Here is a 144179-nt window from a genome sequence, read left to right on the forward strand (position 1 = left end):
AAGGCAACTCCTTATAGTTCCTTATCTTAAACACCTACGTGGTAAATATGACTAATGAATAGGTAAGGTATTAGGCACATACCTGTACAGAAAAAAAAAAGTAATGGACAAGATTATTCTCTCAGTTACACAGCTAGAAATCTGCTATAATTCCATTTACTTCTGTTGAGTAAACACACATCAGTGTAACTGACCGCATAATGTGACCAAGTGTGCCAAGTGATTACAAGAAGAGACTGGAAGTCAGCACTGAAATTCCAACCTCAGCTTCACCACTGACTTGTTGTAGGGCAAGTTACTTAGGCCCCCGTTCAGCACAGCAATTAAACTTGGGCGTGTGTGTAAGTTCAAATGAAGTTGAAGTGAAGCAGAAGCTTAAATGCTTTGCTGAAACACAGCCTTAGACTTTCACATGCCTGGTTTTACCCAGCTGTGAGATGAGCATAGTCATACTTACCTGTTTCACTGGAGAGTTGTGATTCCTTGTTTGTAATAAGCTTTGAGAGCCCCAGAATAAAGACACCATATCAAAGTACAATTTTTTTTTTCATAGCACAAGATATTATAATTGCACTGTGATTTATGCAAACATAGGAAAAGATTGCAGAAACTGGTGGAAATTTAAATATGAAAGTACTGTCTTTTTTCGGAATGTTACTATTATTGCTCAAAAAGAAAGAAATAAAATCCTAGCTGATAAAGACATATCTTTTGCTTTCTATTATTATGAACAAGGGAAGCAAATAGTCATTTACAGAGCAAGGCCAATTTTTAATTCATTGACACAGTAATTAAACACCCGTGGTTGGCTCAGGTCAGCTGACTTGGGCTTGCAGGACTCAGGATGTGGGGCTATAAAATTTCCGGTGTCGTTAGGGTCCTCCACCCTCACAGGGTCCCGGAGTTTGAGCTCCAGCCTGAGTCCACATGTCTGCACTGCAATTTTACGGCCCAACTCTCACAGCCTGAGCCCTGAAAGCCTGAGTCAGCTGACACGAGCCAGCCGCAGCTGTGCCATGGGTCTTTTAAACCTGTGTAGACGTACCTAATGATGGTAATAACCAAGGTTTTCTAAAGAACTCAAGCAGATTTTCAAGGGCTCAGCTCTCAGTTAGGCACTTAAGCAAGTGTCCCATTGTGCCACTTACGGCCAGATTTTCAAAAGAGATCAGCACAGTAGTTGTTGAAAATCTGGCCCAGTTTAACTATTCATATGATGAAAGTTAGGCACGTGTTTCATACTTTGCTGAATCAGGGCCTTAATCTGGAGCAATTACATTTACTTCAGTGGAGTTACTCTGGATTTACGAGATCAGATTCTGGTTCTTAATTTCTACTAAAAACTGCCCTGACTGTGCCCAGATAGTTTGTTTGAAAAGGAAAAAATGTATAGACAGCTATATACAAGAAACCCATGGATCACCACATTGCCTTCACAGATCCAGTAGCCATCCCAAACACACCAAAAGAATCTTCTATCTACTACTAGGCCCTCAGATTCCACAGAATATGCTCTGAGGAAAAAGTCTAGAATACACATATTAACCTTGTTAAAACTACCTTTGCCAAATAAGGACATTCCATCAGAGAAGTAGATCACATCATGGAATGGACCACCCAAGGGAGAACCTGCTTCAATACAGAAAAAAGCCCTCCTCCAGCTGCCCACTCCTTATTGTCACTACCACCTCACACTGGAACCCACACAGGGTGTCATTAAACAATTACAATGCATACTTGATGAGGACCATATTCTGAAAGAAATCTTTCCTGAATCCCCTCTTCTGGCCTTCAGACAACCCCCCAACTTCCCTAAGCTCATCCTCAGAAACAAGCTCACCACAGACTAGGACCATGAGTGGTGGGTGAAGCTTCCCCTGGGGAAGGCTAGCTTCCTGTCCTGCATCTTCTGCCTGTGGCCCTGCCCATACTCCATCTCCGCTCTGACCTAGGCCCTGACCTTTCCCCCACTTGGTCCCCCCCATTGCTGGAGGGCTGCAGGAAGCGGAGGGTGGGGTCTCGTAAGGACGGGGGTGTAAGGAGGGAGGTGGTGGGTGAGGAGGTCTTGCCGGGGAGGGGGTTGAGTGTGGAGGATAGGAGTGATGCAGTGGAAGGTGGATGGGGGTGGAGCAAGGGAGGGGGTGAGGGACACGGTGAGCAATGGGTGGGGGATGAGGAGGGACGTGGAGGGTGGGATGGGGTCTCATGAGGGAGAGGGATGGAGGAGAGGAGGGACACATGCGGCAAGGGCAGGGACCTCCAGAAAGGAGCATCCAGGCAGAGGTGGTCAGTAGGAGCCTCAGGGAAGGGACAGAACAGGGATGGGAAGAGGTGGGGCCACCACGGCCCAGGCATCTGATGGCAGATCAGCAGCAACTGTGCCAGGAGAAGCTTAGCCTTGCCTGGCCTCTTATACCCACCACCCATGACCAGGACCTACCAACTCAAAGCAGCACCAGACAGTGCAGACATATCTCCATGGCTACAATGATCATTACCATCCACAACCCAACTTTCATGATCCCTGGGTCCTACCACAATGTGTAGTATACCTCATCCAGTGCACTAGATGCCCAATAACAACTATGTGGTGAACCCAGACAATCAGTAAACTCTTGTATGAACTTACACAGAAAAATGTCAAAAGACAAAAACAGCATAACACCTGTGGGTGAACATTTTTCACACAATGATCACTCCATATTGGATCTCTCAGTCGTTGTCCTCACAGGAAACCTACACAACACTTTTGAAAGGTGAGCTTGGGAGCTGGCATTCATAACTTTGTGAGACACTCAGAATCATGGTCTTAATAAAGCCGCTGGATTTATGGCTTATTACAACAACCTGTAACACACTTGCCCCCCTTTTTTGTCCTATGACTGCAGGGCTGTTAGTGGATCACTTCACCTTGAATGGTCCCTTAGAATATGTGTTTACTACTTATGCTAAACTATCTGTTCCACCTTGTATTTAGCTGTAACACTCTAACTATCTAAGGCTTGAAAACTTGTCTCTTTCATCAATAGAAGTTGGTCCAATATAAGATGTTACCTTACTCACCTTGTGTCTATAATGAAGACAAGGTAGTTGTAGTTTTCACATGTGTGAACAGGTCAAGGTAAATACTAGAGGGAACCTATGTTTTACTTTGACCTGCTAACACATGTTAAAACTACAATTGCCATGTCTTCACTAGTGTAACCCTTCTGCCAGTCAAAGTAGGCCGCAACAAGGGCCAGGTTCAATATCTAGGGGGATCCTTTCAACAATACAATACAAAATCGGCTTGAGCCCCCACTCAGTAACCTGGGACAATTACACACCACCCCTTGGGTGCCTATAGAGTCAATACTTCCCCTCTTGCAAGCACAGAGACTGAGTATAGAAAAGAGACTTTTAATAAAAGGGGAAAAGTAACCCGGCATTAACTTGGGAAAACGCTGCAAGTAGGATTCACGCACATAAAACCATGAACAAAACTCCCACCCCAGAGTACATTGGGCAGTTTCCTTTTGCTTCAGGTTCTTAAGTCCAGCAACAAGAAGTTCCTTTAATGTGCCCCTCCCTTCACAGCACCCCACTCATAGGTGTTGTCCTTAGTCAGGGTAGACAGCATCTAGAGGTGCAGCTGAGGAATTCACCTCCCACCCTGGTGGTAGTGGTGGGGAGGGGCGGAGAAATAAGGCACCTCGCTTGCTTCACTATCCGGACACTACGTTCCAGCCACCCTGCTGGCCACAGGCCACTTACTACTCTGCCAGTCACTCTGCTGGCTGCTCTGCCAGCTGCCCTGCTGGCTGCTCATTGCTTCATGGGCATCTCTGCCAGCTGCCCTGGTGGCTGCTCATTGCTTCATGGGCATCTCTGCCAGTTGCCTGCTAGCCACCCTGCTGGCCGCTCCCCTAGCTGCCTCACTAGCCACACTTTGCCAGTCACTCTGCCAGCTACTCTGCTGCACACCATCACCTTCTGCTACCAACTGCTTCTCCATTATGATCTCTGCAGGTCGGTTTCTTCAGGTTCCACCCAGCTCTCTGATTCTCAGCGATTTCAGTTCTCGGTGATTTCAGCTCTCAGTGGGTGAACCTCAGTGCTGAAGAAGGTCCCTGCTTCTGAATAAGCTTGCAGAACTGGCTGGCATTACCTCCCCTCTCCTCCTGCTGGCAGTACTCTCCCCTAACTATAAATTCTCCCAGTGGATGGGTTCAGCTCTAGTGAGCACATAACAAAACAAAAGACTCCTACTGGAATCCCAATTAGCTCTATCTTTGAGCAGTGGGGGCGGGGGAGGTTTAACCAAGCCTGGGGCTCTTAGGCAGAGCCCACACTCCCAGACAGGAATACTTGTCCCTACTCCCTATTCACCTTCACAGGGCTCTGGCATCCGAGCTCCTTGCTTAGCTGGTTCGGTTCAGATGATAGTGATCCTTCAATCAGAACAGGCTAAGCACAGCTCTGCTGCCCTTTGCTCATACAATAAGGGGAACAACATTTCATTACCCCTGCATTTGACACTAAAGTGAATTGTAACCCAACATCAGCCAAAGGGATTATTTGGGCAAATTAGTTCCATCATGGTGAGCACCTAAGCAGAGCAGGTGTGCTCATGGAAATACAGTCTGGCCATGATGCCTGCTCGACAGGACATTCGGACCCTGCTTACACTAGGATTTTACTCCATGTTAGTTTCATGTTAGGCATCGTGTATTAAGAAGACACCTTTTTTCCTAAGGCTTTGTCAAACTAAGGTCTAAGAGATCTTGGAGACTGCATTTCAGAGCCCAGTCTGCCTATTAAATAAAGTGGTTTCTGATGGGTCTTATACACTGTTAAGTGACGAAGGTATTTCACCTGGGTGGGTGAAGTTTTCCTAAGGCCATGCCTACACTAGAAACTTTTGCCCGTATAATAATGTTGTTTAGGGGTGTAAATTTTTGCAACATTTCTCTACCAGCAAAAGCCCTAGTGTAGACACAGTTATAAAAAGCAAAAGGGTGCTTTTGGTGGAATAGCTTATTTTGCTTGGGGCTGATATGAAGTATAAGGACTCTTTTGCTGATATAAACTGCATCTACACCAGAAAACATTTGCTGATCTAAAGCTGACTCTGATCCCCTCCCCTCTCTTGGTTATTGTTTTTGTTGTTTTGTCCCATGATTATCACGTCAGACCATGAAGTCTGAGAATGAATTTGGCAGCTCAAGTCCTTTGTAAGGGCTTGATCCAAAGTGCCCTATCTGAAAAACGTCACTTTCCTTACAATATTACATTCAAAAGCATGGGCAGGTGTTAAAGCCTACTCCCGACACATCTTGCAGAGTATATATATCTTGGCCCCATCTCTATTGATTTTCATTCCTGCAGTGTGCCCTGCCTGTAATCTCACAATAATGGATATTATTTTTTAGATGCTTTGATATCATTCAGAGGATCTTTCATCTTTTGACCATTTACTTCAGCTAATATTTTCCTTGATAGAGCACAATATCCTCGACCATTGTCCTTCCAGACTAAGTTTCTGATCTTTGAATTTTAGCCAGGTCACCAGCTACATCATTTCCATAAATGCTAACGTGATAGAATCCATTGAAAAAATCAGTTTATTGCTTTGCTTTCTCACTCATCAAACCTCCTTATGAATTTCATTGTTGGTAGCATTCTGGTTTCTCCTAAAGGAACTGAGCATCATTGCCTGTGAGTCAACAGACATCACAACATCCAGCTCTATTTCTGCCTTATTTCTTGCAGTGCAATGAGAATAGATTTCCATTTGCCCACATAGTTGGAGCTGAATATGCTGAACGATGCTCTTGTACTTTCTCCATTAAGCCACTGGATGAAGACACCACAACTGCCATTCTTGAAGGATTTGTCTGATGAGCCATCAGTGTACATGTGAATCTGTTCACCTTATGACATACCATTGGATGTTTTTTTCTACCTCTCTTGGTTATTACTGTTATGTTCACAGCAAACACACAGATGAAAACTTTAATACTCTTGCTGGAAGGCTGCACTGTAACTCTACTTTATTTGTTAGCATTCAGAATGATTACACACAAGACCCCCAAAACAGTGAGAAAACAGGCTGCCCCCTAAGGTAGCAAGGCACAACTCACCTCACCTTGCATTCAGCTGGCTTTTTCCAAACTGGTTGTCTGCTGCCTGACTCAGATGGCCTAGATAACATGGCCTCACTCCAAGCCCCTAAGCCTGCAAGTAGGACCAGGAAATTCCTCAGAGTTAAAAGTGCTAACTTGTCATTTTTAACCATTTTCCAATATTCCACAATTAAATTGTACTTTATTGGAAGACATTCTCGGTCTGTCACACCATGCACAAACATGGCTGCAGAAAACATTCTGTGCCATGATGGGTTTTTATTTTTTTTTCCAAATTGGAGAGAAAAGATAGCAGTGTATGACCATGTTAGAGAATCATATTTTAACCATGGTTAAAATCTACAGTTATGAAATGTACTTTTTTTTTCTGTGCACACAGGCATGTATAAATCAGGGTATAATATGATTTGGCCAAAACTTTTTTTTAATGTAAATCACTGTCAAGCTGCCCATTGTGGAATTAGAAGTCTGAACCCCTTTGCTGATGGCTTGCTTGGCTGAAGAAAAGATTTTCATTTGTTTAATTTATAGCTAAAGATAAATTGTAGGAACAACTGACATAGTGAAGTTAGAAAAATGTAAAAAAAAAAAATAAAAAAAGTACAACAGATCCTTGGTTTTTAGTGCTCCTCTAATGCAAATCATAGCAAAGCTCAGCTCTTCTCCAGAATATAGTCTACTTTCAATTACAACTGTGCAACCCTTTTGCAGCTAATGGGGTAGTGTGACCTGCCATCATCCCACTCCTGCCTCTTTTCCATTCATGAATGGCTCAGAGATCATCTTCTGGTCAAACGCCTTGTGCAATTTAGTGTTCTCCCCACCAACCTTACAAACGTATGCAGTTGTGTGTTTACAATAGCATACACTCCTTAGCTCACTCAACCAAGGAGGGCAAGGCAGAAGGTATCTTCCCCCTCAGAGATCTCTCCTGGCTCTGACTCTCAAAAACCTATCAGTCTCTCTCCTCCCACAAAGCACTTCTTTCCTGTGCCTATTTACTTTCTGGACTAATGAGTTAATTCGCCTGGTAGCTCTCTTCCCACCCATCCCTAATCTATCAATTAGGCACAGCTCTGCCCCTCAGGTTTACTCCAGGGTGATTTAATTGGTGATCCAGTGATCAGAGTTGCTCAGCACTCTGTCACAAGTAGTTAAAACGAGGTAACCAGGTGATCACCTTGGCCTTGTATTCTTAGTTGTTCCTTAAGTTCATTAAACAGGTGTGGGGTATAATTAATCAAAAGAAAATCATAGGCTACTTCTGTATTTACAGACTATGTCATAAGCAAATGTAGAATCAAAACATGGTTGCCACTGCCTGTGTGCACCTGTCTGGGCATAGGGTACCTGGTCTCTTTTCCTTTCTCACATGAGCAGCTGTAACGTGGCTGCTTGCACTCTCCAAGCTTCAAAGGGGTTGCCACCCACTACTGGCAGAGTTGCACAAGCCAGAGGCTGTGATTTAGTGCCATCAACCTGCTTCCGATATGGCGTAATTATTCTAAAATGAAGTCATGTTTACTCCACAATAGAGTGTCTATGTGGGGAGCTATTCTAGAATAGATATTGTGGAATAGTTTATTCTTCCATAGTTGCACCAGGCATTTACCTGTGTAGACAAGTCCATAGTATGCAGCTCTTGTCACTCAGTTGCTTCACATACTTGCTCTGAAAATTCAGGCTGTAAGAGCCAAAACTGAGCCCACACATCCTATTTTGCCCTGAAATACTCACCCACAACTCCCACTGATTTCAATACACAAAACATATCTGAGATCTGAACAGAGCCACACTCTAGTAAACAAAAATGTGAAATATGTTGCCAGGTGGATCATTTGCTATTGCTTTGTCTGCATGTACAGCATGTGGGTTTCCTCTGTACACAAATACTGCAGTTAATTAAACAAACACATGAAATCACTTATTAACTCTCTACACAATATTTAACATTCCTAAGAGTTAACAATCTAAATCTGCTTTATGTAAGATTTTTGCTTGGGAAATGAGTCAAACTTTGTGAATGTCAATAGTGTCTCATCACTGGTTTTCAAAATGGTCATGGTCATGGAATGAGTCAATTTCAATAGTGTCTGAAAAGAGAAGCTGACAGGTCAAATCTATTTTTATAGAGATTATCAAGAATGTGGTAGCTTTTGAAACACCTACTGCAGATGTCCGCAATGTAAGCTTCTATCATGTAATAATATAACAGCACCAGCACATGCATTTCACTGGTTTCATAAAAATAAGTATATACCCAGTACTCATTCACTCCTGTGCAGAGGGCCCACATAAACATATGCACCACTTAAATTTGATTGTGAGACCTTAACTGGCGTTGAAGTAGAGCATTTACAAGTCTGCTCCACAGGGTTAATTTCACCCCTGTTAAACAATTCCAAAACTAGGAGAAAAATATGTTCAACTGATATTTATATCTGGGATGTATTTTGGTATATTTATTAATACATTGAAAAATACATACTCCGGATAGATTAAATATTTTGATTCTCTTCCAGGAAAGAGGGCTGTTTAATATGAATTCAGGGCTCAATCCAAATGTCCTTCGTACTAGGTAAAACCATCCTTGATTTTAATATTTTTTGTTGTTTTTTTTTTAAATGTGAGGAAGGACTGACAAAGACTTTTGAGTCTAAAAATGCCTCTATAAGGAGTGCAACATTCCTGCTGTCGGCCAGTAACCCTGCAGGGAAATGAGGGGTGGTGAGAAGGTAACTTCCTGCCATCAGAAAGCTGCCAGTAAATGGAAGCTTTGGAAGTCATTTGAAAGGGCAGAAAAAGGGATAGAGCTTGATACTCAGGAGAACAATTGTTATTAATTATTATTAATTAGTATTATTATTGTTATTAATTATTATTGCATCACTAGTTCTCAGTTGAGATTTGGGCTTCATTGTGCTAGATATGGGAGATAGATACACTGCAAGAAACAGTCCATGCCGCAATGAGCTTACAATCTAAACAGAAAAGACAAAGAAGGTCCCTGCTTCTCCAATGGCTCTGAATAAGGTAGCAGAACTGGCTGGCATTACCTCCCCTCTTCTCCTGCTGGCAGTACTCTCCCCCAACTACAAATTCTCCCTGAAGGCCCTGAGTCTCCAGATTGGATCTTCAGAGGACATGCGGAGGGAGAAATCCCTTTCTATTTCCATACAGAGTCTCAGCAGAAGGCCAGGCCCTGCCTGGCTGTTTGTGGGCATTGTTACCTGGTTTTTCAGTTTGCTATGAATTAAAATAAATAAATTAATTAATTAAATTAATTTTGGAAAACCCAACAAAGAACTTTTGGCAAATCAAAATGTTGAAAAATATTGTTTCTGCTTAAACAAAATGTGTTTTGATTTCAAGCTTTTCTTACAGTTAATAAAAATTTTTAACAATAAACCATGAGGAAATTTTGAAATGTAAAGTCATTTCAAATCGAAATATCAAAATATTTCATTTTGACTTTTTCAGAGTTTTTGTTTTTTTGCGACAGATAAGTTGGCAAAATGACATGAATTCATTAAATGTTGCAGTGTTGCTGAATCTAGTTTTTGCCAAAAAAAAAAAAGTTTCTAATGAAAAATTGTACTCATCTCACTTCTAACAAAGTCTTCATATATGAATTTGTTGCAATGATTAAGAAAACTGTGTATGAAATTTTACATTTGGAATCTTTAAATGTCTGTTTTGTCAAGCACATGAGGTAAGAAAGGCTCTGTTCTCTTTCCTGGAACATATTCGTGTATTTCGTCCTCAGTTTATGACTAAAGGCTTTGGAGCCACCCCCCTAGCTTATTCATTACTGAGAGAACTTATACTGTGTCTCTTACACAGATAGACGCGGAAGCAGTTGTGCAGGTTTGTGTTATTTTGGATGGTACATTATTACTTTGAATCTAATAATTTTAATACTTAACACTAGAGCTTTATCCCAATACTGCCCGTATCTGTCCCTTCCATATCTGCAGCATGGTACACAAGAGTAAAAAAAATACACAGAAGACAATATGTCTTCCAAATGCACAGTCTGAGCATGTTACTTTTCCTTTCCCACTTGCTTCTTTCTCTCCCACCCTAGGGCGAAACTCCAGCAGCAACCAGACCAGTTCTCCTGGTTTCAGGTATAATCGGAAATAAACTGAAAGCACCTATGGGTAACGTAGTTTCTGCTGCCTTACAATCTGTTTAAACAGGTGGTGCTTAGCAGAAGTAGGACTGCAAATCCCAGAGGGCATTTGCTTACAAGCCTTAAGAGACACAAAGTGAGTGCGGAGCAGCTAACTTAACCCTGTTTGTTGTAGTAAGTGACATTCTTCAAAGCCAGCACGGAAATAGGCACACTTTATACAGTGCAAACCTCCCAAACAATGTCATAATTTGGATCTGAATGAAAGCAGTTGCTGCTTGTTTCCATAACAGTAAGTTTTTGCTCTTTTTAAAGAATTAACTTTGTTATTGTTATTTCTATTTTAATTAATGCTTGGCTATTGGCGTGGTAGGAGACTATCTGAGAACCTAGAAAGACGCATTAAAATATTGGGGGAAGATGGTGCTCTTCTTCCTTCATGAATCCAATGGAATAAAGCCATTATTAATTTGTTAGTCTTTTAATGGTCATAGCCAAAACCCACTGGAGTCAATGGAAAGATGCCTATTGTCTTCAACAGGTTTTGGATTAGACCCTAGTTTTGTGAGCTGAGTCAATGAAGTTTGAAGCATCCCATAATCATACTGATTAGAAACAAAAAATATCTTGGAGGCCGGAAGGACGGAAGTAAAGAAAATGTATAAATATGAATATTAAGGGAAGAAAAAAATCTGAAAGTTAAATGTCCTCAAGACACTGACAAAAAATAAAGGGGTATTTGCATGACTAAAACATTATGTGTAGAGCTAGTCAAAGTTTCTTCTTTCAATAAACTGGGGGGAAATCAATTTTTCCATAAAACATTCCCTATTTTCTGACCAATTGTAGAGCCAGTCAAAAATTGTTAATTACAAAATTTCAAATTTTGGTGAAAATACTAAAAAAATTCTGAAAAAAATGGATTTTGTTCCTGTTTTGACCAGCTTTCATTATGAAATATTGAACAGCAATACATACTTTGTGTCCCAAAATTTTCTAGAACAAAATACCCTGTCTTTAATGAATTTTAGGAAGGTAGGAATTGCCATACTGGAACAGACTAATTTCTTCTCTAGTCTGATATCTTGTCCTTCACAACTGCCAGTGCCAGATACTCTTGAGTAAGGTGTAAAACTCACATGTTCTACTGAATTGCACAGCGTTATAGCATGGGGGAAGCAATGGTGGAGTTAATGGGGATTAAACAGCTGGTAATCATTTTGCTTTAGGGTATAAAATAATATTTACCTGAGCAATATTAAAGAATGGACTGGCACCTGTAGTTACACAGGCTAAGTTATTTAGCACGATGATATCTTGTGGCACTGTGTTCACCAGGCTAATTATATATTACATTCAAAGTCCTATTATCTACTTAAATGTGTTGCCTTTTAACATTTTGTGTTCTATTGGCCTTTATTAAGGGAAAGATAAATGGGAGCACTTGACTGACTTTTTCCTCTGCCATTCACACTTCTGTATAACCCTCTATCATGCCTCATTTTACTCCTTTTTCTACAGCAAATAGTAGTTCAAATTCCCTGAAGGACTACGTTAGCCCGTGCTGGTGTAAATTCTTGCAGTGATCTCTTCAGTCAAACCTCCACCCTTGAACTTCAAGGGCCCACAGGGTGGGGAATTATAAGGAGCTCACACAGTGAAATAAATAGAAGTTACTTATTAAAAAGAGGCGTGATCAGGCCTGAGCAGCCAGACAGTCCACCTAGTCAGCAGCTCTCCAGAGAATTTTCCATCAGCAGAGCTCAGTAGAAATTCAAGCGATCTCCCCACCTCTCCCCATATTCCCCATAATGGAAAACACAGAAGGAGGAGGGAAAAAACAACCTGGGCAACTTGAGAGTGTCTCTTTCTTGAGATGCATGGAGCTTTTACTGTCATGAGGAACTTTGCTCAATTTGAACCCTAGTCTCTTTAAAATTTCTCCTGATATGGAGTCCCCTCCTGCCTCTCTCATCTCTTTTCCTACATTTCTCTGTAGATTTTCTACTTTTGACATGTATTTTCTGAAATGTCCTTTCCAGAAACTGATCTCTACGGTGAAGTAGGGCTATATACAGTGACAGATTAAGGCATGGGCCCAAGGGGCCTCTGTCCAGGGATCCTGGCCAATTTGGGGGCCCTGCTTCTCCTCTTCCCCCCTGAAACCTCACCCCTTGGCCAGGCCAGCAGCCAGAGCCAGGCCATGGTAAGAGTCACCCAGGGAACCCGGGCTGCTGTGGGGAGACCTTGACCCTTCATCTGTCCTGGGGGAGGAGGCCCGAGAGCAGCCCCAGGCCTGTGTCCCCGGGACACACCAGTCAAGGCAGGCGCAGAGTCGGGGGATCCCCACAATGGTCTGTGCTCCCTGGGCGGCCCTGACCATGGCCAGGCTTTCGCTCCTAGCCTGTCCAGGAAGCAGGGCAATGGGAGAAGGGGAGGAGGTGGGGCCCCATGGTGGGGGGGAGGGGGGGGTTGGCACCACCAGAAGGGGCTGCACTTCACGGCAGGGGAGCCTTATCAACTCCTCCACAATGAAGCACAGACCTAGTTGCTGCCGCATCACACCTGCCCAAGGCTACTATGCCCATGTTAAAAAGTAGGGGGGCATGGCTCTGCTGGCACTTCTGGTTTTGGTGCCCCTTAGCCCCCTAGGATGTGTGGGGCCCAAAAGTTCTTTGTGCTAAGGGCCCCAATAAATCTTAATCCGCCTTTGGCTATACATCAATTTGTCTATGGTAGTGGCTCTATAATATTTTCCTTATTCATTTTTATCCACTTCCTAATGCAGCCTAACATCTTATTCACTTATATATTGAGCCAACACTGTCAAGTTATTCATAATGACAGTTTGACTTTTCCTGAGAAAATTACAGTTAATTCAGAATCCATCAGCGTGAATCAGTAATTTAAATGGTTCCTTCCATAAGTGCCTTTCCAAGCACTTATCTGCTGTGTCGCCCAGTAAACTAGTTTTGGTAGGCCCTTCTGAATTACTCCCATCTTTCGGAGCTTTAATTAACCTAACTAATTTGGGTCATCATTAAATATTACCATCTCACTTTTCTCCCCCTCTTTCAGAGTTTAAAAGTATATGTACATGATGAATAGATGTATTTACATTGAGTAACAAGCCCAAGTGCTGGGGCACTGCACTGTAAGTAAAGTTTATTAAGACAAAATAGGGCCCAGAATCATTAAATATCAGGAGTTTTCCCAAAATATCACTCCACTATGGGATCCCCTTAAAACACAAAGGGCTGAATTCTCAGGTACACTGGAACAGGCCCACCACCTCTCACCTCCCTGATTCTAGGAGGAGCTGAGATCTGGATCAGCCCTTGACATAAGTGGGAGCAGACTTTCAGCTTCTCCAATCTGCACCAGCATGTAACTGCTCCAAAGGGCTCCCTGCTTTGCTGGCAGGGATTGCCTGAGCGCAGCATGTTCAGCTTCAGCCCCTCCTACCATGTATATTGGGATGGAGGACTTGGTTGACTGTGCTGGCTCTAGGCTAGCCTAAGGATACGTCTACACTACAATTAGACATCTGCTAAGAAAGAAGTGGGACCACTAAGCCCTGAGGATGGGGTGGAAGTTAAGGATAATTTAGGCATGGCCCAATATCTAAACAAATACTTTGCCTCCGTTTTTAATGAGGTTAATGAAGAGTTTGGGGATAGTGGCAGGTGTCTAATGGGAATGAGGATATGGAGGTTGAAATTACCACATCCGAGGCAGAAGCCAAACTCAAACAGCTTAATGGGACTAAACTGGGGGGCCTGGATAATCTCCATCCAAGAATATTAAAGGAACTGATACATGAAATTGCAAACCCATTATCAAGGATTTTTAATGAATCTGTAAACTCAGGGGTTGTACCGTATGACTGGAGAGTTGCTAACATAGTTCCTATTTTTAAGAAAGGGGAAAAAAATAATCCAGGTAACTATAGGCCTGTTAGTCTGATCTCAGTAATATGCAAGGTCCAGAAAATTTTTTTGAAAGAGAAAGTAGTTAAGGACATTAAGATTAACGGTAATTGGGACAAAATACAATCTGGCTTTATAAAAGGTAGATTGTGCCAGACCAACCTGATCTCCTTTTTTGAGAAGATAACATTTTTTAAACAAAGGGAATGCAATGGATCTAATTTACTGAGGTTTCAGTAAGGCATTTGATACAGTTCCATATGGGGAATTATGAGTTAAATTGGAAAAGATGGGAATTAATATGAAAATTGAAAGGTGGATAAGGAACTGGTTAAAGGTGAGTGTACAATGGGCCATGCTGAAAGGTGAACTGTCAGGCTGGAGGGACGTTATTAGTAGAGTTCCTCAGGGATCAGTCTTGGGACCAGTCTTATTTAACCTTTTATTACTGACCTTGGAACAAAAAGTGGGAGTGTTCAGATGATAGAAAACTGGGAGGTATTGCCAATACAGAGAATGATTGGGATATCATACAAGAAGATCTGGATGACCTTGTAAACTAGAGTAATAGAAATAGGATGAAATTTAATAGTGGAAAAAGTGCAAGTTAATGCATTTAGGAATTAGTAAGAATTCTTGCTATAAACTGCGGACACATCAATTGGAAGTGACAGAGGAGGAGAAGGATCTGCGCATATTGGTTGATCACAGGATGACTATGAGCCGCTGATGTGATGTGGCCATGAAAAAAGCTAACACAGTCTTAGGATGCATCAGGTGAGGTATTTCCAGTAGAGACAGGGAAATGTTAGTACCATTGTAAAAGGTGCTGGTGAGACCTCATCTGGAATATTGTGTGCAATTCTGGTCCCCCATGTTTAAGAAAAATCAATTCAAACTGGAACAGGTGAAGAGAAGGGCTACCTGGCTGATCCGAGGAGTAGAAAACCTGCCTTATGAGAGGAAACTCAAAGAGCTTGGCTTATTTAGCCTAGCCAAAGGAAGGTTGAGGGGAGATATGATTGCTCTCTATAAATACAATAGAGGGATAAATACCAGAGAGGGAGAGGAGTTATTGAAGTTCAGTGCCAATGTGGACACAAGAACAAATGGATATAAATTGGCAATCAGGAAGTTAGACTTGAAATTAGATGAAGGTTTCTAACTATCAGAGGAGTGAAGTTCTGGAATAACCTTCCAAAGGTGAGCAGTGGGGGCAAAAGCTAGCTAGCTTCAAGACTGAGCTTGATAGGTTTATGGAGGGGACGGTATGATGGGACAGCCCAATTTGGCAATTAATGGATCTCTGAGTACTAGCAGTAAATATGCCCAATGGCCTGTGGTGGGATGTTAGATGGGTGGGTTCTGAGTTACTACAGAGAATTCTTTCCAGGTGTCTAACTGGTGAATCTTGCCCACATGCTCAGGGTTTAGCTGATCACCACATTTGGCGTTGGCAGGGAATTTCCCCCCAGGGCAGATTGACAGAAGCCCTGGGGTTTTTTGCCTTCCTCTGTAGCATGGGGCATGGGTCACTTGTTGGTGGATTCTCTGTATCTTAAAGTCTTTAAACCATGATTTGAGACTTCTGTAACTCAGTCATAGGTTGTGTGTCTATCACAGGAGTGGGTGGGTGAGGTTCTGTGGCCTGTGTTGTGCAGGAGGTCAGACTAGATGATCATATTGGTCCCTTCTGGCCTTAAAGTCTATAAGCTGACTTGGCTTGGGCTGCAGCACTGTTTAATTGTGGTGTAGACATTTGGGCTCGGGCTCCGGCCTGAGCTCTGAGACCCTCCCAGCTCGCAGAATCACAGGGCTAGTTGCCCTGTAGACATTCCCTAAAATTCCCCAATAATAGGCCTGAGACACTTCCCTTTAGAGCAGCTTTAACTCCAGTCCCCAGAGGGCCCTGGTGCAATAGGTCAGGGGCTCCCTTCCTGATTCCAAAAATCTACCACCTTGTAGCTTCCACACAGCCCCAATCGAACCTCCAGGTCTCTAGCTTCTCCCTAGCTCCTCACCAGCCCCAATCAACCCTCCTCCCTGCCCCTCCGAACCCCCAGCTCCTGCCTAGCTACCCCGTAGTCCCAATCCAGACCTCCTGTCCCCCACCTCCTAAATAGCTTCCCATCAGCTCCTCCTACTCTCCCTCACTCCTCTTTAGTTCTGCTCTAGCTGTCCTTGCTCTTCCTCAACCCCCCTCCAGCCTCCTTCCATCCAACCCTCAGCTACCCTAGCCCCATTCTAATCACCTCCTCAGGCTCTTTTAACTCCCTTCTGCCCCCTATTGCCCTGATCCACTCCCCTCAGCCCTGTTTCAGACCTGCCACAAGCCTTCCCTCAGCTCCTTCCCTCAGGGAGCTCCCTACCTCCACGTCTGTCCCAGTCCCCTACCAAGCCCATTCCCCCAGGTCTGGTCCAGACCCCCCCACACCAAGCTCCACTCCAACCCCCTTTTCCCACCCTCAACAGCTCCAATCCAGCCCTCCCGCTCCATCCAGTTCTGCTCCAACCCCCCCATCACCTTGCTTTAATTTAGCCCCCTCAACTTCCCTTCAGCCAACCCTCCCCCTTTTCATGCAAAGCAGCTGATACTTTTACCTTGTGCTCCATCTCTGGAGGGAAGGGGGCCTGTGTCCAGGCTGCCCCCTTGCCCCTGCACAACCTCCATTGTTGTTATCCCCCCATGCCTTCACTGTACATCTTTGCCAGCAATTCATGCCCAGGGTCAGGCATCTCCATGGCTGGAGGGAGCCCCATTCCCAGCCTCCCCCATGCCCCAGGGGACCAGTGAGCCCCCCTCTGGTAGGGCCTTCATAACCTCATGGGTTCTGGCACTGTACCACTGTAGTTACACCATTGCTTAACTACTCTTTGCACCAACAGAGGATTTCTCAGTGAAGATTGATGAAAATAAATAATTTCTCTGTAGCTTCCATATCCTCAGTGGTTGTTCCATAGTCTCTGATGGTCTAGAAGGTGCTGAAAGACCGTGTTGTACTTAAAAAACTGACTTTTTGCCTTTGTATCTAACTATTTGTAATTTAGAATTCCTCTTGCCTTTTTAATATCCATTTTACAGTTAGCTGCCACTTCTCTTGTTCTTCAGTTTCATTTTACAGCTTTTTAAAATAATGAATTTTTTTTTTTTAGGTTCTTATGTGCCCCTCACTACTGAGGTATCCAAAGACCTTGCACGCCTTAATGTATTTATCCTCACAACAGCACTATGAGGGATGGAAGTGCTATTATCCTCCTTTTACCCCTAGAGCAGGGATTACTTGGCATTGGAGATGGACTCAGGAGATTTTGGGTCAACCCCTGGCTCTGCCATAAACTTCCTGGGTGACTTTGGACAAATCATTTAATCTCTCTATGCCTCAGTCTCAGGGAGCACATGGATATAGAATACTTCCCTGCCTCAAAGGGGAGATGAAGGTGTATTCATTCATGTTTGTGAGGTGCTCAGGCACTTCAGTGATAGGCATCAAATAAGTACTTACACAGATACATTATCTACACTGCCTTGGTTTGCCTCAAACTCTGAATAGGAAGGGACCATTTTTAGTTAAATTTGTCTATTACCTTTTAGCTCAAACTATAAACAACAGTGCCTGTCCATCAGGAACTGTACTGAGGTAACCAACTGATCTCAGAGACCACAGAACAGCTGTCACATCAGTTTTATCATTTAACACTTTGTAAAGCACTGTATAAATGCAAATTATTAGCATTAACATATTATTAATAAAACTTTTGGTCACTACTGATATGAGCTAGAATCAACTCTGTGACCTAGCAGTGACAAGCTCTATGTCTTCATGACAGTCACCTGACCCTCCCATTACCAAATCTCTGGATATTTTAAGTGCAATACATTTATATAAACATTCCGGCATCGGCAGTGCTGAAGCTTGTAGAAGATTATATAATTAAGGGGAAACTGTTTCACCCATGGACTAATAATTTAGAGAAAAATTGTCATGGGGCACCCTTTTAAAAAAAAACAACCCCAAAACTCATGATCTCCTCCAACACTACATATCTGATCACTAGAGAGAGGTACAGGGTGGATGAACTCATTACAATATGTGCACCTATCCAGGATCCATTAGTCTCAATTTAATAGGATTTTGCTGAAGGTGGTTGTTGGACAAGGCTTGGAGTCTAGGATCCTCTATTTTATTCATAGAACTGGTACAGTTCAGATGGCTCAAGCTGCCCTACATCATCCAGGGATGAAAGTTCAGTGATCTGAAGGAGAGCATATTTAGTCTCTATGCTCAGTCTGTCCTCCTCCTCCCTACTGAAACTACTGAGTCTCTTTTTTTTAATGTAGACTCTTGACCTGGATTGGTGACCTGTTAGAAATGAGTTAGTGGTCTCAAACAGCCATTAAATTGAAACTGAAGTCAAGGCAGACATACAGATGTGAAAACCTCATTTCCAGTTTCCCAACCCATCCAGTCAGCTCCCAGTTACTCTACTAGAAGAGCTTTACTGCCATGTAATAGGAATCAAGCTCAGTAGCCTTCAGATTAAAATCTACAATGTCTTTTAAAAAATATAATTGTCCCACTGTAGGATACCAGGTAGTACTTTCATTGGAGGGCTTGAGGATGTTCCTGGGTTCCTTTGGGGAGTTGAGGGCTGCCTGCACCTTTAAATGGTCTCTGATATAGCTGCTGGCTAAATTCAGATAGAAGAGCCTCACTAACCTGGAAAGGGATCAGGGATTTCATAGATTCCTAAAAGTCAGAAAGGACCATTATCATCATCTAGTCTGACCTCCTGTACATTGTAGTCCACAGAACCTCACCCACCCACTCCTGTAATAGACCCTCTCATCTAACCTCTGGCTAAGTTACTGAAGTCTTCAAATCATGATTTAAAGACTTCAAGTTACAGAGAATCCACCATTTACACTAGTTTAAACAAGCAAGTGATCTATGCCCTATTCTGCAGAGGAAGGTGAAAACCTCTGTAAATCTACTCCATGGAGTTCTGCTATGCGGTGACTATTTACCATTCACAATGAAACCACGGACCCTATAATGGACACAGAGTCGGAATGCTAACCTCACCATTAATTTGCATGCCAAGAGGTACTCATTTCTTAAAAAGTTAACTTTTGTACCAGAATTGGATACCGCTGGCCACACTTTAAAATCAATTGTTCATTTCAAAGGGTATTTTGCACATGAATCAATAGCAACGCATCACCTACAAAGCAAAGAATGACTGAACCAATTTATGGTTGAACCAACCTCTTTGATAGGGAAGTTCTCTTAACGCAGATATCAAATACACTATTTACAAGCAGCAAGAAATTATTTTTAGTACAGGTTTCTTTTTATCTGTATGCTGCATTTTGCCTGAAGCAAGCAAGCAGTCTGTAGGTTTAAGATGAATTCTTTATTCAAGCAAATGCATAAATGCAAAGATCCACCATCTTGATTCTCTTGTTACACCAAATCACTTCCCCAAGCACCTGCTAATGTTTTGAAGCATGTATTGTATCTACTGAGTCATGATTTATTTAAGTAGCAGTGGCTATCTTCTTACAGAGCTCCAGTCACTGCAGAATTTAGGTGTCATGCAGTAGATATGACTGATACAAAGTAACACAATTGTAGGCTTGCTTTTAAAAGTTGTCAATCTTATTTTATTTTTAATCAGTTAGTAATACTCAAAGTGCTTTACAAATTTGATTTTGTATGCTAATTTGCTCTGAAAATACTTTGATTTTTTTAAAAGACTATTTTACACTGATTAGCAATATTATGAGTGGGAACACAAATATGTTGGATTATATTCTCCATGGGACATAATATGTAACAGCTCACTTAGACATGAATCATATGAGAATTTGAAGGGCATTTCCAGGTTAAAAAAATAGTCATTTTAAAAAATAAGTTTCCCAGTGATAACCACTTGGGAAGTAGCTTTTTCGTTGATCCGTTGGTCATGTGTATGTGTGTTTGCTTGTATTTATTTTTTGGCAAAGCCTGTGCTAATCTTAGCAGGAAGAGCTACTGACATAGCAAAAGATTGGTTCTATTACAAAACAATATCATTTTGAATTTCCAACTGAAGCAACATACTTAAATTTAGCCTGCGGGCAAACTGCCCTATTTGTCTCTCACCATATGCTACAAAATAGAAGCACATGCTAAATACATTCAACATACTCTCAATAATATTGCTCCAAACTAAGAGAGTAGCTCAATAAGTTAACTGAACTCTCATTTTTTATGGTTGTGACAAGCAGTTTATTTTAGGGTTATATGGTTGGCTACTGACTAATTTTTTTCCTTCGAGAAATGAAAATATAATAAAGAGAAGAAGCTGAGCTTTACTAATACATAGTTATGTGGGGAATACTCATATGATCTAGAAGATGATTTCTCGAGAAGGAAGGAAAAACACTGTTCTGCCCCAACTCCCAACCCTTCAGCCCCAAGTCTTACCAACGTCTCGTAAGGTACATGTACACAGCAGTTGGCAGATGTAATTGCCTACTCAGCCAGTCCAAGCCACCTCCCAGCCCTACTGCCATGGGCAGAGTGCTATTATTAGCATGCTAGGTCAGTCAGAGCCAAGACAATGTATATCTCCCAGAGCTGGGAATCACGTGTCCCAGTTGCTGTGTACACGTAGCCCAAGACACAGTCCTGGCTCCAATGAGTCTACAATCTGTGTGGATGAAGAGGAATTTTTTTTCCACAGCATGTTTGTAGGATTTGGGTTTAAGAGTCGGGAGGTGGGGCAGAACAGTGTATTGCCTTTCTCTCTAGACAGAAATCGTCGGTCAGAATCAGCTGAGTCTGCCCAACACAATTAGCGATTAGTAGCTCTGTGGTAGATGGTAGATGTACCTTTTGTATGTGTTTGTACAGGACTCAATGAGATCCTGATCCTGGTAGGAAGATTGCTCTTGTGGTTAAAGTATTGGACTGGGACTCAAGAGATCTGTGCTCAATTCTTAGCTCAGCCACAGGTTTCTCGTGTGGTCTTGAACAAGTCATTTTGGCCAGATTTTTATATAGTGCTCAGCATCCACTAACTTCCATTCTTCTCAGTTTAGGTACAGTGGCAAAATGGCTACCCAAACACTCCACCTTCTGGCCGACAGGGGCACTGCAGCAACCTTTGCCTATTGTTCTCCCTCTGTCCTTCAGCCTACTCCAGGCATAGCAGTGTTCTGGCCCTCCAGACTAACCACGTTATAAAATCCTGCCCCTTCCAGAGCCACAGAATCCTTTATCAACAGAAATACTCAAAACAACTGAATCTTCAGCGCAGCTGGGCTAAATGGGATGTCTCTTCCTCATAGGCATGCCTTGACTGCTAAAGTTTGTCCCCATGCCTAAGTGCAGGCTCCTGTGTCTGAAACAACCCCACTATCCAGGGCCTGGCATGCTCCTTTGTTCACTCAGAGGTTCAGCCACATTGCTTCTCATCAGGCTTCCTACCTTTAGTTAGGCTTCCAGCTCATCCTGGAAGTAACCGATCTGCTTTTCTCCCCTTGACCCTTCTCAGCCTTCCTTCAGGCTGCTTCCCAGGGAGAGGGCGCTTCCCACCTGTTCTGCTCTCTCCAGCTGTGCTCCCTTTTTGAGACAAGCACCTTCTTTTCTCCAGCTGGATCTAATAACTAAATTCAGCCATCTGATCTCCAGCCAATCAGGATTATCTTTGGGAGTATGTGGGGTGGGCAGTAGCTGATTATCACAGGCTGAATCCTTACAGGCCGGCCAGCCTGTGACAGGTACCTAAATGGGAGCAGAGCCCTTTTGAAATCTGGCTATTAATCTGTGCCTCAGTTTCTCATCTGAAAAATGTGAATAATAATCCCTTTTTCCTACTCTTTATCTATTTATATTTTTTTAGCTCTTTGGGGCCAGGGCTGTCTCTCACTATGTGTTTGTACAGCACTAAGCACAAGGGGGTTGCTCTTTCACTTGGGACTATTGCAGTACAAATAAACAACAAAAAATTAATCCTGATTGGGTTCTGTGGGCAATACCTCAGTACAAATAGAAAATCACAATAGCACTTGAGGTCTACAAATCAAGAATGGGAGTTTTTCTAAGAGATATGCTCTAGTTCAGCTGAAGTTATTGGACTTGATAGAGGAATTAGTGGGTGAAAATCTAGGACCTGAGTTCTGTCAGAGGAAAGACTATGATTATTAGGATTTTGGTTAAACTTAAATATCTATGAGTAAAATCAGATTTAGTGTTAAATTCAGTCTAGCTGATGTGAACAGGAGTCAATATGGCTTAGTATTTAATCCCATTTTATCCAAGCAATTGTCCTTTGATTTTTCTCTGAAATCTCAGTAATACTAATTTTGGTGCACTAGTATGAATTCAGAAATTAGTATAAGGAATATTATACTACATGATATCAGAGATGCACCTGAATTGGGTCTAAAACTTCTGGAAGACTGGATGATATGGATCCCAATCCAATCTTTGAAGGCCTTTAAACAGTCAGAATCCAGATTGATGCTGGTATATTGTTGGTTGGATAGGAAAACAAAGAAAATGTCACTTTATCCATGTTTCTTCTTTAGGGCCCAATGATCCTCTCCATTTTCAAGAGTGGAAGGGACAAAATTGGGTGGATCAGAGGGAATGGAGGTGAAAGTGGGAGGAGGAAATGCTCACCTTCATATCATGCTCACCATTTCCTCTCAACCCCGCAGAAACACCTTTGCAAGTCTACCATCTATGGAGTTAGGGCTTTGTGGTTGAAAGTGGGGGTGAACCAAGAGCAAGAGAGGTCTGGACTGCAGGAACAGGTATTTTCTACAGCATCGTCCCCAAATACAGGCCTGACTCTTTTCCCCTCCACAATGCATCTCATCTAGTGTGTGAATCCTCCTCATGAAGGAGTGATTCAGACGCAACAGCAGGCACGGCCTTTGTGGTAGCTCAACTCCTGAATGAGCCAGGCAAGTAAGCAGCTGGAAAGCAGTGCAGAGTAGTGAGGTTCCATGCAGATGGTTCTGGAGTTCCTCCTTTTCCCAAAATTCATTCAGATCTTAGGACATCAGCAGGTTTAGAAGATTGAACCTCTTGCACATTCATTCGGCAAATCATGTCCCTCTCATGATTTGGAGGCAATACAGTCAAACCGTGGATGCTGATAAATTGGAGATGGTTCAGTGACGAGTCACAAGAATGATTAAAGGATTAGAAAATATGCCTTATAGGGATAGACTCAAATATCTCAATCTATTAGGCTTAACAAAGAGACGGTTAAGGAATGACTTAAGGGGTATCTAGATGGAGAACAAATATTTAATAATGGCGTCTTCAGTCTAGTACAGAAAGGTACAACATGATCCAATGGCTGAAAGTTGAAGCTAGACAAATTCAGATTGGAAAATAAAAGTGCTTATTTTTAACAGTCAGAGTAATTAACCATTGGAACAATTAATGAAGGGTTGTGGTGGATTCTCCATCACTGACAATCTTTAAATCAAGATTGGATGTTTTTTCTAGAAGAGATGCTCTAGGAATTATTTTGGAGAAGTTCTATGGCCTGTGTCATACAAGAGATCAGACTAGATGATCACAGCATTCCCTTTTGGCCTCAGAATCTATGAATCTGTGAAAACTCTCAGTTTTCCCCCGTACAGGTAATTCAGGCATAGGGTAGAATTTAAGACTTAAAGATTTTGTATCGATCCCTAAGGACCATTGATATAAAAAGGTAATCTCTCTACATGGACAATATTGATTCAGTATACTGAATACTGAAAGAAATAGAGGCAAGTTCTGTTCTTATTTAACACTGGTGAGTCTCCACTAAAGTCAAAGGATTTAACATGAATTTGTAGCACTGTGATGGAACAGAATCTGTTCTCATGTATCTAATTCTGCAGTTTCATGTTAATACAAATTCAACAGTTAATCTTTTGGCAAGATCCTGTGTGTATAAGTAGGCATAAATGCAATGTAAAATAGCTTTCCAAAGATATTTCTAGTCTAGATTAGCTGAAAGCATTATTAGTTGGCTTGTGTGTTTGCATTAAATAAAGAGAGAGAGATTTTTACATGGTGTTGTTGATAGACTACTCACTGACGCGCTATGCTTCTGAAGCCAGTGGCCTAGTTATTGCATGGTAACATAAAATATTAAATCAAGTTATAACTCAAAACATTACATCCTCAACCTTTATGGGCAAGACTAAGTTTCTTTCACTTTATTAAATCATCTAGATGACCTTTAGACATAGGACGTTGGGCTGTGATCTTAACAGCTTGAACAAGTTAAACTAGATCAGGCCTGGTCAATATCTGGATGAGAGACCTTCAGGGAAAACCCATGATGCTTCCAGAGTAAGAGTCCTGGCTAGCTTTCAGTCTGAGTAATTACATTCTGCCTGAGATTTCATTTTGACAGTATTCTTCTTCACTACTCATCTTAAAGAGTTGTGTAGCATTTGTGTTCTATTGTATAATAATAGCTCTTCTATTCTCCATCCACTGGAGGATCTTATGATTTACAAGTACCAATCAGTTTAGCTTCATAGCTCCCCTGCAAGGTAGTAAAATCATTCCCATTGACAGATATGGGTGAGTGACTTGTTCATGATAATGAACTGTTACAGGGTGGCTGACCCTTCTAAAGGGAAATAAATCAGCCCACATGTGATGCAGCTGATTTGCCTCCCCAAGTGGACTGGAGAGACTGAAGCAAGTCACGTGACAGAAAGTCATGTGACTAAACTAGGCCTCTGAGAGCGTAGAAAAATAGATGCCAGTAGAAAGTCAAAAGGGGCAGAACTGCAGAGGTTACTGAGAAAGGGAATTGTGGCTGGGGAAGATGTAGCTGAAAGTTTTGTTTTCCTTTTGGGGAGAAGATAGGCCAGGTCTTGCATCTTCTCCAGCTGCTCAGAGAGCAAGAGGAGACAGTATCTCAGGGAGTAGGGACTATGCCCAGCTTAAGTCTGTATATAGAAGACTTCCTCTTTGTTTTGAAACTTTGTTTGAATGAAACCAGACCCCAAGAAGGGCTATTATTGGAGTTGTGAAAGCCTCTTTTTTGGGGAGGGGGGGGGGCAGGAGGGTTAAGGAACCAAGAGAGGAAACTGAGGCAGAGTACTGCAAAACCACCACTGGCCACAAAAGGGTGTGTGTGAGAGAGGCAGCCAACCTTTTTACCCACACAAAGTCTCTGGCAAAGTCAGGGATACAACAGAGGACTCCTGACACTAAAGTTGGTCAGAAACATTTTCAGTGCAACAGTTTTTTGGTTGAAAACTACACCCTGAAGAGTGTTTTGGGATGCTTCAGGATGTGCTACATTGGGTACTTTTAGAGTGTAACAAGAAACTAGTCAAGCCAAGGTACTGCATCCGCTTCAAGGACCCAATCCTGCAAAGTGCTGAGTACGTTCAACACCTACATCTTGCAAGAGGCACTGTCCTTCTTGCAGGATGAGGCATCAGCAATTTTGGTTCCTGGTTTTCAGGAGACTGCTATATCTGGGAAAATGAATTTACTGTGCAAATGTCGTGATATAGTGCAGAACTGTCTATAGCTGATAAAAAGCTGGAAAACAGATACTAAAAATGCAGTGATTAGGTTTAAGAGTTACTGATCTGCTGCCCGGATCTTCTGCTTGGGAAGCAGTAATTTCAGTCATGATGAAAAATAGTAAAGCTTTCTGACACAGAATGAATGAGATGGAAAACCAGACACATATTTTCAATCAATGGTTGTAAACCACAGCTTTCTGAACCTGCCTCCTGAGAATTCACTGCATGGTTATACATGGAGTGTAAAGCCAGAAGGGACCATTGTGGTCTTCTAGTCTGGCCTCCTGTTATCTGATTCACACAGCATTTTGAGGTGAACTTAATGACATTTTTGGCCCACCCCAAACTTAATCAAACTCCTGTCCAATGCAATCACATCACTGTAAACACACCAGTCTTAGGAGTGTGGGGGTGGTCAGCCAGATGATTCATTGGGAAGTCCCTTCATCACAATTTAGGTGACTCATTTTATACACAAAGGAAGGCTGTTTTGCTGCCAGCATAATATTCCTTCTATTCTTTTTACTGCCTGTGAAATGAATGAGTGCAGTCCCTTTCACTTTACCACTTCACTTGTTCCCTCTGCTTCCTCCCTCGCCTCCTCATCCACTCAGTATTGCTTCCTTTCCAACACACACTCTCTCCCTTACTTTCACTGTGTGTGAAAAAAGGAAGAAAGAAAGGGGGATATAACAACCCTGGAACCAGAGGCCTCTCCTTACTTCCCCAAAGCTGGCTGCACAGGAATTGGCTGGGGCAAAAGGGAACCAGAACTTCCTCTCTGGTTGGTGACACAGAAAGAAGCTGGGAAGGGGAAGGGAGGTGGAGCTCCCTTGCACAGGCAGGAATCTACTGCTGTGTGCAGTGGTTGCCAGCAGGTGTCACAGCTGAATAACTGCAGCTCTGTCAGCTAAGTCTGCTCTCCAGTGGGCTTCTGAATTCACCAGAGGCGCTCAGCAGAGAACTCAGGGAGCCAGAAAGATAAAGTTGGCAGCAGGGAAGCATGGGAATAATGGGGTTAGGACATCAGTAGGACATCAGTAGGGATGTGTAGGAGCATGTGAGGGACCAGGGGTATTAGGAAGAGAGGGTAAGAAGGATCTCTGTGTGGGATGCTCAGGAAGGTGAGTAGACTGGGCCAATCAGGGGTAAAGTCAAAGGCATAACAAGAGGGCTGGAAGGGAGGGAAGGTTTCTGGCCATACAATACCAGACCTGCCATTCAAACAGTTTCCTGTGCCTGTGAACCACCTCATCATATGATCCACAGGGGACTTGTCATACTAGCTTTGCTAGCATTGATGTGAAACTTCATCCGGAGGAAGAGGTGTCACTGGAAATCGGTGCTAAGTGGTTTCACTGGGCGGCATAGATAACGCCCCCGCTACTTCATGAGGACATTGGAGTGTCGGAATATGGGGGATGTGGGGGTAGGTAGAGTACAGGGATGTGATAGGGGAGAATTGGGGACATAGTGCCATGCATATCTTTCCCATTTAATGCTCCTTTGTAGTTGCTGCATAAAATTAGATAAGAGGGGACACGAAGAGGTACACAAAATAATGAATGGTAATGAGATGATAAGTCAGGTACTGCTAATTACCTCTTCTCATAATGCTAGAGCAAGCAATCAGTCAATGAAATGGGAAGATCACAACTGAAAAAGTACTATATATATTTTTGAAAACCACAACCAATCCACTCATGGAACTCATTGCCATTATATAGCATTGAGGCCAAGATCTTAGTAGGATTCAAAGCAGGATGGGAGATTCTCATATGGATATTCTGAGAATCTCCACAATTATAATAGGGAGGATAGTTCAAAAAAAAAAAAGGGGGGGGGGGGGTATAAGCCCTTCATATTTTGGGATATAAAGCCACCACTAAAAGACAGGTTTAAGGAGAAACTTCCCATTTGGGCAGGTATGTCCTTAATTGGATACAGCAGGACTTTTTGCCTCTCCTCTGAAATATTCAATATTGGCTGTGATGAGAGAGAGAACACTGTAATTGGATGGCCCGCTGGTCTGATCTAATATGGTAATTCCTATTCCTGTGAATGAGTGCTAAAAAAGCAATGTTCTGATGGGAAACAGAGAGCCAGTCATCACCTTAATTCAATACAAACAGACCCAAGTTGTGAGCAATGCTTCTGGTAGTAAGTAGTTAAAAGCAGAATTCAGAGATTTCACATGTTCTTCATTAATAGAGAAACTGGCTGTTCAACATGAATCCTGTATGACAGAGAGAAGCAGATCTTGCCTTGTCAAAAGCTTGTATAATTGCTATGTGAAAAAAAACACTGCTATATAACAAAGGCCCTGGTTTTGGTTTATAGAAAAATAACAGGGATAGTTGCATTTTCTTTCCCTTATCACCTAGCTTTGCTATTAAGAATTTCATTTTTTTTAATTTCCCTCCTCCCCAGTTGCATTTTCAGCAAAGGGTGTCAAACATAATAACTTTGTCACTCGTGAAGTTTAATTTTTCTAGTAGCAAAACAAATGGACACCCGATCAGCCCTTTTATTAACGACATGCAGCAGATCTTCTAAATGAAGCCAAGTCTCATTATCAGAGAAAAGCCACAGCCAAGCATCAGGCAGCATTATAAATGCCATTCAGGGGAATAAACAAAATGCTTGCTTTCTACAGTCTTGCCCCTGACAATGTCACCATGATACTAGTTCTCATTATGATGCTGTATTCAGTATCCGCTCTTCCAAAATATCAGTTATAAAAGGACTATTAAACAAGGTCTTCAGCTGAAAGAGATCAATACACAAAGAGGCATCATTCTTTCCTTGAAAATATTATCACTGTCGGTCACATACAGTAATTTGCACTGTGACTTCTCACCTGTGTCCATCAAGTAGTCAGTGTACTATTAGAGTGACACACATCATGTGGCTGTATCAGGGAATTATACCACATTGTTTTCTTCTACAATTAGAGGCATCACTTCTTTAAACTGACATCTGGTGAGAGCCTGAGGATCCTATGTGCCAAAAGATTGAATTCCCCTCCCATATTTAAGGGGACTATATTCCTGTTGCAGATTTTTTTTTGATTGATATGTGACGGCATGTTGGGCATTCTTCCGTCCCACAAATGTGCCCTCTCAAGTACCACCTCCCCCCAAGCCCATCAGATTTCCCAGAATAGACTGAAGGAGTGCTTGCCTTGGGCACATTTTTATTCCTCTCCACATTCAACTATGATTTCGTCTTGGCTTGTTTATTCAGTGACAGCCACTTGGGAGCTTGGCTGACACTGCTTCAGAGCTGCCAGGCTTAATCCTTGTGTCCCAGTCACTGACTTATTTCTGCATTTGAGCAGAAGACCAACGCCAGACTGAGGTACAGAGTATCCCCAAAGTTCACTGGACCGGGTCCTCTTTCTTCCTGGGACATTCTCCTCATTTGGTACAGAGGCACACGGAACAGAAGGAATTCACAGACACCTAGATGTGAGTCCTGCTGTTCTCTCCCGAGCAGTCACACCAAAAGAGCAGCCCACCCATGCCAATTACTCTGATTGATTCTCCTGTCTCTCCCTTTAGCAAGCCTGATATGCCACCCGTGCACAATCAGGTGAAAAATGCATGGCTGAGACCTAGCACTTCCCTAAATGCATGGAGTTACACCAGGGGTGGAATTGCTCCAGGATTTATACTTCATTATATGCCTGTGTGTGTCCAGTGTACATAGGTGTGGTGTCTTCCAACATCTGGGTACCACCTCTCTACTTGACTGCTGACATGTAGATCTGGTATCCACCATGCTGGAAAGCTCAAGGTTATGTCCCATTGTGAAAACTATTACCCTTTAGGCCCAACCCTTGGCTGTGGCAGCTGTACAGTAGCAAGACATGTTATGCATGTTTGCAATGCATCTGGTTTTTATAAAGATGTGTACAAAATGTAGTAATTCAAGGGTTAAAACCGTGATAAGCCCAGCCCTATATGCACACTAAGTTGCATTATCCTGAGTGTTTTAATTTAAAATGGGCAGTGAGAAATTGAAGTAATGCCTTGTGTATCTAGGTGAATTCCATGTCACATTCTCCACCACTCCAAGTGCTGTCCTGGCAATGGCAAATGGGAAGTGTAATTCTTTAAGATTATTGCTATTAGCGCATCACTGGGCTGGCAGGAATGTTTTAATGTTGAAATAGTCAAGATATTTTTGTCCGATATGAGCAGTTAAATTACAAAGGTAATTACTTTTATGAGCATGCAACTCCGTGGAGTGCATAAATGTCAGTCCCCTGTGAAGAACTAGCTTTCTACTCAGCCCAAGTTTGTCTTTGCTTGGAAAATGTTATTGTCTTAATAACCTCTTTGCGGATTTTTTAAAATCACACCAGGAAAATTGGTGAGTAGTAGGGAATTATATAGTTGCTCCTGCCAAAATCCAACCTTTGGGAGACAGGAAGCCCATCATCATTGTTTCCTCTTGTTTTTGGGGGACCTATAAATATAAAGGATAATCTCAGCATTCAGTTAAAAACAATAAGCCTCCAGCTGTTTTCTTTGCCTTTGTTTTCAGCCTTGAGAACATCAGTTGTTACTGCTGATATTGCGTCACTGTTTTTTCTCTTAAAACCACAGTTTATTTATGGGGGCTCACTGAGAGACACCCAGGGCTAGCCTTTGGCACCAGCATGAGTCTATTTCTGGGAAAAGTGGAGATCAAGTCACAGTTGGGAAAGCTGGTACAGTCCAAGTTTGGCTGATGGTGCTAGGGCCGCCTCAAGCTCCCTATCCACTGGCTACTTGCAGGTGAACTAGCCTCTCTCCTGAATAGCCAATGTGGCCTCAGGGTTCGGCTTAGAGTTGTGGGAATCAGTGTGCGCTAGTGGACTAAGCAAGTAACGTAGAAAGGGACTCCAGCATTCTAATCCTGACTCCCTCCGTAGCTTTAGTCAGTTCATTTAACTTTTCTGCCTATGTTTCCCCATCTTTAAAATGGGAACAATACTTACCTGTCTCACAGGGGTACTGTGACAAGCAGTTAACACTTCCACACAACTGCAAAAGTTTACTAGAATTCACACAAACCACTCCATTGGCTGATATCCTAGCAGCCTCCATTCCTCCAGCTTGGAGAATTATCTTGTTGATACATTTGTTTTTAATTGGAGAATTATCCTGTTGATACATTTGTTTTTAATTTTAACAAATGTTCAGGGCAAGCACCAGGATTCCACTTCTCTTGCATTAGGAGGCAGAGGGCTGTCTCTTTATATTTGTCAACAGCACATGTCACAACAGTATCTGAGCACTTCACTATAGTATCATAGTGCCCCCTCTTATAGAAAATGAGTCTTCACTGGGAGATTGCGGGGGGGGGAGGTGACCCACACAATCACATCACTGAGCTTTCCCCAAATCCAAAGGCTAGCTTTCTTTCTGATAACGGGATCATAGTGGGTAGGAGTTTGCTTGGTGTTATGGAGAAGGGGGACAATTCTCAACAAGAGAAGAAGACCAATCTACCCATCTAAAAACAGTGAGGTTCGTTATGCCTCCTGTTTAAAATTGAGAGGAAGGCTCACATACAAGCCAAGAAAAGTCACATCTTGGTTCATGTCTGTTCTCAACGATTTCAGTATGTTTTGGCAATGTACAATAAATGGCATTCTGGGAGAACGAAACAGTGATAAACTTGTGGTGTTTGCTATTTTGCTAATTAAAAAAAACAAACACAGCTATTCAAGCCACTTTAATTTACCTGTTAATTGGCTCCAAATAGCAGGGATACAGTTCTTCACTCACACCACTGCGCAATCAGTAGAAGTCAACATAGGTTATTTTTTACATTGGCTGAGAAGTGCACCTCAACATTTTCTCCATGGCCCCCCAAGCAATACTGACTATTAGCCACACATTGGTTTAGTTGCTGCACAGCTGTATTCCAGTATCTAAGATTGAATTTAAAATAAATTAAGTCTCTAGCCCCATGTTTAGGAAGACAATGCTAAGCAGTGGAACTGATGCACTGAGTCTGCAGAAAGCCTACAGTACTGGCTCTGAGAGAAGTGTGAATTGCCCCATTATTCCCAACGAGGCAATAAATTATCACCAGAAGATTTTAAAATTAAATGTCAACTTTAGCTTGATGTTCCAACACAAAATAGCCAGCTATGAAATAATTGATGTGCTTTTTCATTGTCGGATGTAGTGGCAGCTATTGAGGTAGGCTGTGGGTGCTGTGAACTTTTTACTTGGGAATAGTCTCTCTTCCTTCAGTACATTTTGTCTTCCCGCAGGCACCACTATGGCAAGACTGTTGGAAACCCTGCCAGCTCCTGATTCAAGTCTCTTCTGAGTCAAGTGATACACTTTTGGCCCTAACAGAAAGGTAGCATCTGCCAATGTGTCTTTGGCCCTCATACGGTACAGAACCATTTTCCCTGGCTATCTCTCAGGTTCACTCACCAGTCACTTCCCTGGGTAATCTCATCCCAACCTCCACACTTCAGTTCCTGCCCAGTACACTCCATAATTCTATGCACCATTACATGTTTGTCGTACATTTCACTTTGTATTTACAGTGAAATTAAATGCTTAACTCCCGTTGATTGCTATCCATGACCTGTTCTATTCTGAGGCATGTCAGCCTCTTCCTCTCCTGCTCCCTCTGCTCCAGCCCGGTATGTTTCTCTCTGCTCTGGCTCCTTCACCCAGCATCCACTACTACTCTGTGTCATCTCTATCTCTCCACACAACCCCAGTGATGACCAATAACATGCTTAAATCACAGGACTGTCTCAGTGCATTCTCTCAATGAGCTCTCGATAGAGAGGGAGGTCCTACTCTTGAAAGGAGTATTTTTCTTTCTGAGTGTCTGTTTTATGGTCCTCATATTAGTCTAGTTGTGAGTAATGTAGGCATCACATGGAATGGTTTGTTCCATTTGCAGTTTTTACTAGCATTATATACAGTCTGTATGTGATACTATTGTCATATCCATGCTGTCAACATACTCTCACTGTGCAAAGAGGCTCTCTCTCATCTTCTCCACAGGCCTTTTGTGTTAAGATGTATGGAATGTATAGTAATTAGCCACTGTGCATCTGTCTGATTTATGATGTTGTGTCTTGCTCTTTATTTATTTGGCTCTTAAACTTGTATTTGAATTTTGGCATGTCCGTCAACTCAGAGCTCAGTAATTCACAGCTAAGGCTGAAGTGTTTAATACTGATTTTTATTTCTGTACTATGTACCAAGAACTTTTAGACCAATTTATATTTGCATGTGTAAATGATACATAAATATGCTAATGCTCCTAAACATTGCACTGTCTGTAGTTGCTTGTAGTTTTTCTGTGCTGCTTATTTTGGGTTAGATAATTCAAGAAGTGCTCATGGGTAGTTACTCACCAGTGTAAGTGAGATATTGACAATCTGGCCCCTTGGTGAATAAGTCCTTGAGCTAACAAAATTATAATTTTTTTTTCAAGTATTTTATGTTGTTTCAACATTTTTGGGCACAGATATTGTACAATGAAAATTTAATTCACATTGACAAATCCATAGAATCTCTCATCTCTGTAAGCTTTTTTTATTTGTCCAGGTATTTCTAGCATTGGCAGGTCATAGTATGTCAGACTTTGAAATTACAACATTCAGATTAGAAGATGGCTTTTAGTTTGCACTTCAGTTCTGGCAAGATTTTAATAGTAGATCTCATGAACCGCTAGAGTTGGAGATTAACATTTTATACCTTCTGAAAGCTGGGATTCCAATCTCAACATTTAAGATTTTTGGTATAAGCAATTGATATAGAAGACACTAAAATCATGTTGGAATTCAAGTGGAGGAGAGAAGAAAATATATATATATATTAAAAAGCATGAGGGTAATGAGAATTGGGAGTTTAAGATTCAGTATTTCAACAGCCTCTCAGGACTAGAAATAAATGCTTTATAACTTTGGAAAGCTAAGACTCCAGGGTTATAAAGCACTTGTTCATAGCCCTGATAATTTGCAAAATAGAGATTTAACACTGTCAATAGCCTCTAAGTCTATAACAGAGCTTTTGGCAGACATCAGACTAGTTTATTTTTTCCTCTTCTGCCCCTTCTTAACACTACTGAGAATTCATATCAAATGCAGTTAGGCAATAAAGTTATTTTCAGATGATACTTGTGTTAATGTAGCTAGTGCCCTCATCTCAAATAGATGTAATGGACCTAACAACAGACAAGCAGATTAACACCAGCAGACACTTTATAGACCAAGAGCCTGATTCTCATCACACAGCAGTGTAAGTCAGGAATAGATCCACTGAAGTCAATGGACATAACATCAGTGGATGATAAGGAAAATTGGAGGAGAGTCAGGTCCCAAATGTGGCATGTAGCTTTGATTTCAAATAAGGCGGGGGAACCTGGAAATCCATCCAGCCCATTGACTTTGGGGCTTTTGTTCAGATGACAGGCAAACCTGAACGTCAGCTATGCTTCATTGTCTCTGCAGATGTCAGTGTGGGAACAGATTGTTTCCTATAACTCATGGTAACTGCTGGTTAAAAACAAAAATAATGATCTGAACCTGCGGTGAAACAATCTGTATTTTACCGTAGTATGTTGCATCATGAAATGTAGTGGAAAATGAGTCAAGGCAGTGTCAACAGCTCTTCTAGCATCATAAATGACTGTGATACTTCCAGTTTCATAAGCAAACACTCAGACATGCAAGGCTCCCCCTTTTTCATAGCCACAGCAGAACGCAAACACAACGCAGCTCTTCTGTGCACATGTGGGGGAGTGGTGGGAGAAGAGCTGCTTAGCTGTCACTATTGCTCCTGCATGGGAGCAGCCTACAGTCCATCAGCACCCCAAGGCAGAGCTGGCTTTAGTATCTCGAGATGGGTCTGGAGAATGATTTTTGCACTGCCTTAAACTTAGCTCATGCCCATCCTCCTTCCACTATGCACAGAACCAGCCTGAGGATTTGGGGAGGGTTACCAAGGTGATCCTTAGGGATACACCACATATATTAGAGACTCATTTTACATAGAAAGTCTGTATCTGTGGGAGAGATTGTTAATTTCTATTGCTACTGTGGAGCCAGGCTGCTTCTTTTTTTCAATTTAGCACTGTGTTTACCTCTCCAGGGTTCTCTCCAGAAGGAAAAGGGATAGAACTTATGCTGATTTAACTGAAAGTTGAGATTCTCCTTTACATTTCTAGCTCCCACACATCATGGTAAATATTGGCAGGATTGCATCTGCTCTTCCTTCGAAAAATGTAGCAAGTTACCCCAATCTACACTGCAACCCCCAGCACCCAGGAAGCACTATATCTTACAGATCTCTTCTCTAGTCCTGGGGCACTGCAAGTACTTCATATTCCTTTTGCCCTCTGCCTCTTGAAACCATATCCCATGCGAAGACACAGTGCAGCAGTGGACTTATTCACCAGACATAGGGTGACCAGATAGCAAGTATGAAAAATCGGGGGGAAAGGAAGGGGCAATAGGCATCCATGTAAGCAAAAGCCCCGAATATATCTTGCTTGCCTCATTCTTCTGGGTTACGTTTATCTGGTTACTTTGGCCTGCCATGGCAGATTCCTAATACTAAGCACCCAGATGGCTTCAGAGAAGGAGCAGACCTATCATGACTGGAGTAAAGAAGAGGAGGTGCCTGAATCTTGTCTCACTTTTATTGGTATTAGGCCAGTATATGCCCAATGACTATAATGGGGGTGTCAGAGTGGCCCAACCCAGAGCACCTTCCTGTGACAGGCTGTAGCATAATGGGTGTGCCGGCCTCAGCTTCCCTCCTTCTCAGTTCCCAGTAACTCTGTGCCAGGTACTCTTGCCTCAGTAATACCCCTCCTGGTCAGGTTTATTACACATATTCCGAAACAAAAGTCCCCAAAACATAGTCCATTCATCACTCCCTGTGCATGTTGTCCTTAAAATCCCAGGACATCTAGTTCCTCAGTGCCCCAGTGGTGTCTTCTGCCACGCCTGGCACTTTGATAGTCCTCTGCTGTCCTTCTGCCAGGACAGCCACCCCAGCCCTTCCAGCTGGAGTGCTCCCCCACTCTTCCCAGCAGGAAACCCTCACTCCTCCCCCCCTCCCCCACACAGCCGCTCTGCTGAGGGAGCATCCCTCACTCCCCCATTAGCCCTCTCCGACCGTTTCGCTCCAGCTCTCCAGCATGGAGGCATCATCAGGTAAACCTCTGCTGCTCCCCTGCATTCACAACTCTTTCTGGCCCTCCACTTCCACTCTCCTGGACAGAGATGCCAGCAGGCAACTCCTGCTACTGCTTTCTAGCCATCAGCCCTCCAGTCTTGGCTCTCTGGCATGGGGAAGTCAGTCAGCAAACCCCTCTTGCTGCTCTTCCACCTTACCCCCTCCTCCAGTCTCCTGGAGCCCTCACCTGTTCATCTCTCACTCCCAGGCAACTCTCAACTGCCCTTTTCCTGACTGACTCAGATAGCTCTGGCTCAATCGCAGCTCCTCCCTGGTCCATTATAGCCCCAAATGCTGCCTGCCTCTTAATTAGCCAGACCGGGGCACACCTGTTGTGGTGCTGGGCCTGCTTCATTTCCAGGGGCTAGACACCCTGTGGTGGGTTTGCTCCTGATTTACATTTGTGTTGACTGAGAGGAGAATCTGATCTGATGTCCGCTCAAAAGAAATGCATAAAAAGAAGAGCTGAGCACACGGGGGAGGCAGTTGGTTATCTGAAACTGGCAGAGGAATGGACAGATGTGATTTTTAATATTTTTTGTATTCAATCTTATCTCCAAACAGGGTTTGGGATAGTTATTCAAAGAATAAAAGGCTTATTTTTAAAATATTTTTCATGAGAGACACAATAAGCTGAAGTTTTTGGAATTTTTTTGTGGCAATCAACCCCAATTCAGCAAAGCACCCGCATGAGCTAGGGGACATAAATGCTTTACTGGTCTGGGGCCTTAATGTACTGTTTTTACTTTTAATTTACATGTTGAGACTCCGATCCTGCAATGTGATGCACATGGGCAGACCCCTGCACCCAGGAGGAAACCTCAGGGTCTGCCCACATGTGTCACATTTGCAGGACTGGTGGTCAAGTATTCTTCAGTAGCTTCCCCTTTCTCAAACTGTACACTCATTAATATACCCTATTATCTCCTAGGAGGGAAAAAATGTCTGCTAGCAGAACAACTTCCTTTCCCGCTAGAGAGATATCACGGAGTAGATCAGAAGGAACTGTCATTGACTTGGACGATGGAAACCCTTCAACAAACTGCGAGTTGCCAGGTCTGTTAATATTCATTATTAAGGCCAACACACCTGCAGTCTTTACTCAGCCAAAACTCCCACTGGCATCAATATCCAAGCAAGAACTACTCCACACTTAAGTATGTTGCATTAAATACAGGGGACCAGGTTTTCCTTCACATTACATTTCCTTTGTACTACTCGAGCAATGTAATGGGCCATATTCTAATTGCAAATGCCCAGCAGAATACTCCCCTGGTATCGGGGAATCCTGCTGGGTATTATTGTACCAGATCCAGGTCTGCATCACTGCCAGCTATATAAGGGGCATGTCAGAAGAGAGAGAAAGGGAGTTAGGATCTATTAAGAAACCTACTCAGTGGTGTCCCTTTGAAATTTGTGCAGCAGCGCAGCGGTAAGTTCCAATGGGGCCAGAACTCATCCTCAGAATCTTGAAGCTGTAATAAGCTCTGTATCACCCTACCCCGCCCCTCTCCTGTGCTGAGCACAGCTCTGGTGTAGGATGAAGCTGGCGTAATGACTGCTCATCTAGCAAGAATTACAGGAACCTTAGGGATGAAAGTCCCTATGGGGAGGGACAACTTTAAAGGAGGGTAAGGGGAAGAGAAAAGAAAAATAAAACCAGGCTGAGCTGCCTCTTTCGTTGGTTTTTAAATTAAAATAAAGGAGCTTTACTGACAGGGGGTGTTTGGGGAAGGAGGAAGAATCCCTTTCACTCCTGTTATTGATATTATTCTCTGCATGCAGAAAACCTGTGCAAGGCAATGGGAATTGAGGACACTCAGCCAGTTTCTTGCAGGGAGTGATTAGCATCTCATGTTATGGAGTCTTTAATAACTGTATACTGTCATCATGCAAATTTATTCATTTAGATTTTGGTTTCCCGAGCTCTACACGAAAGGGTCTCCCCACATCCATAACAAACAGATATATTAAAATAGATTGCATTGCAGCCAATACGTATTTCAATCTAAAAGGGTATTTAAATGTTGTCTATATAGGAAACAAAGTTTTTCCATTCATTACTCCTATTCACTATACAAATAACCAAAAGAAAAATTCACTCTTTAGTTGATTCCAAATGTAAAATGAGTAGGTGAAGCTATACTAATGAGAGTTATGAATTGGTACAGTTAAAACAACAACAAATTCTTGTGAGACTGAAACAAAATGAAATTAGCAATAGCATTTCTAAAGTGTGAGCACTAGGAAGAAGAGGAATCCTGAATGTTGTATTATTTTTTTACAATGTGCACATGGTAATTTCCAAAATGAGAGCATCAGCCATTCTATTTCAGCACGTAGCAAGCCACTAGGCAAAAAACATCAATGGCCTTTCCTAGTGGATGACACTCATTAGAACAAACAACCTAAGGGTCTGTTCCTGATGGAGCTTAGCATCCTCAACTCACATTAATATTACTGGGAATTGCAGGTGCCCAGCAGCTTGCTGCAGATACTCAGCACCTTACAATATCAGGCCCTGTTAGAAGGACTAATGTATTGGTGCTTTTTTGTTAATATTGCTTCTTTAATCCTCATTTAAATACTAATACATTATTGACACTCTGTTATGTTTAAAATCTTAAAGGCAATGTGAAGATATAAACTGATCCTAAATGACTTATAAGCTATACAAATGTTAACTAGGGATACATTTAGCCCTAGTATACTGTAACTACATCAATAGATTTACTGCAGAGATGAATTTGGCCCAGTTGTCCAATAAATATTGTTTGACTATGGAATAGGAATAATTACCTCAATTTTTTTTTAAACAGATGACAAAGAGAATAAATTGGATTCACTTATTGACTGGTCCGAGGTGTTCAAACAACATGTTCATACTGTTTCCAAGACTAATCCTTTCTGGAATGAACTGTCAGCATCCAACCCATTTGTATATGATGTAGCTCAGTTAAGTAGCAGTGACAAGATCAATAAACACATTTCCATCTTAAAAGAAGACCCCTATCTTTTCTCCAGAGATTCAAGCAACAGGGATTCTTTTGCTTCATCAGGTGATGAACTAGATATTGATCATCTTCTAAGAGAGGCTTCAGCAAGGAAATCTGGGAGATCTAAGAGCGTCTCTCACCTTTTGGACATTGTAGATGCCAAAAGATTTGAACCTGACAACACAGCATCCCCTGACCAGATTTTAGCTTCAGACATGGAATGGCTTCAAAATGACCGTGCAGCCTATAAAATGGCTTGGTTGAGTCATCGACAGCTGGCCCGATCTTGTCTAAATTTAGATGTGATGAGTCATAGTCCTGGATGGGCACAAACACAAGCTACGGACAATCATGTAGTTTGTAAACTGAATCATGAAGGGGGTTCAGTGCAACTACCTAACTCTGATATCACTGTTCACATCCCCAAGGGTCATGTATCACTTGGGGAATTCCAAGAGGTTGGTTTAAGGGCTATTCTTAACCCTCCCCAATCACTTAATCATGACCTTTCAAGCACTGTGAGCCCATTGATTGAACTTACTTTAAATAACCTCAACACAAAGGAAGCCATTTTACTAGAAATGAAAATTGCAGCTGAAGTGAAGAAGGATCCTTTCAGTCAAATTATGACTGAAATTATATGTTTTTATAGTCTCAGCAAAGAAGGTCCTTTTGAAAAGCTACGTAACTCCTACATTTACAAAGACACCATACAAGTGAAGTTGACGGACCTAAGTCATGTGATGTACACAGTGGTTGCAGTACAAACAAACCCAATTCAGTCTCTGGTTACATCTGTTTGGGAATATATCCACAGAACCCTCTCCATTGGAATTTATGGGCCCAAACATATTCATCCTTCTTTCACTGCTGTTTTTACAGTCTTTAGTCATAACTACATTCCAGAAAAACTCACAGTTTGTGACATTAAAAAGGGTGCAAAGAGCATGCCTCCAGTTGTGTTTCAGCTGTGGGGAAAACATACGTTTTCACTTGATAAGCCACAAGATCTAAGTGTTTCTTTGATATCCTGTGATCCTGATTTTGAAGTGAAGGTGGAAGATCAAAGAAAAGAAATTAAAGAAGGGCAGCTGAAAGCAGGTGAAGTTGTCCACCAGCAATTTCCATTTTCTGTACTGGGAACTGGGGAAATGCATTTGTTTACTTTCCTAGTTCAGATTGAAGTCCCAAACAACAATGTAGTGACCCAGTTCCATATTACAACTCCTGATCCAGCTCCAAAGTTAACTGGGATGCCTAGTAAGCCAAACCGCTTACAGAAACGCAAGGAGATCAAATCTGCTCCTTTTCTATTGACGCCAATGGTTAAATACCCCAAGTTTCAAGATAAGAGTTTAAATATTACCAGCTATGCAGTGGCCTTGAAAACCGTGTTACGTCAAACTAAGATTGCCTATTTGCTAGAGTATTTTAAAGGAGACACGATAGCACTTCTCGGTGAAGATAAAGTAAAAGCCATTGGACAAACTAAACTTAAAGAATGGTACGTGGGAGTTCTTAGAAGAAAGGTTGGCCTTGTGCACTGTAAAAATGTAAAAGTGATTTTAAAAGAACAAGCTATAGACATCACTGATAGCGTGCTGCCAACCAGGAATCTTCTGGAACAAATTGCACTGCCTTTTAAGAAACTGACATATATCTATTCCTTAGTCCTATCCACGGTATCGGAGAAAGTTTACAATTGGAAAGCTTTGGCTGATGTGCTAGGATATTCACATATGTCATTGGATGATTTGAGTGAGGTACCAACTGATAAAGAATCAGAAAGAGTCGGATATGTGGTGAAGAAATTGAAGGAGGATTGCCATGCTAATAGACCCAGAAGGCAGTTTCTTTATGAGCTCATTGTTGTAAGTACTGCTCAGGTGGACTAATCTATTTTGTATGGATAGTCAATGAGTACAGTTTACCAGTAATTATTTTAAGTAATGAAATATGATACTACATTAGTATTGTTGAATCTTTGCAAATATGAAAACAATAATTGAAAACAATAAGTACCCAAGTTTAAATAATTTGAGCAGATATGCTATGTAAATTCAAGCAATATTCAATCCAAACTATAGAAATGTATGTTAATTGATCCAACTCAGATATGGTAAAATTTGTAAAAATTAGAGGACTCTTACTCAGTAGTAGGCTGGTTGGGATGACAAAAACCATTACTTTTTATGGGAGGAAAAAACCCTTAAAACCCACAGTTTCTATCACAAAAATAGTGTTTTATAAATACTGCTTTATTTATTCTCCCCTCACAGGATCCAGCCCAGGCTCCAGCACGAACCCAAATGTCTACCCCGCAATTAGATCACCCTGTAACTGAGTCTCGCAAGCCTGAGTCAGTTGACGGGCCAGCCAGGGGTGTTTAATTGTAGTGTACACATTTGGGCTCGGGCTGGAGCCCGGGCTGGATCCTGTGAGGGATCCTGTGTTGCAGACACACTTACAGTGCTACCTGACATAACGAATCCATTCCCTCTGAAAAGTTAGCAGTCCAAAGGAACTCATACAAGTACGCCACCCAGAGGCGGTGGCAGCAGTGGCCAATTGCAGACTGAGGCCATGTCTACACTAGAGAGCTTACAGCTGCACAACTGTACTGATGCGACTATGCCACTGTAAGATCTCTTTTGTGTAACCGCTCTGTGCTAATGGGAGAGAGCTCTCCCCTGGACATGGCGCTTTCGGTGTAACTTATGTCACTCGGGGCTGTTTTTTTCACACATAAGTGGCAGTGTAGACATAGCCTTAGTAAAGTTCTTAGAGTTCCAGGTGGTGATAGTTAAAGAGGAAACTAACTAACCCATCGAATGGAAACAGAGTTGTGTGAAGACCTCATTATAAGACCAAGAATGTACAGAGGTGCCAGGATAAAACATCAGAGGACTAATGAGATACCCTATCTGTGAATGGTGTACGATTTCCAGCTCTGAAATGCAAATTTGGCTTGCTGCCTTTATAAAAGCTGCAGTTACAAATATAATATCATCCATGGCACTTATGGAAAGGTCTTTTTAAAGTTTAAAATGAGATGAATCCCAGTTCTTCAACAGACAGAATCCAGTGCTGCTCAAAGGAGCCTATGTAAAAACTGCATTTGTATTTTGAATATGTTAGATCTATCCAGCTAGCCAAAAGGTGTTCACTTTAGGCATAATGGGCCATATTCTGCTTTCCATTGTACTGACATCAGGGGTGTTTACTCTGGATATGCACCAGTGTAGCATCGGTCCACTAAATCTAGTGTGGCAGATTTAGGAACTCTGGAGAAAACCTATGACTCCCATCTGGCTAAGAGGCACAAAAACTGTAGTAACGCTGTCAGTTCTGCTACGTAAGATGAGGTTGGGGAAAAGAGCAGTCTGAGAAGAGGCCAGGGAGGGGGAGTTCAACCATTGGCTCCCTCTGGAACAGTGTCCTGCTGTAGCTGTCTTCACATCAATGCACAGGAGCATTTCATAGGCAAAGTGAGCAGGAGAGGCAGCAGTATGGTGGGTTATTCTGTTAATATGCAGATTAGCTGTCCAGAAAACCCTGGGCGAAGGAAGGGTGGATGCTGCTATAGCCTGAGAGTGATGTGGCAGTTTTGGGGCAGCTATGACTCTACTCTTTGCGGTGGGAGGGAAAAGAAAGTTTCTCTGCCCCCAGCTCCTCACAGAAAGCCTGTGTATTTGTGCTCTAGTCTGGGGAGACAGGATTTGGTCCTTTATATGTAACTTGTGAGGTTCCTCTTCCCTACGTCATTCAACTGCAACAGGGGACATTCCAAGTTATTTATAGAGGCAGGAATATTAAACCGTAAAGTGCAAAATTCCTAATGGTGGTTTATTTAGTAATCTGAGTACCAGCCCCAAAATCCACACATAGACAAAACTCCTGGTGATTTTAGTTGGAGTTCGGCCAGAGTAAGGACTTCAGAACCAGAGATATAATCATTCTGAATGAAATTTGTAACTGGCAGTGAACACTATTACTATTTGTGTCAAATTATTCCTGCCTATAAATGGTCTGGCAAAATGGATCAGGGGTTTCATTCAGTCCCACAAATTGCCCCCCTTTAAAAATTTTCCATTGAAACTGTTTTTTTTAAATAGAAAATTGGGTTGTCAACTAAACAGTTTCCCAAAATTATCTGCTTTTCTGCAGAAAATGTTCCTATTTTGTAAAAAAACCTGAACATCTGAAAACCCAAAACTTCAATTTTTAGCTACAATATTTTGGTTTTTGGTATTTCACTGAACAGTCAACATTTTCCATAGAAAATTCTCTGCAGAAAAAAACGTTATTTTTCACCCTGCTCTAATCTAAGCCAATAAGAAAGCAGAAATGTTATATGTATTAATTTCAGGACATTTCTACTGGAACCATTTTAATTTGGTTTGTTCCAAATAACACATTTTGTTTTTCCTTTCTGTGTGTCCTTGCAAGTTTGAATCATAGTCGGCAAATTATCAGGTATGTTGAGGGATTAAATTAAAATGTTCTTGCCAATGTAATCAGTGATTTTCTGTAAAAGAAGTGGAACAAGGACCGCGCCTTATTATAACCATGCTCTGATTTCATTTTTAAGGTTCCTGAAGCTAAATTTTGGGTCCCAAATATTTATGTTGGAGAAGGCTATTTTCCCTTCAGGATCCTCAAACTTGGCAGAATTTAACTGACACTGGAATGCTGAAGCAGTGGGATGCCAATTTAATTTTTTCTTGAGTTTATGGGCAACTTTTCTATAAAAACTATTGGCAATCTCGTTTTGTACCAAAGGTGTAAACACAGTTACTTATTTAGAAAGAACCTAAAAAGGTTTCGCCTTCCTTAACATTTGAAAAGATCTACTGAATAGTTACAAGAACAAACAATAATTATTTGCTCTTGAATACTGACCAAGCTGCTTGATTCTAACAATTGTTACTGCAGGCGCTTCTGAAGTTAGATTGCCAAGGATTAGTAGCACGTATTACCCAGGACACTGTCCTTTTGACTTCGGCTGTCAAGCTTGGCAAATGCTGGAGAGAGCTGGCAGAAAGATCAGCCCGACTCACAAAGCAACAAATTGAGGCTTATGAAGTGCCTCACCGAGGCAGAAGTGGAGAAGTTGCCCTGGAGGTAAGGCTTCCCACTTATTTACTTGCACAGGCTTGCTAAAATGTTTACAGAACCTTTTCCTATGTGCAAATACAATGTGAGCCCTTCTTCCCCATCATTGTGCAGCCTGTCCTTCCTCCTTTCATTGTTTCCCTACTTAAATTGTAAACCTCTCAGGACAGGGACTACTGCTCACCATTTGTTTATAGGTTGTCTAGAAATCTCAGAGGCCCTTGTTACCATAATCAAGTAATAAATAAGAATTTACTCTGAAATCTTAGCTTCTGTCCACCTTAAACCTCATCTTATTTCCTCCGCCTTAAGGCCAACTCTTCTGCTCTCATAATTAGCCTTTTTCCTTCCCTCTTTCTTATCAGTTGTCTCTGGCTCCCTCCCTTTGTCTTCAGCATGTTGTTTTCTTGCCCAAGTTAGTGCTCACTTCATTCTTTTTCATCTTCCTCAGTGCTTGATTCATTTAAAAGCTATTGAGGTGGATTATCTATAGCCAGAGAACTGCCTTTCATTCAAGTTTTTTCTTGCTCTCCCCTCCCCCAATCAGGCTCCTGATCCCTTCACAGAAAAGGGCTTTAACAAAAGCCACTTCCTTTCTGAGTCTAAGGGACACTTTGCCCCAGGGAGGAGGCATTGCTTAATGGATGGGGAACTGGACTGGGAGTCAGGCAACCTGGTTCTATTCCTAGCTCTGTGACCTTCCTGTCCTGTCTGTGACCTTGGGCAAGTCTCTGTGCCTTAGCTTCACTCTCTGTAATGGGCCTAATGATACTTATCCTCCTTAGTAAAGCTTGTGAGCTATGTAGATAAAAAGTGCTAAATAAGAGTTAAGTATTCTTCATTTCTCAGGTGTCTTTAACCCCATGTCTTTAACACCCACTTCTCCTTAAGACCCTTCTTCCCCCTTCACATTCCATAATGTCTTGGTTCTCCAACTTCGTGGATGTTTATTCATTGAGTAGATCCTTTTTCTCTTACTTGCCCTTATTAGTTGATGATTTCCAGGACCTTATTCTCAGCCAAGTTTTTCTCTTGAACAGCCTCATGCACTCCCCATTGGCACCTCTGCAGATACTCATATCTACCTCTCCATTCTGATCTCTTTCCTTCTGTGTAGGCCCCCATCTCTTCCCATCTTTCTGGTATCTCCTTCCAGCTTGATATCTTGGTACTTCCACAAACAGTACCTGGCAAAATCTGAATGAATCATTTCTCTTTTCCCCATCAACATTGAAATCCCTACTATTTTCCCAATCACTGAAGCTCACAGTTTATGGTGATTTTTTGCTCCTCTCTTTCTTTCTCTCTTCATATCTGGTTGACAACAACCTTGTTCCTGCTGCCTCACACTTGCTGTACACCACCTGCCTTCCAGAATCTCTGACCCTTCCTCTCTTTTATCTGCAGCATGTTGGCTAGAATGATTGTCCTTTCCTGCCACTCTGATCGTGTACCCCCAGCCTTTAAATCGGTGAGTGGCTCCCAGTTTCTATCAGTATCAAATTCAAACTCTTTGTGCTCCTTCTCAAGACTCTGCACAATTCTGCTGCTGTCTGCATCTCAGCTCTTGCTTTTTACCTACTTCTCAAATTGCATCCCAGGCTCTGCCCATTCTTCTTGGCTCTCTCTGCTCCCTTTGCCTCCTCTTCTTCCTCATGTCTTTATAGCTTCCTGCCCTATATGTGCTTGAATGTATTCTCTTTGTCCTTCAAAAGCCTTCAAACCCACTTCTTTTAGCTAGCTTTCCACTTAGACCCCACTAACGTTCCACTGAACAGTTCTGGCACTGTTTACTCCACTTTTGCCTTACCTCATTCTAAAATTCCAAAACCAAACAGAAAATAATCCCTAAAGGCTACACAGGAAACTTAAATGTCCATTAGATTTCAGCATCTTACTTGTTATAGTGCTTATTCCACTCTTTCCTGTCCCTCCCTTCACCTGTTGACAGAAACCCTTTCTGCATATGTCTGACAGACTGTCAGCTTTCTGAGGCAGGGACAATAGGCCTGATTCTCTTTTCGCCTCCACAAATGTAAATCCACTGATTTCCATGGAGTTCCTTCAGATTTTCCCCGTGTAACTCAGAGCAGAAGCAGGACTTTTAATTACTCTTCAGTGCCATGCAGACTTATGGTGCTATATAAATACTAAATAAAATGATAGAGATTAAACCATTTAAAGAAAAGTAGGTACCCATGTTCATAAAGCCCATATGGCAGTGCATGGTACATGGTATTAAAATGAATGATTAACCAGTTGACAAAAACACGTTTCCTTTGGTCTAAACTTTAAAACCAGTACATTCATTGTCTGTTGCCGGTGCCACACTGGCAGTCATGTAACATGACATCTTTAGGTGTGTTATGTGTAGAAGCACTGTCAGATATCTCTTACTGGTCATCAATGTACCTCAATCCTTTTTCTAGAGCAGCAGTTCTCAAAGTGTGGTGCATGGACCACTGGTTGTCTACAGAGCACATGCTGGTGGGCCTCAGGGAGAGTTGGCTAGGCACATGCTGCTACCCCCCTTCATTGTATCCAACTGCTAAATTGCATTAAAAACAGCTAAAAATATACCCAATGCTGTGTTATATTTTCATGGAAAAAACTGGCGTACTTGCTACTAGGATGTTATACAATTTCAATTATGTGGGGCAATGGCCTTCATGATTACAAATGAGATGGTCCACAAATAAGATTGAAAATCCCTTTTCCAGAAGGACTAATTCTTGGATTGAAAAAGTAGCTCAGTCTTCATGCTCACTCAGCCACCTGGTAGAATTACTTTTTGGAGCCTGAAAGCTGCCAAAACCTAGACTGGTGCCTTAAAACTATTCAGGTCAGAGGTCTCCTTTTTTTGAATACAAGACACATTGGTAATGGCCTAATCAATTCTATTATTTTTCTTTTCTGTTAGCACTACCAAGGAATCAGTACATCTTTGAGAGATTTCTTCAAATTGTCATTTTTCTATTAAATGATTTCCCAAAGCTGAATTCAAAATCTATTTTATTTGAGCTGATTATATTGTTCTTGCATCAAAGCAAATCTACCCAACACAAGTAGTGTTGGGAGGTATAATAAACATTTCTCATCAGATTCAGTCAACAACTGAACTTACACGGAGGGAAAATGTAATAGTGATCTTGTTCCCATCAAAAGTTTAAGAAGAATGCCCTTTGGGTTTTCAAATGTATGATGTTGCTCTCATTTGTGTGGTTAGGTCTACACTTCAACACTGGCAGACTGTGACTTTGATAAGATACATTTCAAATATTACAAGGAAAATTACATTTAGTTTGCAGCCTGCACTGTACGAAGAATATTATTTGACACAAAAAGGAACTAAATTGTAAAACAGTTTTATTCCTTCTCTGGCTATAGCGACATTATGTAGAGACATTAGTCAAACTTTGATGCAGATCCTGTTTAAGCTAACATGGTAGCATTAAATTGTCACTATGAAACATCAAATGGAATATTTGCTGCAAACAAATAGCTGTCCTGGTTATCAGGGAAAAAACAAGCATGCGCGTGTGCGCACACACACACACACATACACATACACACACACACACACACACACACACACACACTGTGTTGCCTCAACAAACACGTCTCTTATTTTCAAGAAATTTGTATATTCTTGAAGTTAAACTGCATACAAAATTCTCTGCCAGGCAGCGATGCTGGCTACTGCAAGGACATAGTGTAGCTATTTGCAACATAAAAATAGCAACTTCTAGCATTTTTTTTTTAAAGAACTTTGTAGGAAGAGCTACCCCACTTTATCAGTTTGTTTAATCCCTTATTTTTGAGATGAGTATGGATCCATCCTAGGTGAATATGTACTAAAAAGTAAACCTACAATGTTCTAAAGGTACAAATGCAAAGATATGTAGCTGGAAACAATGTCAATGTCCAAAGAAGACTTACGACCCACCAGAATGTAGAAATAAATCCAATTCTTGACATCCTTCTTCTTCTTCAGATCAACTCCTCATGAAAAGTGAGAGGGTTACTAAAGGTTTCTCCTCAAAAGTCAACAAATTTAGGGTGTGTCCAACTGTCACATGATAAATTTTATGCTCACAAAATTCCGCATGTAGACATCAAATTGTACATACAAAACTCAGCGGTCAGGATGAAAATGTACTGTCATTTACTTCAATGAGGGCAGGCTTACACCCTAAACGTCTTTACAATGTTATCACACGTCTCATAACTTATTTAAAAATGATTACTAATAATAATTTCTTAATATACTTAACATACCAGAGAATCCAGATACAGAACATTGTATTAAAACCTGGAGTCCTTTTTCATAACTAGTTTCTAATTCATGACTATAGCTGGCCCTAAGTAAGTGGGACCTCGGATGGGGAATGATTTGTGATTAATAATAATTGAACAATTAGCAGGAAATATTAATTGAATCAACTATTTGCTGAATACTATTCAGCCATCTGTAACATTGGCTAGATAATGAAAAAAGCATCAATTTATTTAAATTCAAAATTAATATTAGTAATGAATAATCATTAAGGCCACTCGATCCATGATAGTTCATCTCTCACCCTATGACTGCTTAGGTCTGATTGACACATAAATAAATAAATAATAATAACACCTAACTCTTACAGCTCTTGTCATCAGTATGATGTATGAAAGGAGATCAGTGTCATTATCCCCATTTTACAGATGGGGAAATTGAGGCACATAGCAGCAAAGTGAAGTGACTTCCCAAGATCAGCTGACAAAATTGCACTAACTAAAGGTGTTATTTTTAAACTGGTTTAGATAAAACCAGTACTACACAATGTGTGGATGCTCTTCAATTGATTAAAAACCTGGCTTATACCAGTTTAGTTAAACCCACATAGGTATTTTTAAACCAATGCATGTCCACAAAGGGTTTGCATTCGCATAACTGAACCACTGCAAGCTTGTGCGTAGACAAGGCCTTATTGTAGTTTCCTTAATAGTTCCTTGTGATGGATCCTATCCAAGGGCTTTGGCAGTAAACATGTTTTGTTATAAAACAGATGCTGTGTGCACCACATTTGTTCAATTTAATTTTTCAGAGTGAAAGTATGTCTGTTTTCTTCTCCTCAGTGAATTCATGGGCACATACATAATAAGTGAGTTGTTGTTCGCCCATCATGATTACATTTTAGTATGTGAAGTTGAAAGGCTCTTTCTTTAAAGCTTTATAGGATGGCATCTTATTAATGATCTTTGTTGATCGGATTGGCTGGATTGGATTGGTTTGGTTTTTAGATCCCTGGAACTTTTAAAAATATTGCTTTGGCATCTTCAGCTTTCCAATCTGACTGCACTTTTCACATCAAACTCTCACATTATTTTAACCCTCCAACTAACACATTCAGTTAGTAGTGGAGATGGCGCTGAACTGGAAAACATTAAGCATTAATAGCAGTAAAGACCATTGCATGCAGACTGCATCTGAGTTAATAACCTTCACAAATTCATTACAGAGTTAATTTACATAACCATTTTGAACTTGTGCCACAGTCTATGATATACAGGAGTGTATGGGATAAATCTTCAGCTATGCTGGAGGAGAACTCAGCACAGTGGAAGGGAGAGAAAAGGCAAAATGTTCTCCTACCCACCTTTCTAACAATCCTCTAGCTGCCCCTGGCCAAACCAGCCTCTGGCACAGGTCAGGGCAGCTTAAGGACTGCTCTATCATTGTTTGTAATGCTGCCCTTCCCTCCCTCCCCCCAAATCAGTGAGGATCACTGGGTACTGTGTGCTGCAGCTCCATCTCTTCACCCTTTCCCACACTCTAGCCCTCTACCTATTCCAGCAATTCCCTTACATCATGGGAATCCCCAGTTACCCATTGCAGCAGCTTTCTAGCTGCTTTTGTTACCTATGCACCAGGAATGCAGCAACTGTCTGACATATATGATTCTACAGTGATGAGCTTCTTATAATATATATATATATAAAGCAAATGAATATCTTTATTTTCATGATGCTGTTATAAAATTCTTTGTTTCAACATGTTATAACATGTGCTCAGAGGAAAAAACAAAAACCCAATTAAGATTTTGTGTGTTACCTTCCATGGTGAAAAGTTCAAGAGGGGTAGCCATGTTAGTCTGTATACAGCAAAAACAACAAGAGTCCTGTAGCACTTTAAAGACTAACAAGTTTAATTTCTGCAGGCATAAGCTTCCATGGGCTGCAACCTGCGAAAGCTTATGCCTGTAAAAATTAAATTTGTTAGTCTTTAAAGTGCTACAGGACTCTCACTGTTTTTATGTTACTTGAAATTTTTACCTGTAGTGATAACATTGTGCTAGGTTGGATTAAGCCTCAGGGATGCGGGGCAGTGAAACAGCCATCCTTCATATGGGATAAATGTAAGAAACAATTCAGTTATTTTATGGACTCAGGAGACCTGGATTCAATTCCCTGCTCTGCCACTGGCCTGCAGGGTAAGCTTGGGCAAGTCATGTCACCTTTCTGTGCCTCGGTTTCTCTTTTTGTAAAATGGAGATAATGATCCCTCCTTTGACAGCCCTTTTAGATCTATCGATGAAAAGTTCTATATAAGAACTAGGTATTGCTGTTATGATTGTGGAACTGGATAGCTGAAGAAATAGCCACCTTCACCCAAAACACAAGGACACCCAAGAGTTGTCAGAAACTGAGCTATGTGGGTCGAGGGGGTTCTCTGTGTATTGTCTGGTGGAGGTGTGGGTGTCTGTGAGAGAAGCAGCAGGAAGTCAAGGTCATAGCCACAGAAACACTGGTGACCATCAGAAAAATTTAAGAACGTGCACTTTTGAGCTAGGTGCTGGCAGGAGCTGTAAGCAAAGAAACCATCAGCTGTTCTTTGATTCCTGCTGTGTTCAGGGAATCAGGATGTTGTACAGCCTTTGTAAATAAATAGGATTGGATAAAAGAAATACCTGACTCCATCTTCAGTTTCTTCTCCTAGCCAAAATAACCCACAGAACCTCCAAAATTGGATAACTGGTTCAGTCAAAAAGGAGGTAACGGTATCATACAGTAGAAGCCTCTTAAAATGCAGGAATAATCAGAAAGGTTATGCAAAAAGGCTATCTTCCCACTCGACAGCTCTATATATACAGAGACCTATCTGCTTACTTTTCTCTGCAGCTTTATATTCCTGTGAACACAGCAGAACCAATGCACCTCTGGGAAAGAGAGTTGGATTCCATCCTGCCTTAGGCGCCAGCTACGTAATTGCTAACCAAGTTCCAGTTGCGGAATCTTTATTACTGATGATGATCAGTAAACCAGAAAGAACACAGCTTGACTTTCAAAGCCCAGCATAAGTTTGCAGAAGTAGCAACAAGGAAAAAAACAAAACAAAAACTTTTTATTTGTAAACCAAGCAAACTAAGGGAATTTGATCTGGAAGTCCTTCAGAGATGGAATCCTATAAGGCTGAGCTTCCATCTCCTCTATCCCCCATGTCCATCAGCACTTTAAAAGATGTAGGGGAAGATCTTCAGCTGGTGAAAATTGTCAAAGCACTTAATTGGAGCTATGACAATTCACAACAGCTGTGGCCCTGCCCCATAAAGTCTGCTTGTCATGAACTAAACATTTAGGAATACTTTAAAAGGAGCACTATCAACTTGAATTTTTTTAAATTAAAAAAGTAATGATAGACTAAGAGCACCTTTAAAATGTATGTCCTGATTTTTGGTTTTACGTTTTTATAAAGGTTTTTCTACTCCCTTGCTGATGTTTATAAGCATCATATAGGCAAACATTTATGCACGAGTTACTTCAGTATTTGTAGGATCAAAGCCACAGAGAGCAATAATTCCGAGTACACTTAGGCCCATCCTTCCTTCCTTCTTTTCTGGACACTCACTTGCCTACTGCCTCTGCAGTTTCAGCCTTCCTGCTGCCGTCACCCTCTGGCAAAGAGTGGGCAGAAGCATGTACGTGAGCTTCTATCTGAGCGGCGCATGAAGGAGACACCATCATTCTGATTCATAAGAGAAGTGCAACTGACCATCAATAGAATAATGAAGTTCACCATATGCACACTGCCGTTAAATGCACACATTAAACTGAAACAAGAAAATATCCAGCTCTCCCCCCCACTATCTTCCCAGTGTTAGTGATCTTTGGCATTACTTGTAACTATACTAGGTACAAATTGTACAAGGTTGTCAATTTGATAGATTCTTCATTTAAAGGGACACTATCTTTTTATTGCTACTTATTTCATTAAAATGTCAATATAGGAAAAGCTGATAGCATATATGGGATACTGCAGTTTTTATCTGAACATGCTTTATATGAGAAAGTACTTCAGTGTGCTCAAAGAGCAAAAGTTAATTTGTTTCCTTTTCTAGGACCTTGTAATTATTATGCCGTTTATAATGGATCTAGAAATGCTATTGTACACTGCTTTATTTTCTCCTAATATTTAAAAAAAATTCTTTGCAGATGATGTGGAAACCTGCATATGATTTTCTGTACACATGGGGCGCTCACTATGGAGACAGCTATAGAGACATGCTACAAGATCTGCAGTTGTCTTTGGACAAAATGAAAAACCCTCTGACCAAACAGTGGCGAGAGTTAACTGGAGCTTTGATTCTAGTGAACTGCATGGAGATCTTAAGAGCAAATGCTTTCCCCAGGATGGAAGAAGAATAGAATCCCAAATACTTTTTTTTATGTACTATCTATTGGAAAAACTATGGTGTTGATTTTTATACTCTTCAATTATTTTTTTAAGACCCTGATTTGTCAAATGAGAACAGATCCTTTCATTTTCACTTATTTTCTCTGCTCTTATATGTTACATATGGCACAGATCATATAGAACACCCATTTACCTGAGGGATCCTCATGGCCTGCCAAATAATATTTTGAGGACCAAGCAGTGGGGAATTTGGAGTTAGGAGGTCAATTAGGTCCTTGAAAAGATTTTAATTCCATGGACCAATTCCTAAATGAAAAATTCATAAGATTAAAACTATAGCTTGTGATAAAGTCAATTTTTTACTTTGAGATCCATTAAAATCAGCCCCCCATGTTCTGGGCTGCTCTGATAGCATTCTTTCAGTATGCCCAATCTTTTCAAAAGTGATGACTTTGGCTCCAATCTTGCAAGTTACAACATGTGGATCGATCACTGAGCCCATTTGGAAGACCCATTGGAGTCTCTGTGGTTTCATAAAAGCACGCTGCTCTGCCTTTTCATAATCAGTTGCAGTACTGGGGGCCTCATTGAAGGTTCCTTGGGCTTTGGGTGTCCGGAACAACACACCTTGAGTCTGATTTTCAGGTGTGCTGTGCACCTGTAACTCCAACTAAAGTCAAAGGGAGTAGAGCTGGCTGGGAAATCAAAATCATTTCCATGACATTTTTCGAGTTTTGGAATTTTTTCACCCCAACTCAAGATACCTGGCATCCATCCAGAGTTTCTTGAAATTGAACCCTTTCCACAAAACACTGCAATTTTGATGACTAGGCAAATTCTGCCAAATGTGTTTTGTCAGAATTTTTCTAGCCAACTCTAAAGAGAGCTCAGTACCGCTATAAAGGCCATAGATATCTTAAATTGGGCATTCAGAGACAGAAGAACCCAAATCAGTGGCCACTTCTGAAAAAGTTGGCTTATTTATGCAAAATGTGTTTTGCATCACCATGTCTGTGTATATGATGCGCAGTGGAAATTTACTAATTTTTCTCACCATCTTTCTTCTGCATCCTCCCCATAAAGGGTGGAGTCAGATAAAAAAGGCTGATCCATACATAGCAGTTATCACAATAGTGGCTGCCTCCCATGATCCTGTATATAAGCCACTGCCTCTTATATAGCTATTTTGAAATGAAAAAGAAGGGCAGAGGCAGAATATGTACGCCATTATTGTGCATAATTCTCATCTGTGCTATTATTGAGGGAAAACGGGAGCAAGGGACAGCTAGTATTTTGTCAAGAAAGGTGTGTGTTGGTCCTATTGTTAACCAAAAGTGTTTAATTTAGGTTCACTTATGATTTGTTTATGCAGCAGTTCATACATGCCTGATTCCCACTGATTACATGCTCTGAAATAACCCAGCATAGATACCCTCAAGTGAAGTCTCGCCAGTGGCAAGAACCAAGCAGCAGTAAATGTGACCCCCGCCTTTATATGGAAAACACCCATTTGTGTAACGAGCCCAATCAGACCACTTAATACCTGGTAAACGGGATGGCATTTAAAACAAATGAACAAACAAGCAAACTTTCGTTAGCTAGAAGTAGCGGGAAAAACTGAAGCGACCTGCAAAGAACCCGTATGTCAAAGAGCAGCCCTGGTAAAGGAGCACCTGAAGGCTCATTTGTATAAAGTGGCGCATTCACTGTTTGCCAGCAGCAGTCTGGTTGAAAAGCAAAGGTGAGAGCTGGTAGTTGGCGAGACAAAGTCAAATTCTATCCTGAGAGCTGTGCATGAGTAGCTCAGGGTGAAGCTTGCTCTTTAATTACTTTATTTATTTATACATGGTCCAGGCAAGAGGAGGAAGAACACGTTGAGTCTAGAACAAAATAGCACATTTCTATTTTTTCTTCCTAGACCTTTCTTTGCCAAGTTTCATTACACATTCTCTAGGTATGAAGAACTGAGGATGGGAAGCTGGGTCACAAGCCCAGAAGGAAGAGCTCATCCATCAGAAAACCTTTGCCAAACACATAAGGCCTGATTCTCTTACTTACACTGAATTTGCCCTCATATAATGCGGTTGCCTTAAGAAGAGTTACTCCTGATTTGCAGCGGGGTGAGCAAAGAATCAGGTCCACTGAGCATTAATATGCAAAGCCGCTTCTTTGCTGATCAAGGAAACTAAAATAGAATTGGAATATGTGGACTACACAGTGTAACCTGCTGTGTCCCTGAAAGACATTTACATCCACCCTGAGCTGGCTCTGTGCAGTTGTACAAAGAATTGGGAAAAGAAGGTATCACAGAGCTTCCCCAATACCTGGCACTTCTAGGCGGGGGCCAACTATTCTTCCCCATTAGTGCCACAATTGGCAATGAACTCCCTAAGCAGAAGGGAGGAAGGGATGGGGTCACGGCCCATGTCCTCTTTCCCAGGGCTAGCCCTAAGCCAAATGGCAACCCAAGGAGTGTCTTCATAATTTCCCCTCCTCCCCCATTTGTTAAACTTTTGACTACCTTATTTTTATTGCATTTGTAGCCAATTTCATGACTTTGATGCACGATTTGCATGCATGATTCATCCCTGTCATATAAGATGAGAGTTTGGAAGGTTCCATGAGCAATGTCTTTGCTGCTGACTATGGTAAATAAGCACTTTGTACTCCGGACACTCCCTAAAAGCAGACAGACTTGACTAAACCACACCATTGCTTGCACTTCCTGGTGCCTTCTTGAACCTAGAGCTGAATGAGCCTAGCTGGCTATAAACCCTTCCTTGAAGTCAAGCTCTGTTCAGCTTCTCTGCTATTCCCCTTGCAGCGAACACCACCCAAGCCCTCTTACACCTGCCTCCGCTGCCCTGCACATCGGTCCAGCTCCTATGCCATTTTTTGCATTTCTTCTTACCACTAATGCTTTTTACTCAGCAATTTAAAAATAAATAAATAAAATAAATAACAGTTGCTTACCAGCTAGGAGAGAAAAAAATGCAGTCAGGAACTACCAGTTACTAAATGGCCACTTTAGGGTTCCAGCTGCTTGGTTCTGCCAGATTTAAAGGGCTAGTCTCAAAAAGAGGCATGCTGGGAGAAAAGTTCCTGTAGGAGGGCAACCCTGCACTACAAAGAAATCATAGTGACCAGGAAATCACTAAAGAGCAGAGGTGGTTTTGGTGTTGTTCCTAATCTCTCTCTACCATCTCCTCTGACTTTAGCCTTGAGTCAGCAATGAAGTGGCACTCCCTTGAACTAGAGTTGAATTTGGCCCAAATTATTTAGCAAAATACTGACTTACTGAGTCAGTGAAATCCAGAGTTTGTCATATTGTCTGATTGGTCCTTGAAGTTTGTTTATACCCTGTCCAGTTAGGTTGTGCTCTGGGGCCTGCAGCTGGGGCCTTTATTTGCAAATCCACTTTCATTTTTGCTTTGTACTGCTCCTCATATGAGTGAAATGTGCAGTTGTGCAATACTTCTGTTTACTTTAGTAGCCCACGCTGAGCATAAAATAATAGGTATTAAACTCCACATTTTATTGCTCAAATATTTAAAACCACAAAAGGCCAGTTCTAGGTTACTGCTAAGAGTGGAAACAGCTGCTTTCAGCAGCAGCACTGAGTTAGGAGCACATGACTTTGGTGAACACTCTCTTGGTCTTGACCTCCCTGGAGGGGAGGAGGGAATAGATGAAAACTGCTCTTCCATGAGTCAGCACAAACACCTTCTTGGGTCTTTGCGGGGAGGGATGAAAACAACAAGATCTCCCCTTGGCCCTGCCCCTGGGAGAGGAGAAAAAGAAATCCCCTCCCAAGTTACCAGCCTTCAAAAAACCCAGTTTTCCCCATATTTTTGTTGTCATTGCATCTTTGAGGAATGGGAAGTCTTGGGATATGGGGACGATAGCCAACTCCTTTCACCTCTATAGTCTTCAGGGGGGGTTGGGGGAAGGCTTTAACCTAGCCTCACTCATCATTGGTTTGAAGAGTTCAATATTCTACCCCTTTTTCCAAGGAGAGGGTCTTAGGGAATGGGCAGATCCCCATATTAATATCTGGTGGTGAGAATGGGGATCAGTCCTATTGGAATAGCCCTTCATAGGGCAGACACATCCCATAGTGCAATGGACCAAGGGAGGCTCTGCCCAGAAAACTCTCCCAGGAGCAATTTTCCCCCTGAACTTGGGAGTGATTTTCCTTAGCTCAGTGCTGAGGTATTTCTGTCCCACAATATTTAACAGGCCTAGCAGGACAGGAGGGAGTGTTTCACAATCCAACAGCTACAAGGTAAAGGGTCAATAGGCAAGTTATTCACCTCAAAAGGAGTTATCCTTGAATTGGGTGGAGAGTGGGGAGACCTCCTTGGTGGTTCCTCTGAAAGCAGAAGATTAGCGAGGAGAGATCAGATCGCCCCCTGAAAAAGAACATAAGTGAGGGGACTAGACCACAAGCCACTCCACAGAAGATATCACAGATAATAAAATAGTAGCAAGGTGTATGATGGGACCTCCACTCTCCTTTCTGATGAGGACAGGAAAATGAGTGGGGCTTGGCATGAGCCTCTGAAGTGATTTTTCCAACAGGATTGGGTTTCACATAATGCAAATTTCTATTGTAAAATCTATAGGGTTTGAAAAGTAAATCCAGATGATTATAGAAATTCTAACTCCACAAGCTTCTCTCAGCCCAAATAAGAAGGCTTACTTGATTGTGACATATTTCTGAGCTTCCGCTTAGTAAGTTGTCATGTCAGCTAAGATCTTCCATAATATAAATATTTAGTTGTTTCGAACCACACTGTAAATATCCTATTCAAAACTGAATCCCACTGGGCCCCATTCTCCACTGCCTTGCACCTTGTGTCATAATTGACAATTATGCTAAATGATATTAAAACACTACGGTAAAATTTTACATCCACTTAGCTCTAGTGTAAATTTCAGCACAAGGGGCAAGTGAACAGAGAATCATGCCCATAGGGTTTAAAAAATAGAATATATGTCAGAGAAACAAGGTAGGTGAGGCAATATCCTGTATTGGACCAGCTTTTACAAGCTTTTGAGCTTACACAGAGCTTTTCTTCAAGTCTGGGAAAGGTATCTCACCCAATTTTTCCCTCTAATATCCTGGAGCCACTACAACACTGCAAACAACATGTACCAGAAGCACATTCTGAGCCTGTTTTCCTCCTTCCACACCAGTTTAACTCCCATTAACTTCAACACAGTTACTCCTGATTTACATTGTGTAAGTGAGAGGAGAATCAAGCTATCTGAGTCTCTGAATAAGTTTCACAATAATTTTAGAAGCCAATGCTAAGCAAAGGTGAGTAATGATAACCATTTTTTTCTAATAATTTACTTGCTGTCAGTACAGGTCTGAAAATAGACACTAACTATATGGATAAAGTCCTTCTGGGATTATTCTTAGTGTAGAAAAATTGTGATTTTGTATTCATTACCAATTTCTTTTTTATTTAAACTTTTTAAAAACAATTTTTTACTGTATGTATTTTTAAGCCTAATAAAGAAGGGAAAATGACCACATGCTGGAATCTTTGCATGGGTTTACAGGATTTAAAAAATAAAGGTGACAGGGTGAGAGATTGCAGACTCTTTTAGCCCTAGGGAAATGACAGTAATTCTTGAGCCTTTAAAAAAGGAAATCCTTGGAACCTTCAGCTGTGTTGGTGAAACTTACTAAAGTTTTTGCTATCAGGTTAACAACTATAAATTGTACCACTCATCATAAGCAAAAATACTGCTTCCTGCTCCCTGAAACAATAGAATAAACTTAGTATTGTAGGCAGGCCTCTCGGTATACCATGGAATTTGCTGTGGAATCTACTCTTTACCATACAGTTGCTCTAGAATCTCAGATTTTGTTAAAAACTGTATGTTGCTAGTCCACATGTCTGTCTGCTAGTCACATGCAAATGTGAGCCAAGTGTAAACCAAAGATGTGTTGTCTTTCTGAGTCAGCAAACAGCATGAAACAGTAGTTCTGTATGGTGTGAACTGCCCCTTGCATCACTGGCTCAATTCTGAACCCTAATGATGATCATTTATAATGTCAACACTTGACCAGTTGTTGTTCATTTTAGCAGACATATGCAGCAAGTTTGTTTGCACCCCAATTCTAAATGATGGTGAAATATTTAATTTAACAAATAACACAGGTACTATTGTACTGATTGTACTATGCATTTATATATTACATTCATTTAAAACCTCCATTTTTAATTTTTAAACAAACTAAGCTGTATGGCACAAGCCCATTTCTACACAGGGTGGCGGTATGGTGGACTCAAGAGAAAAGTCAAAGATGAAATCTGAAGTACATTCAGTTGCATCACACAGTTTTGAACATTATTTATGGAGTCACCATAATTTGCTGTTCTCTATGGGGGAGGTCTAAGCAGGTGAGATAAATCTGGAAGGAAGTCTCATATCAGAAAGCCTAGTTCTTAAATAGTTCTGATAATGAGCTGTATTACTTTGGTACCATTTTGGTTGTTGGGTTTAGTGTGTGGGTGCTGGGTAGTGTTGGTGGCCTCAGTATATAGGAGGTCAGAAAAGATGATATAGTGGTCCTCTCTGACCTTAAACTCCATGACTCTATAAGAAGGAAATGTCATTAGAGTCTAAAACAATCCTATATAGTACCATGCTCTATTATTCCTATAAAAGCCTCTCATTCTGTTACCGTAGGAGTTATAGAACTCCCTTCTAACTGATGGCTTAATAATATTGCCTGTAAAATTAATTGTGCGTAACCGGAACAATCTCCCTTGGGTCACATTTGCAGCATGGCTAAGTAGGATTATCAAATATGAAAAAACTTGCAATTCCAAAAAGGAGACAACACAAAGCAGAGGAGATCTAGGACATTTTATTGAATAAATTACAAACCTTAGTCATGGCACCCTGGGATTGTTTAACAGAACTGAAAAACACTATTTACGTACGTCTGTGCTCATCAGTAAATAATTTAGGTGGAAACAATCCTGCCACTTATTGTGTGTGAACAGATCTCTGCCCCTCAAGACCCTAATCCAGCAATATACTGCACAAGCACAGACCACTGTGTCTGCATGGACCTCCAGCAACTTCAAAAAGGCTCAGGACACAGACTTGGGGCTCTGCCTGGATACAATGCATTCAAGGATTGGAGCCTAAGAGCAGCCAGACCTGGGGAGAAGGCCGGAGCAGAACTTTGTGTTCTCATAAAGTTACTTAATCTGTTTTAAAAGGCAAACCACAGCAGAGGATGAGTATGGACTGTACACAGTGCATGGCCTTTGTTTTAGAGCAGGTTGGAAAAGGCGTCTGCTCACTCTATAATTTTCAGAAACTATTTTATCCGTTTTTAACTGGACCTGCTGAGACGTCTCTTTTTAGAGTCTATAAATACACGCCAATCTCCTATTTTTGACAGTGTATTTAACCTAGTCTGGTGAGGCTTCACACTAGGATTGTATTTTGGGGTTAGCTTACTTGTGATGAGTGCTGTTGGTGCAGAAATTCACAACTTCAGAGTGTAGGAATCCTATTGATAGAGACAACTTTCATTCCTATTAAACATTCATATAGTGTTATGTCTCTTTCTTCAGTAAAAAATAACAAAACACAAGATGAGATATATAAAGTCTTGTAGCATAATTACTTCTGTGATAGAAAACCAATTGGTTTCAAGCCCTCTTCACAGGCTGTTTTGTTTCTCTGCCTGAAAGGGAGAATAAGTGGATTACCTTGGATTATTAGTAAGAATGTTTGTGTTATGCTAACACCAGAGACCTTAACTGAGATTGGGGCCCCCTGGTGCAAGGTGCTATATGGACACATGGTACTAGATAGCCCCATCCTAAAGAACCAGCAATCGAAATAGACAAAATGTGGGAGGGGAAACGGAGGCACAGAAAAGTGAAGAAACTTGCCTAAGGTCACATTGATGGTCAGTGACAGAGCCAAGAATAAAACCCAGGTCTTCCAAATCCCAGTCCCATGCCTTAGCCACTGGACCGTGCTGCCATTGTAGTTAACTATCTTGTCATTAATCGATACTCTAGTTTACATGACTAGCTATGTGAGAGATGCTTTTAATGACTCCCTCCTGGAGGATGGTTTGGTCAGAAACCTAACTTTTTAGGTGCTCTTGTTTTAGCCTGGGAAGCACATGCATGTTTTGGTCTCTTGAAAATAAGTTAAATTAGTTTTCCTTTAAAAAAAAAGTTGAGGAGTATCTTTACTAGAAAATGGAATGGGTACAGAGGAAGGATCCCTCCCCAAGATTCAATTAGCCAATCAGCAGGTCTGTCTTTAGGGAAGAAAAGAGCTAGTTAGAAAGAGTGTCTTTTGGAAATAATGCCAGGAGAATCACTAGCACATACAATAAGCAGAGTTTTAACTATTTGTCGTTAATCACCACATTATGGCCCGGTTCGCTTTATGTGAGGGTCATTCCCCAACTGGAGAGCCTCCCTGTTTTAACATTGTTTTCAGAGCTGCTGTCTCCAATAAATTGGCCCTTTTGGATGTGACACCCCAAGACATGCTAAATACGGTTCCTCATTATCTCATTTACTACAGCACAGCACTCACGCTGCATTGGGCCCGCATGTGGGCCTCCAACCATGGTAGCTGCATTTCAAACAGGTTTTTCTCAGCTCCAATTATTTCTGCCCTCAGGGTTGTCCATTAACTTGGAATATTGCTTCTGGCTCTCTCCCATCGAATGTAGACTGGACTCATTAGAAGAAATATGTATAAGCCAAGGCTTACCTGTCCTTGCATTATCTCAGGCCTGTTATAATGAGACTCTTCACCGTATCTATTAAAATATCCTTAGCTTCAGCTGCATTGTCCTGTATTCTACTGCCTTTCTGTAACTATGTAATTTGAACTCAAGCATCCAGTTTAGGAAATACAGTATATGGTTGCACTTTAAGAACAATATCCTATGCCTGCAAACAAAATATTAAATTCCTTACCAAAAAAACCCTACACATGCACATATAAATCCCCTAGGTAAAAAAACCTTATATTCAAAACATTACTCTTTCTTTTTTAAAGGAATTTAGTATTCCTCATTTCCTTTCTTCCTCCTTTCTGTGCACCATTGGGATGCAGGATTTATTACAGAGTAAGGGAGAATATTTTTGCGGGAGTGCTTAGTTAAAATATTGGCTGCACATCACTTTCTACACAAATGCTTAAAGGAGGCCAGCGTAGCCCACTTTTCTTAATACATGGCAGTAGACAGTGAAATAAAATGGTGGTGATAGTAATAGGACTCCCAGATGATGAAGATTTGTTATGGCTTACCAGAAACTTGTGAAACAACCAGATTTTGCAGAAAACTATCACCGACATATTTAGTCTCTCTAGGAAATCACCGATTAATGAGAAGAACCAGATTGACTCTTCATCATTCTAGAGACATTTTCTTCCTTCTGTGTGTCACTCAATGGAAAACATCCTATGGATTCTACACATCCTTACATTAATTAAAAAATATGGGTGTCTTTTTCTAACCTTATGTGGATGCCACATAGGTCTTTAAAATATTTATCTGTGGGTAGAACTCCCTTCCATCAAGCCAAGTAAGTCTGAACTTAGAATCATAGAGTTGGAAGGAACCTCGGGAGGTCATCTAGTCCAACCCCCAGCTCAAAGCAGTACTAACCTCAGCTAGATAATCCCAGTGAGGGTTTTGTCAAGCCGCAGTTTAAAAACCTCTAAAGATGGAGACTCCACCACCTTCCTAGGTAACCCATTCCAGTGCTTCACCACCCTCCTATTGAAAAACTTTTTCCTAATGTCCAACCTAGACCTCCCCCACTGCAACTAGAGACGGTTGCTCCTTGTTCTGTCATCTGCCACCACTGAGAACAGCCTAGCTCCATCCTCCTTGGAACCCCTTTTCAGGTAGTTAAAGGCTGCTATCAAATCCCCCCTCATTCTTCTCTTCTGCAGACTAAACAAGCCTAGTTCCCTCAGCCTCTCCTCATACATCTTGTGCTCCAGTCCCCTAATCATTTTATTGCCCTCCGCTGGACTCTCTCCAACTTCTCCACATCCTTGTTGTAGTGGGGGGCCCAAAACTGGACACAATACTCCAAATGCGGCCTCACCAATGCTGAATAGATCTGCTGGCAATGCTTCTTCTAATAAGCCCAATGTGCTATTAGCCTTCTTGGCAACCAGGGCACACTGCTGACTCATATCCAGCTTCTTATCCACTGTTACCCCCAGGTCCTTTTCTGCAGAACTGCTGCCTAGCTCATCAGTCCCCAGTCTGTAGCTGTGCATGGGATTCTTCCGTCCTAAGTGCAGGACTCTGCATTTGTCCTTGTTAAACCTCATCAGATTTCTTTTGGCCCAATCCTCCAGTTTGTTTAGGTCCTTCTGTATCCTATCCCCACCTTCCAGGGTATCTACCACTCCCCCTAGCTTAGTGTCATCTGCAAACTTGCTGAGGGTGCAATCTACCCCATCTTCCAGATTATTAATGAAGATGTTGAACAAAACCGGCCACAGGACCGACCCCTGGGACACTCTGCTTGTGACCGGCTGCCAGCTAGACATGGAGCCATTGATCACTTCTCGTTGAGTCCTATGCTCTAGCCTGTTCTCTATCCATCTTATAGTCCATTCATCCAACCCATACTTCTTTAACTTGCTGATAAGAATACTGTGAGAGACCGTATCAAAAGCTTTGCTAAAGTCAAGGTATATCACATCCACCACTTTCCCCACATCCACAGAGCCAGTCACCTCATCATAGAAAGCAATCAGGTTGGTCAGGCATGACTTTCCCTTGGTGAATCCATGTTGACTGTTCCTGATCACCTTCCTCTCTTCCAAGTGCCTTAAAATGGATTCCTTGAGGACCTGATCCATGATTTTTCCAGGGATTGAGGTGAGGCTGACCGGTCTGTAGTTCCCTGGATCCTCTTTCCTCCCTTTCTTGAAGATGGGCACTATATTTGCCTTTTTCCAATCATCAGGGACCTCCCCAAACTGCCACAAGCTTTCAAAGATAACAGCAATGACTCTGAAATCACATCAGCCAACTCCCTCAGCACCTCAGCATTTGGGGGCTACTGAAAAATAAATACATACGTCTATACCTTATTTAATACCACTGTAGATACATGCAATGGCTGCATTTATGTGTATGCATCTGATTGCAAGAAAGGCCAATAAAATATTGAAAATCAAATACAAAATATGACACCTATAAACTTCTTACGATGGAATGTAGTTTTCTTAAATAAATATTTAAGATCAGATCTTCTGCTGGTTAAAATTAGTGCATCTTTTCTGAAATCAATAGATCTATGCTGATTTATAACAGTGAAGGATCTGGCCCTTAAGTATTATTATTTAGGCGTTATTATGTAATGCCGCCTTATACCAAGATGTCTCAAAGCAGTGGAATAATACAGACTGCGCAGCCAAACGAACTGAAAACAAAGGATAAACAAGTACCTCTCCAGTTTAGATTTAAACAGAGAAAGAACATTAGGAACTAGTTCTTGAGCTTTGCAATCAGCTACTGAAAAAACAAAGCTGGTGCAGGGTCAAAAGGTAGCTTACAGCCTTAAACCAATACTTAAAAGGACTTTAGTGTTATGTGTTATTTGTATTAGAATCCTCAGTCAGAATCAGGGTCCCATCATGCTAGGCACTGTACAAATTCAGGGTAAAATACATTTGACTAGAGCCCTGGAAGCTAACATTGAATCCAACAGTAAAGTGGCCTATAAATTAGTGTAGTTTCTCCCTGTTTATGCAGAAAGGACACAGTGTCCATTAATTTACAGCTGTCATAATGCTTTAGTTCATCACTGTGTTATTTCCTTGCCATTAGCCATGTGATTCTGCAACAGTGATTTGAGCACTGTAAACTTGATTCTAATCTAATCTAAATTAGTGGCAAGTGTGTGCACATATTTCATATACATCTGACACAGCGAGACATCTAGGGAATTGGGCATTGGACAGGTATTCTAGTTCTAGTCCCAGCTCTACACTGTCTTCCTCTGTGGTTTTGCACAATATTTTCCAAAAGTCCACTAATTTTGGGTGCCCAACTTGACACAGCTATCTCAAATCAGGCACCCCAAATTTGTGGACTTTTTTAACCTGGATTTTCGGAGGTGCTGAGCTCCCACAGCTCTCCCTTTAATCAACAGGAGCTGCAGGTGCTCAGAACCTATACAAATGCCACTTCTTTAGGTGTTAGTGTATGTATTCGGATAACTAATTCTAGGCATTCAAATGGAAAGTGTTAGCCTGTGTGTCTAAAGTCGGGCACCCACAAATGGATGCACCCCTGCATTAGAGGCCACTTTTGAGTATATTAAACTCTATGCCTTTAAAATAGAAATAATACAGTTTATATAGCAACCTCACAAGGCTGTTCAGAAGATTAAATAGTAGGCCAGATACACAGCTGATGCAAATCAGCTTCTCGCCAATGATGTCAATGGAGCTAATCTGATTTACGGCTTCCTTTTTTTTTTTTTTGGTTTGAGGATGCTGGCTGCAGCAATGCTTCTATTTTAAGAAGCACATGAACAGAATGATTAGCCCACTGCACTCCATAGAACAGCGGCATACTCTGCAGCTGTTAAATCTCCATTGTTAAAGCTGTGGAGATTGTCACTGGAATTTGATTGCAAATCCCAGCGGGTACTCAGAGCCACATTGTAATTGGTTTGTTGGTTCTGTTCAGTTGAATTGATATGGTTAGACTCCTTTGGGACACATACATCTATGACAGAGACACTGCAAAACGCCCATTTGATGTCAGCTGCAGAAGCCCAAGAGCTCAATGCACTTAGATACAATGTGAAATAATACATCTTCAGGCAGAGCTCACACCAATTTCACCAATAATTTTTCAGTAATATTCTGTTTACTGTGCTGTTAACGCCTTCCTTTCCAAATTATTCTTGGATCTCAAGCACTAAACAAAGGGATTGTCTTTTCCCGTGTTGCATTTTACTTGTCTTTTTATTAAAGTTTCCTTTTATAGGTGTGTTTATTAAAATTAGCTTGACCCACGTCAGCTTGGCTTGGTCTAGCCACAGGAGACCAGCTAGCCTGTGACATGGACTAACGTGAAAAATGTTGGCATTTACTTGCTCTCTTTACATGCAAGATGGAGACTATTGGTCTCACTAAGGGTGAAATTCACTGCAGAGGGCAAGCACATAACATAGGCATTACTTAAGGCCTGTCTTGAGGATCTGGTTGCTGCCTAGCCTTGTGTTCCACTTCCTGTATAGGGGAGATTTTTCCCAAGGTGTCCATCTTCCTTAGCTTTCACTCTAGTACTAATTTTAGGTTATATCCTTGTAACCTCACTCTCCTTTGTGTGTCAATATTTGCCTGGCACTAGATGAAAGTTAGAATTACTCATAGGAGCTTATGTAGTAATCCACAGCACTGACTTCTGGGAAATAAAGAGCAATGCTAAAACATGCAGATTTCAGAATACTTTCACTGTACTGAATTTGGAGGGGGCGTAGCCTAACCTTTAAGATCATTTAATTATAGTTTAGTTTCACACAACAATGGGAACAGTTGTTCAATCTAAAGGCAACAGAGGGATGCTAAATTGTGCATGCAGCCATATGGCTGTGGGTGAGAAGTTCCAGCATAATTAAAATTGAATGCCTACTTCAGTATATCTTTTGTAAATTGCCTATACGACATAGGGATTTTACCTGTGTGGCTAGAGAGCAGAACTTTTCTCAAAATGGTGGGCCAAATTCTCTGCCGGCATAAATAACTTCAGTGGAAAGTTGCCCATTTACACCAGCAGAGATTTTGGCCCTCTATGCTAATTATTTTCTCACACCAGTGAAAATCAGGAGTAAATCAACTAAAATCAATTATCTGGATTCTACATTGCTTTGAATCTCGTTTAACTATTTATACTATGCAAAGTGGCTCCAAAATGCCACCAGTTCAGAATGGTAACATTTTACACCCACTTTGCACAGCCGTGATTGACTATACAATCTTCAAGACTAATAGAATTATACCAGTCTCAAACTGATGCAAGTGAGAAGAGAATCAGGCCCTACAGGTACATTGGCTAATCTACTAAAAGTTGAAGGTCAAAGAATGTGATACTAATAATTTATTTAAGATTTATTAATTTCTGTCAGCTATTATTTTGCAGTAATATTGCATAGACTCATAGACTTTAAGGTCAGAATGGTCAGAATGATCATCAATCTGACCTCCTGCACAATGCAGGCCACAGAACCTCACCCACCCACTCCTGTAATAGACCTCTAACCTATGACTGAGTTATTGAAGTCCTCAAATAATGGTTTAAAGACTTCAAGATACAGAGAATCCACCAGAGAATCCACCAGCAAGTGACCCATGGCCCATGCTGCAGAGGAAGGTGAAAACCCCGCAGGGTCTCTGCCCTGGGGGAAAATTCCTTTGCAACCCCAAATATGGCAATCAGCTAAACCCTGGGCATGTGGGCAAGATTCATTAGTCAGACACCTTGGAAAGAATTCTTTGTAGTAACTCAGAACCTGCCCCATCTAACATCCCATCACAAGCCATTGGGCATATTTACCACTAGTACTCAAACATCAGTTAACTGCCAAATTGAGCTGTCCCATCATACCATCCCCTCCATAAACTTATCAAGCTCAGTCTTGCAGCCAGCTAGGTTTTTTGCCCCCACTGCTCCCCTTGGAAGGCTGTTCCAGAACTTCACTCCTCTGATGGCTAGAAACCTTCATCTAATTTCAAGTCTAAACTTGCTGGTGGTCAGTTTATATCCATTAGTTATTGTGTCCACATTGGTTCTGGACTTAAATAGTTCCTCTCTCTCCCTGGAATTTATCCCTCTGATGTATTTATAGAGAGCAATCACATCTCCCCTCAACCTTCTTTTAGTTAGGCTAAACAAGCCAAGCTCTTTGAGTCTCCTCTGATAAGGCAGGTTTTCCATTCCTTGGATCAGTCTAGTAGCCCTTCTCTGTACCTGTCCCAGTTTGAGTTCTTTCTCAAGCATGGGAGACCAGAACTGCACACAGTATTCCAGATGAGATTCTCCAGATTCTCACCAGCGTCTTGTATAACATGTACTAATCTACTAAAAGTTGTATGTCAAAGAATGTGATGATACTAATTTTTTTAATATTCATTCCTTTCTGTCAACTATTATTTTGCAGTAATATTGAGTCTTTCATCCAAGGGCTTCAGATGAGCCAGTGACTTCCCAAGGGCTCAGCATTTTATTGGCAGAGCTGGGAGTAGAATTCCCACTCATCCTCCTGCTTTTATCTGCTAGTATCAGGGGACTGGAAGGAGTTATACAGTGAGATCACCTGGTGCACTCTAGAGTCTTTTAAATGCTAACAAGGTAGCTCAGGATAGCTCAGTGCAATAGTTACTGATTCCTCAGCTCCAGAGGAGGAAGGAGTAGCCTCTGAGTCCGCAGAAGATGCCACCAGAGTGAATCGGAGCAGTGGAAATAGAGCAGGCTGATCCTTATTGTTGCTACCGAAGTAGGCACTCCTAATGAGACAACGATGCTACAGGAATGGGGAACATAGGACTTGCAGGAGGGGACTATGTGTGGACAGTGTTCCAGGGCTCAGTGGGGACTTTCCATATTTGAAAAATTCAGACAACTTTTAGTGAAGCATCTAAACTATTATATGGCTATCTGGTGGTCTACTTTGAGTTACTGGGTTTAGTGTGCAGGCGCTGGGTGGTGCTTGTGGCCTGTGATATACAGGAGGTTAGATCAGATGATCTGGTGATCCCTTCTGGCCTTAAACTCTATGACTCTATGAACAGAACTTTACCTCCCATGTTTAAGATGTTACCGTCACTAGTTTGGGTCTAATACTGTGTCACTTCTCCCTACAAGCAAGGTTAGGCTCTCTCTACATATAGAGGTCACAACATCACTCACTGGCACAAAGATCTTTACATGCCTCTTTGTGTGTGCCTCTCAAGGCGTGAAACTGCCTGTGAAAGACGGCCAAGAATAGCCGTGGAAAGATGCGTCATTGAAGAATTAAATTACTTGGGAAAAGTTGGATTCAATAAAATGTCAGAACTACAAGGAATGGAGAAGGCATGTAACTACGCTCACAGCCTACACTAACAACCATAACACACCCACTGGAAGGAGACTGGGGACATGGTCCCCACCGGCTTCCAGCCAAGAGGGAACACCAATGTCTTCTTTCAAATCCCCACAGCTTTCAGCTGCTTGACAGGGATGGAGCAGAGAGTGGTGTCTGCTGCTGCCAAGTGCAGTAGCCTCAGCAAACCTTCCCCCAGGCAGCTTCCCAACCAGGCAGGAGGGAGTCTGCAGCTGAGGCTCCTGAGGGCAGCTGGCCCACTTAACTCCCTGCCTGGGTTCCTTTCCAGGCAATGCCCACTGTCTGAAATGTGACCAAGATCTGCCCCCGCCCCAGGAGCAGCAGCATTTTCTCCCCGCCTTCGCAAAAATGTGTGTTTCATGTCTCAGTAAGGTGTGCAACATATCCTGGCAAAGATAATGGTAGCGAGAGTTGGTCGGAAAAAAACGATCAAACCAGTTTTCCATTGGACAATGCTGTTTCAGTTAAACTGATTTTTTTTGTGTGTGTAGAAAAATAGTATTGATTTTGATGAAATTTTGTTCAGAAAAAAAAATCAGAAAAAAACCATATTTCCACCCTGTCCCTTTTCAATGTTTTCAACATGAGAAGTTTTGAGTTTTCATTTTGAAATGACTAAATTTGGGTTTTTTAAAAAAATAAATAATGTTTTCAAGCTAAAAACAGGATCAAAAGCAAAACCAAACATTTCGAATTTATCAAACTGAAACATTCTGATTGACCCAAAATGAGAATTTGGTGGGGGGGGAGGGGAGGAGAGGGAGATTTAATTTAATGAAAATTTTTGAATTTGGGCTTTTTGTTCTAGTGTGGGGCAGAAATATGTTTGAAAACTTGAAATTTTTGACAAGACAGAAAATCCATTTTGCGATCAGCTCTAATCGTGTCCTCTGTCCCAACAAGTTGAAGTGTATCCATTCCTGTTTTTCCCTTTGGGCAAGATTCACTCAGCCCAGGGCTGGAAGTCTGGGGGGTGGACACTTCAGACACCTTTGCAGCCCTCCAATCTCAGGCAAACTGGGGCTTGATCTGATCCTCGGTATAAATTACACAGCCTGAAGAGAACACATTATGAAAATCCCAATGATTTATACAGCAAGTACAGTTGATATCAGATGGTAAAACTGACTGTCGGAGCCTCTGGTGTAATAAAGATTACTCTTACTACTTATAAATATCGTTAAACTATGAGCAGATCCATATATAATCTTATATAACAGATGTAGTAATATTTTAACTAGAGCGGAATACTTTAAATGATGTATTCCTTCTATTGGCAGTGCTGCAGGAATTTCAGTTCTTCAAAATTATCACTGACATTTTCCACTAAATGCCATAAGCTTCCTAATGGGACTGAAATAATGAGCTGAATTTCATACAAACCAGACTCAGAATTGACTATCTTTAATCAGAGCAATGAGTCAGGATTAAGAGAGAGAATTGGAACAGTCAGGTGTATCTCAAAAACACCTCTATAGAAAAGGACCCAAAGTTCTCTGACCTAGTTTAGCTCAGTTTTTTCTGAAGCTAAACTTTATAATTACATAGATTCTGGGCCCTGCTTCAGCAGTGCAAAGCAGCCAGAAAAGCAACTTACGTGGTTACCTGTCAATTCCCCTTGTGCAAGGAAAATCTATGGGTAGCATACAACTAGCACAGTGGCTTCATCTATGCTTGGAGCGGGGTGTGTGATTCCCAGCTCGTGTAGACTCGCTTCAACTGTTATCGATCAAGCATGCTAAAAATAGTAGTGTAGTCAGGGTAAAACACAGGCCAGGGTGAGCATCAGCATGGACTAGTTTTGGTGGGGTTTTGGTGGGTTTGTACTCTGCATGGCTAACCCATGCGGCCGCTAGCCCCTACCCATGCTACACTGGCTACACTTTGTGCATGCTACCTTGATGAGAGTCTACCTGATCTGGGAATCACACCCCCAGCTCCACCTGTAGACATACCCATTTGACTCTCACTGGTGTAAAAAGGCCCCAGAAGGCCTGGGTGAAAAAACAGGTTAGGGGCCCCCTTTCCAGTTACACCACCCAACCTCTGGCCCCATAGCCCACCAACAACTCTACCCCAGCCTTCACCCACTCCCTGGCCATTCACTGACACACACACACACACACACACACACACACACCTCCTGGCTCACATTCTGTTCCTGTCCTTGGCTAGTGCAGCTCCTCTCCATCCTGGTGACCCCGTGGCTCCGGTCACTCCTATTTCCCACCTCGCACTCGCATAGCTTGGGCCAAATTTGATTGATGAGTGGCATTGTGACCTGGAACACCCGGGTCACAGTGCCATTCGAGTTTGGCCCGACATCCCCTCTGTGTGATGGAAAGGCCAAATTTGAGTGAGTGATGTTGTGACCCCCATGAGCTAGGTGAAGTGTTGGAGTGCTGCTCCATCTCATTGGGCCCCCATAACCTTGTGGGCATTGGCATGACTGCATGACTTGCACCATTGTAGCTACATCACTGTGAGTCTTCATCCATCCTCGTCCCACATTCTTGGCTCCTGGTATAAGATGCATTCCTATGAGAAAAGGATTATGGCTGGGATGCCTCTGCATTCCAATTATTCCCCTTGGGATTGATAACAGCCAGGCATAAATTAGAGCAGAGTTTGGGCTATTCTAACTTACTCCAGGGACAAGACTAGTTTCCACACAGCCTCAGAATCCAACGGCCACATGGTGTTCCACATAAATCTATTTTCTTCCTTTCCTTCCTCGAGCTATGCTAAGCACAGCTTGGGATTGGGGTCTACAGGTCTCAGATCTCTACTCAGCTTGGGAAGTCCCATTCTCTGACTTGGAAGTGTCCTCCCATTTCTGAGAGTAGAATAATAAATCACACTATTTTATTTGTATCTGTCCATCGATGCAGTCATACTTACTACTAAGTCTAGAAGTTATACTGCCCCGTCCGTAATTTTTTCCCTTATCAACAGAACACCTTTAATTATTAGAGCTGGTCAATCCAGTAAAAAAATTTTTTTTAAAATCTGAGATCTGTTGAGTTTTCTAACAAATTCATTTTGACTGTGTGTACATCTTGCTTGTGTTTGGCTCATTTATTTGCAGAGAGCAGGAGATTTAATAGCAATAACATTTACCAACAGAGTGAATTTTTAAACACATATTGCAGGATATATTTTTAATTCAGATTTCATAATCATGAACACGTGCACTGTAAACCTGATTCCAGGACTTATATTCATCTCATCAAGAGGCAGAATCACTGCAAATGATCTGTGTGCAATAAAAACAGATTGAATTTCCAATATTGAATACTAACAACTCACTACTATTGACCATTATAGAGATCTAGAATTATTTAATTATTCAAGGAATACTTTTTAATAATAAATAAGTTTGGAAAAAACACTCAATCTATCCGTAGACAATTTATTGTGAATTATTTGCCCAGCTTTCCTCTTAATCTCTTTCTGCTTCTCATACTCTGTAATTACAGCTATGTGTTCATGGTGATGCAGACTGTTAAAAGATACAATTACACAATGTGCTTTTGCATGGGAGAATTTTTTTTTTTTTTTGCTTTCTTGCTTTAATCTAAAATAAGATCATTCCGACTGAAACTTAATGGGTGCTTTGTTTATGAGAAACAAACAAACAAAAACAAAAAACCACACAGAACTATTGCTCTCAGAAATGAAGAGATACTAGCACATTTGAAAACATTCACAAGAACTGTGAATATGAATAGTGGTACTGACTGATTTTTTTTTAAGTTCACAGTTCTAGAATTCACGCACTTGCCATAATATTCATGATGGTATCAGTGACTTTCTGACTAGCGAGCCTGTAAGTACCCACTTGGCAGAAGTTTTTAAATGTCATACAATCTTCCTTAATTTTAGCATAGACTTTCATTATACTATCTATACACTGCAATAAAAATCCTTTATTTATTTCATTGGTTTTAGTCACAAACAACAAACTGACAAAACAGACATCTTTTTGTTTGCCCAGTTAAGTGTAAATGATATTTTGGATTAGGTGATATGTGAGTAGGCAAACTTCATGGATTAATTATGCATTATTTATAAAAAGTAAAAAAGGATGCATTTGAATGATATCTTATACATCATTTGAAACAGAAATGTTTTTGAAATCTAAGTTGAACATAATTAACTCTCATTTTGAAACATAAGTTTGGATGAAAATATGTGGTTACATTATATTCACCCTTAGCCTAGTTTAATCACATCTCCAGATGTATATTTAGCAGCAAACATATATATATGATTATTTTTCAAGAGCCAAATAAATTAGACATGTTGAGTCAAATTCATTGGTGGTGTGATTCCATTGATGTTAATGCCATTATGCCAAGTAAAAATTACTGAAGTTAATGAGTGACTCTGAAGTCAAGGAATGAATTTGGTACTTGATTTGCTTTCATTATTGTAGACAAGTATCTTTTAAACTCACCTTCCAGTCAATAAACCTGGATATAGATATAAGAACCTTTTGTCGATTTCTAATTTGAAAGGAGCACCCTCTCCAGAGGTGTGATGTATTATAAAGCTAACTTCACATTAACTGAATCTTGTCTCAGCAGAGGCTGCCAAGTACACAAGACTGAATGAAAATATGTGTGACAATTTCGTGATATGGCCAAAAGTCCCAGGAGAGCTGCAGTGAGAGCAGCAGTGCTGTTTGAAGTGCACTGTGTTACATTCCAGGATTGACAAACTTGAATATTATTTCATTAGATGGTACTTTATTCAGTGATTTACCTATCTGTTTAGGGTCTTACATGGAGTTGTCTTTGGAATTATATTTTGCGACCAGGCAATCTCACCATCCAGAATATAAACCATATTTCCTGCCCAGATTTGCAATCCAATTTTGTGATACATTGTCAGACTTGAGGAACTGACAGACCTCAATGGTGATTTAAGTTATATTCTAAGTTTTGAACAAACAATGATTTTTTCCTATTTCAGAGAGCAAAACACATCCCTTACTGTATTCTCAACTTCCCTGGGCCAGGAAACCTGGCTTTCCTTTTCTGATAAATTCAAAATAAAGCACTGATAAATACTCTGCGCCATAAATGCTTTATGGGCCCTCTTAAGATATAGACAGTGGAGAAGATGTTTTATCTATCCATATTGAAATGAAAGCATGCATTTCGTTGATCACAGGAGACATAACGTCTGATCTTGGTGCTAATTAAGACTGTTTTGTGCTGCACCATCTTAACCAGACACACTGTGATCCCCAAGAATCACAATCTGGCCTGACGAGTGAAGGCATATTTTGATGTACAGCAACTTTAAATGCATAACAGAATAGGCAGATTTTTGTGTTTGTACCCAGAAGCTTTTTGTATATTCAACTTTACAAATAAATTAACATATCAATGGGAACAGCGTCATATGTGTCGTTCATATATTCAGTAACTCAGTCTAGTAAACTCATGTCATGAGAAAAGTTCATTTGTTTCATTTGATAATATGAAGCTGTCTAAAACAGGTCAAAGGGTATCCAGTACGCCAGAGAAGTGAAAGGGGAATTTATATGGGATTAAATTCACCCTGTGCAAATAGCACAACGCCAATACACCACTTAACAGGGCTCATGGCAGTTTTGAGGGTTTATGGGTGCATTTTACTAGTGGACAGAGCCTCACAAAGAATAAAGCTTCATTTGTAATAATAGTTATATCTAGCTCTTATACGGCACTGCTCATCCATAAATCTCAAAGTGCTCCCAAAGGACGGAAGTTTCGTTATTCCCATTTTCTAGAAGGGGAAAACACAGACAGAAAGAGGAGAAATGACTCACCCAATGTCACCCAGCAAGCCAGTGGCAGAACGAGCAGAAATAGAACCCAGGCATCCCAGTCCGCAGTTTTATCTAACCTACAATACTTCCTCCTTTAGTTAGTTCATTATTTCAGAAAATATTTTAAGTCTTTGCTGAATATTAGACATATTTAACCTCTATTTTTATATGCCACTTCTATATGATTAAATTCACTCAAGTTAATTGCACTTTTTCTAATAAAGGACCCTCATTTCAAACAGCAAAATATTTTAAAAGAATCTGTACATTGGAAGTATTTGGCATTATTTGTTTGCAATGACACTTTGCAGGCATAGATACACTGAGATGTTTAGAAGAGATTAATGATATGGTTTATTTGTGTATAGCACATACACAATTTATTTAATAAGAAAGCAAGTGTTGAAAATATAGATATTGGTTGGGGCAGAACTATTTGGACCATTGTCAGAAACATGGAATATATATATATCTGCAGCAACTGACTACTTCCCAATGTGGGTGGAAGCATTTCCCAAGAAAAACAATTTCATGTAAATAGGTGGCACTTCAAATCTCTAAGGTGATCTACAGACCCACGAGTCCTGAAAATATAATGTTCGAGTGGAGACCAGAATTTCAGGTGATGTTAAGGTCAGAATAAGAATTTAAGATTTCAATAAGAATTTAAGATTTTAAGAAGATTTTATGATTTTAAGAAGATTTTAAGAATTAAATAAGAATTTAAGGCAGTGGTAGCATGAGCAGAGGCGGCCCGGGCTAGCTACCAAGAATATGACCCATGGGATCCTGGCAGGTTTGTACTCAGGGCAGCTAGTCCATGCCACTGCTGCCACTGCCCATGCTACTATGGATACATTACTATTTTTAGAGCCTTAGCTTTATGAGAACTAGTGTGAGTATGTCTTCTTGAAACTGAAAATCACACCCCCAAGTGAAGACATACAGTCAGCCTCTGGGCCCAGCAGAGTTTTCACCATGCATTTCTAGTTAATGGAAATATTGAGCTGGATTCTCCCATCCATTAATTTTACTTGATGCTGATTACACACTGCAGAGTGAACTTAAACCAGCTGGAGATTCCTCCTGAAAAATTCCCCTGTGCAGAGTCCACTGCCTCCTATGCCAGCTCTTTCACCTGGCATCTCTGCCTCCTCTGCACTGCCTGGCATGAGGGTGGGGGAGGGTGCAATTTGGGACCTGAGAGAGGGCTTGCTGAGGGCAAGGAAGGGAGGACAGAGAGTATGTCAGGGCATGAGAGGGGAGGCCAGGAGGCATGGTGGAGCAAGGCTCAGCTATGGATGAGTCCTGCTGGCATAACAACCCTGAGGGGTCTTTACACTAGTGGTGTAAATTAAAGGTGCCCTGTTGCAGCCATCGGACACAATTCCCTCTGTCAGATGGTCACAAAAGTGGTTCAGAGGCACATGGTCCTACCTTGTATGCTTCATCTGAGGCTGCACAGCTTGAAGGCCCAGCACCGAATCTGAGCCAGGATATATTATGTAGCTAATATTTTTGTTACCTCTTTCAACCCACGTGCTTAGCCAAATGTTGGATCTTGTGGGGTGTTCCAGTGAGGAGAAGAAATTGTTAATAGAGTGAGGCATTTTATGTGATGCAATCTTGTTTGGTTACAAAGACTATGTGTAAAGTCCTGTTTCCCTGAACACAGTAGGAATCAAACAGCAGGAGACAAGTCCTTTCCAGTCTGCACTCTGCCCAACAGATTTCTCTCTCTGCTTTATCTCAGGGCCACACTACCAGCACGCCTGTTTCTGTCTACGTGACTTGCTTTGTCTGTCCTGCTTTTCACTCACTCATTCTCAGACACCCTTACCCAAACAAGCTGATCCCCTGCCCACATAGTTCAAATTCCTGAGTGACCTGGGATGTGCCTTTGTTTTGTCTGGAGACACAGACTAATGCATGGAATGGAGGCCGCTGAACTGTGTCAGCCACCGGATTACAATGGCTTCTTTCCATTTATTCTGAATGTAAGGCAATGATTAGGCCTGACTCACAACAAGGTTTCACCCAACCTATCACACTGGTTTTATCTGATCAGTGAGAAGAGGAGGGTATTGCACTAAAGTTGTTAACAGTGTTATCATTAGTATAGGCCCTTGTGCACCTGTAACCCTACCCTTCCACCAAGCTGCAGTGGAAGGGACCTGGCAGATGCTTGGCCATCTCCCACTAGAGCAAGCATGCTCAGCAGAATGAGTGGGTCAGAATTCCATGGGCATGGCAGGTAGGAGTGATGGCCAGTTGGTTGAAATCTCCCAGGCCTGAGTGCGAGGTGAAGGTTCCTCACCCTTAATTTTTTAGAAAAGAAGTAGTGGCATCTTTACTGCCTTGTAACTGCTAGTCTGCTGCTGGCACTGTTTGAGACTACTCCAGCTTGTCTGGTTGCTGTTGATAATGGGGAGGGTGTGAGAGCTCTCTCTTCCCAAGGACAGCCATAAATACTAAGGACCAGTGGGGGTACTTGGGAAAGTATATTTCTGTTTTGTTTTTATGATGTTTCACAAAGTGACTGCCAAAAACTTATGATACATTTCATTTTGTGATATCATTTAATTGATAAAAAATATTCATCTCAGTGGGTTTGGAAGGATTTGCACTAATCAGGGTTGCCAACTCTCACAATTTGTCATGAGCCCTGAAATCTTTCATGGTGTTTGGGGTTTTTTTTGGTAACGTCCCAGCTCCTGGAGGCATGTGATTAGGTGAGAATCTCAGATTTCATTTTGAAAATGAGTAAATCTCTAGCCCACTTGGTTGCAGAAAAGAGCTTGAAAACGTGACTCAAAAACACCCTAGTGGCTCAGAAACCAGAACATAAATATAAAATGATCCAAATGTATTTTAAAGATCTAATGATTTTTAAGCCAATCTCATGACTTTCTGAGGCCTACCTCATGTCTTTTGAACCCTTGGGTTTGCAATACCTAGTCCAGGTAATATTTGAACCTATTAGGGCTGTGCTAAATATCCTACACGTTTGATATATCATGAAAATCATTTAAGAAACTGAAGAGTTGTATGTTCAAAAAAATCAGACAAGATTTTATAAACTTTCTTAGAAACCAGTAAAGAAACATTGACAATACATGCATGGAGAATATAGAAAGACATCTCTGTGAGAAGGAAAATATTATTCACCACCACAAAGAAATGTGGAAATATATTGGATGATGTAAGAATGTTGTCTGATGAATCAGAAGATAATCGAGAAAGTACAGGTTTACATCTAATAAGACACCCACTCTGTCAACTATATAGAATTATGGATTAGACCTCAGTACTAAATTACTGGAGTCTATCAGTTTAGGAAGCAGAGGAGAAAATTTAAGCAGAAAGATTAAGAGTTTGACATTCTCACTGAAATTAATTTATTGAGTTCTCATTAATGAGATTAGAGACAGCAAAGAAAACGATTAATATATTATTAATGATACATCTAGTCCAAAAATAGGAGCCTATATTTAGGCTCCTAAATACATCTTTATGCTCTTAAATCTATATTTAGGTGCCTAAGGGTGGAATTTTTTAAATCAGCTAAGTGACATAGGAAAACAAGTCCCATTGATGTTAATGGTTTTTTCTTTAAGTATGTCATAATGAATTTCACACAGAACTTTACAATTCTTTAACTGACATTCATCTGTCAAATCAATTATACTAATATTTACTTATATAATATTTAAATGACATTAAAACGTAGTTTTGCTAAACGTTCACAATAAATGTTAACAGTAAATAGCAGAAATGAGAAAAATTGAAATTTTAGTAAAAACTAATATAGAAAAACGATGAAATTATGTGAATAAAAGGGTCGTGTACTTCTTTTTCTCTTTTCTTAAATAGCTCTCCTAAAAAAAGCGTTTCCTGAAATATCAGTGTTTGGAAATGCAAAGAAATTCAAAATTTGTTTATGGAGACTTGTTAGAAAGATGGACACCTTTCTGTCTGAAGTATACAACGCTTAATCAATCATGCAAATTTTGAATATGCCTACATCTAACGCATCTGCTTGTCTAACAAAGAGGTACCACTCTCATTAATAGTATGACATCTTTATTACCAATATATTTCCTGTATATTGTCAGTGTTACCATCCATTTTCATTATTTTTGTCATGCAAAGGGTTTTACAGTGGAAAGAACATATCCTAAATCACCTCAATGAAAGTGGGTTTTGACCTTGCATGAGAAATGCTAATACAAGCTGCATTAGGAAAGAAAGCCTGACTTTTAGCACTTAAAGGGTTAAGCATATCTTAGCCCTCGGCAGCACTCTCTATAGTTGTGCTTTGTATCCATGCACTGTACTGAATGACGGTTTTGGAGAAGTTGTTTGAAATGGACTAGTCATTTTGCCGCAGGATATTGTGCAGGTTTATTTAATGACTTCTCATATTAATTCAGCTGCCACTCATGCAAAAAATCCTTCAATTGTTTTGTGATCACTTTCTTTTAGTGAAAATGTAATTCCCCTGATATTCTGTACGTGTTCAGAGACACTAGTCCCAATGCAGCATGAAAAATCTCTTTAGGTTACAGGAGTACAACCACGTATTGCTCCCCAAAACAAACCCATCTGAGCCTGAAGGGAACTAATTAATCCAAGCTGGTATAGGTTGAGTTTTATTTCTTGGCTGCTATGCTTAACAACATTAGTTCCTATAAAGCTCCTGGAAAGTTGGCAATATGGCCCTGGTCTGGGCAAAGTTTGGACACCCATACCTCAGTCACACCATGAAGGGCTCTCTTCCTGACCCACTGAGTGACATCCAGTCAGCACGGTCTCTATTCAGTGAGGTCCATGACACTTATTTTCAAGAATCATTTTGAATTAATTTATGGGACAGCCCTAGAGACTTTATCTTTTTATCCACAGAAGACGTACAGTACATGTGATGAGACAGCAAGATTTCCTGCTGCTCCCTCCTCCAGGTGCCTCAACCTTGCCTTAGAGGGCCCAACTCCAGGGAGAAAAAGAGAGCTCAGTCTCCATAATCTCTGGGCTGTCCAACAAGAATGCCAAAAATGGGGCTCAGTTGGTGGTTTCAGTGATGTTTGCACATCTGCTAGGGATTGAACTAAGAACCTACCAATCCATTTTATATATGCTCCAAAAGTGCTGGCATTCCATTGGTTGGTCCAGTAGGCTGGAGGCAAACCACTGAAAGGTATATGGAGTTCCAAGTTCAAATTCTGATCTTGGGCCTTTGCCTTCTAGACTGGCGGAGTGTTGCACAGGTGCTGACTTCAGCAATGCAGGCTGAGAAGATGGCTTGTACCACTAGAGTAACACTCCATCAGACAGTTAAGTTGGAAGAAGGGGATCAGACCATCCTCGTCTTCCCCTTCACAAAAAGCCACATTCGGAGTAGCTATTCCATTTACTCAATTTTTCTCCAACACTATCTTTCTTATAAAGGTAAATGATACATTTATGCTGTGCAGTATTCTCTGCGGTAGTCAGGGATGGTTGGGGAAGGTCATGCTATCTCCATCAAAGGTTCTGTATTACTGTAGTACTGATTTCATAGCACAAAGTTAACACCGAGATAGCCCTTCTACTGGAAACTCATTTTTCAGGGTCTTACAGCCATAATAAAAGTTTCCTCTGAACTGAAATCTGCCCCCAGTATGTGAGATATATAGAAGTTTCTTCTGCTGTCTATATTATCCAGCAGTTAGAATAAGAGCTATTCCAGGAGGGTGATTTCCTGAATGAGGTGGTACTTGGAAAAACATATGCATGTCATTCTAGAGAAGCAGCATGGACTGAATGTGGGAGACATTTGCCATCTGTGAAATGGATATAATATGCAGCTAACTCACAAGAAAATTCTGAAGATTTAGACTATGATTCAGAAAAGCACTCAAGGATGTGCTTTGCCTTCAGTGGAAGTTATGGGACTTAAGTGCATGCTTAAATGTTTTGTCAAATTAGGACCTACGTTTAAATTTATATTGTGCATTAATCATGTATAGTGGTGTTATATAAATATAATTAACCTGATGTAGGTTTCATCATAATATTTAGAACCATTTTATTTCATATTAAATCAATTCATATGACTAAAAATTATCTGAAGGCTGTGAATAATAGATTCTCATGGAAACTTTGTTTTTGATTCAGAAAAAAATATCAAAACTAAAATACAAAGATATTACATAAATCCTATTTTGGCTGATAAAAAACCACGAGTTGTCCAACTAATATGTTCCATTAAGCTTTAATTCTTTAAATTTTGCTGAGTGGATGTCAAAAGGTGGAATAAGCATCAAAACTTATGAAAAAAATGAGCATCTTTGTCTATGCCTGTTGGTTTGAGATGGTTATAATTGAGGGAGAAATGTTTACCATCTTGTGCTTAGAAAAAAAGATGGCCGGTGAACAATCTATGATTATTTCTGAAAATTTTATTTTTATTTTTATTTGCAAACCTATGGAGACTATTGTTAATGTTGGCTAGGCATCATAACAGCAGCAGAGGGCTTAAAACACACTCTTCTCTTTTTGCTTTCTCTGTTTTAGAGATCTGAACCAATCAACGATTCACAGAGGAGTTCATTTACAAGAGGCACAATCAGATAACTGAAAAGTTTCAGAGCAAAAATTTTCAAAGCATGTCTCATTGGAAATGTCAGCATTTTTGGTTTGACATTTTTGATTAGGACAAAACATTTCAACATGTTGAAGGAGGGAAAAAAATGTTGTTTTACTTTGAAATGTTGACGGGATTTTTTTATTTTGATTCTCTCAGTTAGAAAATGGAGAAATTTAATAAAAATCAACACTTTCCTGGGGAAAATTGATTTAAATGAAAAAAAATATTACTGATGAGAAAATTTCCTGTGTAAAATATTGTGCAGGTCTATAAGAGAGTTTGTCAGTGAGGACAATACCATCGCTTGGATTGGCCATCGCTTTGGCTCTATCCTCCCCCATTCTGGTATACCCACCCCCTAGACCTCAAAGCCTTGACCCCCTGGCGTGGAGGCTGAAGAGAAAGAAGCATGCTATGGCTCCCTGCCATTCCCCTTCCCTCCCATCCCCCCAACAGATTTCTAGCAGATTTTGCTTCTTTCTATTCACATTAGCAAAGGAGCTGGAAAGCTGACAGATCTCCTCAATCCAGCTCTACAATTTCCCATTCCATGCAACTCCTCTGATAGGAGGTGTGCCAAGGTAAAAGGTGACATGTCCACAGTTCTATTTGGCTTTGACTATTCTCGGCTTCAGAAGCCATTCACTGGCAGCATAGTTTGAACAATCTCAAGTCTGCACTAAACTATTCAGGGACTAGTATGGAAACAGCCCAGAACCAGGGATTGCAAAGGACTTTTTGTGTCGTGCTCCCTTAGCTCCAGCCAGGGGATACTGGGAACCTCTTACCCCAGCCCATGGTTTTTATAACATGATAGTTTCCTTTTAAAATGGATAGAGTGATTTTTTCCTAACTTTCCCCCTGCAGCTGCAGAATCCCTCTCCAGTTACTCAGATTTATGGAACTAAAAGAAACCCATCCCAGGACGCATCCTTTTATCCATAATGATGCTATTTCACAAAGACTGTATGGTAATAACTGAAAACTTAAGTTTCCTCCTGCACTGCTGATGGTAGGTATAGAAAAGGATGGTAGTAATGGTCCAATCACAGAATGGAAGCCCAGGACTTCTGACTTGTATTTCTTGCCAATTTCTTCAGTGGTTTTGGGACCCTTAATCTCTTTGCTTCAGTTTCCCTAGCTTGAGGAGATAATATTCAACTACCGTATAGGAAAACTGAGAATTAATGTTGATGCAGCATGTACAGATAAGTGCTCAGCATTATATTAATGAGTAAATTTGAGTGCTTTACCATGACTAGATAAGGCCAGAGTGCTCAGGTTTGAATTTCAGCATCAGCAGTATCTTTCCAGTAGGTATGAAGCTATCTGGTAAATACTAGTGCCACTTGAATGCCACTTGAATCTTGTAGCATGTGCGACAACTTAGATTTTAAATCCAGCTGATTCAAGGATCTGGCTTGGAATGAGCATCCACCTGACTCTGACATAGAACTACATTCGGTTTTCCAAAGTCATCCCATCAACCTTCATTACATAATTAGAGTGGTTTGGAAAATGTCTTTGGCTTTTTTCTCATAGCTTGTGGTTAAAAAGTTTAACTGTGACCATAACAAATTTTATGAAAGCAAAAGCATTTTCCCAACTAACCCAAACAGGGAGGAATAGATTTAGAAAAATAAATATATAAACACTGTTTCCGTAAATGTCACTTTCAATTGATTTCGTAATTTGCAAGAGTTTGCTCTTCTAGTAAATTACTTCATACCACAATCTTTCTGCTGGAACATTGTGTTTTATCTCAGTGCAGCCAGACACAATGCAGCCAGACACAGTAGACCAGGGCCCAGATTGTCAAAGGTATTGAGGCACCTAACCCATTAAAATACCTTTGAGGCTCTGTGCCTAGTTCCTTAGTGTGTACATCTTAATTAAGCAAAGTTTATGTATTTTTAAGGTATTTTTATTCTCTACCTCAGTTTTCACATATTTTTTTAGTTCCATTGTTACACATTCTTCTCTTTCTTTCTAGGAATAAATCATCCAGGTTTTTCACTGATTATTTTACATAAAGTGACTCCTTTACAGTCATAGCCCATGGGACAAATTGTTGCTGGGACTGGGGTGGATATTTAAAGAAAGAGGATTCCAGGAAACTTTAGGGTGCTTTTGGATTCTCACAGTTGCTCAGCTCTCATATAGCAGCATCCACAAGGTGTTAGTCTTTAAAGTGCCACAAAACTCTCGTTGTTTTTGCTATATACAGACTAACACTGTTACCCCGCTGGAACTTTTCTACCACTATGGTTGGCTACAAGGCTCCATCCCATCCTGCCGGACAATGATCTGGCCTCATTTATGCACACCTTTGTCACCTCCCTGCTGAACTACAGCATTGTGATACATTGAGGCATGAAGCCTTCAGCACACAGGAAATTCCAATTACCAGATAATGTTGTAGTGCAACACTGGCTGCTGCGAGCACCACAAACCTGTCTTTCACTACTGGCTTCCCAGAGAATATTGAGTCAAGTTCAAGGTCTTGGTCCTCATCGTCCAAGCACTCAATGGTCTGAGCTCCGGATCTCTAAAAGACTGCCTAAAACTCTGGGATGAGGACTGGGTTGACAGCTCTGCTCCTCCAGCACACTGGAACTTTCTAGAATAAGGGCAAAGCTTGTTTGCGCAGGAGACAGAGCTTTCTTGGGGGCTGGCCCAAAGCAGTGGAATAAATTTCTCCCAGGAACTAAGGACCATCAGAACTTCCTCTCCTTCCTCACCAAGTGCAAGGTTCACGTCTTTGCCCAGGTCAGCCAGAATTCTTTCTGGGGACTCTAGATGCAACATGGCACCTCCAGCACAACTGAGGGCATCAAGGGTACAATATAGGTCTACGGCTCCAGTCCTCTTGTTTCTACAGGTGCTGCACTTCCAGTCCCTCTAATGTCAGAGTTTATACTGACTCTACGTTTTCCTATTTTCAGTCAGATTGCATAATGATGTCAGATGCCAACACCTCAAAGGTACTCGACAGAGCGATATACTATTTTCATGGGTCCTGGTGAATGTTAAAAAGAGCTAGGAAAGATCTTGCTGTGACGGGGTCTATTAAGCTTTCTCTGCCCCCCTGCTGGAGGCATTGGTGCCCTGTCACCCTCTGTTCAGGCCAGCCTACCAACAACCTGGTGGTTTCAGAGAAGTGCAACACGGATCTATTTTCACCAGTCTGTCTTAAATCATGCTTACAGTGGGGTTTCTCAAGAATTTGAGGCACTTGATGAATATTGGGATCGTACACATTTAAAGGATTGCTCCAATGGTTCATCAACTGTTCAGCATTATACATAAACAGGTGTGTGAATGAGACACAGACATTACATCTATGCACCCTGGGCCTGATCCAAAACCCAATGAAGTTGGTGGGAGTCTTTTCACTGACTTCTGTAGGAACAAGAATCTTATATGTCTTCAGAGAACAAAATGATTTCTTTCCTTTGTTATCTTGCTTAACTGATTCATCTTGGCCTTAATATTTTATTTTACAGTTCTCCTAATTTTGTGCGATCTTTCACCGAAGAGCAAAATCTTCTGAAAATCCTCTAAGTTTTTCTCCAGATTCAGATTTTTTAAACACATTGGCATTTTGACATAGTGATAACAGCAAAATTAACTTAAATCAATTAAATATACATTTCAAAGACAAAAAACTTCAAGAAGGACCATCCAGAAGCTTGCCACAAGGACATCTTTGCTATAAGATAATGGCATGGACTAGGAAGCTATATTTTATAGGGCTACTGTGTGGTGGACACAAAAACATATTCTAAAATATAAATAACTTGAATTAAATTTTAATATGATTTCTCCACCTCCACCCCTCCATTCTTGGTTGTTTTCCAGCCTGACATGCAATAGATGCATTCAGCTTAGCCCTTACTGGAGGTGATGATGGCGTTTCATTGGTAGTAAAAGCAGTCTGAGTTGAGCAGCACATGTTGAGTTGAGCAGCTGCATGACAATAACAGGTAATCACTGTAAAAAGAAAATAATAAAACCCTATGTTTAATCTTCACCCCTTTGAAATGGCTTCACACAGCTTAGATCCTGCCATTCTGTATGAATCATTCCTTGCCTGAGGTTTCTCTGCCAACAGTACTATAACGAGATTGATAAACTAGGGAGTGACGCTCAAAAGCAGACTGTCCAGTTATTGTTATTATTATGAGACTTGCAAGACATTGAATCCGCATTTTCTCTCACCTCATTGTTGCCGCTCTTTGACTTGCCCTCTCTTTATTTGTGCCTTATTATTTTTGCCTGGTGATGCAGACAACATTATTAAATCATAAGAGCAGGACAGAATGTTCTGAGCATACAATTGTCCCTCTCCTGTGCCATTCTGCTGGCTCACCTTCTTTATCACTGGCTTGTTAGGGGCCTGTGGAGATGAACAACAGAACCTTCTAAGCAGATGATGGGTTGTGACTAGGCACTGCAAAACATTTACCATTGAGTGCATATTTCAGCTCTCCCAGCTCAACTGTGAGATTCTTCTCCCTCACATTTCTTTAATACTCTCTTTTCTCAAAGGCAAGAATAGCAAAATCTCACCCTTTCCATCTCTTTCAGGGCACATTTCAGCTGCCTGAGGGATTTGTATTCAGAGCACGACTACCCTAATACACTATTCAAAACAGTAATCAGAATAAAAGTTCACACATAATAGGGTGGCTGGGCCTTCAATTCCAATGGACCCCTCATATCAAAACACAGCAAGGACATGAGCTCATTTAAGAAATGCATTACTCCTCATTGCATCAGTGTCTCAGGACATCTTGTGTCCCAAAAAATGAATGAGAAATATCCTGGGATCAGCATGGCTATAACAACATTGCAAATTATAAGTTCTAACACTTGGGCAGGTAAAACAAGGAAGCTATTTTCTGGGACTAAACCAAACTACCTCTATTGCATGAAAATGCAATGGTGTCCAAATGCATGATCTAGTTGCTAAAGCATGGGACTAGGATCCAAGAGTTCTGGGTCCTTTTCCTGGCTTTTCAGTTGGCTTTGCAGCGTGTTCTTTGAGCAAACCAATTAATGTTCTATACCTAAGTTTCCTTATTTATAAAATGGGGATGACATTATTTGTCTCAAACGGGTCTTGTGAAGATTTATTATATCAGCCACAGGTTACTGGGTTCAGTACAGGAATCACTGGGTGAAAGTCTATGGTTTGTGTTGTGCAGGAGATTAGAATAGGGGATCAAAATTGTCCCTTCTTCCTAAAACATCTATGAATTCAAGTGCTTTGAGATCCAAGTGTAAGTTATTATTATTATTCTATCCCAAATGCTGTTAAAAGCACACATTTCTTATAGACCAAGGGTCTTAGGATATACATTTTCAGTATAATACAACAGACCTTGTCTCACTTTCCCTTCCCCTGTCCCATTTATCTTTGTTAGTAAGAATTGGCATGCCTTCCTCCTAAACCACACACCTTGGGCTACATTCTGATCAGTGAAAATATGCAGTAACGCCATTAAATTTAAAAGATTTGTATAATGACATTATACACATTTCTGTAAAATTCAATCTCTTTATCTGTATTTGTACAGAGCCCAACATAATGGAGCCCCTATCATCTTCAGGACCTGTGGGCACTACCATAATATAAATGTTTATTGTTAATGTACATTGGCACAAGGGGAAAAACTCTTGGACTTTATATGTGAACATAGAGTAATATTAAGCAATACATTGTTGTCAAAATAAGATGTGGTGTTTTCTTCCTATTTAATTTGGTTGCACAATTTCTTAGAGCAAACTTTTCTGGTTTAGCCAAAACATTATTGTTCATATTTCTTTCTGGCCTGTTGATCTATGAAGCAAAAGCAAAAGTGTATTTTCTAGGAATCTATAAAACTGTCAGTTCTAGCTGAGATGCTTTTGAAATAGCTGCTTGGTGATAACCTTTAGTGTGTTGATACTGGATGCTACGCAAGGTAGGCTACTAAATTATCCCACCATGTAAATAGTAAGTACCTTGCTCAACTAGTGTTACCAATTAGTATTAAACTATGTAAGATATAATATAAAACAAAACAAATCGTGGACACTTATTTTAAATGAAACACTTTCATGTTTGTTGATTTAACTATTGGATATTTCTGTCAACCTAGTTAAGTCCATAGTGATAATATTAATGTCAGCAACCTTTAATACTGGAGCTTTTAGATATATTTTAAAGTGAACAATCTTAACAAATGGGTATTGTGAAAATCCCCTTTTAGAATCTCAAAAAGGCACCGGACAACCTGATGTTGGGTCTCGGGGGGAGGGAACCATTTCTTGGTAACAAGGCTGGACTTGCTGGGGTTTCTATACGTGGGGTTGCCTGTGTGCCATTTTGGTCCCCTCTAGTCAAAGTGAACAGGACAAGTGTAGATTTCATAGATTAGTAAATTACATTAGAAGTCTGTCAAACGTTTTTTTCAACTGAAAAGTGACCCTCTGCTAATCCCAAAATTTGCTACCTCATGCAAAGGAACATCACTATGTACATAGAATGAAAAGAAATTAAAAACAGATTTAATTAGGATGAAGTAAATCTTTCCCACTAGTCACTTTCTCTTAACATCTGCTTTGGCAAAGATAACTTTACATTCATAGTGCACATTTCCTATCCAAAACTGCACCACAGTGCAACACTGTAAGTGAGATATGTTAGGACTGAAAATGTATTTTAAAATATTCAGATAAAATGGTAAGAGACGATGCAATTTATCACTGAGTCAGTTTCTTAATTTCCCATAGTCTAAGGGAAGGTGCTTCATGACTCAAGGGTAGAGAAGTGAAGGCTCCGTTATCCAGTCACCTTCTCTCAGTCTTCTATTCAAAACAACCCTGTGTTTTCTGGTGCTAAGTGACAGAAATGAAGAAATTTTGAGAAGGAGCTTTGTGATACTTGCATGGAAGGCCCTATAGAAGTACAAAATATGTGTGTTATTCATAGAACATACATAGCACTCTACAAACGACCAAATCCTGGTCTTATTGAAGTTAGTGATGAAACTCCCTCTTGATATCAGTGGGATCAGGGTTTGGTCCCTAGGGCCTGATTGATCTCTCTTGTCCCAATTCACAACAAGTGTAACTCCACTGATTTTCATGGGATGATTCTTAACTTACTTCAGTTTCATTTAGATCAGGCAGCTAGGGCTCAGCTCTGTCCTCCATCACACAAATTGAACTTTGACAGTAATCAAATTATGATCCAAATAATGAAAGGAGGAGGCATAAGGACAGAAAGTGACTGAAATGTAAGCTGTCAGCAATGGAATAAGGCTCAGTGGAATCCAGAGAGAAATCAATGCTGACCTGATACTCTGTATGCCAAGTTTTACTCTACAGTGGTTGTTTAAACAGCAGCAGAGTCATGTCATCTGAAAACCAGAGGATTATAAGTATATATTCAAAGACAATAGCAGTATAAATATCACTATAGCTTTTGAAATTCCATGCAAACATTCCATGAAGCCATCTCATACAAACCAAGATAAAACATCCTGTTTGGCAACTATGCTAAACATCCGTCTGCCCTCCCTGTAGTTATCTTTTCTTTAAGAATGGCTTTCCTAAAAGACTATTCAAAACACCTGACCTTGTGCTAATTACAATGAAATTTTACTGGGTTTTTTTTCTATTTGAAAGAGTTTTGTAATTGATTTCTAAGGGGCTTGGGAAGAGGAAGGAGAGATTTTAGTTCTAAAACAACACACCTCATGCTGAGGTGCTAGAGATCCATTCATTTACTAGCTCTGATTTCCCCTTGTATATTAATTGAAGGCACCTGGACATCAAGCTCTGCAAAATGATTGCGCAGGTGACAGTGTCTCTAACCGGTTCCAAAGGCAGCATTGTTAGCAGTTGTGCAGTTGCCTCCAGGTGTTTCATGGGTTGTTCTTTTTTCCTGTCCTCACAGACACTTTTGCATTTTTGTCACCTTTACATCTAGGTTCTTCCTGGAGCTTTTACAGAAATTACAGAATGACTCATTACAGAGGCTATTCATAATATCTATAAACAACACATACCTGCCATAATCATCTAGGAAATAGGTCCTGTAGGCACAAGTGTATTTTTTGCACACATTAAAAATTACTGACTGAACCTCATTTTGCTATCAATTCTATTTGACTTCCAGGAAAACACTTAACAAATAGCTAAGTTTTAGAATCCATGCATGCATGGCATAAAAAGGTATCTTTTGGAAATAAAAAAAACACAGTCAAACATTGAAAAGAATACTAGGCCTGATTATGATCTCAGATACTTCAGGTTTACCCAACTCTAATTCCACTGATATTAGTAGAAATACAGTGAACTTGCACTGAATTAACGACAAATAGAATTTGAGCTGCAGCGCATGAATGCAGAAATCTGTTAGTATAGATGGAGGGGAATAAAACCTTTGTGGAGAGGGTCTCCTTCCCCATAAACAGTTTGCAGCTGATTTAATCAGATAGCCATTATTTTGCAAAGACAGTCTTGCTCTTCAGAAGTATCTTTGTGGGCCAAGGATAAAAGTTATCGACAATAAAAGGTACCCTGTCATGGATGGTTTGGTCTTAGCACAGATAGGGATGAACTCCACCAGACAGAAGGAAATTTTCTACATAGCCAAACCCACCACTAATTTACTTCAAACGATGGGGAGAGATTCAGCTAAATATGTGACCCAAGCTAGCAATTTGCTTTCAATGGCAGATGGGTGCATATACGGGCATAGCTGCCAAGTTTTAGCTTCACAAGTGACGGTTGTGGATCTGAGCATGTGAAGGGAGCAAGCCTCTCCCTACTCAATACTGATGATTTAACGCTAATACTTCCATCCAAGGAATAGGTACATTTTGTTACCTGTGAGGTAGGTCAACTTTATCTCCATTTTAAAGATGGGGAAGGTCATGTCAACTTAGTTTATCCATTGCCAGAGCTGTGAATGGAGCCCTGGAGTCCTGATTCTCTAGTCTGGTCTACACAATGTGGTTAAGTTGATGTGAGCTACCTTGCATCGACCTAGCTGTGGGAAGCGTCTTCACTTCAATTTGGTTCCCACCAACATAAATGCGGCTTTACGCTGATTTTGTGACACCACGTCTCCAAGTGGCATGGTCACAGTTGATGTAATTAGGTCAATGCAGTATTAGTGTAGATATTGTGTTGCTAACATCAATTGTTACTGGCTTTTAAAAGCCATCCCACAAGGCCCCACACTGACAATACAATCGATACAAGTGCTCCTGGTGAGAACACACACTGCTGACACAAGGAGTTAAGAGTGCACACACACAAGCAATTTAATAACTGTGGTGCCTGTATGCCAACATAAGTGAGGTTGACTTCTGGGTATCCTGCTACAACTACTACAGGACAGACCCAACAAAGAAAACAACAGAACACCACTGGCCATCACCTACAGACCCCAGCTAAAATCTCTCCAACACATTATTAAGGATCTACAACCTATCCTACAAGATGATCCCTCACTCGCTCAAGCTATGGGAGGCAGGCCTATCCCTGCTTACAGACAGCCCCCCAACATGAAGCAAATACTCACCATACAACAATAACACTAACCCAGGGACCTATCCCTGCAACAAATCCCGTTGCCAACTCCGCCCACACATCGACTCTAGTGACACCATCACAGGTCCTAACCACATCAGCCACACCATCAGGAGCTCATTCACCTGCACATAATGTAATATGTGCCATCATGTGCCAGCAATGCCCCTCTGCCATGTACATTGGCCAAACCGGACTGTCACTATGCAAAAGAATAAATGGACACAAATCAGATATAAAAAAATGGTAACATTCATAAGCCAGTAGGAGAGCACTTCAATCTCCCAGGAGACTCTGTAGCTGACTTGAAAGTTGCCATACTTCAACAAAAAAACTTCAAAAACAGACTTCAGCGAGAAACTGCAGAGCTGGAACTCATATGCAAACTTGACTCAATCAGACTCGTCTAAATAGGACTTGGAATGGTTATCTCATAACAAGAAGTAATTGTCACTGTTCACACATTCACACCTTCTAATCAACGGTTCTGAATAGGCCTCATCTACCCTAACTGAACTGACTTTGTTAGTGCTAGCCCTCCCCATTGTTATGTTCCTTACCCTTGGATGTATATATATATATACCCCCTATCTGTGGTTTCCACTTCATGCATCTGACGAAGAGGGCTGCAGCCCATGAAAGCTTATGCCCGCGGAAATTTGTTAGTCTTTAAGGTGCCACAGGACTCTCATTGTTTTTGCTGTATACAGATTAACCCTCTGGAACTGGTTATTTCAGAGGCTCCTTTTGAATTGGTGTGTTGTTAGCACCTTGTGTTAGCATTTCAAAAGGCAAACATACTCCTGGGTGCTGTTTGAACAAACATTATTTCTCCCAGTCATGTCTATTAACATATTCATTATTTTCAGACTCCAGGTGGTCTGTCTGGCTCCTAGCTGTTTTCTTTTCTTAAGTGGTGAGTAAGCACATTTCCCTTAAAACCAAGCTCATCTCCACTATAGTGTTATTCCAAGTATAACTCTTATTGGACAATCAAAGCTTGGCTCACCCAAGGGATTAGAAGTGGATGTAGACCATGAAATTTCAGCTAGACTGGGCCTACTTATAAAAATAAGCTACCAAATATTAATAAGATGTATATTGCAGAGTATGTAAAATGGTGGCTGGAGTTCCTTTTGAAAAGGGGTAATTGGTTTTCACTGCAACACACATATGTTGTTTTTCCATTCTCAAAGCATGTCTGGTATTTCATTAAGATAACTGTTTCACCTAGAATTAATCACCCCTCCAGTCTGTATCATGTTCCCTAATGATCTTATCCTCTGTGAGTAACTCATCTATGCTGTAAACAGAAATGTGTTACATGCAGGGTGCGCTAGACCTTCGTGGCTTCAGGCCTCTCAAAATACCTTATGATCAAAGCCCATGGCTGGATGCCACCTCAGGTATTGCTCAATTTCATCACAGGAACCCCAATACCCTTTTGTTTGAAGGGTGAAACACTGAAACAAACAAGTGCTGGATTGTTAACTAAACAACAAATCTAAGTGGCTAGTGCCTTTTAACTAAGTAAAACCCATGGGTCTCTCTCTGGTATTGTTTCCTGGAATTTCTTTGTTCATTCATGTAAATTACCAAAATGCCTTAAAAAACATTAAACTTAAGAATATAAAAAGCAAAGCAGTACAGCTAAAGTGCATGCTTCAAGAGTAAGGAATCACTCCCCACAAGAAACTGACAAAAACTGTCATCTTGCCCAGCTTTCTTCTAAAATCATGGATCCAGGCTCTCAGGGGAAGCTGTTAAAAAACCATCGCCGCCTCTTGCCTGCATTGGTGAGGAAAATTGCTTTTGCAGCTAATATATACTGGACTTTTGGTTTGGGGGTTCATTTTATATGTTTATAAGTATAGTAATTAAAGCCCTTCTGTCATAAACAAACAAGTGTCGTGTCAATTCCTGAGTACACTAATAGCAAATCCCAGTTAGTCAGTAACAGTGGATGAGGAACACAGTGAAGGAAACATCAGAAGGAAGAGGAAGTTAGGAAACAAAAAGTGCTTGGGAAAGGTAGAATTCATGTAGGAGTGTGATGGGATGTTTACCACTCCTTCTTTCTCCCCTCCCTTCCCTGTACCTGAAGGAGATCCAGGGGATTGAGAGGCTGATTGAAGACAGCCTAGTAGAGAAGGAACAGGTGAGGCCGGTATAAAGCCAGGAAGCTGGCAGCAGAAAAAGGAGTGTAGAAGAAGTAGTCTGCAGTCACTCCCTTGGAAAAGAGAGATGTGTTTGGGGCTATGGAGCTAACTAGTTACTCCATGGGAGAAGGGAGTTTGGGCTGGTAAACCCAGAGAGGAGGAAGCTAGAAGACATAGTAAGGAGTCTAGGGAAATACCAACAGAGTGGGAGAAAGTTGACACTCTGTCTGGAGCGCTCCTGCCCCAGTCTTTGCCCTGATCTCTCAGGGTCTACCCTCCCAGGTCTTTCTTATCCGGAGAACGTGAGCATGGTCATGGTCCCTTGACTCAGTTTCTTCCCTGCAATTTTGGGGTTTCTGTACACTGATTCTAGCTGAGATTCATAATCATACTGTGTGGAGCAAGCTCTCTTTTTCAGCCTCGGTGAACTAGAGCTCTTCAGTCAGCTGTTCATTCTTGAACTTCAGATCCTCCAGTTCCCTTTCTGCTACCTCCAGCTGTTTCATCAGCTCATCCCTTCTTAGGAGGGAGCTCACAAAGCCTGCTTGTGCTACTCCCTTCCCTATCCAAGGGTCCTATTCTCTACCCCAACCCTTTTCTTTCACCTCTTTCTGCTGGGGCAATTCTATCTGGGTCTCTCTGCTAATTAGCACACTGGATCTTTTAGACTGAGTTCCCATGGTACCCTGTAGCACCTGGGGCTCTGTCTGAGTCCCCAGAGTACCCTGCTAGGCTTAAGTCACTGTGGTATCCTGCTGTGCCCTCTGAGCCTGTGCCAATGCTTCCTGTAAAACTAAACATTGTTCCCTCTGCCATTGGCTTCAACCCGTATCTGGGCCAACTCCTGCTCTACCTGGACCAGCTGGTTAAGCAGTTTCCCTCAGGAGACATTGATCTCATCCAGCTGTTGTTGGCTCTTCCTCAACGGCTCCCTCACATCCTGGGCATTCTGGTCTCACCTCCGGGCTTTTTTCCAGGGTCTCCTTACCCTGGCTCCCAGCCCCTCTGTGTAATTTCCCAGCTGGTCCCAGACCCTCTCGGTCCTGGGTCGCTCTCTTGATCTTTCCCACACGAGGGCAGAATAGCCCATCCAGTCTCTTCCCAAAATTACAGGCCATGACAGGTCATTGATTACGCTGAGAGAGTCGAGCTCTCCAGCCCTGTACCTCCAGCCCAACTTCTGCCCTGGGATAAACTCAGGTGTCCCCAAATACACAGGAGTCTTGTATTGGGAGTTGTCAGTCTAGGCCAGTTGCCTTCACCTGGTCTTCCCAAACCAAGGTGTGCCCACAACCTGAGTCTACCAGTTCCTCCCAGCCTGACTGTCACTACCCATGGTGAGGACACCCTGATCATGGGCATAGACCCCCACCAATTGGTCCCACTGAAACAGTTTAAGTAGTCACATTCCATTACCATGTAATTCCTTTTAATATGCCCAAGCTGACCACACCTGTAGCAGACTAGTGAGTCTCCCAGCTCCTTCCCTCTAGTACCTCCCTTTGCTCAGTGCACTCCTTGAATCTAGAATCCTCAGTGTCTTTCCCCCTTGTGAGCTTCCCAGGGTCACCCCTTGGTGCCCCCCTTTCAGTTTACCATGAAGCTTGGGCCATTCCTCTCCTTCAGCCTCAAAGTAAACCTCAGCTCACTCAAATGCTTTCCTAGTGGAGTCTGGCTGGAAATGTCTTACTCTGCTCTGTGCTCCTCCTTGTAGAACCTTCATGAATTGCTTTAGGACCACTTGATCCAGGAGCTTCTCCACCAGGCTCGTCTCTAGACCAAGTCAGTGCATCATCAGGTCCCGTAGCTTCTGCGCTACTGCCTGTGGCCATGCCCCTCATGGGAACAATTCCACCTAAAACTTGTGCCTGTACACCTCCGGTGTCAGCCATAGCCAACTCAAGATGGCTGCCTTCACCACAGGTTAGGAACTTGCCTACTTGTTACTTACCACCCAGTAAATTGCCTGTGCCTTGTCCATCACAAATGGTGCTATGTGGTCCACCCAAATCTACTCTTCCCAGTCTGCTGCCTTCACTATCCACTCAAAGGTCCAGAGGAAGGCCCCAGAGTCATCGTCCTGTCCAAGCTTTGCAAAGCCCGGAGTCAACTGACCCCCAGTTTTTGTCATCAACTGGGTTCTTGGTTGTGGTGTGACCTGATTGCCTCTGCGTCCATTCTTGCTGGTTGGAGTGGATCTCCTGCCACTTTTGCTGTGACAAAAACTGAGCCTCCTGTTGTCTCTGTAGTTCTCCATCAATTGCATGAGCAGGGCCTGAGTCTGCTGCTGCTACTCCTGCTGCTGCTGGCCTGCCACCAACAGGTGGATCACCTCTTCCATGGTTGTGCCCCTTGTTGGTCTGGGGTTGGTCTCCACTTCTGGTACGAAAGGTGATGGCATGGCATCCACCTCTCACAAGCACCCCTTCTGGTCGGGTATGTCTGCAGTCTTTAAACAGACTTGGCTCTTGTGTCAGGCCATACCCCCAGGGCTTCCTCCTTGGAGGAAATGTTTTTGCCTTCTTAGTCTAGTCTGGCCCCAGCTTTCCAGCTGGGCTTCTTAATAGTTCAGTTCCACTTCTGGGGGTATATCACCATCCACGGGTAGGCCACTTCCCCAGTGGTCTATGGGGGTAGGGGAATGGCATCCAGGCCCATCCTTTACTCCAGGTCCCAGCCCAGGTACCCGAAGAATAACAGCCATATGCTGTTGTGTCTCTTCAACAAAACTGCCTTAAATTCCCTGGGTCACTTTCCCGGGCTACTTCCCCAGCCTTCACCCTTAGCTCAGGGTTCTTCTGTGTTCAAGCCCAGCAACCAGCCAGAAGTTCTCTCTCACTCCCCAGGTCCCTGCCAATATTGAGCTATCCATGGTTCTTCAGTTCACTTTGGCCTGTCAGGAGCACCACTTGTCCTCCTCTGGCTCCAGCAAAAAAACTCACTATCACAGGCTTGGCAGCTCTTTTTTATTTGGCCCTCTTGGGCCTGATTGGCTACTCTCTGCAGCCTCTCTGATTGGCTAGCCCTTTGTGGCCTCCCAATGATTGGCTGCTTCCTGCACAGTCTCTTTAGGCCCCTCGGAGGACTTAACTCCACTGCAGACCTCCAGCAGGGGGTCTTTGGGCCTAGTCCACCCTGTCATAGGACATTTTCTTGAATTGGGGCCTGAATCTTTAGTTACTGCACAGCTATCTGTTTAAATGCCTTGAGATACATTGCATGCTAAGGGTGCTATGTATGTATGTAAATCAGTAGTATTGCTTTCCATGACAGAAAGGGTAGCTGGTCTGCTAGGCAGGCTGTCTTACCAGTATTTTGTTACATGCTCTTTTCATTGGAGATGAAGATTGAAATGGCAGGTCAGATTTGATATCTGGTTCAGGAATTTGAAGCCGTCTCCACCAGAAGAAAGAGATTCAAGAGACTGCAGTCAAAGAGGATTATTGTCTGCCTCCCTTTACAAGAGACATATTATGGAAAGAAAAAGACACTTTTACATGGCTAATCCACATGATAGCCTATTCCTTTGGACACATCACTCTGTTTTGGTCACATGGATTAGCCACTGGATCTTGACCTCAGACACAGACGCATATATGATAGTACCTGAAATAGATCAGTGAGATAAGTCACAATGTTCAGGAAGAAATTCAAAACATATGGACTCACTTGCTCTTGCAGCTGTCTGTTGAAACTAACACTTCTTTTTTAATTGTAGTGCTATTAATTTATGCTAATTATACTCTCATGTTAAGTTTGTTTGTTTTTTGGAATCAGCTAATTAAAACAGCATCTTGGTTCTGCAGAGGAGGGGATATGCAAGTAAAACTGTGGAATAAATATGCCACATGTATTCTAGATCTAAAATGGTGACTCTATGGCTAAAACACTTTTAAATTAAGCCGCATTGATTTTACTTGCTGCTCTCCAAATGCATTGGTGGTTTACAAAACATGGATGATTTTATTTAGCATTGTGAATATGCTGGTATGGTGGAATGTTATGGTTTTTGTCAAGGCACAAAAGATGCCATGTGCTCTGACTAGATTTACTGTGCTCTTGCCTGTAACACTGTGTGCATGCTAACGTGTCGTTTTTGTCTCTCTGTTAATATGGTAGTTGTGCCACGTGACCTAAATAAAAATTTAAGTAATAAAGAGTAAGCATACAAATGTGTAGAGCTGTTTTAGGGAGGTAGACAATATTATTACTCAGCTTTAACATAGCTCTTAAGAATACATATGTATGGGCCAGATTCTCAGTTGTTGTAAATAACCAGAACTCAGAATCTGCCCTGTCTTAACAATATCTACCTATTCCTTATAACGATCTTGCTCCTGTTTTAAATAAAGCTTTTATATTTAGAGTATTTTCAATCTTTGTCTATGAGCGCAACAATGCTCCAAGAAATCTAATTATTTCCTTAGTAACGTGGTGCTTCTTCAATCCAGAGGTAAACAAAACAAGATTTAAACTCTCATTTGCCTTTATCTAAAGAAATTCCTTAACAGCCCAGTCCAACTACTATTGAAGTTGATAAGATTCTCATTGATTTCATCTGTGAGCTGGATCAAATCCTAACAGAACTAGTTACTTAATTACTACATAAAGCTGAGGACCTTATATACTTCCACTGTAGCTATAGTTATTTATTTCAAAGAGTTATACACCTTCTGCAGGAAAGTTTTGGGCCTGATTCTCCTCTCATTTACAATGGTTTTATACCAGTGTAACTCTGTTGGAGTTGTTCTGGATTTACACCAGTGTAAGATCAGAATCAGCCTCTAATTCTTAAGGTAGCAGTGTTTGCTTTTCTATAGTTTGGGTAAAATTAATAATCATAACCACCATTGACCCTTATTGGCAAGCTTAGTGGCAGTAAAGGTTTAAATGGGCCTGAAGAGTGAGCTATTGTCTTACTGTGAGAAGCTTAGCCTGGAGATACAAGAAAGCCTATACTGTTCTCTCTTGTGCTGCACACAACCTGTGCAAAGGACTGGAGATCACAAAGGGTGTCGATCCAGGATGCTTCATAATCTGAAAATTCATTAAACATGAGAGAAAAAACATTCATCACAGGATTTAGGCACAAAGGCCCAGATCACAGATGAATGCTCAGTGTTGCAATGACTAACTTTTAGGTGCCTAGAAAAATCACAGGAACAGTGAGATCCACAAAGCCTGAGTTGGGCCTCTTGTCCCCTATGCAGTGAACGGGGAGAAAGACGCCTTAAAATGTAAACAAAAGCCAGCATGAGAGATGGAGAGCAGCCTAAACTCGCCAATGGAAGATGCTGACAAGAGGGGTATGTCCGAAACCTTGCCCCTCCCATGGAGTTCAGTGCCTAAGTCCAGGCTGCAGGGAGGAGCCTATTTTTGTTAGTGATCCACAAGGTGCGGGAATATAGGTGCTTTTCCACCTAGCTTATCAGCAGGGTGAGATAGATCCTGCAGGTGTGCTCAGAGGCCATCTGATGCCCACTTATAACTTTTAGCTCACTGGCAGGATGTGGGAGATCCCCAGTTCAAGTCTACCCTCTGCCTAATGAGAAGGGAGTTGAACAGGGAGCTGCCACCTCTCAGGTGAGTGCTTTGACTATAGACATTCATGCTGTCTCTGGCCCTATGTAAAATGGAACAACTCCAATAGGTGAGGCGGAGGACTATCCCATAGATCAGTGGTTAGGCCAGCCACCTGACAGGTAGCAGATCCTTGTTCAAATGCCTTATCAGGCAGAGGTGGAACTTGAAGTGGGGGTCTCCCAGCTCCTGAGAAAGTACCCTAACCACTGGGCTAATGGTTAAGGGAGGGCTCCCCCACAACATCAGTTTTGTGTAAATCTAGGCAGCCTCCGAGCATGCCTGTTGGGTCAGGCCCTGCATGTGAGTTAGGTGGAGGAGCACCTATCCTCCCTCATTCGTGGGTTGTGCTGAGGCTTAGATGCAAGAGAGGTGTCCCGATGCCTAAAGTGAGGCAGCAGCGCTCATGCCCAGGGCAGAAACACAGATGCCGAGGGAACTTTTACTGCAAAACCTTAGCACGGAGTATGTTTAGGAACCTACAAGGTTACGTGACAGCTGAGCAAGAGTGTTGTGGATCACAGTGGTGCCTAAAAAGGGACTTAGGCACCTAAATCTGGGGGTAAGATGGCTAAGTACCTTTGTGGATCTGGGCCAAAACCCCCAGTTCATCAAGGAAACTAAGCACATGCCTAACTTTAAGCACACGAGTAGTACCATTAAAGCTGATGGAAATTCTTGTATGCTTACAGTTAAGCATGTGCTTATGTATCTGGCTGAACAAACTAGGGCCTCAACTAGTCAATTATGCCCTTGGACAACACACAGGAGAGACTCCTCATGCAATGAATTCTCTACACTTGCCTTCCAAAAAGACAGTCCAAAGAGGTTTTGTTGAGTAGAATTATTATAACTCCCAACAGTGAGATAGTGATTCAAGTAATTCATTGAAATACTTGTTTTATTAGTTCTTTTTGACAGCATTTGTGTATTCACTTAAATTTTCTCATTTGGATTAGCGCTGTTTAATTTACTAAAAGGATCTACACATTTATGACATGTTGCTGACTAATGACTAATTTGAGGCTAATATTATTTGTAAAGCACCACTTCCCACACTCCCTCAAGGCACTCCAGCCAGATTCTGTGCAGAAAATCAAGAGTAATGAATAAATACATCAGCATCAATACATACCATAGAACCCAAACCAAAAATTAAAAAGGGAAAATAATGTCATCACTAAAAATTCAGTGGCATAGTCTATTTGTTGCCAATAAGGAGACACTTAAAAACTGCTCTTCCATTTTTACACCCTATGAAATTACTGTTTCATTGACTACAGTTTACTTGCACCTCTTTAAAAAAAATCTTAAAGCATCTTCCACCTTATAACTATTGCTAAAACATTAATTATCTGGTGTACAGAACCACCCAGGGTCAGCCAGATGTTGCTTTAGCACCCTCGGTGAAATGAACTCACAAAATGGTTTGCAGAATATGCTGAACATTTCTAAAGATAGTGTTCACTGAGACGACAAGAACTTCAGCTGACTCAGCAGACTCTGGAAGTTTTTCCAGGAGACGGGTGTATATCTGAACTCTTCACTTCTTCACTTTGCCTTTAGAAATTCTCATTACTTATCTTTATAGGTACAGAAACCGAGAAACACTATTGCCTTCTTTAAATATTAGTCTAGGAGACTTTTATGATGCTTTGAAGAATATTTCACTGCCTTGAGAACTGGAGTAACTGTTTGCATTCCCTCTCCCTCTGATAAGATTTCCCAAGGCATTGAAGATGTAGCTTCTTTGGATGTCTCCTGCCGGCTGATTTTCCTACTTACCCAATATAACATTCTGATTAAATGGATCCGTGTAGAGCAGAAATTCAATTTATCAAGCTTTTCTGAAATCTCTGCTAACCCTCTTAAATGAATTTTAAAGGTCTGAATTGAATTTAGCATTTCTGAAAAATACCAGGAAAGCAAGACACTAAGGGGTTGTCTATATTGAGCCTTAGCACGCAGCAAGTTTGGGTGTAAATCTATAGCCCACTAGTTTGCCACGGGCTAAGTTGTCATGTGGCCCCTGCTACCCTGCACTAAAAATTCTGTAGTGCATTTTGACATACTACTGTTTGAGACAGCAGAACAGATACTACCTGGGCAATGGCAGTGCAAGTTTGCCCACAATGCCCCACTATCTTAACCTACACATTAGACCTTATCTCATCACATCTCCAAGGCCTCTTCAGCAATACCTCTTATGATGCCCCATTTGCTTCCTTCATCCACTCCTGTCTCTGTGCCTTTTTCTGTGCTACCCCACGCAAGAAGTGACCTCCTAAACCTTGTTTCTCCTAATTCTAGTTTTCCTAAAATCTAAATTCTCATTATAATGCTCACAGGCTGTGCATTTCCAAAATGTGAATGTAATAGCCTGGAAGCACATGCCTGAAACACCTCATCCTGTTAGCAGCTGTTGGTCTTTCTGTGAAAGGGATAAGTGGCTTCTGCTGATTCACTGAGGCAGATGGTTCATTAGCCTAACTGTATATAGAGGAGATGGGATTGTCTCTCCTGAGAGAGGATCTAGGGTATGACCTGTGTGAATCTGAGTTAGGACCCTAGAAGGCCAGGTCTGGGGAGAAGACTTGAACTAAACTTTGAACTCTTGTTTTTATATTCTTTATTCATAAAGCCAGTGCCTAGAAAGTAGTGAGTTTTGACTGTACATAACATGTAGACTTTGTTTTAGAGGAGTCAGGGAAAGATCCCCCCTGAACGTAACTTATTCTCTTTTCTGGACTTCCTAATGAATCCTACCATCTATGCCTTTCTGTTAGACGGTACATAGTTTGCAGCAGCAAAAGTCTTTATCTTCTGCCCTTGTGCAGTTTCAAGCCAGTTTTTCAGAACCAAACTAACAAAATAATAACAAAGGGGAAATTTTTCAAAAGCACCCAAGTCCCATTTTCAGAAATGCCTCTCCAAAGAGCCTAAGCCACTTATGAAAATGGGCCCTAGGGTCATAAGTCATCCCAGCCAGGACTTTGTCAAGCTAGGCCTTAACCTCTAAAGATGGAGATTCCACCACCTCCTTAGGTAACCCATTCTAGGTCTTCACCACCCTCCTAGTGAAAAAGGTTTTCCTAATATCCAACCTAGACCTCTCCCACTGCTACTTGACATTATTGCTCCTAGTTCTGTCATCTACTACCACTGAGAACAGCCTAGTTTCATCCACCCTGGAAACCCCTTTCAGGTAGTTGAAGGCTGCTATCAAATCCCCCCCATTTTCCTCTTCTGCAGACTAAACAAGCCTAGTTCCCTCAGCCTCTGCTCATAAGTCATGTGCTCCAGCCCCCTAATCATTTTTGTTGCCCTCTGCTGAACTCTCTCCAATTTGTCACATCCATCCTGTAGTGGAGGGCCCAAAACTGGACACAATATTCCAAATGTGTCCTCACCAGTGCCAAATGGAGGGGAATAATCACTTCCCTCGGTCTGCTGGCAATGCTCCTAGTAATGCAGCCCAATATGCTGTTAGCCTTCTTAGCACCAAGGGCACACTGTTGGCTCATATCCAGTTTCTTGTCCATTGTAACCTCTAGGTCCTTTTCTGCAGAACTGCTACCTACCCAGTTGGTCCTCCGTCTGTAGCAGTGTATGGGATTCTTCCATCCTAAGTGCAGGACTCTTGTTGAACCTCATCAGATTTCTTTTGGCCCAATCCTCTAATTTGTCTAGATCACTGTATATCCTATCCCTACCCTCCAGCATATCTACCACTCCCCCCAGCTTAGTGTCCTGCAAACTTGCTGAGGGTGCAATCCACCCCATCCTCCAGATCATTAATGAAAATGTTGAACAAAAGTGGCCCCCGGAATGACCCCTGGGGCACTCTGCTTGTTACACCTGCCAACTAGACATCGAGCTGTTGATCACTACCCATTGAGCCCAATGATCTAGCCAGCTTTCTATCCATCTTATAGTCCATTTATCCAAGCCATACTTCTTTAACTTCCTGGTAAGAATACTGTGGGAAACGGTTTCAAAAGCTTTGCTAAAGTCAAAGTATATCACGTCCACCATTTTCCTCACATCCACAGAGTCAGTCATCACATCATAGAAGGCAATCAGGTTGGTCAGGTAGGACTTGCCCTGTGTGAATCCATGCTGACCCTGATCACCTTTCTCTCTTCCAAGTGCCTTAAAATGGATTCCTTGAGGACCTGCTTCATGATTTTTCCAGGGACTGAGGGGAGGCTGACCGGTCTGTAGTTCTCTGGATCCTCCTTCTTCCCTTTTTTGAAGATGGGCACTATATTTGCCTTTTTCCAATCATCAGGGACCTCCCCCAATTGCCACAAGTTTTCAAAGATAATAGCCAATGGCTCTGCAATCACATCAGCCAACTCCCTCAGCATCCTTGGATGCATTGCATCTGGCACCATGGACTTGTGTATGTCCAGCCTTTCTAAATAGTCCTGAACCTGTTCCTTCAGCACTGAGGGCTACTCACCTTCTGCCCTTTCTGTGCTCTAGTCCTATTCAGATTTTGGCCTCACTATTGAAAGAGTCAACAAGGATGACAATATTGATGGTGTCTCTTTTGATGTAGACACGTCCTCCTTGGGACCTGAACTGGTCACGCCATCCATTTGTGACAAATAGTTCATCCATCGGAGAGTAATAATTTTCATTCACCTTGGACCTAAATCAAGTGAAGGGCCCCATCCTTTTGTCAATCCACTAAACGATCCCATCATTCATAGGAATAGCTGATACAGAGTTTGGCTTAAAGTCAAGCTGGTACTTTCTAACTTCCATGCTTATAACTTCTTTTCTGAAAGACCAAAAGCAGACCACTTCGGATGGAGCACACTGTGGTTCATGCATATTTTGTACCATTTCAGCTGCTCCTGAACAATCTGATGGATTTGCTTCTGGGGGTTACTTTGATGCAGAATGGAATTGTTGGACTCATTAATTATTCTCTGATTAAGCACACAATGCTGAACAAAAAGATCAGATTCTCGCGGCCCCTGTAATGAATGCACTGCCATTCTATGCGTATTTGCCTTCCAATACTTTAATCGTGCATTTTAAAACTGATACATAAGCATTTTCTTATTTGTTCTTTATCCTGACAATCTGTAAATCATTTCTGTTATAACAGTGAACTAAAATAGCTTAAGAGGAAAAACGTGGGAAAAGATTTCATTGTTTTCACCCACAAATTGTTTCTGACATGTAATCTCTATGGGGAAAAAGTGTGACATAAACTTTTTTAAAGAAACTGAATAAAATCCCTATTGCATGCAAATAATTGGCAGACATCTCATCAACTATGGTTTCTTTTAAACACATACTGTGTCATTCAGCATTATTTTAATTACAAGTCTCCTCTGAGAGACATCCACCAAAAGAAACCTATCCCCAACAAGAGACTCAAGAGATTTTTGTAATGAAAATAGTAATCGCAACCAAAATGACCACCACACTTGTAGCTATTCAGGTTAGGTACAATCTTTCTGAACCTCATGCTGGGTATTGCATGGAAGGATTCCATGCTTGTAAAACTAAACTAGCTCTTTAGTAAAAGAACTCTTTACAGAGACGATGCAACTGCAGCTAGCATTCTAGCCATGTGCACACAGATTGACTTCCTGGTGCCTCCTCCAAACTTCTCTACTGCAACCTATCCTCTTCTCTCCAAGTTCCATGCAGTTACTACAATACCCAGGTCAACAAATAGTAAATATGCCCCAAAGCCAGTTTGATCCTCTCAGTAATGCCAGGAAAGAACAATAGTGCTCTTAGGATTTGCACCCTAATAACACATACTAAAATGTCTGAGTAACCTTATCTATGTAGTTATATGATCTGAGCACTTCAAATATTTAAAAATAGAACTAATTTCTCCCTCCCTCCCCCCTACACTTTTTCTTCCTTTTCGTTCTGTAAGAGAAATAACTGGATTTGTGTGTACTGTGCAAACCTTACTGAGGGAAAGCTAAGCTGAAGTAATGAGTTTTGCATTTAGTTCTAAACACAGTGAAGTCTATGGTCATTCTTATCTTTCCTAGACAATGGCACTTACTGGCAGACAAAAAATCTGTCTCCTGCATTCGTGAATCTATACTCATTGGTTGACTATTTCTGTAGAACACACCTTTCTGGGGAGACTATGACCGTGGAGAGAGTGGTGGTCTTTTAGGTAAGTCTAAGTCAATATTATAGAGGGCTTTGAATACCAGGACAGAAATCCTGAACTGCACTCTATATTCAGTGGGGAACCAATGTAGAGTGGAGCACTGGGATGAGATGTTAAGATGGCAGACTGCTGTGCTTTGTGCTCTTTGGAGCTCTTCCAGAGTGTGTTTCACACTATTTCCTTAGACAACAAGGAGAGGTGTACCACACAGGAGGTGGGCAGTCCATCCCAAATGTCTTTTAAACTAAATAGGTGTAAGAAACTGAAAATAGAAAACCATGCAAAAGTCTGTTGCAAATAGGTTATATCTGTGGGGTTTATATTATTAGTTTTTCACTCATATCATTCCCACTGAATGGATCTCCCTTACACATAAGCTAACTAGTAACATACCGGCTTCAAACTGAGCACAGGTAGGGGAAGGGGGACACCAGTGAAGGAGAGAGGAACACCAAGGAGCTCTTTGTGGTTTGATGATCTTGAAGCCTATTTGGGCTGTTTTTACCCTGCTGCAATGTACAGCTTCCTCAGAGCTACTGTAAACAACATCTGGTTGACTATGGCCCCAAAAGACTGTTCTGTCAACTGAATATCACTAAAGTGCACTACATTTCAGCCAAGCCTCCTCTATCCCTCAGCACAACCTCTACCCTGTGGATGGGGGAGGGTGGTGGGAAGGCCATGCGACAAAATGGCAGACAAGATGAGACAAAATGGCAAGAAGCTTTGTCAGCTCTCCAATACCCAGAGATTCCCCCACACCAGCTGGGGAGATCTACCAACTTTCAGTCTTATTTGCAAGAGGAGACCAGACAAAGGGGACAAAGCAGGGCTCAGGATTAAGCCCAATATGTGGTAAGGCCCCATCTTGGGCCCCAAAGCTCAGGCTTGGAGCAGCTTGGGGAAGCCCTAATTGTTTGTCTCACATATTTGCCGATCTCTAGGGTCAGTGGTGTACTGATGCAATTTCTGCTTGAGTAGCCTGAATGCTGCTGTAACTTACACTCAGCTCTGAGGAGCCCCAAGGGGCCATCACAGCAGCTAATAGCTGTGAGAATAGCTGATGCACAAATGCATTCCTGTAACCCTCCCTGTTCCTCAGACATGTCCCTACATCTGTTCCTTTCATTTCACAGCCCTCTTTTGCCAGCAGATATTGGCTAGCTTGTAGATGAGGGGGCCATTGCCACAGATTTAGGACTCCAGCTAGAAAACAGGGCACACAAAGCAGTTTTACAGTAGAGTTCTCTGACTGAATCTCTGTGGTGACAAAAATGTGGAGTTGACTCTGAATCATGGTAGGTGGTTACTCAGAGCCGCCTACCGTTTCTGTCCCCCTGGCTGGGAGAAGGTACCCAGGTGCCTATGAGGAGGGGCAGTATCAAAGTCCCTCTATTTTGGTAAGGGTCTCACCTCTCTTGGTCCCTGGCATGTGTTTTCCATGCACTTGCAGAGGACAAGCTGAGGGCTCTGTCTCCATTCCCCCAAGTAGATCCCTATCTGACTCTGCCAAACCACGGCAGCCTTTTACTCCCTTCTTGGGGAAGTTCCTGTGTCTGATTGGTTCAAAAAGTGTCATGACCTCAAGTAGCAAAAAGTGTCATGACCTCAATCTCCACTCCATGACAACTGGAACCCAAACAAGCGCTCCAACCAGAAGGTGTTGGAGGGCAGCTTGTGTCCTAAAGTCACTGTTTGAAGTGGCACTGGTTAGATGAGCCCTCCTCTGGCTCTGCAGTAGAATGCTAGCGAGAAAAACAAAGACAAACCCCATGAGGATTACACTTCTCTTCCTTCCCCTAATAATGACGAACACAGTCTTATTGGAAGGATGAATTATGCAGGCTGGCATTTTCCAAATCCCGCCTCCCCAGCTGTTTAGAATCTTGCCCAAAGCTGCAGCCTCTTGCTCAGCAACCTCTTGATGTAAACAATTTGATGTTGCAAGTCCGGGGCCAGTACTGCAAAGTTTTACTTACTCGAGTCCTCACTACACTTAAGAGTCATCCTGCTGTTTTCAATGGAACTGCTTGCATAAATGGAGATTACCTCACATAATTACTCACAGAGATTGCATGGCTGGCTCCTAGTATGAAGACTATTACAGCTGCCATTTTATAAGCTATCAGGCCCAAAGGGCCAGATCCTCCTTTGATGTAGAGTGCCGTTCAATTGACGTCAATGGAGTTGTGCCCATTTACACCAGATGAGGATCTGGCCCCAAATATCCACTGTGTAAAATTTCATTGTAGCTTACTTGGTACAGGAATTATTTGAAATAAACATCCAAAGATAGGAAGATAACAGTAAATATGTTTACCCCTGTAAAATTCCAATCAGAAATCATAATGGGAAGGGAGGTGTCTAAAAATAGTGGGTCGTTGATTTGCATGCATGCTAATTTTCCCATTTGTTTTACATGCACTCACTTCCATCATTCATAGCCATTAAATATGAATATATAACAGCATATGTGGTCTCCTATATAATTTATATGTTGTTGCTTTCCATTTTAAGGGCTACACTATTGAACAAAACAGACAAATTTGACTTTTTGTGACAAGCCAGGAAGTTTGACACAGAAGTACACTGCTTCTATGTATTATACAACATTGCTACCAAGTCAAAATATAGCATAGTAAAATGAATCATGAAGAAATATCTTCTGGTCTAACTTCTGGGTTTTCTTCCCCTAAGATAATTCTTTAGGTAATTCTTTGGGAGATGGCATTTTCACAAGCATTGATACTGGTACTAACAGATGGATCCATATGGTTGGGATATTTCTTAGTAATTGGATATAAAGAAGTGAGGAGGATGTTGGATGACATTAAAGGTCAGATTGTACCAGGCCTTCATCATATGCTGTGGTATGGGGGAAGGTGCAAGGAGTGTTTCTCCCTTTGACAGTTACACTGGTAGGCAAGACAAGGAAAAGGCAGGGCCATGCCACACTGCCTGCATGAGCTTCAGGAACTAGCCAGAAATTCCAAGGAGAGCAGGCTACACCGGCCAAAAGGCTGATGCAACTTGTGCACTCCTTTGTGTGCCAGGATCTGGGCAGAGGCGGGATTATCTTCATCCTTTCTCTTTTCTTTTTTGTTTCGCCCCAGATATGTTACCGAAGGCCTGAGATGCATAATTCAGATCCATATCCAACTGCCTGAAGGTCCTAGGGAGTTGGATCCAGCTGTTTGCTCGAGCCCTCTTTCTAATTTACATATACCTGTACACTTTTAGGTTGTAGTCAGGGGCAGAGACTGCAGTGCCAAAATACTATAAGAAAGGCTGGATGTATTTCTGTCCTAGTCAGAGGCAGGAAGTACCAGTAATCTGGTAAAACAATCTGTTCCGGTGATATTTTTTGCAGAGTTTTGCTGACCTAAAATAGTTGAAAGCAGCATTCACACCTTCAGCTGCTGAACTGCTCTCTGACCTTTTAAAGCCATTTCTCAATGGCAGAAAACTCATGCCAAGAAGAGTTGACCAATGAGATATACATATCATTTACATCCTGTCAGCTGAAATTGTCTTCTCTTTGTTGTCATGTTGCTATTTATTTTAAATTGAGTTTGCACCAGACAACAGTTCATTCGGCACGCTCTGCAGGAAATCATTAGTGCCTGATGAGGGATAGCCACAAATAGATGATAAATCACAGTATATCACAGAGTCCGTTGGAAGGGAAAGGACAGTTATTAAATAACTTGCACTTCACTACATATGCTCTAGTGTCACATCTAACCCCCATACACATGTATACACACACATTATGACAAGCAATGAGAGAGAATTACTAAAATGAAATGTATTTTGTACATGCCTTTGAATAAATTGCCTCTAAAAGCCCAGAATAACTACACAGAGCAATACAAGAATCAATAGATTAGCTTAAAAGACGGTTGATGGCTCCATGAACTCAGCTGCATCAGGAAAGGAGAAAGTTTTAATGCAGACATAAGGCATGTTGTACTTCTATTCTTGGGTCTCTCTGGAGAGACGTAAGAGGCATAAGAATGGCAGCCCGTAAGACTTATCAGAAAAGCTGGGCTTATTTGAATACCAGTTATCTCATACACTGCTTGCTCTTTTGTTTTAATTCTAAAAGCATAAAAAAACAAGCCTGCATTTTCACTACAGATGCAGGCACAAGGGAGCATGAAATGATGGAATAATGGAGGGCCAATTCAAAAAAGGCTTATATGTCATTTAGGTTTTCTCCAAAGAAAACAAATAATAATGTTACGGGGGAAGGGAATTTTGGTAGAGCACAACTGGCTTACATTTGTTTCCAAGCAAAATATAATTAAACTGTGCATTAAGAGGCAAATCCTCTCCCCAGCATCCAGTGAGGTATCCTTCATGGGCACTGCAGAGGTAGAAATCCTCACTTCCTGGTTGCAGAGCATCAGTGGAGCTGCTCCTCAAAGACTATTCCTGCCTGGAGTGACCTTCATTGATCTAGAAAGACCTCTCCATAAGGGGGAAAGACCAGAAGACCTGATGGACTGGTGGGACTTCAGCACCACACAACCCCTGCTCTACTCCCAAACTCACCAGCGCACTATCGTGCAAGGAACAAGCTGAGCTTTATGCCATGCAGCTTGCATCATGCATCCCTTGTATATGGTCTCCCCAAAATTTGACATCATCCACTCCTGTAGCAGAACAGCTCTGCTGCCATAGGGCCTATATTGGCAGGGGAACAGTACCCACAACACTAGCCCCTTTACTGTTAACCCCCAAGTTGCTTTTCAATGCACTTTCATGGAGGCTAGGTCCATCAATGGCTATTAGCCAAGATGGTCAGAGATGCAACCCCATGCTCTGAGTGTCTTTAGCCTCTGGCTGCCAGAAGCTGGGAGTGGATGGCAGGGGATGGATCACTCAATGATTGCCTGTTTTGTTCATTCCCTCTAAGGCACCTGGCATTGGCCATAATCAGAAGACAGGATACTGGGCTAGATGTATCATTGGTCTGACCCAGTATGGCCGTTCTTATGTTCACTTACATAGAGAAGATAATTGGGGGCTGTGGGTGGGTGGGGGGTGGGGGTGGGGGGGAGAATTATGGAGACAACAAGTAAAAATGCCAAGTAGAAAAATAATATTTTGTCTGAGGGGTCAGTGTGTAAAATGCTCTCCTCCTGTAAGGGCAAATGGAATATGTGCTCTGGATTGAGCTGGCTGGATAATAAAAATACTGATTTGTGACTATTTGCATGAAGAAAAGAGCAAAGTTGCATTTGTTATTTATACATCGGTCAATAATAATTTTTATTGGTCAGTATTTAAGCAATTGCCAGTGTGACGGTATGCAGAACCCCTGAGGTACAGACTGGGAGCTGTGGAACTGCTGGGTACCCTTACCAACTATTTAGCCTGGGGTAAGCTCCCCATCATACTCTGGCTGGTGACACACAGCCTCTCTAGACCCTGTTATCACCCAACCTAACAGTAGGTGGCCCCACACACCCAACTTAGTTCAATGAATGCTTTCCCCAGCCACTCACAAACCAACAATAGAGAAGCTCCAGCTGGCTTCCCAGCCCAGGACCCCAGGACTATACCTTCTTGTCCTGGTCAAAAAGCCTTACCAGAGTTCAGTCTGCCCTTCCCTCAAAGTAGAAGGAACGTACACCGGCTTTTGTTACTGAGCTGAGTTGCTTAATCACTTCACTCAAAAACACACTGGTTAAAATAAAACATTAAACAAGTTTATCAACTGCAGAAAAATAGATTTTAAATTATTATAAATTGCAAACATAAAGGACTAGGAATAGTTACCAAAGGAAGAATAAAAATAAAAACACAATCTAAATTCTAACAGGATTTGAATTTAGAAATGTCTCACCCTGATTGATGGTACAAGCAGGTTACAGATTTTCAATTCACAAAAGCAGAAACTGCTTTTCCCGCCTGGGTCTCCGCTCCACCTGTCCACAGTTCTTTGTCTTTCAGCTGTCTCTCCAGGTCTTTAGTTGTGGAAGAGTGGAGCCCCAATGATGTCACTCCCCTTCTTTTTATAGACGGTTCCAACTTGTTAGAACAATCAGGATCGTGACCTGGGGGGTCATCCTCATTGGTCAGTCAATCTCCATTGTAAACGTGCATCCCTCATTGTATACGGTTCCTAGGATAGTGGATTCTCTCTTTGAATGAATGAGTGAGAGCCATTAACACTGTCTGGCCACTCCATTGTTTTACTTCAATAGCTGGTTTAGATGTTTCCAACCTCACAACATATTCTAGTGGCATTTACAAAAATATTTTATAACTTCACATACAATGATAACACATACAATTCACCAGGATATTAATGTTTAGTAGATCAAGACTTTAAAAATAATACCAAAGAAGGCATATTTTGTATAGAACATATCATAATTATGTGACATTCGTGAATATGAGGTTTCTGGGGTATTGTTATCAGACACAGGGTGTCACAGCCAGATATTCTGAAGTCGTTGCCCAGCTTCACAGATTTTAGCACAGATGATTAGTCTAGAAATCCATATTTATTAACACAGGAATATAAGAAAAGCCATTCTGTGTACGACCGGTGGACCATCTAGTTTAGTAGACTGATTGACAGTGACAAGCACCAGATACATCAGAAGATTCAGTAAAAGTTACCTTCTAACCTTGAAGCATGAGGATTTATACCTTTCAATTGGTTTTAAGAGGCCTTATTTTCACTAAGGCTGCTTTACACCATTATGGTGGTGTAACAGTGCCTTCAAGTGGATGTATATTCCTATTTACTATTATAATTCTGAATAAACTTGTTATCCATATAAATGTCTACTCCCTTTTTGGATGGTGCTAGGCTCTTGGTTTCAATATCTTATGGCAATAAGTTTAGGAAGTTTAGACGTGTAGTTCAGTAAGACAGTCAGGAACAGAAATACGGGTGACCAGTCAACACCATCAGCCAAGTAAACATTTAGTGAACAACCTGTGGGCTGAAAATTGTTCATCCAAACTATTTGGTGAATAGATTAAAATAAATACGTTCATGGGAATCTGGATCATTTCACTAATGAGTTTTGCCCTGAGAACAGGATTAAAGTTGAATTGAGTATTATTTGCATCACATAAATTCAACTAGTTATAGCTCTGGCCATTTTATGAATTTCATGCAAGCTTTTACTCTGTTTAAACAGTTCCCCAGTTCAAATAAAACACTTCCCTTCTTGCTCCCTGTCCTCTGAATTATCTTTCATTGTGATTATTCCCTTTTTCTTCTCCTTCCATTCTGATTTTCATGTCTCCTTCTACACATGGAAGAACCTTCTTCTTAATGTCCACCAAATGGCCTCCTTCACTGGCCTCTACAACCCATTTCTTCTTCAAAGCCTTTCAATCTTGATCTAATCACTTAATAACCTTAATCTTATCCTTTCCTATGGGCTTGATTCAAAGTCCACTGAATTTATTGGGAGTCTTTCCACTGACTTCATGTGGCTTTGCAACAGGCTGTGAGTCTCTTTGCCTTCTTCCATTGGGATGATTATCTTATGCACTGTATTTATGTTAGACAGTCTTTCCCATATTTGTGATGTGGCTGTTTTGTGGCACTCCATAAAAAAATAATAATGTTCAGTGATATATGAGGTGTATGCTACTTCAGAGATGTAGATCGCTCTAAATGTGGTGTAAAGTTATGCTTAGGGATGATACATTTCCCAGTGCCTAGGCTTTTTAATGCTTATTTTAAAGAGTTTAATTGTGATGCACAGGTCATAGTCTCTGTTCTTTGTGTTTCTTTCATGTTCTTTTTAAAGTTTTGTGGTTATCAGGGGAGAGGGACAGCTGGACTGTTTGTGGGATGAGTTACAGCAAATGAGATGAATGTCTAAAAACTAGAACAAGCTTTTCAGTAAGCTGTTCTTGCAGCAAGTGATTCACCAGAGAGTCTCACTCTGACATTCAAACCTCTTACTTCATGAGCCCACTGCTGCTAGGCATTTAGCATTATTAAAAAGAAATGGTGCCTTCAAACTGCATGGTCACCAGAAAAAAAAGACTCACTACAGTAATGTTCAATTCAACGTTCAAGAGTGGTAATTCCCTTCTTTTGATTTGTGAGCATGTGATCCAAGTGTGTGTCAGAGAGAGAAAGAGGAGCATGACTTTAGCCCCCATGTAAGCACCAGTGATTTGTTTGACTTCAGAGAAGCCCAGGCAGGGAAAGTATACATGGAATCCTACAAAGTACTTCAAAGTCCTATTTTCCAACTTGAGCATCAGAAACTGGGATAAAAGATTTGTCCTTAGGTTGTTTGTAGTCATATATATTCAGTCAGATAAAGGAATCAAAGCAGCTTTTCACAGATCTTCACCAAATGGCCCCAGTTCTACAGAGACTTACTCACCTGCTTAATTTTTCTAGCTGTGAGTAGTTCCATTGATTTCAATGGGAATACTCAAATGCATAAAGTTTAGCACGTATAAATTATCCAGGACTGGGAACTAACTTTGTAAACAGCAGCTGAATCAATCTTTGTATGGGCAAAAAGAGGAATTTCGCACACAAGCATCACTGATTTTCATGAATAGTTACAGTATTCACCCTGAAAACTTCAATATTTACCAACTATTATTGCATCCTTTTTTCTGAGATACCTTTAGAGATTCCATGTAATTAGAATAGGAAACAACTGCAATGTCTCACATACCACAGTGTGGTAACCATTTGTAAACAATGTATTTAGGGGTGACTTCTATAGGAGACTATCTAGATTTCTCCAAAATGTATGCACTGCAATTGGTTGGCTGGCAAAATTAACTAATGTGTTTCCCCATGAATCAGCCCTTTTTTGTCTAAATATTAAGGGCTTTATCGAATGCCTGTTAGACTCAACAGAAAGACTCCCATCGACTTCAGGAGGCTTAGGCACGATCTGCAGTAAACTCCACTTCACTGTTGTTAAGATACATAATCTATATATCTCAAACCTTTGCAATGCTGCTAGGGTTACTGGAAATCTCAATTTCCTTTGTGGAATGTAGGTTGTAATATGTTGATGGGAAAAGAAAAAAAAACCCATGTCCCTGCACAGGATTTAGCATGAGGTGGCTGTGGGATGACTGTGACCAGAGCTCTTTGACCTTTTAACTGGTGGAAAGCACTGCTGTGACTCAGTAGCACAAAGGGCCACCTACCTGTGTGTCATAGCACAAGTAAAGGAAATAACAGGCTGTGCAGGAATACTTGATACAAGCCACCTCTCGCTTTCCATGTTTGGAATTATATTGCCTACTTCTAAACTTAAATTTAACACCAAAAATATGAACCTTCTCCCATTGAAATCAGTGGGACTTTGCCTTTATATTCAGTGGGAGCAGGATCAAGCCTAATATAATATTATCCAATCCAATCTAATATAAATAAAATTAACTATCACAACTGATGGGATATTGTGTGAGACTAAAGATGTCTTAGTAATATTAGACCTCAGTATAGAACTCATCTGTGAAATCTTCTGAGAAGTGGACAGTTACCACTCAGTTTCATGTGCAAACTATGGAGTTTGCAAGTTAATGACGTATGAATTACTGAGGTATAAGGAATAGGAGATATGCTAAAAATACTAGACCCAGTCACTATATATTTAAAATATGATGTACAAAACAGATGAAGGATGCTAAACAGATGCTTCTAACAACATAAAAACATTACTATGAATCAATAGGCATTAGCTGATGGATGATATGTCTGATACCTTGTCTCTTTATAGATCCTCTCCTTGAATGTTATAGTTCACTAATGTGAAACTGTGCAGGAAACTTGTGATACAATAATAATGTGGAAACAATATTTATACCATTAAAGTAATCGACATTAAGCAACTGTAAAGACTGCTCACTATGCAAGCAGGAGTCAAGACATTTCAAAGTTAAGATAGATACATGGTGCAGAGCTAGGGCCCTGCCTCCCTACCAGTTCAAACCTCTCCCTGGGGGTGATTTTTGCCCCCAGGAGTGCACAAGCAGTTACTGTGCTTCCCTGAGGGCAGGGACTGTGATTATCCATGGCCTTCGGGCAGTGTGGGCAGAAGGGAACAGGACACACTTTATACCCTCTTCCACTCCAACTCTGAATTTCCTTGTGCATCCACACACAGAGCATTAACTGTCTGCCCGAAGTGAGTGAGTGTCTCAGCAAGTCAGAAAGAACAGTTCAGTCCGCCAAATAGACAGACCACTCCATTAGCCAGCCAAAGAACGTGGGTAAGAAAATGTCTTGGGAGGAGTTAACAAAGGGTAAAGGGCTTTTTTCAATACACCAGTGAAGTGTCCAGAAACTGTCCAGAAAATAATCACTGTTGCCCACTGATAACCATCCCTGCAAATACCAATTCACCCAAGTTTGTGTTTCTGGAAATGAAATTACAGTACTAGCCAATAAATGTTCCCGGCTGCATTGTCTATAAAATGAAGTGACCGAAGAAGCAGCTGTGAAATATAACTTCTGTAATACTTAACACTGATACAGTACCTTCCAAATTCAAAGTCAGTTACTGCTTAACAGGTAGTACAATGCAAATCATTAATTTATCCTCCCAACATCCACGAGGTTAGTATTATCCCTAATATACAAATGGGGAAGCGAGACACAGGAGGCCCAATCCTCATCTACACTAAGGTCTCTTTATACCACTCTAACGGCATAAAGGATGTCCTAAGGTGGGAGTAAATTATATTTGTACCTCCTTTAATGCCCCTTTATATGGCTAGAGCAGTATAAAGTGGCCTGAGGGTAAATGAGAACCAGGTCCAGACAATAGACATGTCCAAGGCTACATAGCAAGTCATTATGGGAGCCAGAATTAAAATCTAGGATCACAGCTAAAAGAATAATTGATTTTTTGATTTGGTGGCTGAACCAAAACATCCAAAAAAATTTATTTTGGGTCGATCTGAAATCGTAGCTTTTCATTTTTTCTTCACTGAAATGAAAAGTCACAATTTTTTTGGGAGGGTCAAACGAATGTTTTCATTTTATTTTGTTGGGTTTTTTTAATTTTTACATTTCATTTTTGGTGTTTTACCCTTTTTTATTTGTTTTTCAAAATCTAGTTAAATTTTTTAATGAAAATTCATTTCAAAACAAAAAGTCAAAAAAATTTTTTTTCAAAAATGTCATAATAAAATATTTAGACTTTAAAAAAAATAAAATTTGCCACATTTGACTGGAATGAGCAAATGGTTTCAGTGACCCTGAAACTGCATTATTCAGCAAATAAACAATTCATCCAAAAAATTTCATCCACCTCTGTTCACGATCTCATAGCCCTATGCTCAGGCCATGAAATAGCAATGCCCTATTTGCTTTAGTGTTCAGTTTTTTTTTTAAATATGTTAATTGTTTAAATTAGATCATTCTCCCCCCCTCCCCCTCCCAATATGTGTTTGGCTGGACAAGTTATAACAGGTCTTTGAAATGCTCATTCTAGATAGGGAAATATCTCTCCCTCTGTCTAGCTCATTCATAAAACAGTGTAAAATGTTCTCTGATAATGCTTTCAGAAAGATGCAGTCAATTTAGCCCCATGCTGTCCACCCAGTTAAGAGTGAAAACAAAGGCTGTACATGGTTCCATGAAAACAGTACACTTCATTTTCCCAGGAGTAATTAGTTCAAATTAAATTAAATAGCGGTCTTTTAGAAAGTTTATTAATTCTGATTTTATTGCTTTCCTTTCAGTACATAATACCTAGAGAAATATTTTCCGTATAAAATAATCTTTTCTATATAGCTGTAAGTGCTAAATGATGAATAGTAACCTGCTAAAACTGCATGAATATGAAAGAATGAAAAAGAGGCTGCATTTAATAGCTATTGAAAGACTGATATAACTGAATTCGGGACAAATCTTCAACTCAGCTTTCTAATTTTGGGTGTCCAACTTTAGATACATAGAAATTCTTGCCCCAGTGAAGTCAATGGGAGTTTTGTCATTGACTTCCATGGAGCCAGGATTTCACCCAGAGAGTCTAATTTTCAGGGTTCCTGTGAACATGCAGCTCTCATTAGTTTCAGCTGGAGTTATGGCGTCTAACAAAGCTGAAAATCAGATCCTAGAGGACAACACCTCCACTTTGATTTGGCTGTGGTGTGCCATCTGGTAATGCAAAGTAGTCACAAAGCTGGCTTTGTGGATCAGCATGGCATGAGTCCTGAGTCTACAGTGTCTGGAGCAGCAATCCCTGGCTTTTGTCACTGTGCCTTGGGGCTAGAGGCAGGCAGGAGCAACTCAAAGCAGCTCCCAGCCAATCCCAGGATTGAGTGTTTAAATTTTGTATAAAACCACCTTTGTGCCCCTTCCTGCCTTCAGCTGCTCTGGACACTTCTCCAACCCAGCTGAGGATCTGGCCCTGACTATAAAACTGAACACCCCAAAACCAAGGGCACCCAAGCTTAGAGGCCACGTTTGAAAATGTGGGTGTTAATGACCCTCATTGTGGTTTTGTAGTATTAAAGGCTAGAAAGGGGCCTTAGAATTGAACACCCTGAACTTGGATATGGGTCTGAACTGTCGAGTTTAAGTTCTTCTCTGTTAATGAGAAGAAAGATGAATTCACACAAAGAGTTTAATAGAGAAACAAATACATTATAAATGAAGGTAATAGTTCTTCGTATGGTGCCCAAGACAGTTTTCAGTAGTCAATCAGTTGAATTCTGTGTAAACACGTAATTGTAGAGTGTTTGGACTACAAAATGAAAACTAAGTCACTTCTCCCAAAGAGGACAGTGACTATAGAATTCCAATACATGCTTTAGAGGCCTTCTATCTTATTTATTTATGTCCAATAATATCACAACACAGTCCAATCAACAGAGGACATGCAAACTGCTAAGGGCTGGAAACAGAGACATTAGGTACTCGAGGGCCTTTAAATCAAGTGTCCATTAAAATCTCATATGCCAAGTCCTATCCTTTTATGGCTTTCACATGGAAATGCAAAACTTTACCTTCACAGTCACAATCTGCACTATAAAATATTCTTTGAATTGGTTTGTGGAGCTTACTTTGTACCAACAGCTTCCCGTCCCAAAGTAAGGTTATAAAGAAAGTTTATAAATAAAGCTATCCATTTGTCAAAGCCATAATTTCTGGGATAAAACCAGTCACAATTATGTCTTTTTCACCATAGTCTGCTTACTGTCAGGCAAGAGGGACTCCATGATTTTTTTAAAAGATATTTTTTGCTTTGGTCAAACACCACCAAAACAAAACAAATCCATGAAAAAAGCTAAGATAGTAAAATGGGAATGGTGGGGAAGGTTGCATGTGACATTGCCAGATGGAAAGTAAAATATTTATGTAACAGCCACCGTCTTAGCCAGCTCACTAGGATCAGGGATCTCCAGACTGAACAGTGTTAGCTGCTACAGCATGAGATAAAGAGCTCTAGTTTGGACTGTAACAGACTCATATCTTCTGTAAATCAGCCATAGTGGGGATCTGTAACACACACTTATCAATGGGTTACTAAATAAATGGGAGTTTATGGTAGGATAAAAAGGAGAAAAGCTCAGGAGGAGTAATTCTCAATGTTCAAAGTCAAAGTAGGAGACAATAAAATAGATTCATTTAATTTGAACTGAAATGATTTTTCTGCCAAAGCCCAAAAGTTGAGATTTTTCAAAGCAGTCTAGACATTTTAGACACGAACTTTCCATTAAATTTCATACCTCAAGATTTTCAAAACAGTTTAGGGTATTGAGAGGCATTACATTTAAAGGAAGTTATGTGTTTAAAATGTCTAGACTGCTATGAAAATCTCAGCTAGAATCTTTTAGTTTGGAGCAGTGCCAAGCTGTGCACAATCTCCCCAAAGTGAATCACTGTTGGAAAAGTTGTTTGTTTTTGTTGTATACAGACTAACACGGCTACCCCTCTGGAACTTTTCATGTTGGAAAAGCCCATTCTACAAAGCCTATTTGGAGTCAGGTAGAGACAGCACAGGTCTCAGGTCACAGTTATCTCAGGATTAACACAAACAGGTATTTTTACACATCCCTGAAAATAAAAGGCCGACTCTTATTAGTATGATAAACATTGAGGTCTCCATGAGAACGCAGGTATTAAGTTTGGGTTTTTTTTTTTTAACAATTAGTGAGACATCGAATTTACCTGTGGACCATTAGAATTACTCTTCTGAAAAGAGCAACTCAGTTAGTGAGAACATTTTATACCACTTTATTGTTTTGCACAATCTACTGTTTGATTATTAAAAAAGATAATGAGATTTCAACTCCCTGGAGAAATGGCAGGTTTAAATAGACAACTTAAAGACTGAAAAGGTGATAATGAACTTAAGAGGCTTCAATAATAGCATTTCAAAACTACATGGTGTCTTATTAAACTTGATATGGGATACAAATGTGATTCCAAGAATACATAGAAAAAGGAAAAAACTATCCCCTACAGTACTGGTCCCTTACTTGGCATAGGATAGTTTATTTGTCTATAAGTGTAACAGTAAAAGAAAATTACAAGTAACTATTTCAGTCTTACCTAACGTTGTCTCATTTAAAGAAAATGTACCAAGCTGTGTCAGATGACTACTGAAGAGAATGTAGAATGAAAAATACCAGGTGGGAATGTTCCAAAGCATAGGAATATTAGGAAAGGATTTCAAACCCCAAAATTGATGTGACAGAAGTGAAATTAGTGATGGATCCACTGGTAAGGCTTCCTATATAAAAAGACTCAGCCATGGCATTGAACAGAGAAAACCTGAGTTAAGAACCTGTGAAGTCAAATAGTTCTGGATTAAGAAATCTAAGATCTGTTGGTGAAACCTGAAGAGTTCATACACTCTGCTAGCTGCTTAGTCTTGACTGAAGCAATTCACAAGCTTAGCCCTCAGTCCTGCATGTAGATGTGTTAGCAAGGAGCTCCAAATGGGACTCTGTGCAGGCACAAAGATCTGCATTAGCACATCTATGCAGTTTCAGAGCCTTAGTGAATGTGAGGCTTCTACATTTTTTTTCCCTTTGCAAACCCTGTGGGGTTAATTTTTTTTAAAAAAACTAGCATTAATGCAGCCTTAAGACTGAGAAATCAAGCACTCAGAAGCCAAGAACTTCCAGCTATCACCATGATGGGAGCGGTCAAGGAACCTAAAAGAATGTGATCTAAATATTAGATTTGCTGAGACAACATTAACTAGAGCTTGTTGCGCACAAGTCTATCGTATTGGTTTTCTTTGCTAAGTATAAACCCTAACTTATTCATTTTGCTATTATAATATATCCTATAAATTACTGTGTATATACGTTAACATAACATGTTCAGCCTTAATTCTGGTAGAATATATTACTTTATTTTTAACATACACAGCATTCTTCAGTGTATTATTCTTGGTTAGCTTTGTCATCCGTATATTTATATGAAGAGAGATTGGTCAATTTTAAAGGCTTTAAACTGAAAACCTAATGTTGAAACCTGGCTTTACAAACAAGAATCATGTTATAATATGTCAAGGCTAAACTGAGTAGAAACTTCTGCTTTTACATTTGGGAGGTATTATTGATTGACAAGGCAATGAGCTGTAATGCAATTCCTTAACTGTGAAGGCTTGCCTGATTCTTTAGGAGCCTAATCTACCACCCACTGAAGTTAATGGCTTCAGTGGGCACCGGATGAGGTCCTAGTTTTGGAATTCTTGTGAGAACCTCTCCTGAATCTCTAGGGCACGGTATGGCAGAGTGGCTGCAAAGATGACTAAATAGAGTTTAATTTTAAGAGTACTCTAAGTTCTGCCTTTCGTTTTAACAACAGCACTCCTTCTACATCCTTATCTAGACAATTTAAAAATGTCTTTAGAGACAGAGGACTCAGAAAAGCAAGGTCTTTAATGCAATGAGACCCTTAAAATAATTACTGAGTTGGAGGAGGAGAATGGTTAGCTAGTGCTAATAGCCACATCCAGATGCCTGGTGGATTTGACTCCCTGCTCTCCCACTGACGTGCTCCATAACCTTTGGCAGCTCATCCAACCTTTCTGAGCCTCAGTTTACCTACTATAAAATTAGGATAACTCACTTAGCTCAAGTGCTGTGATGGTTCATTCCTTGTAAAGAGCTTTGAGATCCTCAGATGAAATCTCTGCATAAGTGCAAAGCAGAGTGCGTATGTCTTCATAAGCACAAAGTGTAAATCAGCAAAGAAATGCTGATTGAGTAAAGGTAAAAATATATATAATGTTTAACAGTTCCATGCACCACGCTGCTCATTCATTTCAACATACCTGAACTACAATAAATTTAGTACCAGCAGTTTCTGTCTGCAATACTTACCGTTTGGTAGATGACATCCATAACTTGATCACTACTTTGTGAATCTATGGTATACCTCCTCTGCTTAAATATGGATTGTAATAGTCAAGAAGTGTCTTTTTTTTTCTGTTATGTATGCTGGTCAGCTTCATTATTAAAGGAGACTCACTTGATTCTCACACGCATATGCATGTTATTTATCCTCATAGAAGCCTTCCCAGCATTAAGAGAATAAGAAGTTCATTCAATGTCCTGTACTAAGGGTAGCAAAATCTGAAAGCAGCTTTAAATTTGTGCTGGGGTTCTTCACAGTGTAGTGATTAATGTTTAATTACCACCATTGGACTCATCAGAAGGAAGGTTAGAATGAGGTGGACGTAGGAAGCAGCACCAGATTTACATAAAGTGAGCAATTCTGATAGTACATTAGCTACTGTAAAGATGTTTTTATACATGCTTCCCTGAGCCAGTATACATCTCTCTACCCCTAGTCTGGCCTGTTGCACCATAGATGAGGAAGGATTCACCCCCCTGGGTGCTCCATAATAGCACATCTGCCTCACTGTCTGTGCCCCCCACCAAGAGCCAGCACCATTCCTTAGCCCAGTGTCTGTACTCAGGCTGCAGTAAGAATACATAGGGAAATCCCAACTGATTCGAAGATCATGAGTGTGCCATAGAAACCTTTTAGACTGCTTCAGCCCTGTGCATACATACTACATACATATAGATATAGATATATATGAAGCTCCAGTAATATTAAAAATAAAAAAGTCAGTGAAGACAACAATTTACCACAGCAGAAACAAAATGACAAATTCTGAGTGCATACTCCTGTAAAGTATCTGTAGATAGATTTAAATAGCATACTAGGGTAAATTGCAAGCTGCTCGGGGCAGGGCAATGTTCTGTGATTGTACAGTGCCTAGCACAAAAGGATCCTGGTCCATTATTAGAGCTCCTAGGCATTACAATAATACAAATAATAATATGTAACCTGTAGGCAAGATTATCAGTAACAGATCAGTGGATGCCTACAGATGGTATTAAGCACCTAAAAATAAATGCATTTGCCACTGCATGTACATGATTTTTATACTCTAATGGAGAAAAGAATTGTAAGAAGAAAATTAAACTTTGTTCAGACTCATGAGCGAGTGAAAATACGAGGACAAATATCTAGAGGTGAGGGGGAAAAGAAAAGGCCAGGGATAAAAGTGGATATCTTTCTAAAAGATATGCTATGGCTCAAACAAAATTTATGCGTTTGAGGCAGAAGTTATTGGTTCATGGCCTCTGATCTGCAGGAATCAAGACTAGATGATAATAATGTTCCCTTCCAGCCTCAAACTCTATGAATCAATGGACACAAAGTGCAACGAATATGCAAATAGGCTTATCTGGAGGAGGCATTGACTATTTCCACTAGTAGTGGTCATAGTCGTTCATCACTGGCTTTTAACCGCCAGGAGGTCATGGATCTATTTCACAGGTGATTGCTGTAGTATTTTCCAGGATTAATATATTTCTAATATTTTTCTGACTCTCAGTCACACAGTGTGGTTACCTGGTAAATACTATTTTTAAATGTCTGTGTGGTTCCTGTGCCCATGAATTTCAATGGATTTTGGACACCTCATTCTCACAAGTTCCTTTGAAAAATCCCAGCTTTACTCTTGAAACTAAGGTTAAAGAAAACTTATATATGTTTTATATTATCCTGATCATGATTTAAGTGTGTCACACTGTAAAATTACAGGATCAATATCTCATATCAGAGGAAAAACAGAAATTAGGAATGAAAAGATCACAGGGCCATCCAGTTCCTTCTCCCACCCCCACTGTGCTTTGTCCCGGCCATTGTTAAATGAATAAGGTTAGGTCTATGCTTGCAGCTGGGGTTGTGATTCCCAGACATATTTACGCTAGCTCTCAGCAAGCTAGGTTGCTAAAAATAGTAGAGTAGCTGTGGTAGCACAGATGGCACAGGCTAGCCATCAGACGACGTACACATGGGGTCCACGTGTGTTTGTATTCAGGGCGGCTAGCCAATGCCACCACTCAATGCTGCCCATGTTACCACAGCTACACTATTAACCTTAGCTCAAGGAGCTAGCACAAGTATGTCTACTTAAGCTGGGAATCACACCCCCCGGTCCAAGTGTAAATGTCACTTATGGGCCAGATTCTTAATTGGTGTAAATCAGTGTAGTTCCATTGACATCCGTGGAGTGACACCAATTTACACTAGCTGAGAATCTGACTCAATCACAGAGATACAAGATTTTAAATCCTGTTTAATTTATAGCTTTTAGCTACAAGACCCATTCTAGCTAGTTAGGCTTTGCATAGCCGTGTTTATGCTGCTTCACTTTTATTTAAAATACTTGGTTTTCTCTGTTGCCTTCCCCAAATGCTTGATTTAAACTAAGAGGTAAGAGTGGCTGTAACTGAGAACATTCACTGTTGGAATATTCCCAAGAGAACGAAACCCAAACTCTGACCAGAGAGGGGACTTAGTAGGGATAGAGGAACAAGCTTGAGAATTCAGTCAAATGTATGGGTACCAGGGCTTACTCCCAAAGAGGTGCCACCAGGGACCACTGGGGAAGCCTAAAGACCCATAGGTCATGCTCCAGAGACCTCAAGTTACAAGGTACCTTTGAGTCTGATTCCATTTCTAATGTACTTGAAGTTCTCCGATCTGATTATGCTAATGATTTGTAACACAGCACTTTTCCTCTGCTCGGATTATATTACAAGGTTTGGTTCATAGAGATAACAAGGCTGAGCTGCCAGCATGACTGCAGCAAATGCTATTATGTCATGGGGATTGGATCAGCAAGAGCTGCTGCGGAAGGACCACCAATCAGTGAGCAATTTATACACATGCACGCACGCACGTACATGCACACATACTACAGATTTATATCTATGCAATATATACACACACACACACACACACACACACACAGTGAATGCCTCTTAATAGCAATTCAAATATTAACAACTTTTGCTTAATAGCAACATTTTGCTGGGCAGCGATTGACTTACACGTTAATGGGAGCTGGATATTGGCAACAGGCATGCTGCTGACTAACAACATTTTTTGGAAGCCAGTGCTCTGCACATCCCAGCTCTTCATTTCCTGGCTGCAGCCCGCAAACCTGCCTATGACTAGGGACCTGCCTAATGGAGGAGCCCCTGTAGGAGTCCCGGTGCTGTGGGCTGGAAGGGTAGAATGCAGATAGGGCAGCAGTGTGTAGAAAGGAGGACCTGATGCCCGGATGCCTGGGCTCTCTGCAGTGAATGGGGGCACTAGGGGCCTGCAGAGCTGAACAGTTTCTCTTCCTCCAATCTCCCCACTGGACCCTGCACAGGCACCAGGGCCTGACAATAGATGAGAAATCATCAACACTGATGGACGGAAAGTCACAGAAAGGCTGAGTTGCTTGGTGTGAGGGGGCAAGATTATGAGTGATACTGAAAGAGTTCATCAGGTGATCGGGCAGAGAGGATGAGCTCAGAAGCAGAGATCAGCGAGAGAAGCACTTGGTGAAAAACAAGTCAAGGGTATGGGAGAGTTGAACCAGGGCTGCAGGTTGAACAAAGAAGTGACAGCAAGGCAACATGCAGCTAAGGACAGGATGGGTCATCAACATGGAAGCTGAAGTCACTGAGGCTGATCGTGGGAGATTGCGAGGAGAGATAGACAGGGAGCCAGGAGTTAAAATCAGGGAGGAAGGCTGATGGGGTGGAGTTGGGTAGGCAGTAGATGATAGCAACAGGGAGGGTGGGAGGAAAGAAGAGTGCAATGCAGTGTTGCTCAAAAGAGGAGAAAGAGTGGGAAGTTAGAAGGGGAGGAGCATTTGGAAGCGTCAGGAATGGGAAAGGAAAAGGCCAAGACCCACACCACAGTCTGAACCAGGGCAGGGAATGTGAGAGAAGGAGAGGCCTCCATAAGGGAGGACCACTCAGGAACAGTGTCAGATGAAGGGATCCAGGTCTCTGTTCTAGCCCTGTTTCCTGAAACGGCCGAGACGTTTGGCAAAGTTACAAGCAACTGAAAACTGGATTTTATAACAGGGAAGTGTCAGGTACCTTAATAATAGGTGGTGCTCCCAGCCCTATCTCAGGAGTGTTGTGAGACTCAGAATAGGAAAAGGACAATTAAAGTCATTAGAGATAAAAATGAGAAAAGCAAGAAATAATGAAAAAGAACTAATGCATACAGAAATCAGTCCAGGAAAAGCCCAAAGGAACTGATAATGCCATCATTCATGTACTGAGGACAGATTATGTCAAGGCTTGGGAATGCTACTTGGGAAAAGCAGCACTATAATATGTGAATTTCACAGCCCATCAAAACTTAATAGATTTAGAGCTTTTGAAATTACTCGCTGCTAAGTATTACTAGCAAGAGTGACACCAATATTTCCACCACAACCATTGCTAGTGTTGTGCGTTAGCTTATTCCTAATTCCTAATCCAGCCATAATTATCCCTATTATCAGAGTTTGGTGGGAAAAACAAACAAGAAAAGCTTCTTTCTAGCCATTTTGTAATAAAATCGTACCAGCTAGGGGGTGTTATTGCCAGCAGCTATTTCACTTTCAGACGGAAAGTATTGGTTCTTAGAGGAGATAAAAGGAAAGCAATGAGAAGGCAAAATATTTCTTTTAATTGTGCTAAGGACCCCATCTCATGCCAAAAAAGTCATTTGGCATATAGATTGAGCCATCGGTGGATTAATCCTAGTTAGTGTGTGTGAGTGTGAGTGTGACTGTGTGGGAAAGAGAGAGACACACACATAAGAATAGAACAGTTAATTAATTGGACTCCATGCTTGCTAGCTGAGTGGAATGTCTCTTTATTAGGCTTGCTGGAAAAGCAAATGTGAAGTAAAACAAACTAAACTGGATGCTCCAAGGCAGCAGAAAATGTTAAATTTGGTGTGAACTTGGCAACAATGAGAAGTGTCACATAAAGACCAATACTCCTGAATTTCTAGAGATACACATGTCTTTTACTATACATTATACATCCAACATCTACTCTGTGCAGAGCCTAACACAATAAATTTGGTCTTGGCTGGTCCCTAGGCACTGTTGTAATCAGCATAATAAATAATCATCATCTTGAAATATTAATGTGGCCTACATCTTTATGTTGCTCTCCAGGATTCACACACAACAATAACAGCAGTTTTCACATATATACTTTGGAGGAGAAGAGAAAAAACAAGTGGTAGAGAAGAATGGGTAAAATAGAAGAAATAAAGATGTTGAAAATGGGGAACATGGAAAGGAAAAAGAGAGAGGAATACAAACAATTGAAAATAGGGGAAAGTGCAGGAGAGCGGTTAGAAATTCAAACATGCAGATCAGGTTAGGTAATTTAGCCCTTCTAATGAAGAGAGAGAAAGAGAAGATGAGGATATGGGCCAACAACCAGAACAGAATTACTGCAGAGCCAATGAGGATTTTAACTGAGTCCATAAACACCAAAGGAAATGACTCATGAGGCTCAAAGGCCTTATGTAACCAGAAGCTTCGGCACTTAACTGTGGTTGTTTCCCTCATCTTGCTGAGTTGTGAGCCTGTCCCTCAGTCGGTATCTTTGTTTACTATAACTCTAGGCCTTCAGTGAACAAAGGATGAATGAAGCCAATGATGTCAGAATGAGAGCGCTGATAACTAGAGTGATAACTTGGCAATTCAACATATACCAGGTGCCAAGTCATTTATCTGAGCTTCTGCAGCATCATGCATTAAGTATAATGTATTTTCCACAGAGCCATTTACAGATTTACAGGAAAGAAACCAAGTTGAGAGGAGGGAAAAGGGAACAGAAAAAAAAAATTAGGCCAAATATCAAAAAAGCTAAAATTGAGTAGTTAGAAATAAAACACACACTGTGGGGCAGAGAACAATTATGGGTGAGAAAAACTGGGGGCGGGGGAAGAAGAACTGATGCGAAACAATTGTTTGGCGTGAGAAGTGTAATAGGAAAAATACTAATGAAATAAATACTGTAAAGAGCCACGGGAAATGACAGGCAGATGCTGAAGGAATACAACTCTCAGAATGGAAGGTTACCACAGTGGCAGGCCCCTGTGCAAACTGGACATTGTTCTACAGTCTATGACATCAGATGGGGAGTGGTCATTTGATTTTCTAGTTTAATATTTTGCTCAGTCATAGGGTAATCATTTGGCAACGTTGGCTCAGATCCCCAAAGTGATCTATTGATTTCTAGGAGAGGAAAGCACCTGAATCCTTTGAGGTTCTGGGCCACAAGCAAGGAGCAGCACTCGGTGTCACTGGCCAAGAGCAGATCAAGAACTGGACCCTCCTCACAGTCACCATACGGTCCCAGGTGCCTGCCTTGCTGTGAGGAGAAAACAATCAAGCAGGTGTGTTTGTACAGAATAGAACCAAGCATCCATCCTTTCCCTCACCTGCCTGCCTGGGAGGAAGAGTCACAGCCCTACAGATGTGACTCTCCCTCCCTCTGTGCCACTATACAGGATCTAGATAGCACTAGCAGGGGAATGAGGGGGTCTTTGTGCCGCCTTAAGCCCTTGTACAGGCACATGGCCAGCGTTACTCCCTGGTCTTAGAGACACGATTTGTTCTGCTTTAAGGAGAGCTGGGCAGGAAGAGGACTTGAAAATATTGCTTAATTTCGTGCTTCTTTGCTTAGCAAAAATGATGTCGCAATTTTCAAAACATGCAACACTACTGCAATGGCAGTAGATGGCAAATAAACTGTACAGACACAAAAGGCTATGCAAAGAATAGAGAGAAGTAGCAGTTATTCATATAGTTAATCAACCTGAAAATGAGTCTGCCTGGGATCTTGAACAAAATTAATCAGCATATTAACTTGATCTATAAATCTGAGTGTCAGCAATAGGAATAAAGTGAGCAAAATGCAGGTTCGATTGCAGTGGTTCTTTTCCATATAATCAGATGGAAATTTGTTTCTAGAAAGGCACCTACAGACATTTAAATGGTGTCACACAAAGCAGCATAATAATTCAATTCATGGGTAGTTGAGCATGAGCATATAGCTGAATTCTGTGTGCAACTATGCACCTTCCAGTACACATGCTGATGGACACAGTAAATAACTCAATTTTGTAAGCTTTTTATGTAAATAAAGGGCTAGATTTCGCTGTTTGCATTTAGCTCTTGTCCCAGGAGTAGCACTGGAGGCAAAGTCATAGTTTCTTTGAGAACCTTGCCTCCTCCTTCTCTTTTGCTCCAGGGGAGGAGAAAGTCACCTACTGAAGTCCTCTGCTGGCCAGACCTTCAAAAGAAGGAACATCCAGAGTAAGTCCCTTATTTGGAAATAGCCCTAACACAGATGCATAGGCAGAGGCCTTATTTTTCTTATGGCCACATTAGAGTTAATCATAATTGAGCTCTAAATAGAAAAATATCATTTACTAGCACTAAACCTAGGAGCCATACAAATCAGAGTCACACATCTCCCATGATGCAACCATAACCATGCAACTCCCTGGAGCCAACACATGCCTTGATCAGCAGGGAGACCATGATGCATCATGGAAGATGTAATAGAACCAAGGACTGTGGCCCACAGGGGAAAATGGGGGCATGAGGTACCTGAAGTTCAAATCCCATGAGTTACAGAACCACCACGGGCAGATGCAGTTTAATGTTGAACTCACTTGAAACAAAATAATAAAATCATAGACGTAGGGCTGGAAGGGACTCAAAAAGTTATTGATTTCAGCCCCAGGACCAACTAAACCTAGACCATCCCTGACAGGTGTTTGTTCAACCAGTTCCACAACTTCCTTCTGCAGACTATTCCAGAGCTTAACTACCCTTATAGTTAGAAAGTTTGTCCTAATAGCTAACCTAAATCTCCCTTGCTGCAGATTAATCCCATTACTTCATATCCTACCTTCAGTGGCTATGGAGAACAATTGATCACAGTCCTCTTTGTAACGGTCCTTAGCATATTTTAAGAGTGTCATGCGGTCCCCCCTCAGTCTTCTTTTCTCAACACTAAACTTGCCGGGTTTTTTTTTTTAACCTTTCTTCACAGGTCAGATTTTCTAAACCTCTCATCATTTTTGTGGCTCTCTTCTGGACTTTCTCCAATTTGTCCACATTTTTTTGGAAGTTTGGCACTCAACATTGGATATAGTACTCCAGCTGAGGCCTCACCAGTGCTGTGTGGGACAATTATCTCCAGCCTCTTACATATGACTCTCTTCTTAACATACTCCAGAATGATATTAGCCTTTTTCTCAACTGCATCAGATTTTTTACTCATATTTAATTTATGATTCTCTATAACCCCATGATCCTTTACATTAACACTACCACCTAACCAATTATTTCCCATTTTGCAGCTGTGTAGTTCCCATTTTGTAGTTGTGTGATTTTTCCTTCCTAAACATAGTACTTTGCACTTGTCTTCACTGAATTTCATCTGGTTAATTTCAGACCAATTCTCCAGTTTGTCAAGGTTGTTTTGATCTCATTCTGTCCTCCAAAGTGCTTGCAACCCCTCCCAGCTTGCTGTTATCCACATATTTTATAAGCATACTCTCCACCTCATTATCCAAGTCACTAATGAAAATATTGACTAGTACTGGACTCAGGAATGACCTTTATGGGGCACCACTACATATGTCCTCCCAATTTGACAGTGAACCTTTGACAAGTACTCTTTGAGTATGGTCTTTCAACCAATTGGGCAGTAATTCCATATTTCCCTTGCTTATGAGAATTCCATTGAGGACTGTTTCAAATGCCTTACTAAAAATCAAAAAAGACTATGTCTATTGCTTCCCTCCTATCCATTGGGCCTGTAACCCTGTTAAAGAAGGAACTCTCATTGCCAAAATGCTTCAGTTCAAGAAACTGAAATGTTTCAATTCAAATCAAATCCACTGAAACTAAATATTTTGTTTTGATTTTCCTGATGGAGAATCTAAAGATTTGGGAAAAGTCAAACTTTTCCCATAGAAAAGTTTGATTTGGTGGAAACTGCATTTTATGACAAAAAATCATTTTGATAAAAAACTCCTGACCACTTCTGAAGCAAGGCGCTGTGGCCTTCCTCGGAGCCTGGGCCTGAGGAAGGGTTGCGATGCCCCTACTGGACAGAACCAGGCCCTGCAGGCCAAGTCACCTGGAAGCAGAGGGGCGGAGCCAGGACCAGGGAGGGAACTATAAAAGGCAGGCCCAGCAGCTCAATCAGGGGGAAGTTGCTGCTGGAGGCAGATGTGTTTTCCCAGAGGCTGCAGTCTAGGCCTGACCCAGGCCCTGCCGCTGTTTGGAGCAACTGCCCCGCTGACCGGAGCCTCCAAAGCCTGCCCAGATTGCTGGGCCCGAGTGACTGGGTAGGGTGGTTGGACCCTAGTGACTGGGAGCAGCTACCTGGGCCTGCTGGATGGGAGAAACCCCCTGAGGCTGGCCCTGACTTGGAGGAGCTGCCTGATGTAGGGGACCCACAGGAGCGGACTGAACCTGATGGACCGGAGGAACCCCTGGGACCTGGAAGAGCTGCCTTCCACTGACAACCCTGAGGAGTTTCTGGACCTGCCACTGGTTGATGGTGAGGGACTTGCCGGGAGCCTGCTTGCTGACTACTCCAGCAACCCGGAGAGAGATGAGTGGATACAGGTACCCAGGCATTGGGTGGGAGGAAGTAGCCCAGGGACAGCTGACTAGAGAGTGGCTGAGTGTGACTGAGTCAGTCAGCGTGTTGCAGCTGGATCCCCAGTGACTCAGTGGCAAAACACTTTGCCACTGATAGGGCCCTGGGCTGGGATGCAGTGGAGTTGGGTGGGCCTGCGTCCCCCTCCCCCTTCCCTAACCACCCCGGCAGTATTTGGTGTCCTCTGCACTGCTGGCCAGAGGACCCCGAGCTTCGCCAGCCCCACCTGACTGTAAGGCCGGGGGCTATAGACCACTTTACCTGCCCTGCCTGCTTGGGGGCCGGGGGCTGGAAACTACTTTACTCTCCCCACCTATTGGAAGGCCGGGGGCTATAGACTGCTTTGCCTGCCCTGCCTGTTTGAGGGCCAGGGGCAACAGATTGTGTATAGGACCCGCCCGGCTTGAGGGCCAGGGTCTGTAAACTGGGTACCTTGCCTGCCCACTTGAGGGTCCAGGGCAACCAACTGCTTTCCAGCACCACCTATTTGAAGGCTGAGGGCTATAGACTGCGTGTGCTTGCCAGCCCCACCTGAGAGCTGGGGGCTAAAGACTACTTTGCCTACCCTGCCCTGCCTGACTCTCACCCACCCCACCTGTTGGAAGGCTGGGGGTTGTGGACGTGGTATGAGCCCTGCCCTAGGTGAGGGCCAAGGGGCTACCGACTGCTAGAAAAGCCCGCCCCGCTTGAGGCCGGGGCTAAAAGACTCACAATCTGAGAACTTTTTTCCTTCAGACAAAGGTGCTGTGGCCTTCCTTGGAGCCTGGGCCCAAGGAAGGGTTGTGACGCCCCCCAGCTGGACTGTGCCACCAGCCTACAATTTCCAGTCGGTACAAGGAACACCCAATATTACTGTAAGTGAAAGTTAAGAGAACTTTCACTACTGGTTCAGTTTGTTTACTGTGTATTTCACAGCACTTTGTATATAGCAAAAACAACGAGAGTTCTGTGGCACTTTAAAGACTAACAAATTTAATTTCAGCAGCCTTAGCTCACTTCCTCAGATGCAGTAGGTAGAAATGATACAGCAAATGGGTAACATATAGGAGGCATCATATACATATACAAGCACATGGAGAACATTAGGGTAGGTGGATAAAAGCCGGGTACTTGAGGTCTAATGACAACCATTGAGTAGGGGGTGAGAATGGGTGATCAAAGCAATTTACCTCTTGTAATGAGAGAGCCATTCCAAATCTCTGTTTAAACCCAGTTTGAATGTGTCAAGTTTGCTGATCATTTGTAACTCAGCAGTTTCTCTTTGAAGTCTGTTTTTGGAGTTTTTTTTTAATTAAATTTGTTAGTCTTTAAAGTGCCACAGAACTCTTGTTGTTGTTGTATACAGACTAACACAGCTACCCCTCTGGAACTTTGTATATAGTTTCTTTCACTGTTTCCCCCGATTAATTTGATAGACCCTAATCCTACAAACAATGATGCATGTATGTCATTGATGGCACTACTCGTGTGAGTAAAGTCGTGTGAGTAAAGTCTGTGCTTGCAGGATTGGGGCCTTAGTTTTTCCCTTGGTGAAAAGACCTTCAAAAAACCTCAACAGGGGGCCAGAAATATATTTAAGGATTTAAAAATAAAAATACTCAGGCCACACCAGTTAAAGGGTACATGGTCAGAAATTGGATTTTAATGTGAGATCCTTTAAGAACTTTGCTAAAGCAAGTACAGTAGTCACAGACCTCACTTTTGATCACTACATTCTAATTTCTTGATAACTCTCTTTTTTCTGCTAGAGGCAATTTAGAAGCAAAATGTGCAAGATATGGATGCATTGAGTGATCAGGAATTTGTTTCCCATATATCATTTTTATTCCAATCTTCATAAGATATAGGATACCATTTTACTGGGAGGAAGACTCTGAAGTTTATCAGCTACTCTGAAAGCTATATTATTAAACTCTTAGTTCAGCTTATTGGAAGCCCATATATAAAACTTAATGTAGTTGCAAATAAAGGTTAGAATTTAATGGGCAGGACTCCATAAATTACCCCATTCACATTAATAATTCATCTCAGAAGGAACATGCAATTGTTTTAAACCAACATAAAGAAAAAAAAATACTGTACTTGACCAGTAACATCTTTAAGTGCTTTGTAATTAAAGAGACATGCCAGAACATTGTTTTATTTTGAAATTCATGAAGTGGGGAATGCTAGCTTCAAAGGAATCATTAGTACCTGAATTATTAGAGAGGAAGGTGGTTAATATGGTTAAAAATGGGCTAGGACTCAGAAGAGTTAGGCTCAATTGTCAACTCTACCATAGAAGCCCTGTGTGACTTTCAGCAAGCCACTTCATCTTTGTTCCTCAGTTCCCGACCTGTAAAATTTGAGTAGAAATACTTTCTTTCTCTCACCCTTCAGCTGCCTTGTCTCATTAGGCCCTGATCCAAATGCACTCAAGCAGACCCCTGGAATTCAGTGGGGATGGATATTGTCTCTGGGGTTTGCCTGTATACCTAGCTGGGGTTTGCCAACATACCTGTCTTTTCAGTACTAAGCCCTAGGATTGTAAACTCTTTGTGGCTAGGACTGTGTGATGGAATATACAAACCCCGCACTGGGCTGGAAGGGATTAAAGAACAATACTTGGCCTAGGTAGCACCCTACCCCGCTCCAGACCTGCAGAGCATGCTCCAACTGGAGAAAGGGTTGAAAAGGGAGCAACCCCTCTCAGAAGGGGGAGGAGGATGGACCTACCCTGAAGGTTTTGGCAAGGGTACTGGAGAAGCTCCCTGAGGGGACTAAGATTATATGCTGACCAGTTGGATCTGATGGCCTGATTTCCTTTTTCTTTCATCTAATATTGGCTTGGAAGCTGAGGGAGAACAGCAGATGATAGGAAGTGACCAAGGAAAGGTAACTCAGAGGGTATTTTTGGGGCCCAGACACTGTTAACCTCCTAGGCTCTGGGTCAAAACCCAGTGGGGTGGGGGGGCTCCAGTTTCCCCTACCACTGCCCACCTCATCACACCACTGATTAAAAGAGGGCCTAGGTTCCAAGACCTGCCCACTGGGAGGTGGCAGTAGGTGCAGTAACCACCATGCCGCCTAACCCACCCAGGCCTCTATTACAGCCTGTCTCTGACTATGTATGTGCAGCTAGCTCACAAAGGCCCTGGTTTCAGTTGAGGTCTCTGGGTGCCACTGTAAATCAAAACAACAGCTAGGCACTAATCACTCTAGAAAAAAATGCTTTGTACAGCACAACAAAGTCCAACACATCATCTATATCTGCTCCTCTTAAACATTTATTTCCATATCTATTACCATACAGAGTAATAAAACAGCAAAAATATGACAAAAAGATCAAAGGAATTCTTGGGAACAGGAAGGATTGCATATAAAGAAAAACAATGAAAAAGAACAAAATAAAGAACTAGACGTATGAAATCCACCACATTCCTATACAATGGTGGGCAAATTAGATTTTTATTTTTATATTGCCAACAATTCTTCCCATGTCTCCTAAAACTTTATCAGGTTATTCATCATTCAGTTGGTTTTAAATGGTCATCCTCTAGCATGACGTAGACTAGATCATTGTTAATTATCTTCATAATTTTGTTTATTCCTTATATCAGGTTCAGTTCTGCAACATTTATATTGAGTAGGATATGCAAGTAACTCATGCAAGTACACCGTTGTCTTCAGGGGGACAACTTATATGAGTAAGGTTTGCAGAACTGTGCATGTAATGCCCAAGGTGGGTACAAGACGTGGGGCCAGATTCTCCGGTCACTTACGCTGATATAAATCAGGCATAACGGCACTGAAATCAATGGAATTAAACTGGTGTAATACAACTGGTATGAGGAGAATCAGACACCGTTATCTCTCCTGTGAAGAGCTCATAGTCTAAACTGGAGGGACATGACACTGATACTTAATGAAGTATCAGGTAGAGAGCCAAAAGTCATAGGAGATCAGTGATTGAAGGATTTAGGCAAAGGAATGGGGAAAATTTGGAGTATGGGAAGAGGGAAGTTTTTCCATTGGTAGGGTGGCATGAAAGAAGGCACAGTCAAGAGTGGGAGAAGACAAAGGAGGGAGAAGGAGTGTGACAAGACATATTACTTGACACTAAATATTCCCTGTCAGCTCGGATGGGTTTTGGAACCGGAAAGTGAGTGAGTAAGTGAATGAGGTTGCAGATGCAGCTGGAGCTACTAAACCTATGAGGATGAGGAAGAGCAGTGGTGTGGGAGAAACCCTAGAGGCAGGTTGAGAAGAAACTGCATAACCTGAATGCCTTCCACCTCTCAGAAAAAGGAAATATAATATGTTCATTGAGTTCTGCTTTTAAGTCTCAGCACTTTACTGCCCCAAGGAGAGAGCACAGGGCAGCATTCAGCCCCAGGGAGTCCCCTGGTGTAGAATGGAAGAGTGGCTAGACTCCTTCCTTTTATGGGGTGCATCACACGCGCACGCGCGCACACACACACACCCAGGACAAGTCTATTTTACTGTTTTCTAGTCAGGATTTTATATCATGTCCATCACCATGGTATTTGGTCTTGCTTTGGGGCTGATATGAGAGATGGGTTGAGTCCTGGCTCCCCTCTACCTTCCTGCCCCCTTCTGGGTACTGTAAAATCCCAGGGGAATCAACTTTCAATTTCTTGGGTCACATTCCGCATATACATATCCCCACTAAAGTCACAGGGGGCAGGAGTTTTCTTCTAACTGTGAAAAGCAACTGAAAACAGTGTGAGGGAAAGAAAATGTGGGATGGACTAAATAACAGGTTTACACAACAGCCCTTCAGATCAGAGGTCAATGAATAGTTCTTAATTTTACTTATTAAAGATTTGGGAATCATAGAACATATTCTTCTCATTCTTGTTCCAATATTGACTTAATTTTAGTTTATTAAGGCCTTGGATTCCGAGAAAGTTTTTTACTTGTGGGTTTCGTTGGGGTGGGAGTTGCTTAAAGTATTACTCTTTTCTGGCAGGGTTAACTTTTGGTAGTTTCACAGACTTGGGCTGGATCCTAGATCCCTGTACACATTAAACTTCTATTAGCTTTGTTCGTAGTTTTGGCTGTGCTAATAATGCCAGCTTAGTGTCACCCCTTGCCCTGCTTTGCTAAATCGTTTTCCAAGCATAAAAAAAATGTAACTTCTCAGTTTCATTTAACAGACTATTCCAACAGATCTCTCACTTCCAGTAAAATAAAATTACAAATCACAGGTTGGGGGGGAAAAAACAAAACGAAACATTTTTCGTTCTTGCCTCAAACTTTTCCCATAAATGAAAGGTGGTTTCCGTGTAAGTGGAAAACTTTCATTCTGTCTCATCTTGTTTTTTCCCTGACATCCCTCTTGCTAGGGGTAGGTTTTCATTCATTTTAAAAGGACATTTTCTAGATATCATACGTGTAACTTCTCTCCCCTTTGTATGTCAGATATTTGAAACACTCTGATTTTAGCAATGCTCAGCTTAAGCTATTTCTCAAGCATTCGATTAACAAGTGTCAGTATTCCTCAAGGCTGATCATAACTTCAGAAACCCATTTTGAGCAGCAATGCAAGTTCTCTTTCAGCTGAACTCATCGGGCATGACTACATTGCAAATGAAGGTAGCACAGATAGGCAGACCTCCCCAGGTTTTGCTCAAAGTAAATTCTGCCCAGGGTTGCCCCAGCCACCACTTTGGCAAAATCAATGACACAGTACGGTGTTATTGATGCATTATCTGCTTTTCTTGCTGATGCTAATTTTGGTTAATTATCTGGATCTTAACAAAGTTTTTTGGACTTTAGTTAAACTAATGTATGTAACTGGATAAAATATTAAATGGGAAATGACTTTAAAAATGGTCATTTAAAATGCTATAATGAAACAGTGGCGGAGTAGGGCTGAGACTAAAATACTAGATGTGGCAACTAGGTTTCTGGCTTTTTGCTCTTTGAACCCTATTGAGCCTATTGTTGGCTACAGAAATTCCATGAAACTCCTAGGATTCTCACTCTGAGGTTTCTCCCTGTTCCAAGGGATTGCTTTACTCTGAGCTGCAGCTGGGTTAGGTTGTTTGTGACTTTATGCAATCACCAAATTCCCCCTATACTGGCAAAGAATCTGCTGAATTTGCTCCTCCACACCCTAGTAATCTGGCTTTTCAGAAAGCCAACAGGGCAATCCTTCTAATGAGTCTTGAATTCCTTTTCCATGATATAGCTATTAGCCAGAAACTTACCCAGGAAGAGGACGGAGATGAGAGTGAGACTAAAGAAGTGTCATGGATCTGAGATCCCCGCAGAAATTAGCACCTTTCTTGGCAATCACAGCAGAGGGATGGACTGAGTGGCAGCGAAGAGGGAGATCCCCTTTTTATCCTTTTTGAACAAGGCCGAAGAACATTGGCAGATCCGTGTGAAGAAATTGCACTGTCCCAATCCATAATCCACAATTTCTATTAATCCTGAAGGGAAATGCAAAGTGCTAGCTAGTGATGGTAACATGGCATTTTTTTTATCAGCACTAAATTCACTATTAAAGAAAAAAAAAATCAATGACCAAATACTCCAGCATGTCTAAGGGCTTGTCTACACAGTAACTCTAGAAGGTTGTAAATTCTAGCATTCTCTAGTGTGTTGTGCACTAACTGTCCCATGTGGACCTGGCTGCCATACACTTGAAGTTCCCTAGTATGCATTAATGTTGTGTTCCAAACAGGTCCACGTTAGCACACAACACACTAGTGTGCACTAGAATTTATACCCCTCTAATGTGGACTAATGCACTGTGTAGACAAGCTAATGCATATCTTGTCAGCAGGTTTGTTAGGGCAGAGACACTCAGTCTGAGAGCCTGCCCCCATTGAGGTCAACTGTTGGCTTAATGTGGCCAGGATTTCAACCCTCGGAGAGTCTTTCCTGTTCCCCACTTTGGCCCCACAGTAGCTAAATGCTGTGCCTTCAGGAAATTTTAGTTTTTATCCTAGGTGCCTTTGAACAGTCATTTGTTGCTGACTGCAGCATGCAATAAGGTGGGTGTTTCTGTCATTTCATTTCACCACATCACAAGCTGAACTATGTCTCACTGTTCCCAGACAGAACTTTCAGGACAAGTAGCAGAATAATAGTCTTTGCTAATTTGCCTTGAAGTTACGCACGTTGCTGGCTTTGTGGCATCACTGCGAAGCAAACTGAATCATGAGCAACAATGGAAACCTCCCTGGTGAATAGAGAGCATGCTTTGTTGTTGGCTCTGGGTTTCATACAGAGAAACTATATTCAGCTCACGCAGCTAGAAAAGCCCAGGAAGCCAAAAACAGTCTTCAAGGATAAAAGAAAATGGAGGAATTTAAATTTCAAATGTTTCCCTTGTTATTTTTTCTCTTCATTCTTTCAAAGGTCTGTCTCCCATGTGCACCTTTCCAAAGCACCTTTAAAAGAGTTTCAAAATGAAGAACATCTTGGAAAGCCTTTCAGAAAGCTTTTATAAATATCTGTGCACATTCAAAATGTGGCTGTCCCTTGCCTACACATGCACCCCCACACATCCGTTCACATAGCAGATGGTATGGAGGCCTGCCTCAGTGTCATGCTGAAAGCACACTGAAAGAACTGCAGTGCCTGGAGTGCTCATGTCCCAGAGATAGCACAATATGAGGGATAAAACAAGAAGAACGTTTGCACACAAGGCAATGTATCCTGCTAGCAATTTTCTGTGTTCCTTTTCCTATTGGTAAAGACATGTAGGGCCTAATTATGATCTCAGTTGCACCAGTGTAATTCAGGAGAAACCCCACTGAAGTCAATAGAGTGAAAACAAAACAGTGAAATGAGATTAAAGTCAGACTCTTTGTGTCTGAACAAATCTATTTTACTGGACCAGCCCATATTCTCATTCTGCTTATTTCTGCAGTTTGTAACATCGATGTTTATAACACCCAGACGCCATAGGAACAGGTTAGTGATGTCACAGATTCAGCAGAGAGTTCAATTGTGGTCATTGATTTGTTTGTACATTTTCTGTTACTATGAAAAGGAAACTATTGCAGGCAAACTGAAATATATCAGGGCCTGAGAACTGCCCAATCTCTGCCAAGAAAATGTCTAATTCGCAAAACAGTAATTAGAAAAAGATTTAATTTCTATGTGAAATTAGACAGTTTAATTCAAGTATGTATTTTATTAGCCTGTCAAAGAACCAGATTTCCATAAAACAGATTGTATTATACTGGTCATTATTTGTGGATTTTAAGGAGAAACGACCTCCTCTGATCATCTTCCATATGCTTTTGTGTAGACCCTGAGAACCATGTTTTCAAACATGGCCACCAACATGCCCTCATCATGTGTGTGTCTGTGTTCATGTGTGTGCATGCAAATTTTAAAATTTGAAGTCAGTTGCAGTTAGGTGCTTAAATATCTTTTGAAGATCTACGGCCTAGGCCTTGCAGACTAACAATGGGTAAATGTACTTATGATAAATGGCCTGTGAGTGCAGTTAGATATTTAATATGTGCATAGCTGTCTACCTATGCAAACACAGATTTATGTACATTGCAGTGAGTGTACATCCTATTTTATAGGTGAAATGTAGGCACCCATCTTTGGAGATTTTTTCCCTGGTTTGGATCAATTAGTTTTGCAGTTGTTGACTGGATTTAGGTAGAATTACTCTGCTCCCCTTCAATGAAAAAATCTTTTGGTTGGAACCTTTGCTAGGGTGCTGGAGAGTCCTCTTTCCTTGTGGATGCAGCACATTCACGTTTCCTGTCTCTTTTCCTCAGAGGCCAACTCTTTTCTCTGTTGTTGGATCTCCTCCTTATATTCAAGAGTCAGGCCACTTCTCTTCTCCAAGGTTTCTTTGAATCAATAGCCTTTATTAGCTGGTATACTTACTACTTCCTGATAGTTCAAGACAAACTGTTGCAGTAACTGTGCTACAGACTATATCCAGGACTGGAACCATCCACTCTAGCTTCTGATCTCTCTGTCCAATGCATAATCTTTTTTTTTTCTCTTCCATTCCTTCCTGAAGTCCATTATTGCTAACATGTTGCTTTTTGACTGGCTGGCTTGAGAGTGAAGTGACACCTGGACTGGCTCCTCAATTTGCCCTAGAAAAAAGACACTGGGCAGAAAGTAAACCTCAAAAAAGTTCCATTCTGGTGGGACATTTCCAAACTGAGGAAGTGCCAATGGCTTTAAGTTTCCCAAAGCACATTCTTTCATCCCTCAAAAAAATGACTGTTCAAGTAAAAATACATTTTTTTAGCCATATGGAACAATTTCTAAAGATAAAATAGCTGGCATGAGCATGAGGTTCTTATGCGTAGAGGTCAGGGACCATTGCAGCTCCTGTGCTCATAGGTGCACTTCGATTGTTCCCTGAGAATCCCTGGGGCACAAGCTACCCCCAAATGGGTAAGGAGTACATGTGGCACCCATCAATAAACACACACTCAAAAGTGAGGCACTGTCCCTGTAGGATCCATGCACCCCCACGCTGCTCCCAGTGTGGAGCAGTATTGAACTCTCTGCCTATATGTAAGTATCTGGCCCCCATCACTGTAGTATCTGAATTATTTCTCACAATACCCTGTGAGGTAGGTGGTAAGTGTCCTGTGACAGGGTCAGACTAGATGGCTACCAGAGAGTTCTAGAAGGCCGTTATATCAGCCCCAGGATCAGCAAGTCCCTTTTCCCCTGGTAGCGGAGCAGGGGTTAGTCCAGGTTAATTAACACACCTGGCTCCACCCAGGACTTGATGAAAGCCTTCCCTCCAGAGAAACGGTGTGGCTGGAGCTGTGGGAGTGAGGTGAGCTATCAGAGAGTGTGTGAGCAGGCAAGATGCTGTCAGAAACCAGGAGGGTTTAGGAGAAGGAGCAGAACGCTGGCAGAAGAGAACCCTGCAGGTTCAAAGACTGGGGAGGGAAAACCCTGCCCGAAGAGGGCAAAGGACCTTTCCCAAGCCTGGAGACCTGAGGGAAAAGACCCTGCAAGCAGGGGAAGATCAAACTGGACATTTGGCTCGGCACTACCATGCCCACTGGGGCTGTCAGAGGTCAAGAGCCTCCTCTGGCAAGGAGGGCCAGGAGGTACCCCTGTCCGAACAGCATACAGACATTAAGTCAAGGGGCAGCTTTCCTGAAGCCACAGCACTAGGCTGCTACTTGTAGGGTCCCTGGGTTGGGGCCTGGAGTTGAGGGTGGGACTGACCCTCTTCATCCCCACTGTCCATTCACTGAAGGGGCAAGAGCCCCAGCGAAGAGGCAAGGACCTGTGAGAACCAGGGACAGGACTGGGAGCTAGTAGGGAACGGCCATCTTGGAGAGGCTGTACTAACCTCACCCACCACTAGAGGGTGGAAGAACACTAAGGGGTGAAGCAGTTCCCTGACCTACTCCTAGAGGGAAGCACTGGACGCACCAAGGTAGAGGAAGAGCTTTGTCACAGTCCTTAACTCCATTATATAAATGGAGAACTGAGGTACAGAGGCTAACTTACCCAAGGCAATATAAAAAGTCTATGGCTGACCTGAGATCTGAACCCAGTTGTGTATCTGAACCACAGACTGTCCTTCATCTCTCTTGAACAATCTGGCTCAAACTTACAGGAATGAGGGCCTCCTGCCACTTATCACAGACCGCAGAGGGTATCTCTTCCATAGAGCTGTATTTAAAGTCTAATTAAAGCACACACAAAAAATAGAAAAGGAAAAATGATGCTGTCAAGAATCCTTGCAGGAGCAGAAAGATGATGTGGTCAAGGAACCAAAAATATAACATCAGCTGATGGAGGAGCAGGTACAGTCCAGCTGGGACTATATTCTAAATTAACTAGTGTTCATTTGGCATGGAGAAGAATTTTTCTCGAAGGTAAATGCCAGGATGAAGTACTGTAGTTTTCTAGCAGAAAGGGGGTTAAACCAGACACTGACTGCAGTCCAGTTCCTAGTTTTGTGTGCGGGGGTTGCATGGTATTATTTCTAATGTCTTGTCAATATCAACTAACCATATCTTGTTAGTTTAGACACTAACTGAAACTGTTACAAAATTAATGCATTCTTTATACTGCTAAACTCACATAATCTGTCAATTATTCCAAAATAAATTTAATTGTATTTATTTCCACTAGTATCCACCATGTGCTGGGTACTGTATAAGCACAAAGAAAGGCAGATTCGCTGAAAGGAAGTGATTGTGCTTTTCCTAAGTTAGGACTCTAATGGGGGAATTGGGAGAGCTGGATCAACTACCGCTCCACTGCAGACTTCCTATGTGATCTTTGGGTACAGTTACATTGTGAAAGAAACCCCATGGTAGCACGTTTTAGAGCCCAGATCAGCCGACTGGGGCTCATGCTACAGGGCTAAAATATAGCAGTGTAGATGTTCTCAGTCAGACTGGAATTTGGGCTCTGAGTCCTACTCCCCTCACTGGGTTTCATAACCCAGACTCCAGCCTGAGTGGGAATGCCCACCCTATTATTTTTAGTCCCATAGCATATGCCCTGAAAGCCCAAGTCAGTTGATCTTGTCACTGAGACTCATTGCTGCAGGAGTGTTTTGTTTCTAAGTGTAGACATACTTAATCTCTGTGCCTCCATTCTCCTTCAGTAAAATAGGGATAATAGCACTTCCCTACCTCACAGGCATATTAGGAGGATAAATACATTGAAGATTTTGAGATGATCTGATGCTTTGGTAATGGGTCATGTAAGTAGAGAAGAGTTTTTAAACTAAAGAGAGAAGCAGACAATAAGTAGAGGAACTGGTTTACAATGTACAAGTAAAATTGTCCAAGTGATTAGTGTGTCTTGATAATACAAATATTTTAGAATATTTTTTTTAAATAAGAGAAATTTATTCTTCTTACTGTTTATTTACTCTTATTCCTTTAGTCTGTTACTAGTTGCATAATCAGTCGAAAGTAAGGATTTCATTTTGACATGTGACATCTGCACATATGGCACAGGTGCTGGTGCTGGGGGTACTGCTGCATCCCCCGGCTTGATGTGGTTTCCATTATATGCAGGGTTTACCGTTTGGTTCAATGGCTCTCAAAACCCCCACTATAAAAATTGTTCTAGCACACCTGCACTTAGGCACTCCTGAGCTGTTAATAGCCATTCCCAAGGTAGAAGGAAAGGAAGAAGAGAGAGGCTCCATTCCATGTGCTCAAGTTGTGCTCTCCATCTGGGTTTATACATACAATGTGATGTCTGTTATCAGTTGTGAACTGAGGTTTCTGCCAAAGCTAACAGCTCTAAATGGAACATAGGCTGTTCTCCTGTGAAGAGAAGTCAGGAGCTTGATTGGAAGCATCTCCAAGAGATCTGAAAATAAGCTCGGTCTTGCCAGGGCTGAAGATGAGCTGAATAGTGCTAGAATAATCTGGATACATTATACAGTGGATATCTGATTATCATACAGTGGAAATCTGATTATCGCAGAACTCCCCTCAAATCCCCTGATTTTCTTGGGAAATCCTTAATTTTTGCTGAAAACAACAAGAGCAGGGTGTCCAGTATTGCTGAAAACAGGAGACAATTCTGCTATTCTTTTATTCAGAGGGTTTATGTCAGTCACAGGGTAGTGACTTAGTCCACTTGCCATTGGATTCTTGCCTTATTCAGCAGAGAGTGGGGATTTAAATTTGATATTTTTAAATTATCCCTGGAGAAAGTCCTGTCCTTCCGAGGTAAGCTCCAAAAAGTGGAAATCCCTCAGGAAATTAACTTCAAAAAACGTCAGTAGGCAAATCTCATACATGAAAACGAGCTGTGCCCATATGTTTTATACTTGAGGATTCCTGAAATAGTTGCAGAGGAAGTAAGAACTGTGACCACGGGTATGGTATTAATTTGCCATTTCACCTGGCTTTGTTGATGGATAAAATTTGCCACATGCATCTCATATCCATAGTTTACCAGATTAAGAAAAGAGAGCTTTTTGTTAACAGGAAAACATTTCCCTTGTATTTCATCAAGATGGTCATTTTGGATTAGTTCTAGCTATGAGACAGGAATGATTAAAAAGCAGCTTTGGGGAAAAGGAAGACAAAACACCAAGAAACTGAATAGTTTGGGAATAATAAATGGTTGATAGTAAAAGAGCTCAGGGTTTGGGTGGTTCTGAACATAAGAACAGCCTGAAAGTTGTCCTAATTTGTGCAACCTGTAAAGATAGGAGTCAGCACAGTGTAGCTGGCCACATCCTCTCTCCCTGGGATGCACCACTACATAGGTAGCAAGCAGGTGGAACACCCTAGGATCTACTGTGCTAGCTTTACCCCACCAAAATATCACCTTCCACTCCCATGCCTGGATGCTGGCTTTTAGAGCCACTTTCTGCTGGGGTG

The 144179-nt window shown here is 41.5% G+C and overlaps 1 protein-coding gene across 5 annotated transcripts; it reads left to right on the plus strand.

The window, feature by feature from the left end:
• Nucleotides 1-10431: 10431 nt before the first annotated feature.
• On the plus strand, nt 10432-81374 carry MACC1 (MET transcriptional regulator MACC1). 5 transcript variants are annotated; one of them, XM_067562101.1, is made up of 6 exons: nt 10432-10552; nt 36892-37016; nt 38780-40057; nt 40628-40827; nt 43892-44080; nt 52544-53137. In XM_067562101.1, the coding sequence occupies exons 2-6, from the start codon at nt 36902-36904 to the stop codon at nt 52754-52756; spliced, it is 1995 nt and encodes a 664-aa protein (XP_067418202.1). In that variant the 5' UTR covers nt 10432-10552; nt 36892-36901; the 3' UTR covers nt 52757-53137. The 5 variants fall into 5 exon arrangements, with proteins under 5 accessions (XP_067418202.1, XP_067418200.1, XP_067418198.1 ...); XM_067562099.1 differs by lacking the exon at nt 52544-53137 and adding an exon at nt 81282-81374 and having other exon boundaries at nt 38780-40827; XM_067562097.1 differs by having other exon boundaries at nt 38780-40827.
• Nucleotides 81375-144179: the final 62805 nt, after the last annotated feature.

The sequence above is a fragment of the Emydura macquarii genome, unplaced genomic scaffold, assembly GCF_026122565.2.
Source record: "Emydura macquarii macquarii isolate MOO-44397 ecotype Brisbane River unplaced genomic scaffold, CSIRO-AGI_Emac_v2 contig_2422, whole genome shotgun sequence".
NCBI classification, from domain to species: Eukaryota; Metazoa; Chordata; order Testudines; family Chelidae; genus Emydura; species Emydura macquarii.

Excerpts from the sequence above, each read along its gene's own strand:
- MACC1 (XM_067562097.1), top strand. The coding sequence starts at position 36,902 with ATGTCTGCTAGCAGAACAACTTCCTTTCCCGCTAGAGAGATATCACGG. Across the intron at positions 37,017-38,779 it reads AACAAACTGCGAGTTGCCAG|ATGACAAAGAGAATAAATTG; the intron begins GTCTGTTAATAT and ends TTTTTTAAACAG. Across the intron at positions 40,828-43,891 it reads TTCTTTATGAGCTCATTGTT|GCGCTTCTGAAGTTAGATTG; the intron begins GTAAGTACTGCT and ends TTGTTACTGCAG.